Source organism: Tenrec ecaudatus, chromosome 10 (assembly GCF_050624435.1).
Source record: "Tenrec ecaudatus isolate mTenEca1 chromosome 10, mTenEca1.hap1, whole genome shotgun sequence".
NCBI classification, from domain to species: Eukaryota; Metazoa; Chordata; class Mammalia; order Afrosoricida; family Tenrecidae; genus Tenrec; species Tenrec ecaudatus.
Window position 1 is genome coordinate 51715031 of NC_134539.1, and position 144179 is coordinate 51859209.

Sequence of the window (144179 nt, forward strand, 5' to 3'; positions counted from 1 at the left end):
CACCATCCTTGATCCAGTTCTCTGTGGCCGTAGCCCTTGGTCGGGCTCAGTCATATCCACACCAACAATATGTTCAAGCCCAGACCACTCATATCGGGAATGTGATCTCATTTGGAAATGGGGTCTCTGCTGGTATGTTGAGTCTACATGACATTGTGTCATTCTGGAGTGGGGTGGGACCTAGCTCAATATGATTAGCATCCTAACAAGAAGAAGAGACACGGGGACTGGAGGAAGCAGCAGGAAGCTGGCACTGAGGATGGAGTCCGGGGCCGGGGTTATGCTGCACAACCCCGGGACGGCAGGGAGGCGAGCAGGTGGCAGACAGGAGAGAAGAATCTTCTTCCCCTGGGGCTTCAGAGCACCCCGAATTTGGACTTCTAGCTTCCAGAACGATGGAAAAAGACATTTCCTTGGGCAGCTGTAGGGAGCCAAGACAACCTCTCTGACAGTCACCCTGGGTCACTGGATTCACTGAGGGATGGACATTGCCATGTGCCCCGCAGTGCTCCATCCCTTGATTAATGGTATTTTGTGAAAGTTTTAAATTCCAAAAGCAAACAAACAAACAAATAAATAAATAGGTACGGAGAAGACTATGACACTACTGCTATTATTCCAGTGATGAGATGCTAGGATTTTATCCTACTTCTGGGGTCAGGGACCACTGAGTTGACTTGTTGACTCCTAACAATCCCATGGGGCGAAGTCGAACTGCCTCACAGGATGGTTTAGGCTGTAAGCTTTCTGGGAGCACAGCAGCAAACCTTTCTCCCAGGGGACCCCTGGGTGAGTTTGACCGGCCAGCCTTTCAGTGGGCAGCTGAGTGCTGGCCCGTCTGTGGGTGCCGCCGAGGCAGCTCTGTTTATGTGAAACTCCCCGCTGAAAGCAGAACGCTGAAAAGGAATTGATGCGTTGGCATCATGGGACCGGCGAGGAATATTGAAAGTACCAGGAACTGACGAAGACCAAACAACTGGATCTCAGAAGAAAGGCAGTCACAAGGCCCCTCAGAGGCAAGGAGGGTGAGGCTTCATCTCACATGCATATTCTGGACATGTTTCCAGGAGAAGCCAGACCTTAGATAAGGACTTCACACTTGGTGAAATCATGGGGCATTGAAGAGAGGAAGCACCTTGGCAAGATGGGCTGGATGGACGTCAATGGGGTCCCCCCCAAGGACAGCCGGGCGGGTGGCCCGCGACGGGGTGGCACTTCACTCTGTTGTACAGACTCAATGGCACCCACCACCACCACCCACTGCCACACAGGAAGACTTTTTGATAGTCTCTTTGGCAAGGATCCCTCGTTCCATCAGCCTTCTACCTTCCCCAGAAGGCCTGTGACCACGAGTCTGATGCAGGTTTTCCTCTTCCTCCATCATACTTTCATGTATGATGACATTCATGAAACACACACTTACATTTGGGTGTGTTTGTGAAGTTTAACAGAGGAGTACCAAACTGGATGGACAGTTCCAGCGCTGCCGTTTCCATCTTCCAGATTTTGTTTCATTTTGTTTGGCACCAACCTGGTCACGGTGCCAGTGGCTTACATCTAAATACACAAGAGTATCTTTATGGGAGGATTCAGCGGCATTCTCTCAAAAGCAAATGATCCTATCGATGAACATTTCATTGTTTTCTGTTTCCAGCTTCCAGCTAGCATGGCAGTGGGTCTCTCCAAGCAGGCTTCTCCAGGCACCCCCTTAGGTCTCACTGAGATGGGACCAGAGAGGGGAAGGCTGGCTTCTCACCTCTGTATGTTCGGGGCAGCTATCACACCAGGGGATCAATAACTGGCTGTGTGTCTGTCTCTCCTACGACCATGCTAAGTTCCGGGAGGACAGAGGCTGCATTGTAATCATGTGCTGACACCTGGGATTGAGATCAGTGACTAACGAAATACACGGATGCGTGAAGTGCCTCTTCAAGACCTTCCCCTGCCTTCCCAGCCCAGGGCCAGCCCTCGCACTCGCCCAAGGAGGGCGCACAGGACCTCGCCGCCACCTGTGCTCAGGCCTGCTGCCTGCATTATCTCCACATGGTTCGCACAGCGGCCCCTTTTGACAAGCCATGAAGCCGAGCTTCCAAAGGGGAAGTGAACCTCGTTGCATCAGAGTCACGGGCTGCGAGGAAAGCGTACACATGAACCCAGATCCGCCCTGTCCAGAGCCTGTGGTCGCTCCCTTCTGTGCGGCTGCATTTCTGATGAGCTTTCTGAAATGATGCCATCTTTTCCCGCCACGGACGTGGATGACATCAGCTTTAACCATTCTGTCCTCTTTGAAGAACTCTTTTTTTTATTATTTCTTTTCAGCGTCGGGGGAAACAATGTTTTTTAATTATCCCACAGCTTTGACTAATTAACCCACATCCTTCGTTCTGGAGCCTTGAGCCTACACATTAAAGCTCAGCATATTAGCAAACTGCTTCGGTAGCAGTGAGCCAAGCCTCTGGGTGGTAGAGAGGGGAAGGGGATGTAGCAGTGAGCCAAGCCTCTGGGTAGTAGAGGGGGGAAGGGGATGTGCTCCAGGGGACACCGTGAACTGGTGGCCGAGTGAAGTCAGCAGTGAATCTGCGGTATTTCGTCACTCTGGTCTGCATTACGGGTAGTCTGAAGAGGCTGGCTCTTTCCTGGTAGGGAGAAAAGCTGGGAAGTGACCAAGAGACCCTGCCAGGGCCGGGGTCAGGAGTCGGCAGTGCAGGCATTGAGGAATATGCTGTCACTGAGCCCAGCTTGCAAAGCGCTGGTGGACTCTTTGGACATACGTTGAGTTATCGGACGCCGTGCAGAGGCGAATGCAGCGAGTTGTGTGGAGTCCGTATCTGTCAGGATAGGCTAACTGCTGAATCAAGCAACTCCATTATCTCAGCAGCACAACACCATGGAAATGGATGCTGTGCTCCCCTCTCAGTGCCAGGTCACTGGTGGACTGGATCTCTACTCCGTGCGGCTGTTCAGAGAAGCAGGTTTCTCTCGTCTGAAAACTCTTAACCTCCAGCCACATAACCTGAGAATCCATGGCCCGAGGGGAATAGGGAGTCTGTGATAAAGCAAGTGGAGTTAAGGGCAGAACTTGGGTGAGAATGACCCTGTCCATGTCCAGTGGCTGGAATCCTGCCCTGTCCACCCTCACAACTGTGAGTTCTGTCACTGGGCCATGCTTTATACACAGGTGTGCACTGATCAGCTATAAGCCTGACTGTGGCTTCTGTCTCTCTTTCCCCAAGCATCCCGGAGTCCCTTCCCTCTCTGCCTGCAGTTCTCAACCTGTGGGTCGAGACCCCTTTGGGGACCGAACGACCCTTTCACAGGGGTCGTCTAAGACCATCAGAAAACATAAATATTTCACAACATATAACTACATATTGTTATGTGATTAATCACCATGCTTTAATTATGTTTAATGATGTTCACTTTGTAACAATGAAAATGCATCCTCACATCAGATAGTTACATAACGATTCATCACAGTAACAAAATGACAGTGATGAAGTAGCAACAGAAATAATTGTATGGTTGGGGGTCACCACCACATGAGGACTTGTATGAAAGGGTCGAGGCATTAGGAAGGTCGAGAACCACTGCTCTGGGCCTTGGGAGTCAATGACGAATGAGAAACATTCTCAGGCATGGAGGACAGCAGCCCTGGGAGCACACAGTGACGGCTTCTGGGGGTATGACGGCACAGGGAACGTCTGCCCCACGTCAGGGTCATAAGCACAGAGTTGCTGAAATCACAGCAAGTGCACTCTGGGATACTGATAGTCACGTCCCACCTCTCCCTGCCTTGCTCCTCTGCAGCCATGGAAACGCCCTTCCTCCGCAGGCTACAGTTCCCGTGGACCCTGGCAAGCAAGGATCGTCAATTGAGCAGAACACGGGCATTTGGACTCCAACGATTCTGGGTTCAGCGTGGGTCTAATGCTCAGTCGCCTCACTCTCCTCTCTAGAACGTAGGGAAAGTAGAACATATAAGGTGGTTCTGTGCACGAAATGAGCTCCTTTTGAGAAGCACTAGTCTGACTCAAGCAAGCGGCGGTGCTCAGGAAGTTTGTGGCATTTTCAGTGCATTCCCAATGTGCTAGCGATGAGCGCCGGGCACGTGTGCAGCAGGCACCTCTTCCTGTGGTTTTCGGGTTTGCCTATCGCTCTGAATGTTCTGTGCCTCATCTTCCCATCCCTGCCGGTCCCAACTTCCAATTTGAGACTGGGTTTGTACAGTCTGCATCAGGAGGCTCCCACTACCCTCCAGGAAGCCTGGTCCTCTGCCCCGAGTACTTCGCCCTCTTGGGCTCCTCTTGCTAGTCCAAGAGCCGTCCAGCCGGTTCCCAGGCACTGAGGTCTGGAACCGAAAGTGCTCCCCGGGGTCACTGGCCGTCTGGTCCATACCTCCCTCTCTGACTTGATCTCCAATAGAGCTCCCAATTCTCCCTGTGGCTTCACCACCCTGAGCTTCTGCCTCAGCTTGTCAGGCCCACAGGTGAGCTAGAAACAAGGGTTTAGAGGTGGTGCCAGGGCGCAGGAGTGAAGGTGTGCACCCGCTGAGACGAGGCAGAAAAGCCGGGGGAGTGGCACTATTGATGTGGTTCTTGCTGCGCTCAATGGTGGCTCATGGCCATGGACCTCTGAGGAGATGTGCACGATGGACAATAGGCTGGGATGTCGTCCTTCTAGCCACAGAGAGTGAAGGCCCCCCAGGGGTGTTCCATTATCTGCTTTGAAAGTGTGTCTTGGCCAGCTCTGAGTGGGCTTGTCAGACTCCAGGGGAAGCATCAGCAGAAAGCGCTGAGGTGTACACACACGCACTGAAATCAGAGATGACACCTGTCCCTGTTCCCTACGGGTGTGAGGTACAAGGACCACAGGGGGGACTTTGAACAACAGAACTCAATTTTCTCACAGTTCCAGAGGCTGCGAGCGCAAATCAAGATCTCAGCTATGTTGAGATTCCTTCCTTGACCTTAGCCCCACCCTCGGCCTGCAGGCCATTTTCACCTGGTACATCCCCCCGCCCCCACCCCACTGTGTGTGTGTGTATGTGTGTGTGTGTGTGTGTGTGTGTATGCACGCGCGCTTGCGGGCGCATCTGGTCTCTTCTGTGTTTTTCATGACTCAGTAATGATTAGATTTCAGACGTACCACATACTGATTTGGCTGCATTCATAGAAGAAAGAATCCCCTATTTCCCAAACAGGATCTTATCCACAGGAATGGGGCTTAGGATTCCAGCACTTCTTTTTTTTTTTTTTTCCCTGTTTTTTTTTTTTTTCTTGCGGCAGGGGAAATAATTCAACTCACAACAGCATGGGACCCAAAGCCTCTGCAGAAGTTCCTTCACTTTAAAAGTCATTTCCCGCTCCCGGCCTTATGGGCCGAGTTACGAATCACACTAACATCTAGATTCAAATGTCACCTTTTCAGTGGGGCTCCTCTGTTCCCCTCTGTGAAGGAGCTTACCGTGGTGGGTTTCTGCCTGTGGCCCTTTGCCGGCAGCCTTGTCAGTATAGCTCGTGAGTGCATCTAGATCTTGGAATTGGTTTGAATCAGACCTAAAAGAGGCTTGGATCATCACAGAAGAAGGAGGGCCGAAGGTCAAAGCTAGTCCAGGTGCCAAGTGCAGAACAGCTGGTGGCCGGGTGTTGGTGTAGAAGAGGACTGATTGCACAGTCTGAGTCAGGAACTGGAGGCAAGGTGGGCAACGAGCAGAGGTGGGCCAGGCTGTAGGCAATGAGGACACAGGGAACACCAGACAGCACCAGGGCTACTTTGGTAGGCAGAGGCCTGCTGGGCTAGCAGGAAGCTTGCTAAGCAGTGGACAGATGCATTACCAGGGTCTGGCTTCAGGGTCTTTCCAAGGCACAGCTCTGTGTCTGGGTTCCAGGGCCTCAGCAGGGCCACACTGGTGATGCCACCAAAGGTGGGGATCAGTGATGGCTCTCTTAGGCACTTTGGTGGAGATGGATTTCCATTGGGCTGCAGCTTCATGGTGGAGCAGTGAAGGGGATAGGAGCTGATGACCTAGAAATAGCGTCTCCCCAAGAGTGGGGCCCAGAGGGGAAGCAGCCTGCAGCAGCCTCAGCACTCTGGAAACTCTGGGCCCTAGCACGCTGTGCATAGTTTCCTGAGCTCCAGGTGAGAGCGGCCACTTCTCCATCAGACCAGCTCATCTGAAAACAGCACGCGTCACTGTCTAGCCTAGAGATTCTCAACCTTCCTAATGCCGTAACCCTTTCATATACTTCCTCATGTTGTGATGAGCCTCCAACCAGAGCTTTCTGGTTTTTGTTGCTACTTCATCACTGTCATTTTGCTACTGTTATGAATCAGGCAACTCCTGTAAAAAGGGCCATCGACGCCCAAAGGGGTCACAACCCACAGGTTGAGAACCCCTGCGTGTAGACTGTGGACACTGAGTCTACGGAGTTTATTTTCCCGATGGCGTTGCCATCACCATCTTCATTCTGCACAGGACATAAAAAGGCCTTAGCTGTTGGAGGGGTCTACAGGACGATGACCCTGGTCTAGTGCCTGCCCCTTCCCGGGACGGATTGTTTTCTCCTGCAAGTGGAATCGCAGCTCTAAAGAACCGCAGTTCTTCCACTCTTCCTATTCCCCCACGGTCGGGACGGTGTGGCCGGACTCCTTGGCCAGCCTGAGCAGCGTGTGAGTTACGTTCACAGCCGTCTGCAGAGCCCCAGGACGAGGAGGTTCTAAAAGTTAGCGCGCTCCTTTTCCATCCCCTCTGCATTCAGAGGAGCACTTTCTGAGCATGTAGTGTTGAAGTGACTCAAACTTCACTGTGCCCAACGTTTGCCCCCCGTATATAATGGGGGGACACTGGTGCGTATAGGACTTTTTGGTAAGGGTTAAAAGAGTTCTTACATGTGCCACGCTTTAACAGCGCCTGGAGTCTAGTCTCTCTCTCTGTCACCTAGGTGATTCTGACTCGTAGACACCCTGTAGGACAGGGGAGAATGGCCCCTGTGGGCTTCTGAGAGTGTCAGTCTTTCTCGGAGTAGAAAGGAACAGCTGGGTGGTGACTTTCTGGATGTGTGGCTAGCTGCCACCGTGTAACCATGGTGCCACCAGGCTCCTTGGATGCTACGGGAGCGATGGGCAGTGCTGGTTGGGAACCCTTGTAGCACGATGACTGATTTAAAGAAGGCGAATCTGACAAAGAGAAGTCAGGGTCGTTTTCTAACTAGGGCACCTGTGTGCAATTTTGCTTTGCACATTTGTCTGTCTTACCTTCGTGTGGAATAGATTATGTGTTAAATAGAAATAAAACAGGGCTCTGAGACCAGATATGAGTGGAAGGAGTTAGAAGACCCAGGATGTGCCACTAGGGATGATTCGAATAAGCGGCCTATGACTTTGTCCTTGTTTCCATGCAGCTAAGGCTGCTGGGAAACATGACGGCTGACAGAGTCCACTTCCTTATTGCAGCTAAGTATACACATTCACTTGCAGCCTTCAGCTCTCTAGGGGCAGGGAATGAGAGGAGATGCAGGAGGAATTTACAAAGAGGTACAGATCCTGGGTGGTGTAAATGGTTACACACTTACCTGTGAATTGAAAGGTTGGAGCTTCAAGCTCTTCCAGAGAACAAATGCCTACTTAATCCCCCCTCGCCCCTACCACCACCATACCACAAAACACACACACACCCCACAAAATCAGCCACTGAAAACTATTTGGATAGGACCCTAAAATCTCGTGAGTGCTCAGAGAACATGCAACTATTGGTCTCTTCTTGTCTCGAGCCGAGAAGAGTGAGCAACTGTCAAAGACTCAGGGAAAGCATTCATTCTAAGGATTGGTGGACGACACAAACCATAGTCCCCTCTAAGCTGAGACTAGCAGGCCTCGGTGATGTGTGGCAGCTGCTATTAACATTATGATCAAGATCACCTTAGAAGGTCTTGGACAGAGGAGGCAAAACACGTAGAACAAAACTAAAAACCATCCAAAAAGGCTCAGCCTCCTGGTTTCATCGAGACTATGGCCGAGACTACTCCCTTAGACCTGGAACTAAGCCCACTCCCGAGTTCACCTTTCAGGCTTCTAAAGTGAACGCGGTAAGACCCTTGCTTCTCAGAACAATCTGCCAGACAAGAGGACGAGGGCAGCAGCTTTCCCTACCAACAAAGCTCGGCCAGGGCAGAAACGATGGGCGGGAGGAAGCAGGGAACCCAAAGAGGACATGGCAGCATGCTATTGCACTGAGCAGGTTGCAAACGTGCCAGGAAGCAAAATGTACATAGATTATTGAGTGGGAAATGAATTGACACTAGAAACTTACTGAAGCAATAAAATACTCAAAACAGAAAGGATAGAAGGCTCCGTGGAACACAGCTCTACACACATCCATGGGGTCGCCTGCCGTCAGTCTGAATCAACCCCACAGCCACGGCCCGAGCCTTTCCTCCTGCACCCTTCCTCAGAGAACAGTTGACTGCATCTAACGGGCAGCTTGGCGCATGAAAGCCATGTAGAGATGTTGAGTTAGGAGAGCGCCCTGAAGATTTGGGGAACTTTGCTCTTTGGGGGATCATATAGTAATGCAGAAGTCACGGTGTCAGTGAAAGACAAGCACAGGAGCCTATAGACTGGACCATTTCCTTTCTTCCTTCTGACCCACACTCTTCCACGAAACAGCTACGTGACCCAACGTCTTCCCACTTCCTGTGAAATTAGCTGAGAAGAATCTTATTTGTTCTACCTCCTGCTCCTTCAGTGAGCTATTTCTTGATCCCCTACAGTTCTAGGGAGACAGAGAGAACAAACCCAAGCCCTTGTCTTCAGAGAGCAAAAGGGGGGTGCCAGGTGGATTAGCTGTGGGCCAGACTCTTGGTCCACAGGGTGGCACTTAACCCGCAGCCACCCCTCCAAGTTGGTCTGACAGTTTCCGACGTGTCACGAACAAATGACAGCACAGGCAGTGGTGTCGCCATGAGGGTGTGGGGACATCGGACACCTTGGGTGACACCAAAAGGACTGTGACGTTTTTGTGCAGTGCTCCAGCAGGACTCTATTATGTTGCTTTAAGAAAAACGCCCCTGTAGCTAGTTATCACAATCAAGACATTGCTTGGAAGGCCAGCTCACAGGTATCGATGTACCCACAAGGGTAAAACTCCATGCCAACTTACCTTTGGAACCTTCGAATGCCCTTCGGCCATGACCAGCCAGTCACACTGACTCTGAACCACAGCACACGTGTCTGCTTCCATCTCCGACAGCGTCTTCCTCGTCACTGATTTCGTCAAGCTCTCTGGTGTCTCAGCTACAACGTTGTGGCAATTAGTACTTGTGGACCCATATCGATAACTTTTTTCAGGCTGCTGTGGTAATTAAAGGGAAAGAAGGAGAAAAAAAATCTTAAAAGGTGTCCACTCAGTTCCTAATACAGGAAAATTAGTTGTAATGTTGTGATCCAATGTGGAAAGGTTTTACAACACAGTCATTGTTAGTCTTTATGATCTAAGACATGATATAGTTAATCAACTTATGTTTATCACATATTATGCTGTGATTAAAATGGATAAAAAATACATTACTATGGATTCTGGCATTTAGGCCACCAGGGTGGGGGAGAGACTTAGGAGGTCCATGGTGGTGGGGGAGACTTAGGCAACTGAGGTGGGGGAGTGTGTTAGGCAGGGCTCTCTAGAGGAAAAAAACCAGGATACTTATGATTTTATAGATATATAAGAGGATAGGTTTATACAGCGAGAAGGAATGTAACAGCTAATTAGTCCACACGGCAGTACAGAGGGCTCAGTTCAACTCATTTCTGTGGAACAGTTACTAAAGTGGAAGTCCTTCCATTCACGTGCGCTACCGGTTCCAAGGTCAAGGAAGCAGACAGCAGAGTCCTTCCTCGTGCTAGGCAAGCAGAGTCTGCCCACAGGCAGCAAGCAGCAGGGTGAGTCACCAATAGTCAGTAGTTTGGGAGCTTAGTGAAGCAGGCCTGGTTAGGAGATTGAACACAAGCAATGCAAGACAATAGGATCCACCAACTTCAAATTCAAGTGCACCAGCAGTATGGTGAAGCAGGTCTCAAAGGAGCTTCAAGCTCTACAACATGATACGCGAGTTGGCCTGGCCTACAGGTAGTGTACCTCACAGGTTGAGACAGAGAACTAGCTTCAGCAAGCTCTGATTACCAGAGAGCAAGAGAGAGGGGGGGGGGGGGTGAGGGTGGGGACCTTTGCAGAGCCATTTATCTTTTTGCCCTCCAATCAAACTGCAGCCTGATTAATCCCACATGTTCCTATTGGCCAGGTTGGCACAATAAACCTAACTACCACAGGGAGAAACTTAGGCAACCATAGTAGCAGTGAGCCTTAGATGTCCATGATGGGCTAGTGACACCTGCCCTAGCACTATTCCTGGGCTCAGGTGGGATTCAGTATCTTGACAAAGGCCAAATGCCTTTTTCAAGAGCAGATCCAGGGCTTGAAGACATCCATCTCCTTAATCATTCATTGATTCAGGACACTGCCCTTTGGGACCTTCCCTGCACCAGACCTTGTAGCAAGTGCTGTTGACACACAGGATACTCAAAAATGAGCCCTGCCTCTAACAGACCCAGTCTGTCGGCAGGAGTCTGGCCCTCCATGCCCAGGGGTGTGATTCTAACCAATCTCCAGGTTTAGTATTACCAGCATGCATCCCATGCTTATCCAGTTACTAATTAGATTCTGTTTGAATGCATGGTATATATAATAAATGTCAAAAAGAAAGAGATTCAGTGGTGGTCCTGGCAGTGCAGCGAATATGCATGGGGCTGCAATCCTCATGGTCGGCAGTTTGAAACCACCAACAGCTATGCGGGCTTTCTATTCCTGCAAACAGCTACAGTCTGAGAAACCCACAGGGAGTAGCTATGCGTCAGCATTGACTCGATGGGCAGGGAGTTTAGTTTTTAGAAGGTTGGGGGTGGTGGTGCAGTGGGTTAAGTGCTGGAGTGGACAATCTTGTGGTCGGTGGTTCGAATCCACTAGCCACTTCACAAGAGAAACCATTCTCCTGAGGCGGAGGTTTCCACCCTCCTTTACCCTATTTTGACTTCAGTCCTCCCGCAGCACCCTCCTTCTCTGCTGTGGCAATGGCCCCCAGAAATCAGACAATGCTCACAAGTGTGGGCCTTCAGAGGTAAGTTGACAGGTGACCAAAAGTGGTTAGCAGAAAGCACTAAGGATATAGTCCTGGGTTCACAAGAGTACCTCATCTCAGCTAAGCCAACAGCCACATCTCTCTGGTTCTCAGCCTCACAGCCGGGTAACCTTGTGGCCGGTGCCTGCATTGTCTCACAGTCCTAGCAAGGCTCCTCTGCCCCATCTCGTGGTGCTGCTGCTGCTGCTGCTTCTGCCCCTTCACGCAGAGATCCTACAGACGCTCGGCGGGTGGCTCTTCTTCGTTAGTGACTGTGGGACTCCTTTTTTTATACAAAGGATAACTTTCATATGCAGCGGAAAGACAAAACTGATCAATCTCTGAGCTAATTTAACTTCACTGCACTGGCTTTCTGAATCTCCAACTTTCTGGCGGTGAATCGACTCCGTTTAGTCGGTTTGAAGATTAAGGTGCGCGTAACCCAAGCCATAGCGTTTTCAGTGGCCTCATAGACATGTGAAAGTTGGACATTGAAGCAAGAAGACCAAAGAAGAATTGATGCATTTGAATCATGGTGCTGGAGAAAAATATGGCACGTACCATGGACTGCTCAAAGGACAAACCAATCTGTCATGTAAGAAATATGGCCCGAGTGTTCACGGGAGGCAAGGATGGTGAGACTTTGCCTCCCATCCTTTGGGCATGTTGTCAGGAGAGACCAGTCCCTGGAGAAGGACATCATGTTAGGTAGGGTAGGGGGACAGCAAAGGAGAGGAAGGCCCTCTAGGAGATGAATTGGCACTGTGGCTGCATCAGTGGGCTGAGGTACGGGAATGGTTGTGAAGAGAGTCAGGAAGGACAGGGGTGGTTTGTTCCATAGAGCATAAGGCCACTCTGGGTAGGAACGAACTCGATGAGCCCTAGCAGGAATAGAGTTTAGTCCAGAGGCCGTAGACTAAAGAGAAGAAGCTGTTCTTCCAGAGAGCTCCCTGAGCTTGGGAGCGGCTCCCACTTAGCGCCTCCCAAAGTCTAGCAGAGGCTGCCACCTGCTGGTTGACGTAAACATTCTATCCACATCCTTCTTGCATCTTTGAATTTTAGGAAACCAATTGAACCAAACTCATTGCCATCAAATCAACTCTGACTCACGGTAGCCCTACAGGACAAAGTAGAACTGCCCTGTGGGTCTCCAAGGCTGTAAATATTTATGGAAGCAGAAAGCCTCCATTTTCTTCCATTACCCAGCTGGTGGTATTGAACTGCTGACCACTCTTATCACCTGAGCTAATTTTAGGAAAAGACAGCTATTCTGGCGGCTCTTCCTCCAGACCAGGAGCTGCTTATTGTCGCCTGTAAATCATCAGAATTATAATCAGGAGGCATTGTCTTTGTTCTCATTTCAGGGACCCTGGGTTAAATCAAGCAACCGAGCCAGATTATTTGGTAATCATCACCTGAGGAGGGAAGCTCAGCTCTCACTACAAAGATGATTAAAGAAGCTGTTTGGTTCCAATTGGCTTTGCAAACCATTAAGTGTGGCGAGGGAACCAGCCAGCTGCAGCCATCCCCATTCCCAGTGCGCGGAATGGAGGAACCCCTGAAAGAATCCACGGACGGCTGTTGATAGCGGCACTCTGGCTTGATGGCAAGAGCCTGAGCGGAGGTCAGCTGGCCCAGGTGTTAGTCCACGCTGAGGGCAGAGCCCAGGGGAACTTGAAAGTCATTTCATTGATCAGAATCCATATTTCTTAATTCATAGCTGCAAATGTGCAGGACAATGGGCGGGGGTTGGGGGGCTACTTATTTTGGGTTATTATTTTGGTAATTACTGGAATTCATTTTCCAATTCTGGTTGGGATTGGCGTGGGGATACTCAGATTTCCAAATCAGGGGCATTCATCTGCTTTTTAGGAGACCTGGTGGGGCTGTGGATTGGGTGTGTTCAAACCCTCCAGCCATTCTTTGGGTGAAAGATGAGCTGTCCATTCCCATAGCCATTTACCACCCCAGAAACACAAGCTCTATGCTATCCTATGGGGTGACTCTGACTTACAATGGACGGCAGCAGCATCTTGCTTTGAAATTCCTATGTGGGCTTCCTTGAAAGGGAGGTGCATGAGGGGAGTGCGCCCTCTGCTGGCTATCAATATAATACACGCGCCCAACTCCTAGTAACTGCGGGTCGGAAAACTCCCAGACTTGGTCCACAGAGGACTGGCCGAGGGGCTAATGCCTTTCCAGTGTGGGAGGGAGTTTTCTAACGACCACAGCTGATTATATCACAGCTTCACTCACTCAGAAGACACAAAGTTTTCCTAGCCAGATCCCACCCCACCCCACCCCCATCCTTTAGCCATGTGCATTCCAGCCATATTCACTGATTCCTACTCCTGGCCCCCTGTGGGACAGAGTAGAATTACCCCTGTGAGTAATTAAATGACTTCAATGATTTCAAGTGCCTGGCACAGTGCTGAATCTAAGACATGAGCCCATAGTTTTAAGGGGCTCACAGTCTAGGGCAGACGATGAAAATCAAGGTATGTCCAGGTAAGTCACACAAATCATCTGAGGTCACCGATCCAATCATAGGGGGAATAGGCTAGAAGGGTCTCAGGAGGCTCATGAAATGGACTGGAAGTTCAGAGAAGTCCACGCAGAAGGCCCTCAGGTCGCAGGAATATTATTTATATTGTTACACCCAGCATGCCTTTGCCATTGCCGAAAATAGCCTTCATCATTCCAGAAAGACACTGGCAAACCTTCTAAAGGGCGCCAGCCACTTGCCTCTCTGATGGATGATACTGTTGCTAGATGCTTGAAGGGGGAGGCCAACCTCACACACTCTTTGGTTTGCATTCTTTGCTTAAAGTGAGCAATCCCTTTGTGGGGGTTCAGATGCATAGCCCAGGGTGTGTGCTTGTCACGGGGCAGAGAAAAGACTATCTTTTACCCTGATGGCTTTCAGGAGGCCTTTATCACCTGGGAGGCAGGGTCCCGACACAATGGGAAATGCTTCCAGGATAAAAGGAGCTTTGTTGGAAATCGATGGTGATAACTGAAACAGATGGAAATTGAGCCACCATATGACCCAGCAATCCCACCGCTGGGCAAATACCCAGAAGAGGCAAAAAACAAACCACAGCCAGACATCTGTGCTCCAATGTTCATCACGGCACAGTTCATAATTGCAAGGAGTTGGAACATAGGGAAAAAGCTACATTCCTGGGGTGAGGTCCAGGTAGTATGGCAGGGACCAGACCCAATCCAGGGGTACATGCGGTGCACAACCCAAGTTTTGATCAATGGTTGAATGGATTTAAAAACTGTGGTACGTGCATACAATGGAGTACTATGCATGCCTGAAAAGCCATGATGAACGCCTGAAGCACATCGCCACAAAGAAAGAACTGGAGGAAATTATGCTAACTGAAGCAAGGCAAGCAGAAAAGGACAAGTACATGAGTCCACTGAGGTAAGCTTAAAAATGCAAAAGGGGCAAAGGGAAAGCTATATATCCACACATTACTGGGGTGAGGTCCAGCTACTATGGCAGGGGCTAGACCCAATCCAGAGATACATATGGTAGCCAACGAAAAGGGAGGGGAAAAGAAAAATAATGACATGGGCAGCAGGGGAACAGGGAACCAATCCACCCAAGGGGAGAGTGTTGTTTATATCTCCACAGGGAAAGAGGGACCAGATTCAACCCAGTGCGCCAAGATGTGAATGCAACACACTGGTATGAAGCAAGGAACCAATGGAGAAGTCTGCGGGGCCAACCCTAATCCCAACTACGTGAACCGCCCTCCACTCCCCAAGAAGAATTCACTTCAGAGGACAGCACTGAAGCGACAGCTCAGGGAGAGGGCCACATCTGATCTGAGCACACAGGAACAAACAAAGAGGGAAGGAGAGAGTGGAATATATCCTGGCCCACCAAGCCCTGAGGGTGATATTCCTGATCAGATCAGTTAATGGACAGAGAGGACAATGAGGACGGCCCCACCACTAGACACAACATCCCTCACTGACCCAAAGCACTTTGAGGGTTGAAAATGGAGGGACATTGCGGGAGTTGTGCCTGATCTAACCCCACCACTCTGGGTCGAAATGCTAAGGCATGCAACAGAGCAGCAAGGGGAGCAAAGCTATGAAGTCCCGTTAGAATACCAATTATAGACTTTGGGGCCAGGGCTTGGCACCCCATCAACTCGATTGGAAAACATTCCTCAAGATCAACAAAGAGACCTGGAACTATTTACAGACGTTTTTTGTTGCTGTTGTTGTTTTTCTCTGCCTTGTTTTTGTGCTTATTATTGTCTCTGCATGTCTATCTAGATAACATAGGTGGGATAAACAATCTGGAGGAGAAAACAACAGGACCAATGGTTCTGGCGGGACATGTGAGAAGGGGAGGCAGGGGGAGAGGAATAGGTGTTAATAAACTGAGGGACAAGGGAACAACAAGGGATCCAAAATCCATAGCAAGGAGGGTGTAGGATGCCTGGTAGGGCTTGATCAAGGGCACGTAACTGAGAGGAATTACTGAAATCCGAATGAAGGCTGAACAAGATAGTGGGACAAGAGGAAAGTAAGAGGAAATAGACCAGTGGTTCCCAACCTTCCGAATGCCATGACCCTTTAATACAGTTCTTCATGCTGTGGTAACCCACACCATAAAATTATTTTTGTTACTACTTCATCACTGTAATTCTGCTACAGTTATGAATCAGGTGACCCCTCTGAAAGGGTCATTCAACCCCCACAGGGGTTGCAACCCACAGGTTGAGAACCGCTGAAATAGAGGAAAAAACTAGGAGGAAAAAGGCATTTATGTAAGTCTAAATACAGGCATGCACATATGTAAATATATTTATATATGACTACGGGGAAATAGATCTATGTACATATATTTATAAGTTTATTATTAAGGTAGCAGATGGACATTGGGCCTCTACTCAAATATTCCTTCAATACAAGAGCACTTTGTTCTAATAATCCGGCATTCCTGACATGATTGCTGAAGACAAAATGGGTGCATAAGCAAATGTGGTGAAGAAAGCTGATGGTGCCCGGCTATCAAAATATATAGCATCTGGGGTCTTAAAGGCTTGAAGATAAACAAGTGGCCATCTAGCTGAGAAGCAGCAAAGTCCACATGGTAGAAGCACACCAGCCTGTGTGATCATGAGGTGTCAATAGGATCAGGTATCAGGCATCAAAGACACAGAACAAAAAATCATATCATTGTGAATGAGGGGGAGTGCTGAATGGAGACCCAAAGCCCATCTGTACACAATTGGACATCCCCTTACAGAAGGGTCACAAGGAAGAGACAAGTCAGTCAGGGTGCAGTATAGCACTGATGAAACACAACTTTCCTCTAGTTCTTTAATGCTTCCCCACCCCCACTATCATGACCCCAATTCTACCTTATAACTCCGGCTAGGCCAGAGCATGTACATGGGTACAGATAAGAGCTGGAAACACAGGGAATCCAGGACAGATAAACCCCTCAGGACCGGTATTGAGATTAGCAATACCAGGAGGGGAAGGGGAAGGTGAGGGGAGAAAGGGGGTAACCGATCGCAATGATCTATATACAACACTCTCCCAGGTGGGCAGACAACAGAAAAGTGGGCGAAGGGTGACATTGGCCCGTGTAAAACATGTAAAAAATAACAATTTATAAATTAAGGGTTCATGAGGGAGGGAAAGTGGGGGGAGACATGAGGAGCTGATACCAAGGTCTCAAGTAAAAAGAAAATGTTCTGAGAATGATGATGGTAACAAATGTACGAGTGTGCTTGACACAATGGATGGATGTATGGATTGTGGTAAGCGTTGTACGAGCCCCCAATAAAATGATTTTTTTAAATGTTGTTGTTGTGAGGTGCCAGCAAGTTGGTTCCGACTCACAGTGACCCTACGTGCAGGAGAACAAAGCACTGCCTGGTCCTGTGCCAGCCTCAGCATTGTTTCTGTGTTTGATTCCATATTTGCTGAACATTAGTCTAACGATCCACTGTGAGAGATTGCTGTGGGCGGAGATTGTGATGGAGTCGGGCAAGCAGGCAGCTACACGGCGGCACAATATGGGACTCCCAGCAGAGTGCGTGTGTCCATCAGGATCCCGGGGAGAGTTTAAGTTGAGGAACTAGTTCCCAAGGGGTTCCCAGTGGAGAAAAATTGCAAGGACTAGGGCAGTTACAAGGTCTCGCAAGAGCTGGAAGCCTCACCGGAGAAACTCGGATGATGTGTGTGGAGGTGGTCACCCAGTAGGCCCTGTGGCCTCCCTTTGGCAGGGACACTGCCAGTCTAAGGCGACAGGGTAGAGGTGAAATGGGAGAACACCCAGCTTGTCTAACTCCCTCTGGTCTCCCTTCAGTATTCTGTTGCTACTTCCTACTGATACCCAACTGGAGGCCAGAGGTACCCGAGCCTGAAATACATGTAGTTTCTTCACAGCAGTCCGTAGGCTCTGAAGGGGCGAAGGGTGGCGGAGGGATCCTGGATTTGGAGACTAGAGCAGAATTTCAACACGTCTTTCCCAATAGAGAAGGCACACTTGTGTCTAGGGCATGTGGCTCACACCTTGTTTCCTTAGTCTTTCTCCCTATGATACTCATTTGGTGGTATTGGCAACTTCCCAGTGTTGGTACTTGACGTAGCTTTAGATCAACCAGAATCTTGATCTTGTGTGGCTTCTGGGGAAATAGCTGAACTGTTTATTCATTTGCAGCTTTGGAGAAGGCGTGGGATTGGGGCTGAGAGAGCATCCCACATGAGGTTTGGTTGTTACGGGGTTTGTTTGAGTTTCTCCAGTGAGGAAAGTGTCCTCCCCAGACTCACCGCCTTTGAGTCGAGTTTGGCTCATAGAGACTTTATAGGACAGAGTAGAATTGCCTGTACACTGTGGATTTCTGAGACGATTACTGATTGGGAGTAGAAAGCCTCATTCTCTCTCCCATGGAGAATGGGAATGCCAGAACCCATAATTAATTATGCCTATGTAAGGGGAAAGAAAACGAGGAGTTGATACCAAGGGCTCAAGTAGAAAGCAAACGTTTTGAGAATGATGAGGGCAGCAAATGTACAAATGTGCTTGACATAATGGGTGGATTGATGGATTGTGATAAAATGATTTTTAAAAATTATGCTGGCGTAGAACTGTACGTAGGCCAAGAGGAAGTCATGCACAGTGAACCAGGGGCTGTCGCATGGCTAATAATAATAATAATAACACGGTGTGCTTCAGGGTTGTATCCTTTCACCACCTTTACTCAATCTGTGTGCTGAGAAGCTGGACAATATGAAGAAGAATGTGGTGTCCGGATCAGAGGAAGGCCCATGATCAGCCTGCACTATGCAGATGAGCCAACAAGAGCCCTTGAAGAATTGACTAATGAAGACCCAAGACTATTAATTTCAGTACAGATTATATCTTAACACACAGAAAACAAAAACCCTCTCAACCGGACAAAGAAACAACATCCTGATAGTCAACGAGAAGCCTGAAGTCTAGGATTTTCATTTTCAATCAAGGTTCCTGGAAGCAGCAGTCAAGAAACCAATCAACACATCGCACTTAACAAACCTGCTGCCACAGACCTCTCAAACGCCTTCAAACACCGAAGGTATCACTGAGATGAAGGCGTGGCTGCCCAACTCATGGTATTTTCAGTTTCACCAAGTGCATGGGAAAAGTGGATGATAACTAACTAAGACCAAAGAAGACTTGATGCCTTTATGATTTTGCAGAATATTAAATGCTATTAGCTATACTTAGAAGCAAAGATGACAAGATTTCATCTCACCTACTCTGGACATGTTATCAGGAGAGACTGGTCCCCGGAGAAGGGCATCATGCTTGGTACAGCACCGTCAGCAACGAGGAGAACCTCCCTGAAGGAGGTGGACTGAGAAAGTGGCTCCAACACAAGTGTCGTGCGGGGGTAATTTGGGCAGGGCAGCACTTCCTTCTACTGTGCGCCGGCTCCTTATGAGCCAGACCTAACAAGTTTCATGATGTGGAACAGCAAATTGTGAATATAACATGGCGGCATTTATTCAAGAAGGTAAACTCAGCAGTGAAGCACTTACTGACGCGAGATAAGCGCATACGCTCTTCCGATGCTCACTACTGAGCCATTGCTTGAGCAGCGTGTGGTTCTAACTCACTCTATTTGCGGAGGTCAAACAGACCGGTGGTGCTGGCAACAAGGTCACTGCCCCTTCAAGTGTTCAGGCCAGGTGGTAACACTGGGCTCCCTTCCATTTAGGGAGAGGAAGACATTCCTAATGTGATTTCTACTTCTAAGACTAAGGGATTGGTGGAAGGATGAGTGGCCCACTGGGACGCACCTCTCATCCTGTTCAGCGACATGTGCTCCCTCCCCATGGCACCCACTCCCTCGGGGAGGAGACGGTCTCCTCCAGGCCTTGCAGAGTGCAGGAGAATCAAACACCTCAAGGCCCGCATTGGAACTCAAGTTATCTTATGAAGTAGGTAGGGAGCCATAGGCCGATCACTGCACTTTTGTCAACAAAGTCCATTATTTGTAAAACCATATCCCCCAAACCCTCAAACTCACTGCCATCAAGTCAACGCTGACTCACAGCGACCCCCTGTGGGTTCCATAGACAGTAACAATTTATGGGAGTAGAAAGCCCAATCTTTTCCCCATAGAGTTGCTGGTGGTTTTGAACTGCCCACCCTGGGGATCGCAGTCCAATCTATAACCACTACACTATGATTGATAGTAGTGATAAAGGAACATTCAAACAAGACTTGTGGTGGTGACTTCGTATCCCATTCACGGTGACTCTAAGTGTATGGGGTAGGATTGTGCTCCACAGGGATTTTAGTGATTGGCATCTTGTGGAAGTAGCTCACCAGGTTGTTCTTCAAGGTGCCACCAGGTGGGTTTCAACTGCTAACCTTTTGGTCCATAGTTGAGTGCCAACTCGGGGTCTTACTAGCATTGAATACATGTCAAGCATTGTGGTAAGATCCTCCCATGAAAGAGCTATTGATTCCTCTATTAAACGCCGTGAAGTGAGGAGAGTTATTCTCCACACAGTAGGGATGAGGAAAATGAGACACAGGGAGCTTGAGTTTGACCGGAGGCAATAGGATGCTGGCGATTTAAACCCTCGTGTAATAATAATCTTATTTTGTGTAATAAAAGTCCATGTAAGACATTACAGTGAAAGTGGGTATAAAAGCAGCGTTTAAACCCCAAGTCTTCAATGTATTGCCCAAGAATCCAAGTCTTGAGCTGTAAGCATTGTTCAATCTTGACCAACTTTGCTCAGAAAAGTTGGCCTCGTCAAGATGTCCATAAAAGCAAAATCAAGTGTAACAAAACTTCTAATCTATTTTCTTTCTCTTTCTTTGGCCACCATCTCTTTTTATCTCTCCTTATAGCATTCCTCTCTGTGTTTAGATACATTGACTTTGGTAGAATTCAGACTCAATGAGGCAAGGTAGAATAACAGTCAAACTTAAAAGTACTTGTGTTTTTATTAAAAAACAACCCCCCCCAAAAAACCACAACAACCAAAAATACAATCAGGTACTATCCAGCTGTGTTTTGGAAATGAGATCTCTTTAAAAACTCTTAGTTTTTATCATCAACATTATTCTTATATTAATAATATTAATCATGTCCTTAAGATCAAAATGGTATAGCTTTCCTTGCTTCTGTTGTATGAAATGTAAAAAAGGGACGTCTTCCAATGACACATATTTAAAACGTTGCTAACAAAAATAGCGATCATTAATTATACAGCTTTGTTTAAGATACAGCTGGCCCTATAGCAAACTACCAATATACAGCCTACCCTCTCCCATTCCCAGAGCCACCCAAGAGAAATAGAAATCATGGTGATGCTGTCACTGGAAGATGTTTGCTGAATCAAGACAGAAACCTAAGGGGACTGTTGTCTTTGGTGTGAAGGAAGTCATAGCCAAGTGATCGAGCTTGCTTGTTGTTCCTGTTGGCCTCGGTGATCCAAGGTGAACTTTGACTCTTGCCACATGTCCAGGTGCAGCCAGATGGTTGGACTGGTTGTATTGATCCTTTGGTACAATTCTTTCCTTTCTCTGGGCCCGCCTCCTCCCTTACCCAGTTGTCCCTGTAATTTATGCCCGCTTGCGCCTGCCTTCAAGATTTCGGAAGTTGCTGGGTCTCAGCTTCATCTCAGCAAATTGGATGGAGTGTTCGTGGCCTTTCCAGTGGAACCAGTTAACACCCTGCAAAAATAAAGATAGAGAGAAAATGAGGTCTCTAGGTTGGTTTCTGCTAGGCATAGCATTCCCTGGCCATTTCCAGTTAGATGATCAATGAAATAAGTAAGCTCTGTTCCAATTTGAGCATCTAGTGTTTCCGAGCAGTCCCTTTCTTATTTGCCTGTCGGTCTGTGTCATGACGTTTCAAGAGGGTTGGCTGAATAGCACCTCATCCTGTACTTTAGGCAGATGTTACCTGAGTTTGCATTCATCTACCATCTTGAAACATCCTGTACTTTAGGCAGATGTTACCAGAGTTTGCATTAATCTACCATCTTGAGAAAGATGCAAGTCACCATCGTTAGAAATAAGTGCTGCCAGAATTTGGGTCACGCTTGGAGGTGCCTGGATTGAAGGACTCGGCACCAAGAGAAAAGAGCCCTGGTGGCAGTGTTAGGTGGGTGTTGGACTGCTAACTGCAAGGTTAGTGCTTCAAATCCACCAGCTGCTCCTCAGGAGAAAGATGAGGCTGTCTGCCCCTGCAAAGATTGACAGCCTTGGAGACACGACACAGGGTCATTAGAAGTCAAAGTCAACTCGATGGCAGTGGATTTGGGTTATATAAGGAGATCCATAATTCCCAAGATTCTCATTAAATATATTTGTAAGGTTGTACTGTGGACTAGCAGAAAAAATATACACGAACCAAAAAGCTTGTCACCCGACTAGAAAGTTGTTTGAATCCTAAATAATCCTGAGTATGTTATTAAGCCTTTCTGAATCTCATTTTCACTATTGTCTCCCTGCAGGTCGGATAATTCCAACATTGCCAGGAAGCTTCCAAGATTCAGTAAATTTACAAGGGAGTAATTATAGAGCTGGGCACATTGTAGGTCCTGCGTAAATAGTATTTCCTTACCTTCAATTAGGAAGCAATACCTTTGGAATTTGGGTCAAAAATATCTTTGGAATGGGGGCCAAAGGTTTTCTCTTAAGAAAAGATTATATTTGTACCCAGGCCTTCAAATCTATTGATGTTGAGTCAATTTTGACTCACAGCGCCCTATGTGTTGCAGAGTAGAAGGGTGCACGACGGGATTTTCAAAGGCTGGTGATTGTAAAAGTCGGTCACCAGGCCTTCAAAGTTATCTCTGGATTAGTTTGGACTGGCAGCCTTTCAGTGAGTAGTCGGGTGCTTAACATCTTGCATGGTCTATGGACACCTGGTAGATCCTTGATAGAAGAGCAGAAAGATAGCAGGGAGCAGTTGTTGAAGGCCATTAAGACTCAGCCTTGAAACGTCTGAGAAGTCTCATGACCTATGTGTCAGTGTTGGCTGATTTCTTCTGTGACCTTATGCTTTGAACAGACTGTCAAGGACAAGAAAGCAAGCAAGGTCTGGGAAAAACAGGTGGTGTAGTTTTCTCAAGGATGTCTGGCTTGGCAGAAGATAGAGTTGCTATGTGTATCAAATGTGCTTGCTTAACAATGAAAGAATAAACCCCGGGTTGTTTCTGCATGGATATAAGGAGTGTGTAGAATAAACTCGGGTGCTTCAGTCCATCAGACTGCTGCCCTCCCAAGACTTTCTGTCTCTCTTTTTTCCTTAATCCTCACTCCCCCTTTCAGGACTGTTCGGCTTGTCGGCTGGCTCCAACAAGCAGTGCAGACAGTTAACGCTCTCTGCTGCTAATTGAAAGATTGGACCTTCAAGTCTCCTCAGGCTCCTCAGAAGAAATGATCAGCCATCGAAGACCCAGTTTGAAGCAAAACTTGGGATAACTGTGAATGAGAATCTACTACACGGCAACTGGCAGGTGGTTTGAAAACCAGAGAGGCCAAGTCTGCCCATCAGATCCAAATGGCCCTCAGACTCCGGATTTGATAGCTTCCACTTCACCAAGCACTCCGGAGACGTTGCCCCTCTCTTCTCCGCCAGCTGCACGGGCTGCGAGGTGTTCATGGAGAAGTTAATGATGAAGGAAGGAGGGAAAACAGCAATGCTTTATTTGATTCTGATTATTCAGCATCCACTGACATCAGGAAGTCTCTGAAGCCGACAGGGATGTGGCATTGAAAACTGGGTGATGCATTTAATGGGCAAATGTGCTTGTAATTGTTCAGCTACAGGGGACTGCGGCCATGCAGCTGGGTCCTTGTGCCATGTGCTCTTCCTCCGTTGTCTTCCTTTACTCTGATAGCGGTTCAGAGCTGGACCTAAGCCCTCGCTGGATGTGGCAGAAACCAATGCCTGTCGTTTTTTTGCTTTGGTAAATATATATGTAACACAACGTTTGCCATTTGCCATGCACACCTCAGCAACATCAATCTTGTGGTCATACTCAATCAGCACCATGATCAGGTCCCCAAATTTCCCATCATCCTGAACGGAAGCCCAGAGTCCCCTGTGCAGTGAATAGTAAGTACACTCTTGGGTCTCTGTCTTACATTTCCCAAAATGAAGGGTTAGAAGATTGGGGCATCATGCCAGGGCATTGGAGTCCCAGGTGTGCCTCCAGGCCAGGTATGGGCTCTCTGCCCCGAGAGGAGGTGGCACGCTGGGCCCTTTGCATCTTTCCTTTGCTTCACCTCAAGACCCTCATTCTTCTCTGTTAATATTTTGGGGGTCTGAGAAAGACGGTGTCTGAGCAAAAGTCTCTCTCCATGTTTGGATTCCGCTTGACCAGCGCTCTTGTTGGTGTCTTCAAGGATCCACATGCGCTGTCTGTTCTCTTACCGGATCTTCAGTGTCACTGAGATTCCGTCTCAATTGGTTACATGCTCCCAGAGAGTCTCTGCCTGCCAAACTCAGCCAGGATGGAGAGGATGACCTGGACTCCCATCGGCACCAAATGATATCTTGAACCCTGTCCTGGGAATCCGCACCCCCCACCCCCACCCAGAGCGCGCGCGCACACACACACACACACACACACACACACACACACACACTCCTCTCCCTACTAGTTCACTTACCTGACTGTGGTTGTTGTCCCCATATTTGCCCATCAGATTGACGCGGTGACAATTCTTGTACCAGAAAGCCCCCTTGTAGGACAGGGCGCAGTTGGTGATGGCCGAATCTGTGTCTTTGTCGAATGTAGAGAAGGATCGGCCATTGTGGTAGGCCATAGAGTCACCTGGAAGGAGGGAAAAGATGGAGCTGAGAAATCTAACCTGGAGCTTCCCTGCCAGGCTGAGAAGGACAGACCCAGAGGGGGATTGGCCTTGAGCTTTGGATGGAACACTGGATGGGACACCTGGACTCATTTCTGATACAAGAAGCATAATGAGACAGAAAGAGGGTGTGGATGGCTTTGGAGGGTCCAGGTTCAAGTTTCATCTCTTTCAGTCCCTTGTACCAAGGCTAATAGAACCCTCAGTTCCTCATTAAAACGAGACCGGCACATGGATTCTATTTACCGGTGAACAGGCTAAGTGGGTCTGAAAGTGGATGGTAAACAGGTAAAGCTGCCTGCAAACGGTTGCCAGCGTTATCCTATTAGATTTTCCTGCATTCCTTTTATGTAAAGCCCTCAGAGAATAAAGTGGGAAATCTGCACTGAAATTATGATATGCTTTCCCCGCTAATACAACTATTTGTAGTCATGTCTGTAATTAAGCCTTCCAGGTACTCAGTGACCCCACGCAGCCTGCGCGTCCTCCAGTTCTTCTAAACGTGTCTGTCTGGTGGCCAGGGTTCTCCTCTTGAACAAGTAGTCCATTTGTATACAGTACGCCTGGGGAATCTAATTGGTAATTTAATTTATTAAACTTCAGGAACATTGAAATGCCATTTCCTTTTAAGCACCCTCGCCTGCCAATCCCGGCCAAACATGGTACACAGGTATGTGAGGATGCTGAAGCCTTCTGGCCCAGTCTTTCGAGCCAGTTTCCAAAGGGATTTGAATGCCTTTGTAATGGGTGGTGCTACAGTGAGTGCCGGTAAATATCGACGAAACCAGACACTCTCTAGAGGGACCCTTGGTTCCAGGATAAAACCAAAAGCACACAGGAAAGGCAGCCGCACGCACACACATTCTCTTCGTAAAGGAGAAGCTGTGGGGCTCCTTCTTGCCCTGCAAGCACAGAGTAAGTTGGGAGGAGGCCAGGGCCCTCCTGCTGCTTGCTTGCAACAACATCCTCTAGCCTGAGGCCATCTCGGTTAAAGCCCTATTTATTTCCAGGTGCAACCCACTGAAGTATGCTCCCTCCCTCCCCTACTGCTCAAATATATGTCGTGAGTTCTAACCTGTAGCCCAGGGGTCCTCAAACTTTTTAAACAGGGGGGCAGTTCACTGTCCCTCAGACCCATTGGGAGGCCAGACTATAGTTATTAAAAAAAACCACTATGAACAAATTCTCATGCACACTGCACGCATCTTATTTTGAAGGAAAAAAAAACAAACGGGGCAAAAACACCCGGTGGGCTGGATAAATGTCCTCAGCGGGCTGCCTATGGCCCACGGGCCATTACAGTTTGAGGACGCCTGCTCTAGCCCATGGTTATAATCCCATTTGGAAATGGGTCATCTTCGTATATTCATGTGGCAGGATTGGTACAGGGTGCATCTTGGGTGCATATCTTTCAGAATATAAGAGGGATGAAACAAGTCAGCAGAGCGCAGGTGTCCAGGAGCAGAACTTCAAAGACGCAAGGGCCTTTCTCCAGATCCCAGACAGAGAATGCCTTTGCCCAGAGCTGGCACCCTACATTTGGGTTTCCCGCCCAAATGACAGAAACAAAACAGAAACCTTTTGCTGTTTATTAAAGCCACTCAAACAGACACTAAGATGTCAGGATGCTTGGAGGGGTGCAGGAATGAAAACTAGGACAGCCCCTGGGTATCTCCATTCCTGACCTCTGTCAACTGCCAGCTCAGCAGGCTTCGGCAGAACCTGGTTTGGGCACACTTCTAACTGTAGCCCTTTCTCTTTATGGGCATTTCCTTTGAGGGTTCATGAGAGGGGAGAAAGGCACCATGGTCCCGCTTTCTTGTGTTGTCATAGGCATCACCGAATCCCCTCCCACAGTGGGGATGGACCTCCCTGCGCTATCCACTCCCTCCTCGTCACCAAGAACACCCGCACGCACCAGTTTGCTGCACCCAACTTTGCATCCTGGGTCCACCTTCTACAAGCAATTTTACTTTGGGCAAAGCACTGAACGTTTCAGAGCGTCCGCTTCCTTGCCTGTAGAGTAGCGTTGTCTTTCAGGTAGAGATTTCATGGGAATTAACAACAACAACAATAACAACAGATCATGGAGTCAGTTGCTGTGGAGTCGATTCCCACATGTGCGTGTCAGAGGGAATTGTGCTGCTGAGGGGCTTCACGGCCTTCAGAAGTAGGGAGCCAGACCTTTCTTCAAGGGACCTCTGGATGGATTTAAACCCCCGACCTCCTCGTTAGCAGGCAGCCCTTCACTGGTGAGAGCATGCAGGAGCTCTTTGTGGAAATTCAACGGGGTTGTGTGTGTTGAACCTTTACAAAGAGGATGCTACCTAATCAACCCAAGCACACGCTGCTATTAAATTCTCTAATCTGAAGCGACAAGACAAGCAAAAGTCATGTCAAATCAAAGACATCCATAGAATAAGGGACCCTTGGGAGATACTGTACATCCGGTCACAGGGATATGCAGGCGGAGGCCAATGACCACTTGGCAGGATGTCTCAGAGGACAGAGAGTATTGTTTGCTCTGAACGCATGGAGCATATGCCAGCTCACAGAGACAGCAGCAGCACTTGCATCAACATCTGCTCTTTAAAAGGATTCTTACTGGAGCATTTGGACATCATAAGCAGAGAAGCAGTGGATTAGACAAATATTAAGACCTCTAAGAGAGTTTTTCCATAGGTGATATTTGAAAATGGATAAGAAGAAGCACATTTCCAAGTGTTTATAGTTGCAACTCAATCTCAGTTGTCTTGACTCCCATCTATTTTATGTTTCTGTGACCAAAATACATACCCCAACCCCCAGAAATGCCACAAATGGGGGCTTTAACAAACAGAAATGTAATCCTGCCATCCAGATCCAGGACCCTGGCTCTAGAGCAGTGGTTCTCAACCTTCCTAATGCCATGACCCTTTAATACAGTTCCTCATATTGGGGTGATCCCCAAACCATAAAGTGACTTTCTTTGCTACTTCATAACTGTAATTCTGCTATTGTTATGAATCAGGTGACCCCTATGAAAGGGTCGTTCGACCCCCAAAGGGGTTGCGACCCACCGGTTGAGAACTGCTGCTCTTGGGGAAGCCTTTCTCTTAGCTCAGGAGGAAGGTCCTTAGTTCTTTGAGCTTCTGCTTGCTCCTGAGCAATCTTGATGCGCCACAATTTGAGTTTCCCCTTGCCTCTGCTCTGCTGGCTTGGCAATCTCAAAATAGATGGACTCACTGTGCACCCTACAGCATTCTTGCTTCGTAATGTGCCTATGCACAGGGAGCTCTCCAGATGGCATGCACAGGAATCAAATTGACTACACTGTGGTAGAGGTGGCGGGGTCACCAAGATGAGGGCGGGCTGACTGTGGAACAGAGCACCAATTATCAAATGAAAATTGGGGGTGAAGTTAAATAAAATTAAAATAAGTCCACAAGAGCCGAAAATACAACTCTGAGTATATCCCACCTGGATTTAGAGATCATCACAAGAACCAATTGGATGCATTGAACACCATTGACTGAAGTTATGAGATATTATGTACACTATATATGAAGAAAGCAAGATATCATTAAAAAGACAGGAGAGATACCAGGACAGTAGGGGGAAGGTGAGAGATGAGGGGAAGAAGGGAGGGTCAATTGCAATGATCAACACATAATATGAAAATAATAATAATTCAAAATTTATCAAGGGGTCATGGGGGCAGGAGGAGAGGAGGTTAGGTGAAAAAAGAAGAGCTGATACCAACAGTTCAAATAGAAAGTAACTTTTTAGAAAATAATGATGGAAACGTATGTACAAATATGCTTGATAGAACTGATGTATGGCATATTATAAAAGCTACAAGAGCCCCCAATAAAGTGACCTTTAAAAACAAAAAAGACAGGAGAGAGAGAAAATGATGAAAGTGCATGTCACGAGAGATTCTGAAGCCTGCTCTCAATAGCGAAGACAAATGGAAGAAATGATGAAGTCAACTGACCGCACAGCACATTTCAAAAGGAAGCTGGAGAAGACAAAGTAAAGCATCATAGCGAAATGCACAAAGCCCTGGAGTTAGACAACCACAGGGGAGACATGCGCAGCACATGTAGAAAGAACTGAAGAAACAATTCAAGCCTGTGGATGCAGCACTGAATTCTTCTAGGGGGACGATATTGAATTGTGCAGGGAACATCAAATGAAGATGGAAGACAGGCACAGAGTCACTGTAGCCAAAATAACTGAGCAATCCTCAACCACGTTAAGAGGTAGTATATGATCAAGAACAAATGGTCCTGAAGGATGAAGTCTAAATAGAACTGATGGCATTACCGAAACACAAGGCTGCAGGATTTGGCAAATACCAGTTACAATGTCTCATCAAGCTGATGAAGCACTGGAAGCACTCACTCGTCTCTGCCGAGGAATGTGGAAGACAGCTGCCTGGCCACCTGACTGGGAGAGATCCGTACTTTTACCCATTCCAAAGAAAGACGGCCCAACAGAACACACAAAATATAGAACAATATCACTGATATCACTTGCAAGTACAATTTTGCAGGAGATAGTTTAGAAACAGTTGCAGCAGTCCATGGACAGAGTTTCCAGGAACTGAGGCCAGATTCAGAAGGAGTCTGAGGACTGTCATTGCTGGCCTAGATGGGTCTTGCCTGAGAGCAGAGAATAGCAGAAAGCTGTTTGCTTGTGCTTTATTGACTAGTCAAAGGCATTCAGCAAGGGTCATGACAAACTATGAATAGCCTTGGGAAGAATGGGGAATTCTAGAACAGATAAGTGTGGTCGTGTGGAATCTGTAGATAGACCCACGAGGCAGATGTTTGGGCAGAAAAGAGGGGTACTACATGGTTTAAAATCAAGAAAGATGTGTGTCAGGGTTGTAGCCTTTCACCATCCTTATTAAATCATCTGAGAAGCTGTACCATACGATGAGGAAGGTGGCATCAAGCTTGGAGGAAGGCTCATCAACAACTTGCGATATGCTGACGGCACACCTCATTTGCCGAAATTAAGTTATCTTCAAGCTCTGAAGCACTTACTGATGATGATCACAGATGACCGCCTGCCTTCAGTGTGCATTACAACTCAGTGTCAAGAAAACAAAAATCCACACAACTGGGCCAGTAAGCAACATTTTGATAAAATGAGAAAAGACTGGTGCTATCAAAATTTCATTTTACTTTGGTATGCAATCAACATTCATGGACACAGGAGTCAAGAAACCCAACAATGCATCACACTGGGCAAGTCTGATGCACCAAGCCAAACCAAACTCACTGCCCTGGAGACACTGTCGACTCATAGTCCCTCTTTACGCTGTTCAAGAGCAAAGACGTCACTTTGAGGACTAAGGTGAGCCCGATAGAAGCCACGGTATTTTCAGTCACTTCATATACACATGAAAGCTGGATAACTAAGAAAGGCCATTGAGGCCTTTGGATGATGGTCTTGGCAAATAATACTGAAAATATTATGGACTGACCATTGAACAAATACATATGTCTTGGAGGAAGTACAGGTAATATGCTCTGAGAAGCTCTGCAGAGACCAGTTCTGGAAAAAGACACCATGCTTTGTATGTAGAGTGTGAGCCAAAAGGAGGAAGACCCTTGATGAAATGGATGGACACAATGGCTGCAACAGTGAACTTGACCATAAAAACAATCGTGAGGAGGGTGCAGGGCTGGGCTGTTTTTCTTTCTAGAGCATGTAGGGCTGCTAAGAGCTGGAGCCAAGTCTAGGGCATTTTACAACACTCCTGCTGATTTCCAAACGGGATTATAACCACAGGTTAGGATTTACAGCACATATTTCTGGAAGGCATCATTTAACTCCTAACAGGATTCAAAGGATGACCCAGGATGGTGGAAATGGGTATCACCCTCAGCTGCTAACGAAAAAGATGGAGACTCCAGTCCATGACAGGCACTTCATAGAAAAGACCCAGTGATCTACTTTCAAATAAAAATAATCCATATTGGAAAACACTATAGAGCGGAGTTTCACTCTGAGATATATAGGATCTTCAGGAGTGGGAACTTGTCAGCAATTTTTCTTAGGCATTCAGATAGCTGTTGATCCCTACACAAATGACTGAAGGACAGGAGGAAGCAGTGAGGGGTGTGTGCTGCTGCTTTGTACCTGCAGTGCCGCTGTAACCCTCCGCCTTCAGCTTGTAGCGCGTCTTGGCATCGCCCACACTGAACCTGTCATAGACGGCGTAGGCTGTCTCTCCATGGTCCCGCAGGTCCACCCTGAGTTCGTACTGGCCCTGGGCTGTGATCTTGTTCAAGTTGTCCAGCCCTGAGGAAGACACACACGGGTTGCTGCCGAAGCACAAGTAGCGAGGAGCTTCATTTCCACTCCGCCCCGCGGCAGCTACAGCGGGACCAGGGGTTTGCACTGCCGACTCCGCCTGGAAGCTTGGCTGAGGCAGTGCCGGCAACCGATACAGTTTCTGAGCCTCAGGTGGAAGCGGGTTGATAATCCTTACCCTGCGGACCTCCTGGTGGAGTTGTGATGTTAATCGGAGGAGATAAGGCTCTGGGGGACACAAAGGCAAACGTGCCCAGCCAGACAACGGTGCATAGACCAGTTGTCAGAGGTGTGCATTGTGTGCATGGATGGGTAGTAACCTCATCCTTTTAATGTTGGAGCTTCCCAATTGCAGCTCAATTACTTATTACTGAGATTCCCATAACCAAGCAGCGTAACCTCTTTGAGCATGTGTTTCGTCTCGTGTAAAATGGAGATAAAATCGATTCTGGGGGAAGGGTTGTGTCGGGAGGTTTAGAATATAAACCTAGTACATGGGCAGATGCGGTCAGTGACAGCAGCGAGAGTATTTCTGTAAGTGCTTCAGGGACTGACTTAAGATCACCTGCATTCTTAAAGGCCTGCCGGTTGGCTCTCCCCCAGATTTTAAATGTTAATGGCCCAGACCACTGAGCAGTCTTTTTATTTGTGCATGTGAGATTCCTTTTCCAAATCTTTCCTATACGTCGCTGTGGGTCACGGCAAATGATCAAAGGGCTGCAAGGGGAATTTGGGGGCCGAAAACAATCAGCTGGGCTGTATTACCAAGCCAGAATTCTTCTCTGCGGTCCCCAAAGCCAGCAGCGTAGGCCTTCCAGTTGCGATAGAAATCTTCCTGTCCACTGTTGCGTCTCAGGAACACCTACAAAGACAATGAATGAGCCCGGGGCATAGATGCTATGGCGGGCAGCAGAGGGGGTCTTTCTGAGTGCAGGATTGATGCTGTGGCGGGGAGCAGAGGGGGTCTTTCTGAGTGCAGGAGCACCAGCTCCCAAGGTGCCCAGTGGACCGTGAATTCCCAGTCAGCACTAGGAGCCATGTCCTCTGCCAGTTGTGCTTTGCAGGAGTGCAATTGTCTTATCGGATGAGATAAACACGTTTTCCCTGCCTTCAGATGGAATCTCCTGCTTCTTTCTCTTTCTTTGTCTAATAGGGAAATATCCAGAGCATCCGAGGGTCACATGCTCTTTTGCATGAGTATTACAGCACACAGGGATGCTCCCCCCAACTCCTGCCTCCACCAAGCTCTCCCCTCCACCTGCCCCTCCCTCACTGGCAGAAAGCACGGGACTCTCTGATATCGGTGCTACTCACAATCCAGCCGCCCCCATCGGAGCTCATGTCGCAGTAGACCTCTAGGGCCTGGGTCTTATCGCCATGCAGATAAATTGTGTAGAGGCCAGAGGAGGTGTCTCCGTTGAGCATGGCTTGGGAGCAGTCTCTGGGGAATGGGTACAGGAGTCCAACTGTGGAGTAAGAGGAAAGGGTGGCTCTTTCAGAAGCAGGGAGAATGAGGCAAGCACTTTCAAACGACAGCTCAGCATCCTGCCAAGACTCCCCTGGGCAAGCAACTTCCCTTCCTGAGGTTGTTTCCTTGTGCGCACCATGGGGAGATCACCTGCTCTGTGTGTGGGGGGGGAGGGGTGGCGGGGGGTCTAGCACATTTTGAGCTTCTCTACATAAAGGAGCTCTCTGGGTCCCTCATGTTGATGGAGCTGGCTCTGCGAACAGTGAATGCTAGGTCAGCCTTGATTTCAGTAGAAAAGCGAGGTAAGGCCGTGATGAATACCAGGGGTCCAGGTTTGTATGGCTGGCCTTCAAATCCACGTTGGGTGGCCCATTGGGGAACAGTGGTTAGGGTACAGGCTACTTTTAAAAATATGGTAAAAGATTTGAATTTTTGATCTCCCCAAACTAAGATATTTGAATCCATGATATAGTTGCATCTCAGCGGACTGGGAAGTCAGAGACCCAGTCCTGAGCTTGCCACTTTCTGTGTGACATTTGAGATGTCAGTGAACTGCTCTGCGCCTTAGCAATCTTGTTGTTCGGTGCCATTGAGCTGGCTCTGACCCACTGGGACCCAGTGCACAACAGAAGGAAACATCGCGCGGTCCTGCGCCGGCCTCACCATGGTTCCTCTGCCGGAGCCCATGGCTGCAGCCACGTATCAATGCATCTTGCTGAGGGCCTTCCTCTTTTTCATTAAAGAGGGGGCACTTTCAAGTGCGATAGAACAAGGTGATAGAAGAAGTTAAATCTGAGATCAAACCATGTGAGGGCTTCATTCTGTCCGTGTTGACCAAGGAGGTTTATCTGATTTGATACCCCATGTACTTTACTTTCCTGGCCCTCAGCTGAGCTGAATCATGGTTGACTTGTTTTGTGTTTATTTTACAGCCTAAGTCTGAGCATCTTCAGTGCAAGCACAGAGTCTTGTGCCCTCAGTGCCGGGTATAACAGCTGGCACAGAGAACCATCTCCCGCTCCAGATGGAAGCAGGACTGCCGACTGGGGTGTGAGAGGTTGGCACGTGCTCAGTCAGTGCGTCCCAGGTTCAGGGATCTTTACACAATGGCTCGTCCCTTGGTTTGGACCAATGGAACCGCATGCATGTTTACCATCTGCAGCAGACGCCAAGTGGTAGGGCGCAGAGAGAGGCCCCTTGGCTCTAAAAGGCTGGCTGTGACTTTAGCTCGCAGGGTAGCCTTGAAGCAGGTCATTTAGTCTCTGGGAGTCTTGGTTTGCCCACCGGGAAATTGGACACCGGTACTGGCTTGCTGGAGGACTTTTTATAAACTCTGAAGTGCTGAAGGAGAGGGGGAGGGACACTGGCTTATAATAAACCCCGGTAAAGGGCTACTTACTGGCCTCAGACTTCAAATACAATGCTTCATCTTTTGAGGAAGGGATAATTACCAATCCCATTATCAATGAAGACATGGAAGTAATTCTCCTAAGTGACACAGAACAAGTGGTACAGATGGGATTGATCCAGGTGTGCTCACGACCAGTCCTCCTGCCCTTTCATGCTGCCCAAAGCCTGCCACACCGTATTCTTTGGGCTCTCAGGTGGTTGTTGTTATTGTTAATTGATTCTGGTTCACGGTGACCCCATGGGATCAGAGAAGGGCTATGCTCCATAGCATTGCAAGGCTGTGATCTTTTGGATCACACCAGGCCTGTCTTCTGAAGTGCCTCTGGGTGGGTTCACAATGTCAGCCTTTCATCTAGTAATTGATTGCTTAACCCTTTGTGCCACCCAGGGACTCTGGGGCTTCGGGTAGTAAAAGGCTCAAGCCTTTGAAAGACATGTATGTCTTTTAAATGAAAGAAGAGGTCAACAGGGTAGTGGAGGTTGACTCTGGCTCATAATGTTGGACTCAAGGCTCACTTGGTCTCCAGGGACCCCTTACTTGTGGTGAAGATAGTCTGGATCAACTTGCTCCTCAAGGGCCCATTCAGTGCCTGGATCTTGGCTGTGTAGTGGGTGGATGGGCTCAGATCTGCTAGGCTGTAGGAAGTGGTGTCCGGACCCACAATGACTTCCTATGAATAGAAGAAAGAATAAAATTGCTTTAGGCTACAGAAATACTTAGAGCAGAAATTGTAGGCAATCATTCATTCAACCCTCCATTCATTTAGTCACCAAACACGCCTCTACTGGGTACCCATGCTGAACCAGGTCCATTGGAAGTGGAGAGCGTGCACCTCGGGTAAAGGTCGGGGGCTCAGACAGGAAGAATGCATTCAATAACTCAACCACACTTGGTTTCAGGTTGAAGAACGATAAGCGAGGTGGGCAGAGGCCAGCTGACAAAGGGCCTCACCTGCCCTTTGGAATTGGAACTCTATCATCAAAAAGAATGAGGAATCCCCCCCCCCCAAAAAAAAAGTTTTGAGCAAGTGAATGGCACAAACCCAGCTGCACTTTAACAGCCTTCACCCAGGGGCAGCAGGACTTGCGTAGGGGCAAAGGGCCAGACTTTGAGACCAGTTAGCCAGGTGGCCCCTATCACAGGACCCTAGGAAGCTTTAAACCCACATGATGGCAAGTGCGAACAGTCAGAAGTAAGAGACCAGTGGTGTTTAAGAAGTCCCCGGATGATTCTGATGAATAGTTAGCTTGGGGATCTTTGGGGTGCGAAGATGACACAGTAACACAGTAGCCGTGGCACGATGATGCTCTGAGCTCGTGCGGAAGGCTTCTTCCCAGAACACAGTCATCTGGGAGAGGCGGCTGCGACTGGCCCGAGCATTACTTATGTAACTGGCTGCTTGCTCTGCTGTTGCCTCACGGAGGCCACTGGTGTCCATTTGCAGGAGAGCCTCTTTTAAACTTCCTTTCTAGCTGCCAATTCACCCCTTTTCAACCAAACACAACACTGCTCTCTACAGCCTGCAAACCTGGCTGATTGGATTGGCTGTGGCTAGGTGCCACCGAGCCAGCTCCACCTCACAGGGTCCCTGTGTACAGCCGGAAAAAAAACCCTGCCGAGTCCTGCACGTCCTCACAATGATTGTTATGTTTGAGTCCATTGTTCAGCCATCGTGTCAATCCAGCTCGTTGAAGGCCTTCCTCTTTTTATGCCGACTCTCCACTTTACCAAGCGTGCTGTCCTTTTCCAGGGACTGGTCTCCCCTGACAACTTGTCCAAATTGAGCAAGATGAAGTCTTCCCCTCCTTACTTCTAAGGAGCATTCTGGTTTTCCTCCTTTCAAGACAGACTTGAAGACTGGGTTTAGGCACTGACAAATGGGCCTGGGGTCTCTGGAAGGCTGCGCTGTCTCATTGGACTGGGGCAGCGAGGCAGTTAGTTTATTGGTCAACCGGGCCCATAATTACATGTGGGGTTAATTGAAATGTTAATTGAAGGGTAGAGAGATAAATGGCTCAGTGAGCCTCGCCTTTCTACTTCTCGGGTCTCTTGCTTTCTGATGGTTGGACCAGGGTGCAGCTGCCTTAGGCAGTTCCCTGCTTCAGCTTGCAAGGCTCACTTCCTGCAAGACATCTCTGAGGAGAAGACATGTGGACCTCCCCCAATGCAGCCCTGGGTGCTGGAGCAGCCGTGTGGAGACCCCTGCCAGTGCTGAGATGCTCACATGTTCACTGACCTGGCTTTCCTCCTGCAGTCGGCATCATAGTGTGTGTTTTGTGAGATGGAGGAGGACTTTGTGGATTGGTGTCAGACAAATGGGTTAATGTTGGACTTGTGGGCTCAGGCAGCACTGGGTCAGGATGTTTTCTTGATATGCACTCACCCTTTGTATAAAACTCTCTCTTATACATATGAGTTTCTGTGGATTTGTTTCTCTAATGTGCTCAGACTAACACAGGCAGGTACATCATCCTGAGTTTACTTGTGGGCGAATAAAGTCTCAGAGAGGCTAAAAGTTTGGCTCAGGCATCATCATTTGTCAGTGAGAGGAAATGGCTATCCATCTCGGTCCTCTAACACCTGGTTGTTTTTCTCTAGGGAGACATAAAATGCTGAGGATTGAACAGGTGGGGAAATAAATTGGGTGAGTATCAATTTCCTAACATGACCCAGCGACCTTTGGGAGACTCCTGGACTGTTCTCTGGGAGATGGATCACTGAGAAGGTCTAAAGTGGAGTAATCGAGTTACGTGGGGATCCAGTTACTTGTCAGCTCAGGGCTGCAATACAAAGCCCTTTCGTGGGCCATTGCAGCAGATTAGAATGAGATGCATGCCACAGGTGAGCACAGAATACTAGACCATCGGGGCACCTTACTGATTGATAGACGAGTCCTACTTACTCAGTTTACAGATGTGAACATTGATACTCAGAGAAGGAAGGACTTGCCTCAGTTTATACAGTGAGTTCGTTCATTGTTAGACCAGCTCTAAAAAGGGCCCTGATCATGTCCCACCAAAGACATGTAGAAAACTAAACCGCTGGTGCCTCTGAATGTGGTTAAACTGAGAAAGAGGGCAAAGGGGGATTTCACAAAGTTTGGCAGATAGTCCACCCCCTACTTAACCCCCACTCCCCCTCCAGCTCCTCAGTTGCCCTGGGTGAAGGAATATGATCAGGATAATTCGTCCCTACTCTGGGCATTATGAAAATGCCTACAACAGCTTGGGGTGTGTCTATACTTCAAGATACCTTGACTGTCCCATCCACGGATTCATAGACCAGGAGGTAACCAGTTACAGATGCCCGGGGGCGTCTCCAAGTGAGCAGGGCAGTTTCTGATTGGACCTCAGTAGCGGTCAAGTCTCTTGGCGAATCCAGGTCTGTAGAAGATAAGACATTCAATATAAAACCAGTAAATGCAGGGCAAACATCTCTGGCTAGGTTTCGGGAAGCCTGAGTTGCATCTTTTTCTTATTGGACTTTGGGCAACAACATTCTACATCCATCAAGGACTGAGTTGAGCCACAGGATCTCCAAAGGCATAATCTTGTTGTGATTTCCTTTGCCCTACGGACCAGTTTTAGCGGAGCCCCCATGGTCTTGGCTGAGTTTTGAGAGCAATACAGAGGTGGATGTAATTACCAGTCCCCTCGGTTCTCAATAAAAGGGCAGCTGGACTGTTAACTTTGATGCTCACCCCGACTGGGAGGTCATCCCTCACATTGCCCTGCTTGCTGAGGTTTGTAAAAAGAGCTCAATGTATATATATATATGAAAAAACAAAACCCAACAGGCATCTAGGAAAACTGGTCTGAAAAATCTCTTAAAAACGTTTCCCTACATAGAACATGGATCATTAACTCCCGGGTTTGGGGCCAGTGGGGACTGGTTTTCCACTTAAAAAGCCTTCCTCTTAAAGTCTTTTCCCAGTCTGGGGGGAGACCAAGGTCATTTCAGTACAAAAGGAAGCAAGTGTGTTTCTTTTGGTCTTCAGTGAGTGGGCACTGGTGAGTCTAGCTGCGTTTGACATCATCTCATTGCGAGCATCTGACTTCAGAGGAGGGTTTCTGTTTAGGGTCTGGCTGAGTGTCTCAGAAAGAAGACGCCTCCTGACCTGTTGTGAACTTGGTAGTGATGGTTGAGCTCTTCAGGGGCCCCTTCTCCGCCAGGATTCGCAGGGTGTACTCCGTTGCAGGCTGCAGGTCGGTCAGCGCGTACTCCACTGTGTTCCCCGACACGGTGCGTGTAATTTCTGGCACTGAACGAGAAACACACATACGAGGCAGTTACCTCTTGCAGTCTGAGCCATTGGAGGATTTGGCGAACAACACAGAAACTTTCAGTGACCCTGCAGACAAGCAGATTTGATTTCTGCCATGACTCACACCCTTTCTTTCTCTTGAGGGTTCACCTCATATGCAAAGGATTCATCATATGGAGACACAGTTTTTCCAGGCACCAAATCAGAAAGGGGAATTGGGGGTCAGGAGATTTTTTTCCATTTGGTACTGGCTGGAACAGCTTTGCATCCGAGACAGGGATGAGCTGGAGGACAATTGCAGGTAACATCCGCAAGCCTCAGGCCAGCCAATTCAATCTGCCCTCTCTTTCGCCCACTTTCCTCTCTTTAACTGACTCAGACTCCTTTCATAACGTATCAGAATGTGACAAACCATTAAGCTGAGGGAACACACCAATTTGGCACCAGCCTGCTTGCTGCCTCTCAGTTCGCTGTGTCGGATTCAACTGCGGAAATGAAGCCAGATGCCCAGGTGTGTTCATTTACACCTTACCCATAGGGGACCCGGGAGCTGCCCAGGGTGCTGTTGTTGGGCTAGCCGGCATCTTGTCATCCCTGGACTCATGAGTCCCGTGCCAAACCCGTGATCAGTGACAGATCAGTACATTGGTGGTCCCTAGCCGTTACTGGCTGATTTTCAGAGGCAGACAGCCAGGGCCTTCTTGCTAGTCTCTCTTTGTCTGGAAGCTGTGCTAAAACTGGGAGGGGCCCTGGCAGACATGGACAAGTTCATCTGACCATTGTGCTGCCGATGATGACAACCTCTCAGATGACCACCGCAAGGAAAACAACACAGAGCCCCCAAATAGTAAACTTAGCTGTTAAAAGATGAGGTTTGGCTCTTAAAAGGAGTTCATTCCAAAATTATGGACTTGCTCCCTGAAAACGAAGCTCTTTTCCTCCACCTCTCTCATTTTTTCATTTCATTTTACTTGCCAGTGGCCATGCTTTGCTGGCGCTTTATGTTGAAAACATCATGTTTGCTACCAAGGGTCTCCTCTGTGGCCTCTGAGGAGCTCAGGCCCCTCCGCATTGCCTGAAGTGCCTGGTTCCAGGTAAAGATCTTGACATCTCTTTGTCAAGATGCGAGCTACTTCCTAGAGAGGGCAGCTTGCTCCAGGAGGCAGAAAGACTAACTGGAGAGGGGCAACGGGCTGGGGACAAACGCATTGGGGATGGTGACATACTCCCCTCACTTTTGAGTGGCTTCCTCGGCTCCCTTGGAATAACCTCTGTGCTCGTTAGCTTGGCAATGAGCAGAGGACTATGAGCAGACGTCTCCTTCTGTTGCTCCTCCTTGAACAGGTCCTTTGACCTCATAATCTATCCCCAATGCTAGCCCAGGAGGTTATTCTGAGGTTGCATTAAAAAGCTGGAGGCACTGTCTAGGGACTTACCCTGCTACGTCTGGGTACCACACGTCTTTGCACCACACATCCTTCTGATACACACGAGCTCACCATGAGTTGAAGTTAAGAGCCATACAGACAACACTGACTTTTCTGGCCAACCCGTGCAATTTTCCCTCTTTGCCAAGTGATGCTCAGCAAAGAGAGAATGGAAAGAGTCTCTAGCAGAACGGATGCTTCTTAGCACGGTGGGGGGGTGGGGGTGGCTCTTGGACTGGGTTTTACCTCGCTCTCCTTTGTAGGAGATGACATAACTGTCCACAGCAGCAATGGCCGGCTGCCACATGGCCAAGGCTTCTGAGTCGGTGATGTTGGCTGTCACCAGGCCCGATGGAGCGTCGAGAGCTGCAAAGAAAGGTGGTGACATGCTGGAGGAATGGGTAGTCACGGAGTAGGAGATTGCACCTCGGCTGCTCTGCGGTCTGCACGCCTGCTCGTCGGACAGGGTGGTGCTGCTTGGGGAGGTTCAGAACCAGTCCACCCTGTCTTAGAGGGTTGCGATGAGATGGAATCAACTCGATGGACATGCAATGTTGCTTTTCACATGATATTGGGGGTGGAAAGATGCCTCAAAAAACAGATGAGCTCATGATAAAGATATTATTCACATCACTTTTTCCCAGAGAAAGGATGGACTAAAACAGAGGAGGTTCCCATCCTAATTGAAGATTGCTCAAGGTTGTCCGGGACTCTGAGCTATCTGTGGATAGGTGATTGGTAGATCCTATGGGGCCAGGCTCTGGAGGCTGGGGCCCTTGGGGTCTACCTTGGTGATATGGGCTGAGTTGCGTTGTGTCTCCCCAAGGCATGTGTTGTCCATCCCAACCCCTATACCTGTGGATGCATTCCCACTTGGAACCCTGGGGATGAAACGCTGTTTTTCCCTGGGATGTTAGTGAGGCCATACCAGGGTAGGATGTGTCATAAGCCTCACCGATTTTGAGACACAGAAGAAAGCATACACAAATGCTCCCTGGAGATCTCCATGGAACGCCGAGAAGACAGTTGGAGAAGCTGAGAAAGCGCAGACGAGCCCCACCCCGGAGCTGGTGCTGTCAATTCAGACGGCTCATCTCCTTAAACTGGGAGCATCGACTGCTGATGAATGCCACTTGGCTGGGTTATTTTTGTTACAGCAGCATCAGCTAACGAATGCAACTGGCTCAGGTCTGTCTGGTGCCAGGCCCTTGAGGAAGCTATTTGCCTTCTTTAAGCCTCGCCTCCCTCCTTCCGTTTCTCAGGGGTGGCTATTGTGAGGATCACCTACACAAGATGTTGGCTGAGGTGTGTGGGGAAGCTCTCGATGGTCACAGGTTTTATTAACACTGCTTTTTAACGTACATGGAATCTTAGCTGGGACTTCAGGTGGCTGTACTGAGGAGGTCTGAATATGCAAAGAATAGCAGCCCTGACCTCTCATAACTGACCACTTCCCCTACTCAACGTCTCTTTCTTAGAAGCCAACCTCCATATGCCTCATCTGCTGTGGGTTTTACACTTGCTCCCCAATCACCCGCCAGGCCAGCCTGTTAGGGTGGAGAGTGGCCCAAGAATCGAGATGCGGCTTGCTCATTCTGGGTGCCCACATGGTCCCCTTAGAGTCCCTTCCTGTCTCGTCCTGCATGTGCAGATTCTCTGAAAGGGGGAAGACCTTTGGACGCTGGGGGCAATGGCATTCAGTGTTTGTGATTAGTTACCGTGGAGAATTCATGAATGAAAGATTTTCTGGGTGGGGGTGGGGGAAGAGGGGATGGGGTCTGTGTGGCAGGGTGGACCGGGCTTCTGGATCCTGATGGGATGACTGGATTGCTTATCAAGTCTTTTAGGCTATGAGGATATTTTTAAAATTTCCTATGAGGCTCATTCTTTGGATCCCTATAATGGAATGAACTGGGTAATTGCTCCTATATCAAAGGGTAAATTGTTTGGAGACTTAGTTGTAACTGGCTGTCTAAAGAGAAATTTTCCACTTCATTCTCCTTCAATGCAATTCATTATTTCTCTGTCTTTATAGTGTGCTCTATAAACCAAATTGAAATAGGAAACGAGCCTTTATTTCAGAAGAGGGCAGGGTTTAATATAAAACCCATCTACTCCAGCATTGATTTGCTTTGTGGGCTGGCTGGTAGCATTTGCTTTCTTGGATCTCAGTTATTTCCTCTGTGAAATGGGAATGGAAATTACCATGGGGATGAAACCTGAAGGGCTTATCAGCTGTGCCTGGAAGACCAAACTGTAAGCCAAACTCACAGCCATGAGTCAATTCCAACTCCTAGCAACCCTACAGGAGAGAGCGGAACCATCCCATGGGCTTCCAAGGCTAGAGTTCTATAGGAACAAAAAGCCTTAGTTCCTCCCCTGGAAGGGCTGGTGGTTTGGAGCCTGCTACCCCACCAGAGCACCTGCCTGGAAGATGGTAGCGGTCGAATAGAGAGGAACCGCTTGAAGGCTGTAACCGTGACTGTCTAGGTGAAGCAAGCACCTGGTGAGGGGTCTTCACAATGGCTTCCGGCATTAGACAAAGAAGGGAAGGGGGTCATGGACGCACAGGTGTCATAATGTCCATTTACAGATGCTTTCCATATGTAGTTTTGTGTGATTCCCTTCTGTGGGGGAGATGGGGTTATACTTATTTTACAGACAAGGAGACTGGCCCCTAAGGAACTGACTGACAGCTCATGGCTCATGTTGGTAAGCCGTGGTAGAGTTGGAATTTCATTCCAGGTCAGAATGACTTCCAAACTTGGGGGCTTTCATCCACAATCACTGAGAATCCTGAGGCCTAGGGAGGTTGAGGATGTCCCTAGGTTATCCAGCTATTAAAGACCAGGGAGGGGACTAGACAGGAAGCCTATGTCCTATTCCAAGCTAGCAGGGCTTCACAATTAAAAACTCATTTCCAGCTGTTGAATCTTGAGCACGAATGCTGCAGTTGGGGGACTGTACAGCCAGCATGCAGAAGTGGCCTCTGCCCCCTGCAAATCAAACCAACCCGAACCTGTGGTGAGTGATCCGGAGAGGGGTCCACTTTCCTCAAAGCCCTGCATGGCGACGACACTGACCAGGTACTCCATTCCGGGGATGAGTTTCACCAGCTGCGTCTCCGTCTGGGTTCCACCCACAGTGACCACAGAGGGTGTACCTGGAACATGGGGGAAGCCAGGTCACAAAATGGTGAACCTCGGTGAAGCTCAGCCACTGTGGCCCCCCACAAGAGGGTGTATTCCTTTGGAAATGAAACTCTATCTTTGTCCAATATCATTTTCGTGCCTTCTCATTTACTCCTACACTCTGGCAGGGTATAATGCTTTTTCTATTGGTGCAGATGCCAAAAATGAAGCCAGGGGAGGAAAAAACATGAAGTCACAATATACTAAAAATGGCAAGTTTCTGTTCAGTAGAGTGTTGGCGTGTTGTGCAAATCTGATTCCTTGATTAACGTTTTACACAAAGAATACAGGATGCATCCCTATGTACTGCATGCAATCTATCAACCCCACAGTCTATCAATCCCACAGTCCTTGTTTAGAAGAATCTAGTCGCCCTGGGAAGTCCTTGTCACTGGCAGGGTTTCTGTTCTTGGAGAAGGCATGATGGTCCTCGCCAAGCCGTGCTTCTATCGTTAATGAAGTCACTTCTGATGAGATGTTCAGGGCTGCCAAAGAACTTGTACTCCCATTGGTCAAACTTCCCTCAGAGATGCTAGGGCATTTTTTCTGGGAGTTTACCCATCATGCTCTCTTTACACACTTAAGTGACAAGGAGCTCCCTGTCTGTCTTGAGACAGATTGGGTTGTATATCTTCCCTGTGGTTTCTATCGTAGTACAGGGAGCTCATGCACAACACCTCAGAAATTCAAAGACAAATGCCTTTGTCTCTGAAATCTTAAACAGCCCTTGGCTTTTAATCTGTTCCTTCTGCCGCACGGTCTTGGCGAACTCCACTTGAAGTGTGGCACCAGAACCGGATGTGCCAGCCACGAACGGACAGCAGGAAGAGAGCAAGGCCCTTGTGTGCACTGCTCAGGACTCCGCTCAGGAGCAGCCCTGGCAACATGGGGAGAAGCATCCAGTTGCTAATAAATAGGTGAGTGTTTTGGATTTATTCAAGATTTCATTCAAGATTTCCAGCCTTGGAAACTTTATGGGGGCAGTTCTACTCCATGGGCTCACTATGATTCAGAATTGAATTAAAGGCAGTGGGGTAAGACTAGACTCTTTGATGCATGAAGCCATTTCTTCCAAGGATCTCAGAAAGCCAACCCCCCCCCCAAAAAACAACAACAACAAAAAACCACTCCTTTCAGTCAAGTCAAATTTTGACTCCTAGTAACTCGATAGGACTGAGTAGAACTGTCTGTAAAGTTTTCCAAGGCTGTCCAACCTGATGGAAGCAGACCGTCACCTCTCTATCCTGTGGAGTCACTGGTGAGTTTGAACCACTGACCTTTCCTTTAGCAGCCAAACACGTAACCATTGTGCCATCTGAACTCCATCATTGTGCCATCTGAACTCCTAAAGCGCTCAGGGCACTTAACAAATGGGGTCTTTGCAAAGGATCTCAGAAATAAGGAAGTCACTTTCTTTGGCTGTGATGTTTGGGAGGATGGGGGCCCTCAGCCTTGTTGTGCTAATCCACCCAACCCAACCCTCCATCCACCCAAACCAACCCTCGGGGCTGCTCCCCACCTCCAAATCCCTTACCTCCAACATTGGGCACATAGGTAACCCGGAAACTCTCCACCTGGGCAGTGGGGGCAATCCAGCTGACGGTGGCTGAGTCTTCAGTGATGTCTGAGAAAACGAGTTCCTTCGGGGAGCCCATGGCTGTCAAGGAGAAAGCACAAGACAAACCCCAAAGCGTTGAATGATCTTGCCCATTGATTATTTGTCCTGTTACCCTTATCGAGGGAAAGTTAAACTCTAGAATTTGTATCTGAGCCAGGCCCTTAGAATGGAGAATGTTGTGATTCATGGTCAAGTTATGACTTGACAGAAACAAAGGACTTCATTCAGGTACCGGGGCTGAATGCTATAGAGCAGCAGTTTGGTTTCATGACAAGGTAAACTTAGCACCAGAATAGAGCTCGAAGGAAGTGAGGGAGCACAGTTTCACAGGTTGAAATAAGCCCCACTTTCATTCTTGAGTTTTAGCACATTTTCATATCTTTCTTTCTTCAGTTCCTTTCGTGAAATGATGCCAAGAATTACAACTTCAAAGTCCTTGAAAATTCGCTAAGATCTCTTCACATATGTTCTTGTGTACTTAATTCTCAGATAGAAACTTGTGTGAAGACGTGATTGGGAGTACTTTACAGAAGAGCAAACTGAGAATCAGTTCCCCTGCGGATTTTCTTGAGATGGGAACCTTTCAGGATCGTCGGGCAGGACAGCAGTGTGAAAGACAGCCTTCAGATCCTGAAGACAAGGATGCCATGGAAATTAACCTGAACAAACCCCTTCCCAGAATTGGAAGGCAGTCCTGAGCCAGGGACACCACCTCAGGGATGTTTACTAAAGCGAATACCCAACAAACACTGAGTCTACCTGTGAGAAGGCCGTGCCAGGAGGCAGTGCCCGCTCTCCAATGACCTCCCCTCAAGCCCAGTTTCCTTTGGCTCCTCGTGGTGTGGCTTTTGGCTTAGATTCTTGCCTTCTTCAGCTGACCAGACCTAACGAGAGACTTCAGGAAGCAATTTTCGAGTCTCCAGGGAGCTCACTTCCTCGTTCCCCCTCTCCAGCCCACGTGCATCATTAGGTTCTAAAGCCCACGGTCCACTTTGCGGGGGCTTCTTCCCTCATCCAATTCATCTTCTCTGATGGCTTTCTTCTGTGACCCGGTAGCCACCCCCAGACACAGTGAGTGCTGTGTTTGTGGCCTTTCTTTGGAAAACCGTGGAAACAACAGTACTCCGGAGCTTGGAAGATCTCCATTGTCCACACACAAAGGATGCTGAGCAGCCTCACTCTGGCCCCTTCACTTGTGAGAGCTTCGGTTGGCACATCTGTCCAGTGGAGCAAGAGGTTCCCAACTGAAGGGATGTGGTGGCACTCAGTGACACGATAGAAGTAAAAGCACTAGCGCAGCCTATGACCCTCACTAAGAATTCTACAACCCAATGGCCCTGCTTTCTCATGCCATGCTTTCTTTCCTTGGCAGTGCCCAGCAAGGATGCATATAAAGCCAACTGAGAAAGGACAGACACACTGGTGAGGTGTGTAAGCGCAAGAACTGAGGGCCCTCCTGCTGCTAGCCAGGGCCACTCTGACTTTCACTCTAATGTCAGGGTCGACACAGCTTGGAAGTGGACATGTAAGCTAAAACCAGGGCTCTCTTCTCTAGGAGCAGGCTTGTGGATGCTGACACTCTGGGGCCGAGTTAGCGGGCATCTCTGCTATTTCTTACATTGCAGGCCTTCCTCCGTGTGGAAGATTTGAAGGCCCCTCGCATGGACAGGAGTCCAAGCCCTTGTTCTCACAGCAGTGGAAGGACAACTGACCATTGAAAATGGAGCCTCACAGAACCACTAAACCACAGCCACTGAAAATCTGGGGGGACGCACACAAGGCCATGGTTGAAGAGCAGACTCCTGGTTTCCAATAAGACCCTAAGGAAACATCTGGAATTGTTACAAATTCTCAAGGCATTTCCAAGTGAGCTGCTATTTGATCTCCACATAACGAGTCAATTCTCAAAATCTGGAGTAAAAAAAAAATCCAAAAAAACCCACAAAGCCATCGGCTTGAGTCCATTCCAACGCATGTTAACAGAGTAGAACTGTGTGTGTGTGTGTGTTTTGTGACTGTAGTCTTGGTGGAAGCAGATTTCCAGGCCCTCCATTTGTGGCCTGGCTGAGAGAGTTCAAACTGCCAGCCTTTCAGTTAGCAGCTGAGCACAATCCGTTCGCCATACCCAGGAACCTCAAAACTTGGACCACATGCATCTTATTAGGAGGCCATTAAAAAATGTATTTCCCCTTTCAACATGTTTGCTATTGAACATTTGATATGTGTCAGGTCCTTTGCTGACTTAAGTGGACAGCTGTTGTAACCAGCAGGGCTTAAGAGCGGGGATTTTGGAGTTAGTCGGCCTGGGTTAGAGCACCACTTCTGGCCTTAGGAACTGCAGGCTCTCTGGTCCTTGTGCATGACTGTAGTGTCATCTTGCGCTAAGTGACATCAAGTGTGTGTTCCACGGCGAGTGGCTGTCATCTTTATGCTTCTGGGGGGAAGTGTGTAAGTCAGAGCGAGAGGCATGGAAGAGGCTCTGAGAACAAAGAGGCTGGGTGCAGGATGAAGAGGGTGGTCTAGGGTGTCAGGCCCCGGGCACAAGACCACTGTGACTCTGTGCTGTCCCTTGAAATCTTTATGGGAGCCTAGAGCCTCATCCTTCTTCTGTGGAGAGGGACGGTTGGTCTCTTGAGCATATGAGTCAGGGTTGAGTAGGGCGTTGAGGCGGCCTGAATGGGAAAGGCAGGGCAACATTTTCTTCTATTCTTTTTCAGCTAACCCGGGAGAGGAATTTCCTTTTCCCCAGCAGGTGGCCTTCAGAGTTGTTATGAGGTCAGTAACATCCGTGAGCTTCATGAGCCTTAGCAGCCAGCCACATGTGTAGCCCGTGAACTTCACCAGCTTTCTGCTCTTTGCTTCCCTGGTCACAGCCACACATAGCGTTTCCTCAGTGCAAGCTTGTGCGGGGTGGGGAACTGCCCCGCCCCTTCATCCCCGCAGGTGGTGGATAGAGCATTTGACCAATGAGCAAGGGCGAAGACCTTGAGACAAAATACAATGAGACAATGGGCTGAAGGAAGAATCTCTGGAATAAAAAGAGGTGATGATTTTAACGACATTACTGCAAACAGTGAAAATGCAAGTGGCTGGCATTTGCGAGTCCCTTGCTATGGGCCAGGCCTCTGCTTTGTGCTTGACAGGAAGGATCTCATTTGGTCCTCACACCCGATCAATTAAATGACACCATCCTCTTTCCACTCAGACTGGACGCCCCTGTCCGAGGCCACACAGTATAGGACTGAAAGGGCTAGGACATGACACCAGGTTGTCTGGATCCCAGCCCTTTAAGGAGGAAACCTGGAAGTCGGGACTTGTTTCTCTGTGTTCTCCTGTTTATTTACAGTACCTGTGGTCGCTACAGCACTGACTGGCTGTGATCGCTTTCCACTGCTCACTCCATAGAGCTCAATTTCATACTCGGTGGCCTCTTTGAGACCTGTGATATCCCTGGTACGTTCAGGGGCAAGAAGGGTGATTTCCAGAGGCTCAGATTGCTTTTTGGTATCTCTGATTTTGAGGACAAAACTGTCGAAGACTCCATCATCAGCGGTCCAAGACAGACGGAAACCGTCTGGGGTGGCATCTGAGACCAGAAGGTTGTCAACTTCTGGCTCGGCTTCTAGAAGGGGAGAACATGGTAGGAAAAGGAGGAGAGAGAACGTTATGGACCAGCCAACACAATCTCCTGCCCAGTGGGGGCATCGGTCTGCAGTGATGCCCAGACTCGAAGAGACAGAACTGTCCTGAGATTTCAAAAATAAAATGATTCAACATTAATAAGCCTAGGGGACTGGAGAGGAGAAAGACGGGCTGAAACATTCAGTACAAGCCACGTGCTTGCTTGCCGATGTGAGTTTTGTCTAAAAGCAATTTTGTAAATCCACATCTGGACTCAGCCGTGGGCCCTGTCATGCATTATTAAACAAGTTCAAAGCCAGTAACTTGTTTACATTTACTTTCTGTCTTCCAGTGGCGGAATGCCCATCCTCTGAGACCTTCTTTTCTTTTTGAAAAGACAAATAAACCAGCACTAACGATCTGTAAAGCTACCCACGATGATACTGCTGATTATGTTTCCCTTGAGCCCGAGCAAAATGGCTTTTAACATCCAAAGGTCCTTTTGCTTTGTTCTGGGGCTGTTTGACTCAAGGAGGTTCTCCTTGTTGACTTTATCCCCCTTTCTCCTTTCCATAACCATTTGGTAAGTGCACACCTGAGGCGCGTCACCTCTTGTGCGACAGAGTCGAGAACCCAGGTCTGGACTTAGATTGCCTTAACTAGACAAAACTCAAGGGCAGAGTAAATTTAGAGCTGAGTTTCCCAGAGTGTGCTCAGCACAAATGATTCCTCCTTCTGAAAAGATGGCCATTGTCAGGGTCATTTGGGAAAGACAGCCCGACTAAGTCCCTCTTCGAGAAATCGAAGGCACCTTAGAGTGCTCTGAAGAGACATGTGGTCAAGAGTTCCCGCTGAACTTTAACTCAGTATTTCTAAAACTTATTTGAAAATGGAATCTATTTAGCAAATAGGACCTTTGAATGTTCTATGGAGTTAGTAATCTCTCGATAGACTCTGGGAAGCACAGCATTTTTGCTTTTGAGGTTGTTAATATTAGTCTTACGAACATCATGGGTTTAGTCTGTGTCAAGAATGTCTTGGGTGTTTGTATTTCCCCAAAAAGTAAGAGTCCACATTTGATAGTCTGGCGACAAGCCCTGATGCGTTTGTCAAGAACAGCATTGACACTTTCAGATGCTTTCGATGCATTTCTGAAATCCACTTTCCCGTATATTTCTTCTGAGAAGGCTGAAATGCCACCGGAGGCCAGCCAGGACGAGCACAGGACAGAGTGACAAGGAGTAAGCACACACAAGATGCGGACAAGACTTGAACCTTCTAAACGGGTTAGGACATCAAGTGGAAACATTTCGACCTTCTCAGGTCTGAGATGGGAGAGGGTGAGTGCTTATTAGACAAGGGCCAAGGGACAGCTCATTAGATACGACAAGGGACAGTGGATGGAACATGAACAATTAGGCCACGCCTCTGGATTAAATAAGGGATATGGACAAGGATGTTAAAACCACAATGATCTGGTAGGTAGATGATGTGGAAGGGGACTAGGAAGACGAGGGAATGGCTCACTTGAAATGAAATACCTGTAACAATCTCAGCCCTCAAGGGATTGGATTGGTGCCCTTGGGTGAAGCCAGAGACCATAACCTCATAGCCAATGCCAGTTATGAGGCCTCTAAGCTCCAGCTTCCTCTGGGTTCCTGAAAGTGTGAATTCCTGGGGGTCCAGCAGCTTCCCAGAATCCACCACCGTGACTAGGAAGCTGTCAAAGGCATTCTCCGATGCCATCCAGGAAACTGTGAACCCGTAGGGATTAATGTCGGAAATGGTTAGGTTTTCCAGAAGGGGCAGGGCCTCTGAAAGAAGGGGGAGGGGCGAGAAGAAGTCAAGTTAGCAGCACTGACTCCGCCAGGAGAGTACAAGTCTTCGAGAACATTATAACCGATCCATCATTCAGTGGGTTATTTGCTTAGCCACTGAATATTCAGTAAAAGCTTGTCAGTTAACAAATGGCATTGTTTTGGGTGATTGTCACAGTGAGGGTACGAGGCAGGTTATCCAGTTTTACAGAGGAGAAAATTGAACTTCAGCAAGAGTGACTTGGGCGAAGCCACAGAGCTGAAATATGCAAGACTCAGGTTTGTAGTCAAGTCTGACTTTCAGGGCCACCTACAAATAAGAGCTCTGGGGTTTGGTTTGGACCCCTTCCTCTACTGCCCACCCTTTCTGGTCTTCAAGAAAATCATTCTGTTCCAATTACACTTTGTTGGCACCTCCATAAGTTTCCATTCCACTTCTAGCTTCTATTTTGAATCAAGCCAACTAGGCCAATAATCACACACAACTTCACAAGCTGAGATGCAGAAAGGAAAGGGGATAGGCGTTTCTGATGTACTCGAATCAATCATGTAGGCTGTGCAAACCAAGATTCATTCATTTTTTGACTGCTGGTTTTCATGGATCAAGTTAGGAAACAGGAGCAGATCTGCATCTTCTGTAAATTCCATCATCATCATCATCATTCATTCACCTAGGGTCTCCTATTTTTCGGGTGCCAGAAACTCTTTCACACCCTGGGGATTCCTACAAGAGTGAGTTCATACCAACTACGTTTTAACTCAACACTTCATGGTTGACAAGGCTCCCCATTCATTGGCTTATTTAACCCTCACAATGATTCCAGAGGATAGAAGATGCTGTTTTCCCCCCATACCCTACCAACAACATCCGGTAAGGAGACAAAGAGGCCAAATGAGACATATCCAAGTACGCACATCTACGAAGTGGCTAGCCATGGATCTGTGTTCCATGTTCTTTCAACACCTCAAGCCAATAGCTAATTAATTAGCCCCAGCAGATCCAAAGGATTAAGTGGGATTAGTGGAGAAGGTCTGGTGCTTTCCCTCTGGTAAGAAGAAGCATTGTAATGGGGAATGTGTTTACTCGTTCTTTTACAGGGGGTGGGGGGCGCCTAGGGACAAAAAGTCTAGGGCCAAGGAATTTCTGCATTCCGTTAGACCTTTAATTTCCATCGCAGCTAAATAGAAATTTTCAAAGTGGTAAGCCACTTTACACGAATGCCTGCAGTCTAATCCTGGGGAGGCAAAGAAGCAGGCCTGAAAAGAAACAGTGTTTGGTGAGTGAATGAATAAGTGAATGAATGAACAAGTGAATGAATGAACCTCCTCATCCCCTAAGCAATAATGTCACTTTCACTGTGGCTTGAACTTCCTATACTTATCTGGAAACATTTGGTGTTCACTTTGAGCCCCCCCACCCCTCCACACCAATAATGATCTCTAAAGAATCACAACTCTCAAAGGCAACGATGATGAAATCGCATATGCATATACTGTGTAAACAGGCTCTTTTATCTGAAACAAAGGTCTAAAATCCAGTTACTGGCTTTTGTTTATCTAAGGGCTGCCTCTCTTTGTAGCTCGCCTCTTGACACCTCCGCCCAAGCAAAGCATCGGATTCCGATCAAATCAAGGGCATTCAGGCTAATTAGCAAATCAAAGGCTTGTTATTTATCATCCCTCTTGTGCAGTTCCCCCCTCTTTTCTAATATGCTTTCTTTAAAATGTAAGATCTTACTATGCCTTCAATTGGTTGAAACAATGCTGTAACTGGATTGGATTCCCGGAAGTCCAGGTGCTGTTGTTATTGTTAGGTGTCATGGCGTCAGTGAAGACTGACAGAGAACCTTACGGACAACAGAATGAAGCACTGCCTGGTCCTGTCCCATCCGCACAAGTGTTTATGTTTGAGCCCATTGTTGCAGTCGCTGTATTAATCCATCTCTTTGGACTGATCTAATGTAGCAAACACGATGTCCTTTTCTACTGACTGATCGCTCCTGATAACAGGTCTGTCCTTGCTTCTAAGGAGCTTTCTGACTTTTCTTGCTTTGCTTGTTTGCTTTGGCAGCCTGGGTTATTTTCAGTATTATTCGCTAGCACCGTAATTCAGACACATCTATTCATCTGAAGTCTTCCTCATTCACCCTCAGACTTTCCCAGACATAAAAGGCAACAGAAAACACCACAGTTTGGCCCAGGCATATCCTAGTCCTCAAAGTGGCATGCCTCCTCTTTAAATTAACTACTTTAAAGAGGTCTCCTGCGGCAGATTTCCCCAAATGCAATATGCCACTTGATTTCTTGACTGGGGATCCAAATAAGGTGAAATTCTTCACAACTGCAGTCTTTTCTCTGGTTATCAGGACATTACCTATGGATCTCGTGACTGCCGTCGAGTCTATGCCAACGCACCGAGACCCTACAGGACAGGGCAGAACTGCCCCTGTGGGTTTCTGAGACTGCTACTCTTCCGGGAGTAGAAAGCCTCGTCTTTCTCCCACGGAGCAGCTGGTGTATGTTGTGAGGACTCACCCTCTTCCCTCTCTTCGGGGTAAGGTCGTGCAAGAAACTATAAGTAAGAGCTGTTTGGAACCGGTGGTCCTTTCTTTTCTCCTGGGCAGTGAGATGTTCATTTCAAGGTGACTCTTCCACACCCTCCCCTAAGAAATGACCATTCTCTTCGCTTGGAGACTGCTCTCACTCACATGACGTGACTGGAAGGAAACGACAACTATTTTTAAGTTCTGTATTTTACACCCGGGTGCTGGCTTCTGAAGAACAACAGGAGAGCTGTGCCGGCACAAGCCGACTGGAAGGTTGTAGCACACACCTGTTGGCAGGTGCTGTGGAGTCCACTTGGACCCGTAGGGACCCCGTGGGACAGAATAGAGCGACTCCACAGGGCTGGCATGCTCATGGAAACCCTTCCTCCTACAGAGCTCCCACAGACTCCTGGTCGCGTCAACGTCCAGCCTTTCAGTTAGCAGTTGAGTATTTAACTACAGCACCGCCAGGGCTCCCGGGAGCCAGGAAACAGCATCTGACCCCCTTTGCCCTGAGACCAGGCTGTGAGATGTACCTGTAGCTCCTCTGTTGTCATTCATAAGAACAGAAGTGGAGACACTTGCCAAGGTCATGTAGACACAACGCAGTGGGAAGGGATTAGAAACCACAGAAGCTCTGTCTCACAATTCTCATCCTCCAAGTATACCATGTCATTTCCAATTCAATATTTAGTTGCACTAATTACTTATTATACACCAATTACTGACAAGTCAGTTCTGCCTCATGGCCACACCATGTGTGTGAATGTCTAACTGTATCCATTATGTTTCCAATGTCTGATTTGGGGGAGCAGATTGGCTTCTTCTAATTCATAGCCAGTGAAACCCTGGGGGAAGACTGGCTTCCAGGTGAAAGTTACCCAGGAATGCCTGTCCCTGGAAATTGCCATCGTGGGAGACAAGAGACTTCAGCCAACTTCTCAGTTTTTTCAGACAAGGAATTCTGTAAACCGACCCCTTTTTTGTACACTCTTTGCCATCAATTTAGAATCCCATGAAGAAAGAAAGAAAGGGGTGGGGGTGAGGGCGCTTCTTTATGCAATTCAAGGTGCAGTTAGAAGTAAAGTTTAATGAAATTTGAGAGTTAACTGCCATCCTACTGTGCACCTTCATTAATCTGTGGGAGGGGCCTGTCTGAGGATGAGCCATTCACAAAAACTCACTCACTCACTCACTCTCCACTATTGAGTCGATTCCGACTCTCAGGGACCTGTGCACAGAGAAGATGGTCCTTGGGGATTTCTGAGACTGTACCTCTTTACAGGAGTGGACAGCCTCATCTTTCCCCCATAGAGCAGCTGGTGGTTTTGAACTCTGGAACTTGTAGAAAGGAGTCTGATGTATAATCAATCCACTATGTTACCCAGTATCTTATGTTTTTAAAATGTTAAGGTACAAAGTATAAGAAAATATTTTTTAAATGTAGATGACTCTATTATGGGGAAAATAGTGGTGGGACTGCTTTGCTTAGCATGAGCTTTATGGACCCATTTCCTCTCCTAGGCTTCCACTAGCAGAACTCTATAGCCAGAATCTCTAAACTTTGGCTGAGACCGCCTATAAAACTAAGCCTAGACATCCTTAAACATTGCCCACATGTGTGGCGGTCAGCGCCGGCTAAGAGGGACAGTGAGCGGCTACTCTACAATAGAGCCTGCCATTAGAGTCCTAGTTTGCAACTGTTGCTAGGAGCTGCTGAGTCGGTTCTGACCCACAGGGACCCTGTATGCAATAGGCCCAAACACCGCCCGGTCCTGCACTATCCTCACAATGGTTCTGTTTGAGCCCAGTGTGGCGGTCACTGTGTCAACCTATCTGGTCAAGGGCCTTGCCTTTTTTTTTTTTTTTTTTGCAGCAACTAGGATTTTACAAATGAAGCAAAGCCTCTATTTGGGTTATATTTCCTTCCTGAATGCCTAGTGCCATCTTCCCTTTCCCTCATGGGAGAATTCTAAGCAGAGTATCCTCATGACCCTTTGAATGAGCACTGCCTGTCACAACACAGGCAGGGAGGGGTCTGGTGGGGCCACCAGGCCACATGGTCCCTGCCACACTAACGTCATAGCCAGTATTCTCAACCAAGTCTGTAATATGAACATGCTGTGCATCTCCTAAGACTGTGAGTGTCTGGGACTTACACATCATGTGCGAATCACTAACATTGATAATGATCTTTGCAAAAGGCCAAGTTCGAGTGGTCTACGACACATAGCAGCTGCTGGGAGGGATCTTGCTAAAGATCCGCATGCCCAGCTATGGCCGTGGCTCGGGCCTGAAGGAGGAGGAACATGGGCAGAGAGAATGAGAGCAGCATTAGTACAGGGAGCAGAGTTCTTCTCTGGAATTTAGGACACGAAGGCATCGAACCCTCCACATATTTGCATCGAGGATAAGTCTACGAGGCTGTGTCTACACAAGCATTGCCTGTAAGGTTCGGGGATCTACTGCCTTCCCTGAAGGCATGGGCTGGTGTGATTTAATGATACACACCAAGCTCACTGTCATGGAGTCAATTCTGACTCACAGTGACCCTGAATGATAGGGGAGAACTGTCCCTGTGGGTTTCCGAGAGTGTCACCATTTACAGGAGCAGAAAACCTTGTTTTTCTCAGGGTTTTAAGCATAAGTACAACCATTTAAAAGTCACGAATGAGGAAAAACAAACAAGCAATTAAATAAAAACAAACAAAAACACCTCATTGCCATTGAGTTGGGGCCGACTCACAGTGACTCATCAATAAGCCATTAGAGTGATAATATTAATGGAAAGGGTATTTGTAATGTAAAGGATACTTTTTTCAAAGTTAGTAATGGGGCACTCAAACAAACCAAAAACCAAACTCACTGCTATTGAGTCAATTCCAACACTTAGTGACCGTATTGGTCAGAATAGAACGTCTCCTACGGATTTCTGAGACAGTAACAACCATGAGAGTAGAAAACCTCTTCTCTCTCCCAAGGAGAGACTGGTGGTTTTGAACTGCTGCCCTTGCCACTGGCAGCCCAGTGTGTACACATAACACCACCAGGGCTCCAGTTTTGTCAATTGTTCCAAGGAAAGACTACTCCATGTGGAAGTATGTAAGGCAAATGTGGAATAGTATCTTTCCCCGTAAAGAGTCACAAAAACATGTGAATCTACTGAGGTCAACTTCCTTTCTCCAGTAAACTCGAGGCAATTGGTGAGGAGACTAACTCACTTAATGCGGGGGACTCATCGAGCTACATCAACTGGCACGTAAAGGCTTTAAAGCAGCGATTCTAAGCCTGTGTGTGGGTTGCGACCCCTTTGGGGCTGAACGACCCTTTCACAGGGGTCACCCAAGACCATCGGAAAACACATATTTCCGGTGGTCATAGGAACCCAGACACCACTCCTCTATCCGTCTCCAGGCGGGTCTGCCCACATGCAGATACACACACATACAAGCACCCAGCGTGAAGACTGTCCCCCAGGCTACACCATGCTTCCAGACAAAATTTCACTAATTCGTAATTAGAAATAAACATTTCACAATATATAATTATTTGCTGGTTTGTGATTAGTCAGTATGCTTTAATTATGTTCAATTTGTAACAATGAAAATACATCCTACCTATCAGATATTTACATTATGATTCATCACAGCAGCAAAATGACAGTGATAAAGTATCAACAAAAATAATTTTATGGTTGGGGGGGTCACCACCACATGAGGAACTGTATGAAAGGGTTGTGACATGAAGGAAGGTTGAGACCCACTGCTTTAAAAAGCATGTGGGAAAATTGCATTATCTTTTAATTTCATTTCCCCAATAACTCTTAAAATCCCCCCCCCCCCGTATATGGAGATAGCTTCCAAAATACTTACTTAAGACATCACAGTAACTTTACGATGAGTTTGAGCCAGCCTGCATTACAAAAGGCAAGGACTCAGAAAGATTAAGAGGCTAGTAGCGAGATTCAGGTGGGGGGGTGGGGGGGCGGGGGGGGCGGGGGGGGTGGGGGGTGGGGGGCGTGTGGGGGAGAATCTTATTTTCCTCCTAGGTTTCGGGTATCATTTTTCTTTAGCTCTAGTGTTTGGAAGCAAGATGGAGAGATGTGAGTCAACTTTAACGTTAACGGTTTGCAGCATCATTTGATGCTATCAAGCCTCTACAGACAAAAGATCTTCTGCAGAAGTCGAGTGCAGTCCTATGAAACGGCTCTGGGTTTCCTACTTTGCAGTGGCTTTGAGAAGCTAATGCTGCTGCCATTTTCAGTTACTAGACAGGAAAATTACCCCAGCCCCACAGAAGAGAAAACCCTCCACTTGAAATACCTGTTAGTTCTTTCCCTCCATATTTATTACTTTAGACGCAATCTCTTGAATGAAGGATGCACATTAGGGCTCTTCTCATGCTACCAGACAAACGGGCAGCGCCAGCACATCAGACATGCAGAACAAGACCCAAGGGCTTGAGGTCCCTTTGACCTCCAGTTGTCTCCCAAACCATGCAATAAAGTGAGATGCAAGAGGGGAGTTAGTGCCCCGTACAAGATAGAGACATCCTTGCCCTGCCCCTGCCAATTCTTTGAAACAATTCCTAGGCATGCTGCTGGATCCCAGGATTTATATATTTAACAATGTAAATGGTCACTGCATGCACCAAGATTTAGTGAGAATGATGGATGCCAGAGCAGCTGTGACGCGATGTGGCAGATATCATGCACAACCAAGAAAGTGTCAAAAAGGAAGCCTGTTTGCAGGCAAACTTCACAAACAAAAGTCTCCAGAACCCAATGAGACACTGGGTCGGGCCACCTGGTTGGTTGTATGGGCGCACTTCAGAATTTCTTGCTAGCATGCCAGGAGCACCAATGTTACACGGCTTATGATCTTGGTTGAGAGAGAGGAAAGAGTAAGTCATTCTGAACAATGAACCAAAGACAGCATGCATACACTTCTTTCGATATGACACAGGCAACCTTTGATTTTAGAAGGCCATAGGCGGATGAGAATGGTGTTATTGGAAAAGACTATTCGAGACGAGCTAAAGGAATGATTGGGAAATCCAACCAAACAAACCAGGTAAACAAAGAGAGAAACTCCAGATGTGGGTGGAGATTTAGGAAAAAGTGGTTGACACTGAACTTGCTCAATTTGGGGTGAAAATTATGCGAAAGCTTTAAGCCCTGATGTGGATGGTTCTACCAAATCCCAGAAGGCGCTGGAGGAACTATGATGGACCCAAGGATCCGGAGCAGCTGTGAGGATGAAGAATCCCTAGTGGAAACACCTGTGGCTGCTTGGACCACCAGGGGCTGAGTGCTGCCTGTCCACCTATCAGTCCATGGAGGCGGGCAGTGTAATTAGAAGAAGCTTTGAGGTCGTTGACCGAGCTGTGAGATGCCCCAGGTACAGAGCGCATCACTGTCTCCTGGGAGTGGTCATAATTCCTAACTTCTACAAGAGAGCTATCAAAGGAGGATTCTTCAGCCTTCCATGAGAGAGTTACGCTCCCCCAAGTCACAATTGAGATAGTGAGGAGGTTGAGAAGAGATTCAACTACTAAAGAAAGCAGCAGCAGAGATGAAACAGAAATGTGTCATCACTATGGGTCAATTTAAAACACAATCACAGAGTCAAAAGCCAAACACAAAAGACTAAATCCATAAAATTTGGATTTACCGCCCCCACCCCAATCCTTGCAGGCCCCAAAGGAAGTTGCCTTAGCTGAAAAACCAATAAGGGTTGGGAGAAACAAACATGTATGCTGGCCAGATTTTCTCACCCAGGTTTCCCCACACTTTGTTCTGGCTGAGATGTGAATTTGATAACGCCGGCTCTCTGTCTTTATGATGGAGAGCCCTGGTATGATGGGTAGCTTTAAACAGACTAAGGAAAGGCCCTCTCTTGTCCAGGGGCAACTGGATGGTAAGTAAGTTTAGTGCCACAATGTTTAATCTTCTTTTTTGGATTTCCTGAAATATGGGGACCTTTTGGTCAACTGCAAATGAGACTGGCCCTGTGTTTCGTCCTTAGGTAGCTATTTTCCGTTTGTGATAATTTACTTACTTGTCAAGGGAAGACAGGGGCAATGACGAATGACTATAGGTTCAGAAGACTGTTTTGAATGGACAAGTCTCTCCTTCATGAATTATTACACGGTTCTCTCTGGCTGCCTGCTACAGGGGATCTGGCATCGTGGTATCTCACAGACGCCACAGCTCTTTTGTAGAACAAGGCTCTTTGACCTTGATGGCTGTCGTCTACCATTCACTGCTCTGGGGGAAACAGTATCGCTACTCTTCGCTTCTAGGCATGGTGTTGAAATTGGGGTGGTCTGAATGTCAAGGCTACCTTCCACGCTCATCTGATGGACAATCACTATTCTTTCTCTTTATTTTCTCAGTTTGGAAACAAGACAATAAAACATAATGATGGACCCAATTCCATGAGCTCAAAGGGATATTTGGGTTTTAGGTACTCAAAGACATTGGGATGAGGAAGAAGAAAGTTTAACAAAGAACCCAAATGTTAAGACCTCGTTGGCAACCTCAGACATCTTCCCAAGCCCAGGACAACTCTAACTAGGGTGGCTTTTTCGTTACTGACTCTTTTCTCCTGATTCCATAGAGTTTGGACCAGAATGCATCTCATGCTGCTAATGTCCTGGTTGCCGATACGCCAGGCAAAGGGCTTGGTGGAAAGGCACCACGTGGACTGCTGTTAAAAAAGAAATAAGTTAAACAATGTTCCAGCCTGGCCGCACGCACAAGAGAAGTGGCTTCGTCCTGCAAAGAAGACTGGAGAGAGAGGGTGTCCCAGAAGGCACATGTACCTGTTGTGGCGGTGGCACTGATGGTTTGGGTGTGCGTGCTGGAAGCAAGTCCAGAGAGGTAGACAATAAAATCAGTACTAGGGGGGAGCCCTGTGATGTGGGCGGTTCGTTCAGCACCAGAAACATTATACTCCACTGCCTCCAGCAACCTATTAGAATCAATAATTTCAACGGTAAAGATCTCAAATGCCCCATCAGTAGCTGTCCAGGAGAGATTGAAGCTCGCGGGAGTTATGTCAGAAACATGTAAATGTCCAATTTCAGGTTTCTCGGCTGAAAAAGGAAAGGTAGGAGAAAAAAAATCATAGTTAATCATCTCACTTATATTTTAAGGTTACGTTTGTTAATAGAACCGTAGCTGGATAGAAAGATGTATGAGCGCGGGGTTACTGCTGAAACGAAGCCGAGTGTTATCCTTGTTAATGAAAGCGACTGGTCAAAAGACACATACAAGGACAAGGGTACGTCAGCGAGATCCCTTGGCTTGGCAGCCTTTATACGTGATTGGATACAGGATCCTGGTCTCGAGACCCTGCAGAGGGAAGACAAGCTGAAGGATCTCACCAGGAAGATCTGTGCCCAAACTTGAGATGCTTCAGGAAGTCCCTCCTCAGGGATGCTGGCCGGCTGTCAAAAGATAAAGGTGCTGGCGGCCTCTAGACTCTTGATTTGCACCCAGAAGATCAAGATTACTTGCCTCCCTGCTGCAGGCATCGTTTGCTTTGAGAGCGCTCCCATCTACTCTCATGGAAACTAAATAATTCTGACGCCATTGCCCTTCCAAGGTGGTACCTGGAGGCTTCTGATTGTGTGCCTGCAAGGAGACTGGCCGTTTGGTCCATGCAATCCTTGTTATTCCCCTCATGTTTGGGACAAGGGCCAATCTCTTTCACATTCAGTGAAAATCGCTTCTCCTCTCTTACCTGCTTCTATGTGGATTAAAAAGACCAGTATCATGTTACCAATCAAGAGAGCTAAAGCCAGAGCAGGACACTCAGGCGACTCTTTTAGGCCAAGAAATAATATTTTGTGAAAGCGATGGGACTAACACCCACGATGCAACATGCGGCGGGTAGGCAGAAGTAGGGTTTGCAAAACTTGTTCTTCTGTTTAACCAAGAAGAGTACTAAGTCTCTGAGACCAACCCAACCACGGTGGTGTGACAGAGCAGATGGTATTAAGTTTCTGCCTCTGCACAGACCAACTCATTAGAAGCAACGGTGTTGCCATTGCTGAAAAGAACAAAAACAAAAGGACCAAAGACACCCAAGTCACAGAGCTATAGGAGAGACCCGACGTGGAAGGTGATTCCTCCACCTTCTGAGAAAGGGAAGTTGGTGGATGTCAGGTACAGAGACCTTGTGCATTTGGGGGAAGCCCAGAGAGCAACCAATTTCTAGGCATTCAGACCTATTTCTATCAGAGGTTGCCTGGGTTTTATATTCGTGTCTGTTGAGAGTGACATTTCTTTGTCGAGAAACGACAGAGGCTGAAATGTAGATGTGTACTCAGATTGGCCACAATCAACTGGACCCTGTGGGTTTGCCACGGAAATTCAACTGCAGCAATTATATAAACAGGGAGCCAGGGCAGGCATATGAAAAACAGAGCAACAAAGCTGCTATTGAGCTTCAAACCAGTCCAAGTGCAGAGGAAGATAAGCAATTGAAGACAATGTTGGGAAGGGCTGCTCCTTCTAGCAGGCTCCTGGGACAACGGATGCTTTGTAACTCAAGGGCAGCGATGCACCAACTATAACGTGCCCCATTGAACCTGGGGCAGGGCATGCTCCATCTAAAGGCCAACACTCTGGGGAACAGCTCTTGAGCAGAAGGGGAAAAAAGGGTATCAGTCTGTTGACATTCATAGCTTGGGACAGCCCCTGTGCCAATGTTGCTGTGTGTATTTCTGCGGATGAGTGGCTTCCTCTTTGGTACATTCTCCAGTCATAATTGTGTGACTTCCTCCCCTCTCTTTTTGGTCGGTAATTTGCTAATTTGATGTTCTAACAATGGCTCAAGTATCAGAGATAATCTCCTGGAGGAGGCTCATTCACTCCTCTTCTACTCAACCTTTTAAAAATACATGCCAGGGCCATGGTCCCCATGTCCTTGAAGGAACTGGAGACAGCGAAGCCCCATGGGAAACTAGCAAAAGCCTTTCTAAGGTAAATAACCCCTGTTCCTCCTGAACTCACATATCAGGAGGGGCCCATGTTCCCTGATGACCAAGTACTGAAGCATGGAAGCTGTCAGGCTGTCTCATGCAACACCAAAAGCCACCAGTTCAAAGAGATGGGGTTATAGAATCGGCCCGGCAGGGTTTGGAGGAGAGAAGCAAGGAGGCCAGGCACAGCCACATTTCCTATGTTCATCGTTGAGACACAACAGAACGTGGACCAAGGCACAGCCTTCTGGGAGGGCTCTGAGCATGCACAGGCAGCAGCCGGAGGGCACACGAATGGAGACGATCTAGGGAGAGAAGCAGACTCCTGCACGTTCTTGTGAAAGGAAGCAGGGAACTTTGTGGGGAGAGCCCTGAGAAAGGTACCTGTGGAGGCCTCAGCAGAAAGCACCGGTGTCCGATAGCCCCGAGTCACCCCATAGATGGTGACTCTATAGGGGGTGGCAGCCTTGAGGCCTGGGATGTCCACAGCCCTGAGGTTGCCAGGCACCGTGAGGTTCTGAGTTGCCTCCACCTTGTTGGCCTCCTGCACCTGAATGACAAAGTGCTCAAAGGCCTGGTCAGCCGCGGTCCAGTTGAGTTTGAGGCCATCCCAGCCAACCTCAGTCACCGTCAACCCTCCCAGCCGGGAGATCTCCTCTGAAGAAGGACAGAGAGGGTATTGGTCAGTTCTCAAAAGGGAACACGAGGAAAACAAATGCCCCACAGCCCAACTCTGGGGAAGAGAGAGGGATGACCGAAGGGTTGTAAGAGTTTTTGTCATTTCTGGTCTCTGGGCCTTTCTAAATTGAGCACTGCTACTTAGATTTCTTCAGGGATTTATAAGGTCAGAAAGGGGAGTGTCCTCATCCATCAGCCCTGAGATGGTAATCCTTCGACCATCTAGTACCAAGGGAGGTCTCTGACGCAAAACTATGCTGCCAGCAGCTCAGGGCTCATGGCATGTGGGTGAGTGTGCAGGAAGAAGGGCGTGGTTACAAGTTCAGGTTTAGGAGGAGAGTGGATCTTGGTTAAATCCCAGTGTTCCCATATCTAAGCTGTGCAAATTGAACCTATCACCGCTTTCCTCAGAAGCGCACGCTCCTCTTTCGAGGAGGTGACTAGCACCTATTTCATTGTGTCATATGATGCTTCAATGATAAAATATTCATAAACCCATTACAAGTATTTCTCTTGACACTGAGTGGCACCTCGAAAAGACATAGTTAGGATGTTTTCCCTTGGATGTTGCAGGGAGCCACATCCTAGTCAGTGCGTTCCTTGAGCTCGGAGATCACCTCATTACTGAGCGCCTCCTATCAGCGTAGCTTTGTAAAGCATTTCAGACTTTGACAAGTATGTTGTTTTTCCTCTGGGTTTTTCCCTCATTGATCAGGGGTCAGAAATTAGGTAGAAAATGCTGGAAGGCTCTCGCCCTCCCACCTTAGTCTAATGGTACTTTGTGTCTGAATGAAGAATGGCTACATCACGCAGCAAGGCCATTTGTGTGACATGAGTACGCCAACTTTTAATGGAAAGCGATTACGCTTTCTCAGGAACTGCTTCAGAGAAGGGCACGCTAGTTCTTCTTTTACAACGCAGGATGGGAATGCGATGCAGTCATTGCGGCTGACTTATCAGAAAGTTTGGATTAGGGAGATGATAAAAAAACAACCTGTGCTTCGTGGGTGTGTCTATAGGGTTCCATGCGTGCTCTCAGTTTCTCTCTTTCGTCAAGGCTGAGGTTGCCATGGAGGTAGAGGGGCAATGTTTTTGTTAGGTACCACTGAGTCTGTTCCAGCTCAGTGCCCCCCGTGTCCTTCAGAAGCCCTGCGCAGTCTTCCACCACTCTCACAACTCGTGTGATGGTTGAGGGCGCCGCGGAAGCCACGGTGCTAATCCATCTTGTGGAAGGTCTTCCTATTGTTAGCTGGCCCTCCACTTTACCAAGCAGGGTGTCCTTTTCCTGGGACTGGTTTCACCTGATAAAGTGTCCAGAGTACACGCGATCGAGTCTTGTCATCCTCGCTTCCAAGAAACACTCTAGGTATACTTCTTCCCAAATAGATTTGTTTGTTCTTCTGGCAGCACCTGGTATTTTCACATTCTTTGCCAGCATCCTAATTCAAGTGCATCATCTCCGCCCCCTCTGGCCTTCCTTATTCATTGCATAGCTTTCAAGTGCACTTGAAGTGATCGAGAATGCTATGGCTTGGGAAAGGCACACCTTAGTCCTCAAGGGGACATCTTTGCTCGTTGACACGTTACATATGTCGTATGCGGCAGAATTGCCCAAAGCAATACCCAGGCAACATCTTGACAGCTGCTTCCATGAATGCCGACTGCGCATCTTAGTGAAATGAAAATCCTTGGCAACTTTGTTACTCCATGTATCGTGATGTCGTCGGTTGTGTGGCTTTTTGCTTTCTTTACATTGTGTTTGAATCCAGACCAAAAGCTACAGACTCTGCACTCCATCAGTAAGTGCGGCAAGTCTCTCTCACTTTCAGCAAAAAAAAAGGTTGTGCTAAGTGCAGGGTGTTAAGACGTCTTCCTCCAGCCCTGCTACTGCGCTCTTCTTCATATAATGTAGTTTCCCATCTGATTTGCTAGGAGAGAGCCTAAGTATGGGGAAAGGATACAACCCTGACACACAGCTTTCCTGACTTTATGCCAAGCAGCATCCTCTGGTTCTTTTCAAATAACTGCCTCTTGTTCCATATCCAGATTCCACATGAGCTCAGTCAAGTGTTCGAGAATTTCCTTCCTTCACAGTGTTGCTCCTCATCATTTGCCATGATCCACATCATTAAATGCCTTTGCATGGTTCATAAAACACAAGTAAACATCTCTCTAATATCATCTACTTTTATCCAAGGTCCCACTGACACCAGCTACACTATCTCTGCTTCCATATCCTCTTCTGAATCTTGATTGCATCTCTGGAAGTTCCCTGTCAGTGTGCTCTTGCAGCCACTTTTGGATTATGTTCAGTACCATCTTACTTTAATGTGATGTTAATGATAGAATTTATTCAACAATTTCCACTTTCTAGTGGGTCACCTTCCTTTGGAATGGGCATAAATATGAATCTACTCCAGTTAGTTGGCCAGGTTGCTGTCCTTGAACTTGCCTGACATCCACTTTGTGAGTCCTTCTAGTGCCAAACCAGTTTTCAAACATATTTCAGTTGGTATTCTGTCCTTTTCTAAAGTCTTGTGTCCATCCATGCTTTTAGTACATCTTGCCCTTCTCCCTTCAAAACCATTGGTACTCTTGAAATGGTTGACCAATTTTCTTTGCTACAGTGACTTTGTCTATTCTTTCCGTCTTCTTTTGATAGTCCCTGTAGCATTTAATATCTTGCTCATTTCAGAAACCCATTGTCACCGCCTCAATTCTGACTCATAGTAACCCTAGAGAACATAGTAGAACTGCTCCTTTAGGTTTCTGAGAGTTTAGATTGTTACAGGAGGCCAAGGCTTCATCTTGCTCTTGTGGAGCAGCTGGTGTATTCAAACCACTGACCTTACCAGCAAAGTGCATTAGTACACAACCCACTCATCAGCAGAGCTTCCTTCAATACTGCAACTAGAGGCTTGGTTTTTCTTTCCTTCAGACCTCTCAGCCTGAGATGTGCTGGGCATGTTACTTCTTTTTGGTTTTCTAATTCCAGGTCTTTGCAAATTTCATTATCATCCTTTACTCTGTCTTCTCAAGCTTCCTTTAAAAAATTTCTGTTCATTTAATTCACTTTATCAGTTCACCCATTCACTTTAGCTAATTTAGTATCAAGCACAAGTTTTAGGCTCTTCTTGTATCTACTTTGGTCTTTTTATGAAGTTTTTTTCTTTTCTTCATGTATGATTTCAGCCTGCAACTTGTCTAGTCTTCTATAATTAGTGTTAAATGGGGAAAATCTGTTCCTGAGATGATCTCTAAGCTTAGATGGGGTATACTGAAAGTCATATTTTGGTTACTTGGTAATATCAGATACATAAATATTTATAGATATTCTAGTAAAAAAAGGTATAAGGTATTTGTTCTCAGGTATCTTAGAATTCAGTAGGATAGGCACAAGAGTTTAGAAAATGTAATCTCCTAGAGCAGCTGTTTTCAAACTCTACTCCCATAGATTTGGTGCTTTTTGGTAAGACCTGGGATGGGGCATGGGTGAACCCCTTTCTTCTTCTTGGCTCAGCAAGAACAGTTGTTTTTTTATTTGTCATAGTATGGGGTTCTTGTGAGACATCATTTTCAAAGAGAATTCTGCTAACAAAAGGTTATCAATAATAAATGTAGATCATTAGCATCTAGCATTCAGAGCTCACACCTTTTTTGCTCTTGTTTTATATGAAAATCTTCTAGGAAGCACATGATAATGGTAACCTGGTCACCTTAGGTGACTCACATTATTGTCTTTTTAATTTTTGCAACTATGTGTTACTTCCACAAGTTTATTTGGCATACGTGAGCGTGAACAACAACGCACCTGAATGTGGTGGTTTGGAAGGTGCTGTCAAAACTCGGAGTGTATAGAGAAGCGCAAAGACTCTACCCCAAATGGCTCTATTTATCCACTGTTGTTAGGTGCAGTGGAATCAATTGTGACTTTTAGTGACCCCGTGCAGAATTTCCCATAAATCACCTAAGACTATGATCTTTATGACATCAGATTGGCAGGTTGTGCTCCTGCAGAGTCAGTGGGTTGATTTGGACTGCCAACCTTCCAATTCATTGCAAAAGACTTAGCTATTGCACCCCTAGATCTTTTTGGCCTTGCAGGGTGATTGTGTAAGAGGTACCAGCCTCGAGGCCTGGGATTTTTACAAGGCGAAGGTGCCACGAACAACGAGCTTGTGAGCCTCTTCTGCATGGGCGGACTCTTTGACTGAATGACAAGCTGTACTTAGATCTCATCTGAGGTGGTCCGGCCTTGTCTGAGGGTATCCCAGCTAAAACTGGTCACTGTGAAGTTTTCCAGATCTAGAAACTCCTCTGTGCAAGGACACAGAGCAGCTGATTTCCTAAAAGGTAATTGAATGCTGGGACTCAGGTGAGTTCGTATTTTGGCTAAGGCGGTGGTTAGTGTTGATCACAGACGCATGATTTACAGCTGATATTGAGCACTCTAATTGGTGCCATGAAGGCCAAGGATTTTCTACTTGGCCTCTGGGAATGAAATGTGGCTTTAGGAATTGCTTATGACTTTCATTATTGATATAAAAATAGGCCCCAAGGGGCATCCTTTGGTGTATTCTGAAAAGGAACACAGAGCTATTTAATTTTTTTTCACTTCAAAATTGTGCATCCCAACTTCTTATATATTATGACCAGAGCTTGTGTTGAATGAAAAGTCATCTCTCACTGCAGTACAGGGAGGAGAGGTAGAATTTTCCATGGGATGGGCTGCCATGCTACTTTGAGGACATAGCCATAGAAGGGAGAACGCCGTGTGAGAAGACGCAAGGATGATTCATCATTATTGACCCTATGTGGTGGGAGCCGGACGTAGCTTAGAGCAGGACAGAGCTCTGATCCCTCCTAAGAAAAGGCCTGGAATGAAGCACGTTAGTGAACTAGCTCAGAATACCTGTGAAGACTTCAACAGAGAGGGGGGCTGTGCTGAAATCTCGATTGACCCCTCGGATGGTGATGCTGTAATGAGTGTCAGCTTTGAGCCCAGTGAGGTCCACGGACCTCTGTCCTTCCGGGACTGTGAGGTTGAGGGCTGCTTCTTCTGTGTCTGTCTCCTGCACCTGAATGAAAAAGAGCTCATAGGCTCTGTCTGGAGCCGTCCAGTTGAGCTTGAGTGTGTCCCAGCCCACCTCGGTCACTGCTACGTCTCCCAACTTGGGGACGTCCCCTGGAGAAGAACAAAGAGCTTGTTTAATGGTCATATCCAACACCAACATCCAGGGAATTCTTACACTTATTTTTACAAGACACGTTTCATGTCACTTGGCAATTTGGTCTTTCTTTAGAAAAAGATGCATCATGCAGTTTGCTAAATTTTAGACAAAGAGCAAAGTGGAAGGCATGTGGTAAAATAGTTATTTTCTTATCACATTAGGGATTTGTACAAATGACTAGCAAATGAGGGGATTGATTGATTCCACAACCCCATCATTTACAGTGCATTGTCTTAATATCCCTCAATGGGAGTGAGCTTGTTTATGAGGCTCAAGGCCCCCTCTATTGGCTCTGTATCTACATTCCCACAGGTTGGACTTTGCACAATTGCAGTGGGCATTGACAGTATAGGTTGAATCAATTTGCCTTGTGCAAATTGATTGCCAGGTTTCCATCATTCGACACCGTACTATTGTAAACTATGGAAGAAAGACTCCATTCAAAAGATAGCTGTGTCTGATTATCCATGGCTACTTTCCTGTTGGCAAGAACAAAGCGAGGGTTAGAAAGTAAGAGATACCTGTGGAGACCTCAGCAGAAAGCACCGGTGTCCGATAGCCCCGAGTCACCCCATAGATGGTGATTCTATAGGGGGTGGCAGCCTTGAGGCCTGGGATGTCCACAGCCCTGAGGTTGCCAGGCACCGTGAGGTTCTGAGTTGCCTCCACATTGTTGGCCTCCTGCACCTGAATGACAAAGTGCTCATAGGTCTGGTCAGCCGTGGTCCAGTTGAGTTTGAGGCCATCCCAGCCAACCTCAGTCACCATGAAGTTTCCTAGTTCAGGGGTTTGATCTACATAATGACAGAGATGGAATCAGGTTAATCAGTCCTCAACACACTTTCGTCCTGAGAATCCAGGGCAGATCATCCACGAAAGCGGGAGGCAGTTTTGCTCCCTCTGGTGCCTCAGAGGTACGCCTCTCCTCCTTAAAATACCTACTGAAAAACCAATGTGATTATTTTGTCTTTGTTCATATTGAGTTTGTCTTTGAGAAACAGTATTTTTATATTGACCTGTTGCCCAGGATACCTTGCAAGTTTAAAAGCTGTAGAAGTGTATCTATAATCCCTGGTTGGCACAAATGGTTTACACTCAATTATTAAGCTAGAGGTTGGCCTTTCAAACCCACCCAATGGGATCACGAAAGAAAGGCATGGTGACCTGCATTCATTAAGATGACGACCAGGCAAACCCTATCGAATCATTTTACTCTGTAGCAGATAGGGTTGCCACGAGTTAGCATTGTCCTGAGTCAGAATGGGTTCAATGACAATAAATTTATTTGTTTTGCTTTTTATTTATTGGAATATGGGCTTTGGTTTGTATTTGGGAAAGTACCTCTTAGGGAAATAAGGAGACCGTTAGGTTGTCTGTGGTGTTTCTCTGAGCTGTTCAGCCTTCTATATCTTGAAACAATTGACTTCTCTTATCTCCCTTTCCTTTCATGCCTGTTCAACCTCGTTGGCAGGTCTATTTCATTATTTCTTTTCCTTGGGCTTTTATAAGTCTAGGGGAACAAGATCCATTTTCTCAAACCCCTTCTGCCAAGATTAAAGACCTGAGGAAGGCAGTGAGTCTTTGGGAAATCATTCCTTATTGGGCAGAAAGAAAGACTGAGGTCTTGGGAAAACCAGCTTATTAAACTCTGTTTAAATGGAATGCACCTTCATTCATTCATCTCCAGAACACAAAGACTATCTTCATTAATTTCCTGAATACACAGAAGACAGTAAAATGAAACCAAAACAACAACAGCAAACCCTCTGGGTTACGGAGGACAATTTACCCAGGGCTGAGTGTAAGTGGATTCACAAGTCCCAGGGAGGATGAGTTTTCTCCAAAATGAGTCCTGTAGACAGGGGTATAAGAACTGCCTCCCACTCATTTCAAAGAACAAATTGCTTTTCAATTTATGCCTCCCACCGCTGCCCAATTCAATGGAGCCCGTGTGCTCATTAAAGCAGGCTTCTTACTTGAAAATCTTAGCCAGAAATTTGATTGGGAGACATCCTTCCAAAGGGAAAATGCTTCTGTTCTAGAAGCTATTGATCCAAGACTTTTCTAGCTTCTGGGGACCTTTCCTCTCGCTTGATTCACATGAGCCAAGTTAGACTTCAAGTCTCGTGTGACCCAGAACGGGGGGTGAGCAGACAAAGACCTGAGTCTGAATCTGTCCTGACACCTGTTTTGAAATTCTGCAAGCTCACGGTGGTTCCGACATTTTTAAAAGGTTGGGGGAAGAAAATCAAGGAATGATGTTTCATAATATATAAAGTTTGTGAACATAAAGTTTGATTGGAACGTATCAGCTGCTGCTGGCTGCTTCTGGGCTACAATAGCAGAGGTAAGTGGTACTGCCAGAAATTGGATGGCCTGCAAAGTCTAAAGTATTTATGGAACATATTCTGACCCTTCAAAGAAAATGTTTGCCTACTTCTGTTCTTGGCCTGAATCCTAAGGGCTCCTTAATTCCCCTCAGGCTCATGTGATGGAGCTTATACCTACGATCTCATAGCAGTTGTTAACAACACAAGCCTGCGCTCTGGGAGAGAGACAGTCTCCACAGCTCAAAGTGGTAGATAACTTTGGGCAATGGTCAGTCATCCTTCAATTGTCTGGTCCTTGTGCATTCAGGCCCATTGCTTGCAGACATCGAATATAGCCTGACATTGGGGTTTAAGCACAGTTACACCAAGGAGCTGGTGCTATTTGAATATGACAGGAGTCTTCATACATCAAAGAGATGTAGGCAACAATCAAATAGAACTTAAATTCTTCCTCATACCTTTTCCCTCTCTCTTTTTATTTTTCATCTGCTGCCAAACATTGCTTGCTCAACATTGCTAACTTACCTGAGTGTGAAGGAAGTCATATTGTCCAACTCTAGCTGTCTGTATTTTTAGCCTTACCGTTCACTAATTGTGACATGGAAGTTGATCTGTTTTCCCATGAAATAAGTGTCAATTTCGGGTTGCAAAAGTTGTGAGCAGAGTGACTCTGTGAGAAAGGAAGGGGGTGACTATGAGATGGTAGGCGGAAACACTTACAGTAAAGAAGCGTGGGGAGAGGAGGAGATCTACAGTGGAAGTTATCTTTTCCAGAAAGGAATCACCTTTTCTCTTTGAACGGGTATTTGAGATCACTACTGCTTGCATACAATGCCCTCAGACCCTTGATTCCGCTGGCCATAGACATAATATCCACTCACAACACGTCATGGTGCTCAGTGAATGCTAAATGACATGGTGGTGATATTTCCACCCAAACATTTTGCTTATCCCTCCACTTCTATTCCCCCTCTTTATATTGTCGGTCAGTCAGCAAAGAGAATAAAGAGCATCAGTGTACTGCTGAGAGAGTGCGGCTCTGCCTACAATGGGCGCTGTGGGCGCCCCACGCAGATCCTTTCAACTGGTGCTACCTCCCATGAGGGTAGGAGGAAGGGAGGGGGGAAAGGAGGACCCGATCATAATGATCAATGTGTAAGTCCTCCCACCCTGAGGGGGATGAACAACTGAAATGTGGATGAAGGGAGACAGCGGATGGTGTACGATATGAAAATAATAATAATTTATGCATGAGGGCAGGAGGGAGGGGAAAAAGAGGAACTGATACCAAGGGCTCAAGTAGAAAGAAAATATTTTGAACATGATGATGGCAACCTATGTACAAATGAGCTTGATACAATGGATGTATGGATTGTTATAAGAGCTGTAAGAGCCCCCCCAAAATTATATATATAATGTTATATATATATATAATTATATATATATATATAAATGGTACCTCCAAGTTCAAGCCACTGGAAGTGTTCACGGCTAAGGTTTACCTTTGCCCACCCTACAGAAATAGCCATAGCAATTCTCTATCCATCTATTTATCTACCCATCGAGTGATCAAGCAATCTCTCATCATCTCTCTCCAGAGGAAGTCAGCCCCAGGAGAACAGAAGCTTCATTGTGCTCACAGGACCACTCACTTTCTCCAGTGCTTCCATCTTTCTTAAAGCGACCTGCTGTCATTCCTAACATGGACTATACAAGAAGCCCTGGTGAATGCTTTTCTTTTTAATGGCCTCAGAGCTGGTCATTCTCCTCCCACACGCCCCCTTCACCATTTAATTCCCACGGAACAGCTAGAAGAGTCGTTGGAAAAGATCTCTTTTCTTCTCTCAGCCCTCCAATGACTTGCACTTACAATGAAGTATTTCAGAAGTTATCTATTTATCTATCATCTATCTATCATCTATCTATCAACCAAAGAAAGGAAGCTCCATGCAGCCAGGAACTTGATTTTACTCTTTGAGCCCGGTGGCTCTTAGAGCAGGTTCTTCATAAACATTTGTTGATGAAGCGACTGGATGAGCACACGGTTTTCCTCGCTCTCACTCTCCGTAATGCATACACGGTCTGGAAGATTCATGGGCATTTTTATGAACTTAAAACATGTTCTCCTTCTATCGGCCTCTCAAAGCAAGAACAGCTCAATGGCACTCACTACACAATGCTGACAATCTTTTTACTTGTGAAGGCCTCGGGAGGGCCTATGGAAATCGAGGGGTTTCACAGACAAAGCAATTGTTAGTCGGGCAAGGAGAATGAAACCTATGAATGGCATCAGTAGATAAATGAGAGAGAGAGGATATGAATTAGGCAAAGAGGAGGAATAATCTGAATAAAAACACGGAAGAGAATAATTGAGGTGGGAACCAGGAGTGTCCACATAAAGGCTGAATATACATTTCTATTGTACGGGACAGTCTTGTGGGCTGACTGCTCCAGACGCGGAGTCTTTCTGTTGTGCCATTTCTCATGGAATTTCTCAGCATTTCTTTATGAAAAGGCTGTTGTCTTTCTCTTGCAGCTGTGCTCCAGACTCTACCCTCTGAACAATGTCAGTGGGCCTGGGAAATCAGAGTTTCAACAGCCCATATCTGTGCTCATGGGGGGGCAGCTGAGTCGAAGGAATTTTTGGCAGGGCTAGTTCTTGATCTTTAGGTTTTCAGAAACTTGTAGAGGAGCGTGCTATCTCATGACTGAATGAGACACGAAGCACCAGCCTGGGGAGAAATTCACTTTAAGGGATCACTTGGAGAAAGAGATTCTCCGGCAGTAGGGAGATGGTCAAGTCCAGGCTTGATTTACATGAAAGGGGAGACTAACTTGCTTCAATATCATTTGGTTAAAATAAGATATCTGAAACTAAAATCCTTGTTTGCCAAAAAAAAAAAAAAAAAACCAACCAAAACCCAACAATAACAACAAAGCCCTCAGTGGCTCTTTCTTACTGTAAACAAACAAACAAACAAACCCCAAGTAGCACATCGTCCCTTGCAGACGCTTGCCGACGTCTCAGGCCTGGGCAGATGCAGGCCGTGAGCAGAACTAACAGAGCTGCCCACCCGAGATCACTCTAGTCTCTCAAGCTAAGGCCTTTTTTTGATCTATCAAATATTTCTTCCCCTACTCTCTACAAACAAATGAACATCATTTTATATGGGTAGCATAATGCTCAGCTATCTTTCCCAGCTGCATGTACAACAAGGAGTAGCCAATGGCGTTTGAAGAGAAGCCATTAGTGCGGTTTCTAGAGAGCATCATCTAGGGACCACTCTTTTTTGGCTTGGGTTCGTCCAGTCTCATATTGTCTCGATCACAGAGGTGAAGGTTGTAATACAGTCACCATGCTGTGACATTGACAATGGAAGTTCAGAACTCAGAAGGGTGAAAAATGAACCTAAAAGGGATCCCTGTGACACTTTGGACCATGCCATCCTGACCCACCTGACTTCAGATTTATTTTGTGGGGGAGGAAACCAACTTCTCTCTGACAGAAGGAATTGTTAGTTGAACATTTTTGTGATAGGCAGACAGAGGCATTCCCTAATGAAAATACTCATCCAGGGATAGTTAATTATGTTTATCAGTATAAGCCTTTCTCTGTTTACCAACGTTCAGCTGGAGACATGCCTCAGCTAACATTTCTTGGAGGCTTCTCATTCTCCTGATCAACTGATCTTTGATTACGATCTAGCTGATATTCAGGGGACTGAGGATCAAATCTTCACTAAGAACTGGGAGCTGGAGTGTGCGAGTCGGTGTAAACAGCACTTGCAACATGACCCGCTGCCTCTCAAAGATCAACATGATGCACAAGAGGCAGTTAGATATTAGACGCATGCCTACCAACTCCATTAAAAATAGAGACGATTCTGTGCTGAACCCCTGGGAAAAGACCTTTCCCACTTATCCTCCTTGAGAGAATATTTTGCCTACAAAGCGAACTGTGTTTTTCATACAGGAAGAACCAACATCCAACACCCAATTGATTCACTTTCATTTTAACCACGGAAGAACACATAGCAAGAGGGTGAGTGAGTTGAATGATTGGCCCAGAAGGGGCTCTGGAAGTCAGGACTAGGCGGTGGGCCTGGCCAAACCGGATTCACCTATGAACTAAGAGAAAAGAGGGGAGGAAAGAAAACGACCTGGAACAAAAACAGTGAATGGAAACTAACCGAACAATTATTGTCAATCTTGGTCATCTGCAAACGAAGTAAAACAAACAAACCATCACTTATTAGGTTAAAGGCATGAAGGAAAATCAGAAACCATTTAGGAGAATCACATAACTGAAAATCAACAACAAAAACCTGCATGTGTGTGTGTATGTGGGGGGGGGACACAAACCCAAACAAACAACAAACCAAACCATTAGCTTTAAGTTCAATTAGAGAGAGGAAAAAAATTTTAGAAATCACTACTTTCCAGTGGGTTAGGGATTGGGCTGTGAGCCCGAAGGTTAGTGGTTCTAACCCACCAGGCACTGCTTTAGAGAATGGGGAGGCTGTGGGCTCCTGTGAAGCTTTGTATCTTGGAATCCCTGTATTGGTTGCTCTGAGTCCGAGTAAGTGAGCCTTATTGTCCAGTGTGGGTCGGCTGCTCCACTGACTGGCAGAAGGAAAAGTCAACACTCAGCAGAGAAGGCATGCCTCTTCAAAGGGATGTCCAGAAGGCTCGTGAGTAGAGAAAGCAGGGCTCTCTCCCATTTGGATTTCCCATGTGGACCAGCTGCTTGAGGGGATCCATGGACCTTAGAATCAACAGAGGTTGGGGGAGCTCCGGGGCAAGACTCACCCGTGGATGCGATGACCCGAGCGGGCTTGCTCCTGCGCCTGCCCTTCTCCGCAGTGAGGAGGATGGTGTATGGCTGCCCAGGCTCCAGGCCTCTCAGAACATGGGAGGTGGTATCTCTGGGAAGCTGCACCTCCATCTGCTGGCCGGTGGGGACGCTGTAGTTGAGGCGGTAGTGGTCAAACTCAGCCAGAGGCTTCCTCCAGAGCAGATGCAGGCTGGTTTCAGTCGTTTCTGACACCCGAAGTTCCTTGGGCGCGTCCATGTCTGTCCGGAAGACAGAGAGATGGCCCCTGACAAGCTGCTTCAGGAACAGAGAGGCAGCAGGCCCTGTGCTCTGACCCTAGCTCTGCCGTGGAAGGGTTGTATGGCTTTAGGCAATTCATCTGAGTCTCCCTGTTTACCTTGGTGAAAAAGGCTCTCCTTGGGCAGGACCCATTCAAAAAAATTATAAAATGGATTATGGTATAGATCCATACCACTCATGACACTAAAGGAAGGATTGATGAAAACCAAACACTATTTTAGTGGATCCCACAGGAATTACATGGAGCCCTGGATGGACTGTCCCACCAGCGTTTGGCTGCTAACCACGAGGTCAATGGCCCAAACCCAGAGATAAGGATTTTTGCTCCTATAAAGATCCACAGCTTTGAAGACTCATATAGCGTGGTTACAAGTTGGCATCAGCTGGATGGCAGTGGATTTTTGAAGGGAATTATGATGAATGAAAATTGGAAAATGTGGAAGTTGGACACAGAACAAGGCAGACTGAGGAAGAATAGACACAGTTGAATTGTGGTGCCGGAGAAGACTATCGAAAGTACCATAAACTGCTCAAAGGACAAACCCATCTCTCTTGGAAGAAGTATGGTCTGAATTCTCCCATTTACCTATTTATGTATTTATTTATTTTTTTATTTTTTTATTTACTTATTTATTTATTTTATTTATTTATTTATAGATGAATTTGTCACCAAAGGCTCCAAGATCATTTAAATTTTCCCCCTTCTCCATATTTTTTAAGCAACTCAAACCACATATAGGTTTGAAGGATATGGAATCTGAAGGGCTTTTTTTTAAAAGAAACAGACTATATTGATTTACACAGCCCAACTCAAGAAATGAAATCAGTAGCAACATCCTATTAAACCCTACATATATGAGGGCTCTTCCATCCTCCTCCCCTCCCCTTCCCCGCTCCCTATTCCTTCCCTTAAGAGGTCAGGATGGCGAGACTTTGTCTTGCACATGGTCCGGAGAGACCAGTCCCTGCGGAAGGATGTCATGCTTGCCAGAGTGGAGGGGCAGTGATTTAGAGGAAGGCCCTCAAGGAGAGGGATTGGCCGCAACAAGGGATCCAAGTGCAGGAACAATTGTGAGGCGGGTGCAGGACTGGGGAGTTTCTTGTGTTGTGCTTGTGGTTGTTGTGAGTTGGAACCAACTCGATGGTACCCACCTACAGCGACATGCCAAATGGAAAGAAAGTTGATCTGCAAAGATTCTGCATGGCCTGACATCAGTTACTACTGTGCTTTCACAAGGCAAAATGATCGAGATTAGTAGCTGCCTGAGTGTGGGCATGAAGAGAGGAAGTGTCGCGACTGTCAAGGTGAATGCACGCATATACACATATGATAACATTCTAAAGAACTACACACACACACACACACATATATAAATGAGCGCATGTAAACTGTTGAGGTCTGAGAAAGGTCAATAGGTTACATCAATGTCAAGGCTCTGGATGGGATATCGTCCTGTGGTCCTACAAGATGTTACCACGTAGGGAGACCGGCTGCAAAGCAAAGAGGATCTTACTGTCTTATTTCCCCCAATTGGATGTGAATTTACACTTAAAAAAAAATTTCCGAAGTGGAAACGTAATCAAAAGGATCTGTATTCATTTACACACCATCCTCCTTTGTCCTAACTGGTTGGAGATAGCATAGAGGCAAGTGGGAGGCAGAGGGAAAGGTTTTCTTACTGAAGTGTACTTCCCACAATAACATTACTGCACATCACGTTGCCCCTCACCATCCTTACCCAGAGAAGGCAGCTACAAGACACAAAGCGTAAATGCAGGTGTTTCCAAGGAGGCAGAACCTGAATTAAACACTGACTCTGCCGTGAGCTTTGCATTGGCATCTAGCGGATGACCGTGAATTTGGTTTTCTTTTGTTCCTGCCATGTACAATCTGCCTGCTTTGACATTAACAGTTAGATATTTTCTGATAGTGAACTCTTCAGAAGTGTTTCACATAGACAGAGGTTTGTTTGTTTTTATTAAAAAAGAAAGAAAGAAAAGAATTTGTTACCAACTGAAAAGATGTGTAGATTTCGTATCAAGTCTGGGTATAGTTTTTCTTTGAAAATCCCTTGGGTCCCTTCCTGCATGATCTGAATGGTGCTGTATCGTGGGCAATGGCTGTCACTCATTGCTCTTATTGACTTATTGTTTTTACTATTGAATTTAGACATCTGGACTACGTGCTCCCAGAGCCACTTTCTCCTCTAAAATCGGACATTTGCTGTTTAGATATGTTTTCCGCCTCATTGGCAAGAACCTGCCTTCCAGCTGTGTGGTGGTGGCAGCCACGTCGCTCCTCACCTGTGGCCACGTTAATGGTGGCTGGGTCGCTCTCCTTGTCCTCCTTCACCGCAGACACTCCAATTCCATATTCAGTGCCTGGCCTCAGACCTGCAGGGACATGTCCGAGTGAGGATTCTGTCTGAACCGTACAGACCCGAAGAGGACCATGATAGTGCCCGCGAAGGCTCGGGCTTCACAGCACCCAGGATGGCATAGAAACGAATTCAGGGAAGTCCCAGTGAGAGGGCTTACTAGGAACCAGATTTAGTTCTCTCTCTGGATAACTGAAAAATGGGGATATGTGGGAGCAAGTTGCTAATCTCTGGGGGTCTCGGGGCCCACAGGGACTGGGGGTGCAGAACTTGCCTGTGAGTGTGGTTTTGGTTGTGGCTTGTTGGCTCTTTGGAACCTCTATCTCTGCATGTTCACCTTCAGAGATGGGCGCATACTTAATTCGGTAGCTGTCAATGGCTGCCTTGCTGTTTCTCCACTCCAGTGTGATGCTGTTGTCTGTCTGGGAGATGCGTCTGAGGTTCCGAGGGGCATCCAGGCCTGTTTGAGAAAGAAGGAAACTTTTGAATGAAAACAGCAGGTGCCAGGAGAGCCAGAGTCTTTGATAGTTCAGCCTTGGACCGTTCAGCCTGCCACTGGGGAGAGATGGCAAAAGATCCCACACAGCCCTCTGCCTCAGTAGCTGATGGATAAATTGAAACAAGTACGATGCAGATACTTGTATATTTGGCACCTTCCCCCCATTATTAGTGTGTGTGCCACTTAAGTTACTTATCCTTTCTTCAGATTTTGTGCTTAAAAATCTATTACAAACTTAGAAATACCACTCCCAGAGCAAAAACTGGGCTGTGGTGTTCATTGCCATATTTCTGAAAACTCACATGGTGCTAACTGGGCACTGAAAAATACTGATTGAATGAATGAATAAAACTTGGGTACTTAAAAAATACCATTGGCTAAAAGGTTAGGTAGGATCTAAGCCAACCATTATTTTATTATATTATATTTCATTACAATAAATTTTTCATTTTTATTGTAACCCTAATCCTAGTCAGAGAATGTCAAATCAGTCTCCTCCCTATAGGTTAAAAAGCACCCCTACTCCCCACTTATCAACTCAACTCTCTAATTTCTGACATTTTGGCATACTGACATTTGGCAGTCATGTAAAATCTACTGTCCAACTGTTTTGTGGACTGTAAGAGCAACACCGTGATAGTTAAGAATAGTCAGTTTTGCTGGACCATGTTTCTTGGTGATTTTGTAATGTGGCAGTTATATAATAGTGTAATCATTCATCATTTTGTCATCTGACATGATCATCCTCCATTTTCACTTAATGCCAATTTTTCTTAGTGACTTGGTCTTTGGAACATAACCATGTCAATAAGTGAGGAATGGGTGTAGTCTTTGGAAGATTATTTGCATTACTTTCTCTTTGAAAATTTTTCTTTTTGTTGTTTTGTTTAATCATTTTATTGGGGGGGGGTCATACAACTCTTATCACAATCCACCCATCCATCCATTGTGTCAAGCACATCTGTACATTTGTTGCCGCCATCATTTTCAAAACATTTTCTTTCTACTTGAGCCCTTGGTATCAGATTCTCAAATTAAAATCCCTATTTGCCATTCTCCTATTTTAAAATTATCTGGGGTGTCATCTGTGATGGTTGGTCCTATGTGTCAACTTGATTGGGCTAAGTTGACAGTTACTTCATCAAATAGTAGCTTAGGCATTGCTATGGAATATTCTTGATGTGGTTAGCCTTAATGAAGTTTACCTTAGATATGCAATTCATTCAATGGGTTGAAAACCTTATGAACAAAAAGTAAGGCTTCCCAGAGAAGAGATTATGCCTCAGTAGTTTAATATCAAATTCTAGCCAAAGTTCCCAGCTTGTGGAAGAGCCCTGATGGAGTGGTGGTTACGCTTTGGGCTTAGAGCCACAAGGTCAGCAGTTCAAAACTACCAGTTGCCCTGTGGGAGAAAGGGCTTTCTACTCCAGTAAATAGGCTTGGAAACTCATAGGGGGAATTCTACCCTGTACCCTAGGCTCACTATGAGTCGGTGTCAACTTGATGGCAGTGAGTTTGGGTTTTTGAGCCCTGCTTGTTGGCCTGTTATAATAATTTTAGATTCAGAAGGCAACATCAACTTCAGCCTGAGTTTCTAGTTCGCTGTCTTGTCCCTTGGATCTCAGAATTACTAGATTCCACACTCATGTAAAACAAATCTTTTTACATTAGTCTGTATCTGTATCTATACTTGTATCCCTGTTTGAAATGAAATCTGTCACCTATAAATGTATTCTTGTGTATATATTTTCATAACCCCTATTAGTTCTATTTCTTTGGAACCCTAATTAATATACATTCCAACACAGAGTGGCATGGAAATCTTGCAATCCTTTTGCTCCTGTAATTCTTACCTGTTGTAAAGGTCTCTGTGGCCGGATTGCTGGACATGTCACCCCTGCGGGAAGTGAGGGACACCTCATACTCAGTGTCTGGCTTCAGCTTTCCAATGGAGAACTGGCTCTCATCAGGTGTGAGATCAATGGTGGTGCGGTCACCGGGCACATCTTTGATTCCATAGGAGAGCTCAATGCCATCAATTTCAGCCAGGGGCTTGAACCAGGTGATCAGAGCGGTGTTGTCTGTGATGTCTTTCACTTCGATTTGGCTGGGGGCATCCAAGCCTGTGACAGGAAGAGCGAACCAGTGTCAGCGGCTGACCACAAAGGGGATTGCAGACATTTAGTCCCCTGGGGGGACATTTTGACATTTTGTTGTTGCCTACTGACCACTGGACCTTATTTTACCCCTCGGGGCCTCAGTTTTCTATTCATTAAGGTATGCATGGGATAATAAAAGGCACCTTTCAGGAGTCTTTGTTTTTTCAAATATGAAGGGAGATAATGATTGTGACTAGTCTCGCAAGATTCTCGGCAATTGACAGTTGTATGACATGGCCATTGCTTTGTTGTCATTATTATTCCTGTTTCATCAGTTGAAGACAACTAGTTAGGGGTCAATTCACTTGAACATTTTGATCTGGTCTCTTTAGTTTTTAATTAGATACAACTCCCTTAATTATTGGTTGCTTCCCCAGCATATCATGGGGATCATGGCTGAGAAGCGGAGGCAGTGAGTATCCCAACGTGTTAGAACCTTGTTTGTGAGGGAGAATGTCGACAGGAAAGCCATCTCTATGACACAACTTTCCTTCTTTGTGGGCTGTCACAGTCTTGCCTGCTGTTTTTCTCTGTTTGTTTGAGATGAACTCGTTTGCCACAAAGGACCTCAGATATCCATTTCAATTTTACTTTTCCTGTTTTTTCATTTTTTTTAAACCACTCAGACCATTATTTAGGTTTGAGAGAATATATATATATATATGTATATATATATACATATATATATGTCACCCCATACACACAATACATGTGTGTATGTGTATATATATGTGTGTGTATATATAATGTATATATATACAGGAACACAGGGAGAAAGTGCAATAAATGATGGGACATTGATCATTGATGGGATTACCATGGATGAGTGTTGAAACAACAAGTGTATGAATTATTGAATGTAAGACTGATGATCTTCACTGAAAACTTACACCTCATTAACAATTAGAAGAGTTTTTAAAATCTCAGTGACATCACTTGCTACAAGAACCCTTCTTTGACTGCTGTGATCAGGAAAAGACACTCCCTTCTTGTGGTTGCTATTATCCTGAAAGAGAATTCTAACAGTATACAGTTCTCATTGTTCCTTAAAATATTTGTCTAAAGTTTGTATTAACTTTAGGCGATCATTCATTGATTTGATCATGGTATGAATTTTATCTTTTCTTAATCCCTATTATAGCTAAGCATACACCAGTCATTCAGTCAAAGTTTCTCAGTTAAAAAAAAAAAAGATGATTCAGTCTTCTTTTTCAGAACTCGTTGAATAGAGTCAGATGATACAAACTTTGTTTTATACAGGGGCTAAGGAGGAGGGGTAGTCCATGACTGATTATGAGAAAGCTACCGAGGCGGTCTTTTGAAGTCTAGATGTTGCTACCACAGCCCCAGCACATGGAAGAGGAACCCCTAAAATAGGCAGTGAAATAGAGGCTTCAAATCAACAGTGCCGTCATCTGCTCTATGCTCTGATCGCTGCCAACAACATCCAGCTCAGAGCAGCTTCCTTAGCAGCCCTGTCACTTGATCTGAAACTCAGTAAAACAAAACAAAATAAACAAACAACAATAACAACAACAAAACTGATCCTACTGAATTTGGGACCTTGCGCCGAGAGGACATTGGCTTTGTGCTTATCATGTGCCAAGCAGGATGCCTTGTCATATGCGGAAGCAGCACAGTGGTTAAAACGCTCAGTTGTTAACCGAAAGCTTGGAGGTTTGGACGCAGGCACCAATCCACAGGACAGACAGGTCGCATCTGGCTTCTGTAAAGACCACACCCTTGGATCCCCTGTGGAGCAGCTCTACTTGTCTCTTACGACTTGGAATCAATTTGATGGCAATGGGATCTGTCCTCATGACAACCTCACAAGGAAGATACTGTCCATTTATTTCCCAGATATTGCATCTGAGGTGCAAAGAAATGAACTTGCTGAAGCTGATGGTGAGTGATGGAGCTGGAGTCTGAACTCACAGCTGTTTGAATCCAAAGGCCTGGCTCTTCCTTCTCAACATACCGATGCCTCTTAAAAATACCCGGGTTTCCAACACAGCTATAGTCCCACCTCCGTACAGATGCCGGCAGGAAGAAGCAGACATTGCTTTTGTTATGGAAAGTCTACCTTCTGACCATGTGAAATACTTTCCCCGTATAGCAACAAAAGACACAGGTAACCATATTTCCCTCACAGTCGGTATTCAGGTGATTCTGCAACTTCTAATGGTGGGGTGTTTGTCATGCGATAAGCAGGAAAGAAAGCAGCCACTCCCCAAAATATGGAGCAAGAAGCAAAGGGGAAGATGAAAGAAACATCTCTTGTGTTTTCAGGGCCCCTCCTCCATAGCAAAGACACACTCGGAGATCCTTTTGATGCCTTTGTGGTGACCTAATGGCTTCCCTGTTACTACCTGCCTCCTACCTACCACAGAGCAATGTGGTCAGTGTGACGGAAAACACTTCTTTTTAAGGAGACAATCCTAAGAATTGGCTCTGAGCTGGGCAAAATGTGCAAATATTTAAATGAAAGATGTGCTTTCTTTTCATTAGTCAACAGATTGAACTTTTTCAGCAACCTCCTGCCAAGGCGAGTTCATTCCTTAAACTGTAGGTACACATGCTGTCTTGAAGATTTAAAGCGGGCTCATGAAATGGCAATGAACAATTCTAAAACTCTGTTTCCTGGCAGAACAACTTCCAGTTCAGATCCCTCTTTCCCACAAATGATCGAGCGATGTCAAACCCTTTCTATCCCCAAGAAGCTCTTAGTACTGAAGAAAACTTTATTTAGGTTCTTGTTGGAAACACAGAATAATGTGCATAAATCAGCCTAATTGATGGGAGCAGTAATGAGGTTCAGGTTTGAAATGAATCCTTGGCTTAAAGCTGTGGTTCTGACGCTCTTGGGCCTATGATGTTACCAATACTGCTTTAACTCATCTAAGACTCAGTTTCTACTCTTGGAAAATAGTGACATTAGTATTTTCTCTGCCTCTTGCCTAAGACTGTTGTTAAGATTCAATTAGGCAATGCAGCAGCTTGCTTGCGCTAGTCTCAATTACTTTCCTCATTTTGCGTTACTCCTTTGAGAAGTTTCCATGAAGCTCGTCGTATTAAGAGATGGATGTGTCTGCCCATCCCGTAGGTATGAAACGGCTTCGGGGAGTTACTTCGATCAATAAAATGGAGCAATTGAAGCAGTGCCAGCATGGAGCCCAGGTCTTCAGAGCCCTCGCCTACTTATCCTCGTTCTTTCGGTACATCTGCTTAGCTGTCATGTGACCACCCTCCAGCCAGCTCGCTGGAGATTACATGGAGGCACAAGACACCACCCAGGTGAGGCCAACTGGGCCACCACTCCAAGTCACACAGCTGCCCAAGTGAGCCCGATGGAGACCAGCAACATTTCGCACGGAGTCCAGGCCAGAACTGCCAACGTGGAGGAGTTCTCTTTGAAGTCCCTAAGCTTGGGCTTGTTCCTCAGCCCGAATGGGTTCATACAGATGGGATGTCAGCGGGTGCTTTAGCAACCAGAAGGTACTGTGTGTTCCTGTCAGTCTTATCTTTGGACCAGGGCATGAACGTGCCACTCATACTCACGGGTGGTTGTCACTCTCTTTAGGCCCGGGCCCCGGGTGTTGTTTTTCACGATGTGCAGTGATATCTCATACTCTTGCCCAGGAGCTAGGCCAGTCTGCTGGTATGTGGTCTCCGGCCTCCTCAGGCTTCTTGTGATCTCTCCCTCATCTTCTTTATTCTGAAAGTCAGAGACAGCTTGGTAAGACCTACAGGAAGTGCCAGGCTCTTTGCTTATGGGAGTTGTTACGGAGTAATCATTCATTCCTCATGCATTCGTTCACCCATTCACTAAGCCCATGGGATGCATCCGATCAGTGGGGGAGGTACTGAGGAGACAGCCATACTGAAGACGTTTCTCCAGTTCCTTCCTTTCCCTGGTAAATGTCTCTATTCACCTCTCCGCTCTGCAGGCCGCTTGGCTGAATGTGAGAGCTGGAGACCGTCTGAAGCTGTGCGTGGAGCCTCTTATTTGATAAACGAAGTGAGAAGCATCAGAGAAGGCACATGGTGCTCCCGTATCATACAGCTGTGACAGTCCTGGACTCAGACTCAGAAATCCCAGTTCCCGATGCATTTCAGAGGGAAGGGATGCTCAATCAGAGATATGCCACGATGAATTTTGGGACAGCAAACTAATTATGCTCTTCTTTGCCTTGGTGAGACTCTCTTAGGCCTAAACACTGTATGTATCAACTTATTAAAATCAGGAGAAACTCAACATACTTAAAATGCACAAGAGGGCTTCACAAAGTTCAGAGAAACAGGGACTGAAAGAGAATCGAATTTTCCCAGACACACACATGCACATAGATTGGGAATCTGAGGGCCTTGTTCTCCACCTGATGTAGAGAAAAAATGTTGATGCAAAATTTCTGCTGAGCCATTTGAACATCTTCAGGATTCTAGTGGCCAAATACACGTAAACTTTAGCCTCCTTACCATGTTCCGGAAGATAATCTCCCACTTTTCGAAAGCTATGTCCAGAGGGTCCCACTCCACTTCCACAGATGTCTCCTTGATAGACTTGAATTTTAGGCCTTCAGGAGCAGGCAAGTCTACCAAGAACAAAACAAGCAGGAAGTAAGAGTGGAGCAGAGGTGTGATGGGCATAACAGCCCCTTCACTAAACCCCAAAGTGGATGCCTCCCTCAGGACTGGGAATCTATCTAACGAATCGATTGGAGGGTTCTTCTGGGGGAGACGGTCTAGTTTGAAGGGGCCTGAAAGCCAATAGTGAGACAAACCATATGATTATTAACCAGGATCAAACACTACCCATCCAGTTGATTCTGATGCACGACAACCCCAGGTGTGCACGTGAATTTCTTCCATGGTGCCCTAGGTGGGTCTCATTGGCCAACCTTTCAGCTGGGAGTGGTGTGACTCAGCATTTACACTACCCAGGGACTCCAGCTATACAATCACACATTGACAATTTAATTTTGTGTAACCTAATCAGAGCCTGGGCTTTGGGATCAGTTTGGGCTCTAAGCTATGCGCCCCCATTACTCGCTTTGTGAACATGGAGAAATTGCACACGTTTCCTCTAATTTGTTTTCTCCTCCTTTGGGAGAAGGCATATATGCCTGCCTCTCAGAGATATTTTGCGGAGGAAATAAAATAATAAGTGCAAGATTCTGCCGTGGTTTCTGGCATCTTAGCATAAGTTCAATCAATGGTAGCTACTACTGTGCTCACTCAGCCAATTTCAGCCACAGCTTGCTTTTCAGGTGTGAAAATAATTATACTAGTGTTGGGCTGTTAAAGGAATAACTCGAACCTTTTTAGTTCCATTTTTACTTATTTATTTTTAATTAATAGACAGCGGGCTCTCTAAGGTCTCTGTGAGTCAGCATTGACACAGTGGGAGTGCGTTTCATTCTTGTCTTTGGTGGGTTTTGGGTTTTCTAGTTTTTGCCATGTGGAAAGGTCATGGAGTCCAGTAGGGAAGAGAATGAACTCTACACCCACACAGCTTGGCTCAAATCTCATGGCGTTTGTGTATTGGAACCGAACTGCTCTTAATCTAATTTGCAGGGCGGGGGCGGTTGAACAATATTACTGAGCTCCTAGGACTGTTGTGAAGATTAAATGAGTTCACAAGTAGAAACTGCCTGAAGCCACACTTACTGCATAGTAAACACTTGCTAAGTGAGGGTGGTGACACTTCTCTGTGGTGAGGGGTCAGCTGAGTCAGCCTTGACTTCATGGCACTGGGTTTGAGAGAGAGGGATTTGGGGAAAGGAAGGGGTTTTGTTCTTGTTTGCTTTAAGGAAAGTAAAGAGCATCTAAGGAGAATATTCCATGTGCTAAAGTGGAGGCGTCCTAGGGCTTAGTGGTTTGCTGCTAACCTACAGGTTGGAATTCAAATCCACCAGGCAGCCTGAGGGCAAAGACCTTGGGCTCTTAAGACCCCTGTGCCCTACAGGGTGGGTCTTCATGAGTCAGAATTTCAGAATCGACTCTAGGGTACCCAGAGCCTGGATTCCAGGATCTCCTTAATTGATGTGATTTGAAAGCAGCAGCTAGGAGTATGTGGGGCAAAAGCAAGGGGTCACCTCGTGAGAATACTGCATGGTGAGAGAGGGGAAGGGAGCGGCAGCGACAAAGAGGGATCCGCTCACTCACAAGTGGCCACTCTGGCACTGACAGGAATGCTCTTCTTGTTCTCCAGGATGGCAAACACCCGGATGAAGTACTCCACACCAGGCTCCAGCTCTCGGATGGTGGTGGACGTCTGGTCCCCGGGGACTCGGAACTGCATTTCCAGGCCTCCCGTATGGGTGGGCGTGTACACAACCAGGTACTCGGTGACCCGCATCTCATTGTCCCAGGCCAGGTTTACCGTCTCTTCCGTTACTTCAGTCACAATGAGGTCTTTGGGAGGGGACACTGGGAGGAATGAGAAGGGACATCTCAGTAAATAATGTATGATAGGAATCTTTTGGGGTTTGCTTTTTGTCACCTGTCCCTTCCACTGCCTGTGACAAAGACCTGAGGATCTGGTCCTGAAACCCAACTTTCATTTTCTGAAATGCAGAACTCATCAAGAAACCTCTGCTGTGACAAGCTTATACCTGCAGTGGGTACCCATTGCCTTCGGGCTACAGTTCAAGGCCAGTAGTTGACATGCCCTGTTCTTTGTGACCTGGCTTCTTCTCTTTGGTCTCCCCTCCATGAGTTTTAGTTCAAATTAGGGTGGCTGCTGTGGGACAGAAGGACCTGGCCTTGGTCCCCTGCTCTGGATTCCACACCCTTGTTGTTAGCACGGGAAGGGGATCCCGGCCCATTTTCATTTGTGACACAGTGGACCAGTGAGGCAAGAAACGTGCCAAGAAGGTCGCTTACCGCATCACATTTGGAGTTCACTTCTATGCCTGCCAACCTGTGTTCTTCCCAACCAATGTAGGCTGCCCGTTAAACACAGGGCCCTTTGCTGATTCTTGCAGGCCAATCATTTGAATTCAGGGAGAAAGCCTCAGTCACAATAACTGCATATTCGGGTAGATGGGAGCTGTATAAAGATGGCTCTACCGTTACCATTCTCATTATGTTTCCATCTAACCAACGACTACAAAGCACTTACTGTAAGACACCCCTGTACTGACTGCTGGGGGTAGGCCTCCTTTGAGGGGATCACAGTCCTTGGGATAAATAAAAGTATTGAGAGACTCTCTACCATAAATTAACAAGGAGGTCTCTACAGGGACCCAAAAGGTCAAACATAGACCAAAGAATAGGGATGAGCATGTAAAAATTAGTTCTTACATCGTGGCCCTACTTGATACTCGCCCTCAGGGAGGGACCACAGAAGATACGGGTGCTTTAGCAAAGTGTGGTGAAGAAATTAGATGGTGACCGACTATCAGCTAAACTAGTATCTGAGCTCTTAAAGGCTTGTTTCCAAAAAGCAGCCATCAAAGTTAGCTAAGGCCACATGGAAGAAACACACCATCATCAGTGACGGAAGAAGTGTAAATCATATCATCTGAAGCTGAAGGAGGAATTAGTATCGGAGCCTAAAGTGTGAGAATCTGATTTGCAGAAGGCTATGGATGACAACGGAGCCGAAGATACATCTGTGGGATCTACATCAGAAATAAGCTTCCCATGAACTCTCTCTATCCGTTCATGGAGGAATGGGGCTAAACTAGCCCCATGGCTACAGCAGATTAAAAGAATGAACCTGATTTGAATGGTTAAAACGTTGTCAGGTGATCCCGTTCCCCCACCATGCGTGTTGGACTGATATGGATTTCAACATTTTCTGTATTTGTTTATTTGTTCATTCACATTTGGGCTTATCTCAGATGTGTTTTGTCATTGGGGTGACCCTCTTGAACGTTTGTTTTATATTTTTTAGTTTTCAGTATAAAAATCCAGGATTAATGATTCCAGGATTAACAAATAAGGGGTTCTCGGGGTACAGTGGGGGGTGGCGGCAAAGGGAGCTGATGTGAAACAGTTCAAGAAGGAAAATAATGTTTAAAATTGACTGTGGTAAAAATTGCTTTATGTGATTTAATTATGAAAGGACATATCTGTATTAGCTCCAAATAAAATGGTTTTGAGGGGGGGAAATACTGATAAGGGGGTTTAAGAGGCAAATCCTCCTTGAAGGCAATCAGCATTCACTCTTTAACTGAGTGGGCATTTCAAACAGTTTCTGCCTTACATAATGTTACTCTTCAGTTCAATTTAGATAAATGATTGTGTCTATCCAGAATGAAAGTCTGTTCTCTTCTCAGGCTTGAATGGGTAGAAAGGAGGCTAAGCATAGAGAGGTTATCATTTCACAGACCCCATTGTTGGCAGTGAAGGTTGAACTCACTGTAGTTAGATTGTCCATACTAAACAAACCACCACCTTAAATCACTGCCAGTAACTCATTGCCCTTGGGTTGATTCCGACCCATAGCCACCCTGGGGAGGGGCGGGGGGCAGGGTAGAACTGCCCCTGTGAGTTTCTGAGACTGTAACTCTTTACCGGAGTGGAACGCCTCATCTTTCTCCTGTGCATCGCCTGGTAGTTTTTAACTGCTAACCTTGAAGGGAGCAGCCCACTCTACCACCCAGGCTCCTTTAGGACAAGTTAGTGAGTAATGTGATGTGTTAGCCGAGTGTCCCCGGAGACACTTATATAACCTCTGTAAGCCCCAGAAGGAGCCCCATCTAGGGTGCCACGAGTGGGACTGGACTTCTGTGGAAGTGGGCTTGTTCATTTCGGTGAAGCCCAACAACCCTGATATGTAACAGGTGGCTGACCAGTCTGACGCCTCCAAGCGTCAGTGTGTGTCTCCAAATGTGTGTGTGCCTAGGTGGGCATGAGCTTGTGCAGTGCAGCACAACACACAGGGCCTCACACTAGCCTGAGGGCTTGTACTCACCCTCAGAGCAGTCGGCCCCAGTGTGGCCTTCGTGGCAGATACAGCGGCCGAGAACGCACTGTCCCAAGCCGTTGCAGTCACTGGGGCAGGAACGCTGCCCACAGTCCAGGCCCGAGAAGCCCTCGAGGCAGACGCACTGGCCGTCCACACAGCGGCCTTGGCCGCTGCAGTCCGCGGGGCACCTTCGCTCCCGACAGTCCTTGCCCATGAAGCCTTCGTGGCACACGCACTGCCCGTTCACGCAGCGGCCCTGCCGGTGGCAGTCACTGGGGCACGCCAGCTCCGCGCAGTCGAGGCCGGTGAAGCCGTCTTCGCACACACACTGGCCGTCCACGCAGCGGCCCCGGTGGCTGCAGTCCTTGGGGCACCGCAGGTCGCGGCAGTCCTCGCCCATGTAGCCCTCGTCGCACACACACATGCCATTCACGCAGTGCCCATGTTGGTGACAGTCATTGGGACAACTCATCTCCCCGCAGTCATAGCCCTGGAAGCCTGGCTGGCACACACACTTGCCCTCGACGCAGCGGCCCCGACGGTGGCAGTCGTTGGGACAGCGCTGCTGGCTGCAGTCCTCCCCGGTGTAGCCCTCGTCGCACACGCACTGCCCATTGACACAGCGGCCCTGGTGGTGGCAGTCGTTGGGACACCTGAGCTCCCCGCAGTCGGGGCCCTGGAAGCCGTCGTCACACTCGCAGCGGCCGTCGAGGCAGCGGCCGTGGTGGTGGCAGTCCGCGGGGCACCTCTTCTCGCTGCAGTTGGGGCCCGCGAAGCCCTCATCGCACACGCACTGGCCCTCCTCGCAGCGGCCCTGGCCATTGCAGGCGTGGGGACAGGTGAGCTCGCCGCAGTCCTCGCCCGTGAAGCCCTCTTCGCAGTAGCAGGTGCCGTTGACGCAGCGGCCGCGGTCGAAGCAGTCGTTGGGGCAGATGAGCTCGCTGCAGTCGTCGCCGGTGAAGCCTTCGTCGCACACACACTCGTTCTCCACGCACCGCCCGCGGTTGTGACAGTTGTGGAGGCACAGCGGCTCGTTGCAATCGTGGCCCGCAAAGCCGTCCTGGCACACGCAGCGGCCGTCCACGCAGCTGCCGTGCTCCTTGCTGCAGGGCACGGGGCAGACCTCCTGGCTGCAGTCGGCCCCAGCGTAGCCTTCGAAACAGACACAGATGCCGTCCACACACTTGCCCTGGTCGTTGCAGTCGCTGGGACAGGCCAGCTGGCTGCAGTCCTCACCGGTGAAGCCCTCATCACAGACGCACTGCCCGTCGATGCACTGGCCCCGCAGGTGACAGTGGCCTGGACACTCCGGCTCCGAGCAGTTGGGCCCCTTCCAGCCAGACTCGCACACACAGCCACATCCTTCCGCGCTGAAGTTCCCGTGGCCACTACAGAAGGGCGTGGTGTCCAGGCGGCCTGCCAACCAAGAGAACAGATGGGTTCAGCGGAGCGCAAGTGGCCGGATATCTCGGTATCTACCAGACAAAGGCAGGCTCAAAAACAGCTAGAGGAGGGGGACATTCCCAGAGCCCACCTGGCTTGAAAACCAGCTGCTCAGTGTGTGATGTCAGATGGGACGCATATCCAGTTACCACCAGCGCCACCATCTCTATCACTAGCGGCAGCGGCAGCGGCAGTGGCTGTGGAGTTGATTTGGGCTCATGGCAACCCCAAATGTATCAGAATAGAACGGGCGCCATAGGCTTTCAGCGGCTGAACTATCACCAGACCTTTCTTCCAAGGTCCCGCCGAGTACACTAGCACCACACACAACCTTTCAGATGATGCAAAGTAATAATTCTTAACCTGGAACATCAAGCGGTCCCTGGATTCCCTGGAATTGGAGACCTGTGGGCAAATAGTGCATGCGTGTGCGTGTGTGTGTGTGTGTGCGCGCTCGCGCGTGAAGGGCTGTAGTTTTAAATCTTAATCAGATTTCCAAGGAGGTGCCCTGAGTCCAGATGAGTTTGAGCCACCATTCCTGCCGAGGGGATGTGCTTTCCCGTGCTACTTCCCCGATACCCAGGCGCTCGTGCTTGAAAGGAACTAAATCCGGACCTTTTGCCCCACAAGCCAGACCATCTATGACAAAGGCTTTAGATGGCCTGGGACTCAGCGTCCTCCTTGGTAAAGGAGGACCAATAGTCCCACCTCACCGGAGACATGAGAGTTCAAGGAAGACATTCAGAGCCTATTATTGTGCCTCCTTCCTTCCTTCCTTCCTTCCTTCCTTCCTTCCTTCCTTCCTTCCTTCCTTCCTTCCTTCCTTCCTTCCTTCCTGCCTGCCTTCCTGCCTTCCTGCCTTCCTGCCTTCCTGCCTTCCTTCTTTCTTTTCTTTCTTTTTTTTTTTTTTTTAAGGAGAATTGACTCAAGTTGGCATGGGCATTGCATGCACAAAAGGTTCTAATTTTCCATAACTAAAATGAGGCAGCTCAGAATCAGCTTTCTAATTCTGACAGGGTGCCTTTTCATCGGTTTACCCACAGACAGTACTCTCCTCCCTGTTTTACCCGGAATGCAGCAGCATAGGGTGAACTGATGCGTGGATGGTCGGGGCTGTATGACCAGGCTTTATGAACCTAAATCTTATCCTGTCACCTCTCGGCTGCCGCTGGCCCGATCTTCGTGGAACCAAGGAGAAGAAAAAAAGTTGACCCCCAGCTTCTCTGCTCCTGGATATAGTGGTGATTCGTAGCACTTTTTCCCTTCTGAACAGCAGGAAGGAAGGACATTAAAGAGACATTTGCTTGGAAAGTTAGTCCGGGTCTGCGCAGTCCCGTATGGTCGCCACTGGACACCAGGCTATTAAGGCCTTGAACCGCGGCCAGTTCAATTTGAGTTGTGCTATAAATGCAAAGCACATGTTGGATTGCAAAGCTTTAGTATATCAAAGAAAGTAAAATGCAAGCTATCCCATTAAAGCGCTTTATATTGAGTCCATGCTGAAAAAGTTTACATTTTGATGATGCTGGGTTAAGCAAAACAGATGACTAAAAACATTTTATCTTCTTTTGTCTCTTTAAAAAATGTGACTATTGGAAATTCTGAGATTATATACATATGTGACTTTTGTTATATTTGTATAAATTCTACCTATTCTTCAGCATTAGTAATACTGTGAACTTCCGTCTGTATTTTGCTTCTGAGCTAATAGAAATGAATGATAAACTGCTTTCTGAATCAAGACTCTTTATTGCTTTCCTCCTTTTTTTCTCTCTTGCTTCCCTCCTTCCCTCCCTTCTCTCTCTCTTCGGATTAGGGACCTTGACAAACAAGCCTTTAGTGACAAGCACATGCATCTTAAAGAGGGAGGGACAGAGAGAGAGGGTTATAGTGCTCTCCACTTTGGGTGATCAGGTCTATTCTTAAAAATAATTTGTCAAAGGACTTCCTGACGATTTCTTCTGTGTGTGGCAGAAAGAGACATCATCATTTCAGATTCAACTTTGTTGAAATGACGTGACTCTCTTGCCGCTCTCATGAAGGGAGGTGACAGCACAATTGTGGAGTGGCTGGGTTCCTTCAGATGAGTGCAGATGGAGCAGGCTATGATTGTGGAGAGAGTGTGAGTGCTGAGACCTGCAGACACATCGTATCACATAGTAGCCTTTGGCACATCTTGTGTCAGTTGGTTAACTTTTTTGAGTCTGGATTCTTAGATTTGCACAAACCTGCCTCCAAGAGTTGCCAGGAGGGTTAAATTGGATAACAAATGGCAATGGCTGGTGTCTAGCAGTAACCGTAACAGGGGCCATGGCATCTGACTCATGGCAACGCCCCGTGTCAGCGGAGCTCTGTGCTCATTAGGCCTTCCCCACATTTTCAGACATAGATGTCAGTCATTTCTTTGACAGTTCTTGGTGAATTCGGCTGTAGTGAAGCCCTGGTGGCGCAGTGCTTGTGCATTGGGCTGCTAACCTCCAGGTCAGCAGTTTGAAAGCACCAGCAGCTCCATGGGACCAAGACAAGACTTTCTACTCTTGTGAAGGGTTACAGTCTCTGAAATTCAGAGGGCCAGTTCTAACCTGTCCTATAGGCTTGCTATGAGCCAGCCTTGACTCGATGCAAGTGAGTTTGGATTTTTTTGTCTTTTTTTGGGGGGCTGGGGGGTAGACTTGAACTTCCATTTGGTTAGCAGCCAAGTACATTGACCATTTGCACTGTCTAGGAACTCCATCTGGTATATGTCTAGAAGGGGTGATTATGATCACCATTAAACTTGAACTTTTTTCCCATACACCACAGAATTTGTACCACCATGGACAGCAATTATAAATTTGCAAGGACATGAACTGGAGCGTAGAACTCTGTGGTTCACTAACTCAACAGTTCATTGGCGAACCTTGCGCAGTCTCACCCTCCTTCTAAGGCTTGGTTTCCCTATGTGTACAAATATGGGATTGGGCGACCTCACAGCCTCTCGAAGTGCACTCTTGGGATCAGGGATGTCATGAGATATGTTTAGGTTTGCGGGCAAAGAAAAGCTGCATCTTAAAATGAATCTGAGAAACTTTTAATTGACGTCAAACAGAATTGCTCAAAGTAGGACTTTCCAGAGGCCTGAAAATCCCTCTGAAGTCATTTGCCACCACGGCTCCCTAAGAGCAGGCTAGAGATAGATATGTTCCCTCACCCACCTGTCCAGAACAGCTCTTTATAGTGAATCCTTTGTAAGACAGCTTTTCTAGAAAACCAATTTAGAAACAAATGGTGGGTCCTACAGTGCTGGGTATTTCTCTTATCTCTAGTAATTCATACCTTCTGCAGTTTGAAGGCAGCAGCTTGCTCCCGTGGCACACTGTTCCCGCAGGGCAGAGACCACCGTCTCCAACTCCTCCAGCCTGCTCAGGAGCTCCTGGATGTCTGGGGCGGCAGCGCAGCCGCAGGCCCGGCGGGGGATGTTGATACGATGCGTGAAGACAATCTGGTTCTCCCCGTCCACGGTGTGTTCCTGGAAGCCTTCCCTGGCCTCTGACTGTGGGGCCACGTCCTTCTCCCCGCTGGCTGACTCCAGATCCACTGAACACTGAGACCCCATCGGCAGCTTGATGTTGTAGACATGATTAAACACCACTGGTTGGCTCTCCTCTGGCAAGGTGACATTCATGCCGCTTTGTCGTTTGTGCCGGATGACTCTTTTGAGGACCCCACCTTTGGCAGAGAAAGCAAGCAAAGCTACGAAGATGCCTGCCAACAGCCGAGCTGTGGCCGCCATGGCCGAGGAAGGTTTGGCCGGATGATGCTGGGGTCTTAAGGTTTTTTCACTCTCAGGTTGAAATTAGGGGGGTTGGAAGCACAGAGTCGAGTTCAAAACAAACGTTCCTTATCTTCTTGAAGAAATGATATTTCCTAAACAAAGGAAAGTAAACTTATTAGTATCTACTACTCCATCTATCTATTGAATGCCTGCGATGCCATGCGAATCTTGGTTTTACACCTCCTGCTTTTGAGGCTCTCCTGAGACTTGTTTCAATATTCGCTAGAGTGATATAAAATGGACTCTAAAGGAATTTTGCCATCGTACAGGAATGATTTCACTCACTGCTCACCTTCAGGAAATCTGTGTAGACAGCAAAGTAGGATTTGAAATACAAGAGACTTGGATTTTAATATTAGTTGTAGCTCTGGGCTCTGAAGTAAATTAAAGAATTTGAATTTTCTTTTCTTTCATACAGAAATCGGAGAAAAACACAGCCCAGCCAAACCCAAACCCACGGCCATTGAGTCCATTTCAACTCATCCCCAAACTGAACTCATTGCTATTGCGTTGATTCCAAATCATAATGAGCAAGATGGGGGGTTCCAGGCAGTAAATCTTAATGAGAGCAGATGGGGTGGTCATTCTGCTTTCGAGAGGCGGGGGTGTTTGAACTGCTGGCCATTAGCTATGCAGTCTAAGAGCTTAGCCAACACCACCGCCAGCAGGGCTCACATGAGAATGACCATTCAAGTGAAAGCATCGGCTAGGAGTCATGTATAGGTTCATTTACACTCTCAGTATTCGCCAGCTCAGCCCTCGAGTGACTCACATGATGATATGAAGAATCAAGGCCAAAGCAATGTTTACTAATGCCTACCTCCTGGGAACACAGTGGTTATGACCTGGGCTTCTAACCAAATGCCCAGTAGTTTGAAACTGTCTGCCACTCTGCAAAAGAAAACGGAGGCTTTCTGCTCCCACACAAATGGATAGCCCACGAAGCCCACAGGGGCAGTTCTACTGTTTCTGATAAGTCACTGTGAATCGCAATCAACTTGATGTCAGGGAGTTTGTTTGTCTAAAACTCCTTTTCTTAGTATTTACTTTCCAACCTATTTTAATACCATTTTCTGGCTCACCTTTGCCTTGAGAGACAGAAGTTAAAATAGAGGACTCTAAAAACTAAGGAGTTCTCATTAGTATAGTGGTAAGTATCCCCGCCTGTCATGTGGGAGACCGGGGTTTGATTTCCCAATCAGGAGGTACAAGAATTTTTGCTGGAGGGGAAGGGGGAAGGGGGAAGGGGAGAACAGGGAGGGAGGAGAAAAAAAAGAGGACCTGATGCCAAGGGCTTAAGTGGAGAGCAAATGCTTTGAAAATGATGAGGGCAATGAATGTATAGAAGTGCTTTACACAATTGTTGTATGTATGGATTGTGATAAGAGTTGTATGAGCCCCTAATAAAACATTTTTTAAAAAATAAAGAAAGATCTTAAAAATAAAAGAAAAACAAAACAAAGCAAAAACCAAGGAGTTGTATTTCCAGGTGAACTCCTGACTAGTTATGTGTTTGTTGGTATGTGACTCTACTTTTGTGAACCTGCACTGCCTTTCTCTTTATTTCCAGAAGCTTGAAAAAAACTTATTTTTCAGAAAAGTTTGACAGAACAAGCAAGGCAGCCGCACAGTGGTCTGATGGTCAAAGAACAAGAGACAATAAAGGTGAGGCTTGCCGAGCTATTTCTCTTTGCGCTTCAGTTAATCCCATACGTGTTTATCGGCCAGGTTGGCACAATAAACTAACTACCTCAATCAGTGTTGCCTGAGCTGTGCTTCAGGGCAGGAAGATGGCTTAGAAAGGAGGTCCATGAACCTCTTATATTTTGTTCAATCAACAAGCACTTCTAGAGCTCTCCTTGAGTTTTCCACCGTAACCATAAAGATAAATAGGAGAGCCAGTGCCTACTTTTAGAAGATTTACAATAGTGTTCAGAAGGACATGGAACCATCCATTCACACTTGAGTAAGAAAGCAAGAAAGAATGCAAATAATTTATTTTGTGGGACACAATATCTTTGTGTCTGGAATTTGAAAAACAAAAGGGATTATCAAGAGTGACAGGCCATGACTTATTGCAAAGGACCGAATGTAAGCCGAATGAAAAGGATTCACTGGAAACAGAGTGGAGGAGAATACGCTAGCATGAGGCACTTCTCGCTGTGGTGATTAATCTGTGTTATGGCTATTCATCTCTAAGGACAATCAGGTATCAGAGGAAAAGGGAGCTGCTACAGATGACTGAGAAGCAGTCAAACAAAAATAGGGAGCGATGACTAACTTTGGATGCTATAGTACTGACTAAATAATACCCCAGCCGCATGTGAGAACCATCTAAACACAGAGAGAAATCAAATTAGTGGCCTTCATTAATTAGTAAATGCACTTGAATGTGTTCAAGAAGAGAACCGAGGAGCTATTTTATTATTAATCAGCCATTTCACCAATTGGTATTTCCCTGTGTCCATGTTATTCTTGCAGGTGCATTTTCTAATTCTCTCTTTTTTTTAATTGGCAGTTAGCTGTGCTACTTGAATTGCTTATCCTATAAGAGGGTTTCCACATTTTTTACCCGCACATGGATTTTATATGAAGGATAGGATAGACCCAATATAATCCTACCGGATCACTATGAGGACAGAAGAGGGATTGTGGCAGGGGAAATTAAACTCAGAGGCATTTCTGTAAAGGCTGGGCAGGGATGGTAGACCTAGAAGGACACAGCTGTGTATTTCATCACGAAAGTGTACCTCCACTACCATGGAAATATACCCATATTTGATATTTCACTAACTATGTATGGAACATTTCCTTTGAACGTTTGTTCCTTGGTTAGGCGTGCGCACACACATACACGCACACTTCTGATTATGTATCTCCATTCAAATTAGTTCCTTGAACGGCAACCTGTATGCTTATGAATGTAATTGAATTCCATGAGTGACGATTATTAGGAAGAGCAGAATTTGGCCAGTTCTCTCAAACAAATGTAGCCATCTTATCTACTTACTGGGCAAATAATTACTGACGATGTGCTCTGTTGGAATGACTGCCTTCACTCTGTCTTCTGCGAAGACTGTCCTTTTACCCAGCTATTCTTAGCTCTTCATGTTGAGAAAGGCTATAAGCCAAGCTTGAAATGCTTTTGGATAGCCAGAAAATGTTCTTGTGTGTGTTGGTAAATGACTCAAGCTTCCATCAAAAAAGGCTACTGTGGTGCTGAGTGAGACTCCCAGGCAATGAGTCTAAAGTAATAATGACTGGACAGATAAAGGTTTGAGGATTTTTCCAGGCAAGAGCATTTTCCAGGTAAGAGATGTGCATTAGCAGAAGAGATGTTGTAGTGTTTGAAGGAATGAAATGTGATTCTTGAGTGTTGTGCATTTCACATTGGCCTGCGGTGGTCTAGGTCAAATGAATAGTTCTGGCTCAACTACGAACCTGTTAAACTACCCAGAGCCCTCTGGAAGAAAAGCTCGGTGATTGATGGTCTTCTGGAAAGATTTCCGCCAAGAACACTTATGGAACAATTCTACTAAGTGACACACGGGCTGCTGTGGGTCACAACTGACTCGGTAATATGACCAATATGTCATTTGTATGGTAGAAAATGCCTAGCATTTGGAATTAGACAAAATTGGTTTCAAGCGTCACTCTATGGCTGTGTGCTATTGCAAACTACTTACCAGCTAAAACCCATCGCCTCAGTGGTAAAACACTTCTAGAATGGGGTAAGAAAGAAGCATAAAGCAATGTACACAAATCACCTAGTGTGGCAGTGCTCATAGAACACATCCATTTGACAAGCAGTCTTTATCTTGTTACCCTCGTGTATTATCATAGGAATACAACCTAGCAAGAGGCCTAGACATTTGAATCCTATTGCTTAAGCCTGAGTCTGACTTCCTAGTTAAAGCTACTGATAAATTTAACAACAATTTACATCTAGAGCAAAGAAAAGTTGCAGAAATTATTGACAGATGAGAAGGTAAATCACATGAAGATGAATTAATTGGTTAGAAATGAAAATATTTATGGCAGAAAGGAAAAAATAGGGAGCACATAATGACTTTTAAGATTGTAAAATATTTTCAGGCAGACAACTGGCTGGTTTATGTCACTTCTGAAAATCACTTTAGATTTCAGATTGAGATATTTAGGTTAAACATGAAGAATCATGTCCTGACTGACGGGCTTGTAAAATTTCAGAATGAGCAACTTCTTCGTTGGAAACTCTTTAAAAAGTGCAGGCAGATTCTTATCTTTATAGGATGTGATCTGCCGTCGAAAGATCTGGAAAATATCTCGCAGGAGGAATGACTGGAGATATGTGCTTATTTATTTAGTGATGGAAAAAAACCAAGGTCGAGGAAGACAGGACCCAAAGCAGCAGTGGCTAGTTCCATGTGGCCCCAAGGAACAAGCATGTGTGCTCACTCAGGCAGGTTGGGCTGTGGCAGGGAGGGGACAAGAGGGGCTGGGCATACTGCGGAGCCATGTGAAGGAGGGTTCTCATTCACTGCCATCGAGTCAATTCTGACTCATACATAGTGGCCCTATAGGACAGAGTAGAACTGCCCCCTTCCCCCACCAGTTACCAAGAAAGTGAAACGCCTTATTCTACTGTGGAGCAACTGGTGGTTTCAAACTGCTGACCTTATGGTTAGTAGCCCAACGTGTGACCACCACACCACTAGGGCTCCTCTGTTAAGGAGAACTAGAACTTAATCCAGTAAGCCCCAGTATACCTCCTTTAAGACCAGAAGCCTAATTGCCCAGTCAGCCATCTGCTGAGAATGGTGGGAAGACATTAGCCTTCTGTACTGAGTTCCTTGAACTTCACATTTGAGGGCACTTTCCTACCGTCACGCCGTTCCTTATCCCCGATAAACAAAAGAACAGTGATTCTGAAAACGACTGCTCCTTCTTTAACGTTGTTTTATCTTTGTATAATGTTAGGAATAATCAGTGATAAAATGTATACATTGAGTTCTGATTTCAATTCCCTTGGTAGTAGATGCTATCCATCTAGGATTATTTCTCCAGATTTTGGCATTATAGGTTTTAATTCAGAGCTTAATTATAAAGTCTTATTTTATTTAACAAGTGGGGAAACCAAGGCTAGGATCCTGACAGCCATGGCTAAACAACTCTTTTGTTTATCATTGTATACTTTAAGCTGCATGCTATCAAACCACTTATGTTATCTTCTGGTGTCTTCTGGTATGCTATCAAATCACCTATGTTTTTTGAATAGAATTGGTTGGTAGCTAACCTTGAAGCAGGATGGAATAAACTGATGACTATTTTTAGGCACTTCATCACAGAACAAAGACCATAGCTAGATCAAGGAATCAACAATCTTTGAATTTTTTCCTGGGTCACAGCTGGAGAATAAACAATTTCATTTTTAGATGAAGATAAAACTTCCAACTGGCTAGTATCATATTTCAAAATTAGTTAGTTATGACTTCATTCCAAAATACTCAGGAGAATGAATTTATCTTGTTGACTTGGCTCATATGGAGGGATCCTGGGTTTGAGGAGACAAGGGGGATTCCTACTGTTTGGAAATGCAGATGAATTTCTTTCCACATCGCATTGGCAATGCATGAGGCAGCTTATACCAAATATTTCTTCTAAATTACATGCAGGCACTTTTTATTGTGCAGTTAGTTGAGCCAGGAGTTGCTTACACGAGCATTCTTAAAGGTTCTAGAAATTCCTCTGCCCGTGTCCTTCCCAACATCCATAAATCCCTTCTTGGAATGTGTCAGAAAGAGAAAAGAGCCAGGAAACAGATTTGAGTGTGGATATTTTCCGAGGTCATCTGATCCCCATCACTGAGTGAGCCCAGCACAACCTGTATCTTAAAAGAATGAAGCCAACTCTGACCGCCAAATCAAAGACCTTCTAAGCACTGCGCCTTTGAATTCCTGTACCGAGAAACACGTATCCACTCAGGCAAGCATGGAAGCTTACCCAATGCCCAGCTTAGGTCTTAGTGGAATCTGGCAATCATCCCAGAGGTCTGAGAATTAACTCACTACAAAAGCAAATTCATTCTTCCACTGAACAAAGGTAAGTTGAATGAGTGCTACAGACCAGGTTATGGTCTAACCCAGAGCAATGACGTTACGTTGTTTCAATGACCAATAAAGGCGCAATTTCTTCCCACACAGAGGTTCATAGTACAGGAAAGGATGTAGACATGTAAGCAGGTACTTATAGGGGAGAATGATAAGCTCTAAAGTACAAACATCCTGTGAAAAACCCTGAATGCTTGAGAATATCTTCTATCGAATCAGTCTGCAACTGGTGGATCCTGGTTCTGCCACTTGCTATTAGGTTGCACTACACGGAATCCCCGCCTTTGGAGGTCAAACTGGACTGGATAATGGCAAATTCATATGGCTAAACCTTATAGCTGTGACTTTGGGGATGCCTTCGGAGGCTCATTTCCCCCCAATATGTATGTGTTAATACTAATATCAACCTGACAGTAAAATTGTTTCAGCTGCAAGAGGGAGAAAAAAAGATGAAATAAGATAGTGCACACAACACGGGCAGGATAACGCCTAGGGAGCTGAGGGTCATCAGGGTAACATGGCGAGTCATGTGAAGTATTATTGTGTGACGATCGTATGGGGGAGAAGACAGATGAAGGCTCGTCTTTGGAGGATGAGGGGTTCATTACAGAACATGGGGGAGCTCTCATTTACTAACAGCCACTTTTTCCATAGAAAGATATCATTTTAGGGTTCCAGTTTGTCATATGACGGTATACTCTGGAACCAAAGGAGATAAGGCTGAGGCCCAGCCTTGACTTTGCTCTGGCCAATCTGTTCTTATTCAGTAGTTTTTTTTTCTTTTTCTTTTTAAAGCAAGTCAATGAGACTAGGGTGGGGCCTTTTTTTCTGGGAGGTCAGTGTTCTGGCCAAAATTTCCGAGGCAAGGCTGCTACTGGGGTGCTGGTGTGTGCTGCTCCGCCAGCGCTTTCTCCACAACAGGCCGCCTGTGGTTTGGTCCTTGCTAGGCAAAGCTCCTGACGGGAAACCCTTGGCCCAGCTCCTCAGCATTTTCCACAGACACCGACAGATACCCGATCATAGAATCAAAAGCAGATTTCAGCAACTGCATGAGCTTAGAAGCAGTCGCTTATGCTTAAAGCACCGTGGAAGATCGCAGAGTCCAGGGGAAGGGAAATATGTGGGCCCTAGTGGATCTTCCTGGCATTTTTGCCGGACATTGTTAACAAATCACAACACACGTCTGGGGAGCTTTCACACATCTTTACTCCAGAAAATCCGGAATACCTCCCTTCAGTCAGTCATGACATAGAGGTCCAGGTTGTACATGGCATTGAACTTATTTGCTGAACCAGTTACCAGTCGATGTGAAATCTAATCCAACTCATGGTGACGACAAACACGTGAGTAGAATTGTACCCCATGGGGTTTCCAGTGACATATGTATCTTGAAGTAAAACACCAGAACTTTTCTCTGAGGGGTGTCTTGGTGGCCTTGAACCACTCACATTTCGGTCAGCAGTCTAGCAGTCTAACTGTTGGCACCACAATCTAGTTATTTAAGTAAGAGTTGCAGACACTGACATACAAGGAGAATCCCCCAATGGCTGTCAAAGCTTGATAGTCAGATTTACAGATTCTGCCTCCTGATCAAGAAGCTTGGTTGTGAGTCACCTCTTACACCACTGGGAATTTTAAAAATTTAAGTGCATAAGTGAAACTCCAGCAGTGAAACTCTCAGAGTTTATTGCAATGGTTCCCAGAGGGAAAGCAGCGGTAGCATCTTGGAAAGCATCTATGTTGAGAGAATTTCAGACTTCTTGTTGCTATAGGTTTTCTCTTATTTTATTTCCCAACTTTCTCCATCCATCCATCCATCCACCCATCCACCCATCCATCCATGTCTCCATATGATCAGTACACAGTACACTGTTTATTAAATACTATGTCCAAAGCCCTGGGTTAAGCATGATGGCTGCAGTGATGTATACTGTAAACATTTCTTCTATCATTACAAAATGTATAATTTCCTCCCAAAGGTCCAGGGAATGTCGAGGATTTTAAATTGACGTACATAATGCAGATTTAAAATTCATCATATTTTAAGGCCCAAACTCTATGTAACTTCCAAATTCCTGGTTCCAAAAGGAAACCTACCAATCTTCTGGAATTAAAATCTTAAGGTCTCCTGTGTGCGGTGGAGATGAAGCCAGCTGATGGAAACCTTTGCTGTCATGCCCCAGTGATTGTTGGGAGAGGATGCCAGCTGCCTCGAGGCTCTTAGACTGTCCCTTTCCCACATATGAATGGACAGGCTTACCTGTTCAAGTTGTAACTTTCTGGGAGATTTTCTCTAATAACTTAAGTCCAAACCGATCTATCTGTCTTCTGAATTCCCAGATTTCTTGATCTGATATTATTTCCATCATATACCATTCAAATAATAATTTCATGTAGATTCATTATGCATACCTCCTTCTCTTAAGGCAATTGGCAACTTCTAACTCTGACTTAAGTTATCTTACTACACTATTAGCTGCAAGTGGACAAGGACTATATCTGAATCTTTCATTTCTGAATGCCTAACACCAAGCACTATGCTTAGGACCCAATAGACACAATATACTTATTTTGAATAACATAAAGCTGATTATAGTGCTTCATTTGAACTCCATATTGCAGATTGACATTATATGTGGAATTGGTGAATGAGCAAATACTTCCATTTTCCTGAGCCCCTAATCTAATTCGATCTGAGATCACCTGTAAGGTAATATGTATAAAGAAATTCATCACAGCCCCACTCTTGTAATTAATTCATTTTCTTCTACTTACAAGCAATTAATGAGTTCTGATGTTGTGCCAGATATCACATTGCACACTTGGATATAAAACTGAACTGGGTAGAACAGGCTTCATCCCACAAAGAGTTTCTGGTCAATGCCTCAAGGGTTTTTGGGAGCATGGCGCTGTCTGTTCTGAGATGAGTTTTCGGTCTGACCAAAGTAAACTCTGCCGGACCTTTGAGAGGTGAACTTGACAAGAGGTGTAATGTGCTTAATGTGAAACTCTAGTTTGGATAATATGTTGGGGTTATTAGTCTCTGATCTTTCCAATGTTGTTGTGGTATTTGTTTGTTAAATTTAGGTCACCCTCCTGCCTTTTGACGTTCTGACCTTTCTTTACTCAATTTCTTGAGGTTCTCCAGGGGCCAGTTAGTAGGAAGTGCAATGGGCTCATTGTGTCTGAGCACCAGTTAGCTCTGACAACGACTCGCTGTGTTCTGGTTTCCCTACAAAATCAACAATTGCATGTGGCCTCCGGTTTGAAAGTCTCTTCAGTTGTAGGCATTGATTGTTAATTCGGCAATATTTCTACCAAACTTAGTAATTTTGGCTTTCACTTTTGACCTAGGTCTAATGGCCAAATGGCCGATAGTAAGTACAAAAAAAATATCAAACGCTGAGCGTTTTTTCTTCAATTGTTAGGCATAAGAAATTGTGGTGCTCCATGGCTGTCTGGTCCATCTCCCCAAGAGCAGTTTCATTACCAAGCAAATTAAATCCACAAACCTTAATCCATAAAATATTTCCATCTAGACACAATAATGAGATTCATATTTGTGGTTTAGTATACCTAAGGAAAGCTCAAATGAAATATGACTAGATCCATTGATACATTCAGACCACAGAGTGCCCTGGTGTGGTCTGGTTTCAATTTTTAAAATCAAACTTCAGCAGAACACTTGCTTCCTCTCTTCTATTTCTTGCCTACGACTGAACAAAAATAAAATAAAAACTGGGGCTGACCGAATGGCAACCATATAGATTCCTATAAAATTCTGGAAATAGTTTCAAAAATAGATTTGAATTCGTTTCCCAATGGAACAATGACCTCCTATGTTTTCAGCCTTCATCCAAAATTTTAAGAAATCTACTTGACAATGTCACAAAGCTTAGAGAATGGGCTCTTGAGCTCTTGAGTCAAGGTCAAGACATGAGATTTATCTATGGAGAAGTAAGTTACAGATTCCTCCTAAGTTAGCCCATGATCATTTCTCAAAGTGACTCTGCAACGTGGTAGCTTTTGTAAAAGCTGTTGATAGCCTCTCAATGCCACAGTGTTAACCATGAATGGTTTTGAAATCTCAAGGAAGGAGGGGGGGAAACTCAGAACTTTTAAAGTCAGAAAGAATTGAAATACGTTTGCTTCCCTGCAAGGAAGCCTTGAACAGAGTTCTGTATCAGCTCTGAAGTATGCCTTCTTTAAACCTAGAATGGAGCTCTCCAGGAGAGCTGGGAGCATGAATGGGCGAATGGATGAGAACTCAGCAGCTGGCACGTTAATAACCAGTGGTGCGGAGTGCTAATGCTCATCTTCCACATTGCCCTTCTTTGCCATCTGTCTTCACTCTTAGGGAGCTCCACGACACTCCAACCAGACCAAACCCACGGCCCTGGGGTGGATTCCCGCCCAGAGTGACACTGCCGGAAATCGTCGGGTTCCCTTATGAACACAGAAAGCCTTGTCTTTGTCTCGGGGCAGGGGACCAGCCCGGTGTGTCACCACTACACCGAAAGGGCTACCCCTCGACGACACTAGGTGTGTTCAAAAGGAGACAGCCGTGTTCCAGAGGTGGCGCAAGTGTTGGCTCAGAGGTTGAATTGGCTTGGGTGACAATGACGTTTTGGCATCAGTGTGAATTTAAATTCATTGTAATGTTACCGGACCTGCTTGGAGAAGGGTGTCGAGGTCTTGTTGGCACTTGGTGGAGAGAATGGTGGGATGGCTTCGCATCGTCTACCATCCGGACAGAAGAGAGGGAGCGGCAGGACACTGTAGGATTAGATAGGTTTGGGCATCTTTTCCAACCCCAATATGCTGCATTCATTTTGATATTCAAATGGATGGGGTTTTGCTTGACTGAGATCGGGGACCAGACCGAATCGCAGATAATTATAAAAGCTCCTATGAATCAAATTCAACAACAATCTATATCTTTTGATAGAAAGGGCCTCCTGGCATGAAAGAAGGCTCTGAGGCTGGATGTGGCAGAATGGACCCTGCGGGTCCATTCAGCCTGCTCCAGTAATTAATTTACAAAGTCAATGTACTTTCATTGTCAACTTTGTCTTTCTCAAAACGAGACCATTTAAATATTACAGCAGGAACAATGATGGATTGAACATGTCTGCGCCAGGCACGTCTTCATATGTTTTCGGTAGATGATTTCATTGAATTCCCTCCAAGACCTCTGAAGTAACTACTTTCGTTTTTCCCAATTCACGGATAAGGAAACCGAGACACACACAGTTAGAAAGAGAGAGTAGAAATTTAATTTAGTCTGACTTACTCACGAATCAAGGACCTTACACTTAACCACCAGCCTTGCTGCTGCCCTTTATTGATGCCAAGTGGTGGTTTGCCTGACAAAGTTAAAAGAACTGAACTTCAAGAGGACACAATGGTTGGGGTCCAGTATCACTATTGGCAATGAAAGATCTTTATGATTTACAGAGAAAAACTGCGAATACACTTGAAAATTCTAGGTATTTCTAGCCCTCGACTGGGGTTCAACTTAGCTGTATAACTTTAAAAAGCATTTCCTAAAATGTAATCTATAACATAATGATAGATATTAACGAAGGGGAAAATATTTCCTAATTAAACATGTTTGCAAAATGCTATTCTAAACAAGGGCTTTGGGATTTTCCCGGGTCTTTACTGTGCTCCTGATGATTGGACCCTCCCGGAAGGAGAGGTTTTTATAGGGTGCTTCTCAAACTTGCTTGATAAGTTTGGGTTTGGAGTGTGCCTCAGGACTGGGTTGGAAGACTCAGACGATGGAGGTGCGGAGGTAGGAGAAATCCTTGACCCGTACTGCTTTCATTTCCTGTGCACTGCAAGGCTGGTGCATCAATCCTGGCTTATGGCAACCTTCTGTGCTACAAAGCAGAACTGCAGTCTTTATGGAAGCACACCGTCGGATTGGTCTACCTGACTTACAAACTGCGGCTGGAAGACCGAGGAGCGGTGCAAAGAGCCCCTCTTTAGGTTAGCAGTGGAGTACAAACCATTGGCAACACCTAGGGGAGTAACGGAGCACCTATTACAAGTCTGTGATGGGCATGAAGCCTAAGATAAAGGTTCTTGCACAATTACACTACAAACAGGAAAAATTAACCTTATGCTGTGCACGGCTTTCTATAGATGCCAATGAATTATGGCACCAAGATGATGAGCTAGGAAGCATTGTTTCTATTTTACTATTAGCAAAGTTGAAGTCACAGAATGAATTCTCCACTTGGTAATAAACTGAATCAGAATGAATAATCCTGTCATATTTCCAAGTGCTCCTTCTGTTACATCAAGTTATCTTTCAAAGCAATGTATTGTTCATGCCAAAGAATTAATATTTCTGCAATTAAAAAATCAAGAGGAAATCCAATATTTCTGATGGATGGTTGATGGATGGATTTCAAAGCATGGGACGAGTGGGTAGGGTGGTACACATGGTTATTTTACTACCCGTTTTAAACCCAAGGGAGGGAACAATGCCAAATGTGCTGACATATTTTTATGCCTCAGGGAAATCTTTAAGGATCCCAGAGAAACTCCTACCCTCCTCCAATCTAGAATAGAGAGAAGGTTAGTAGGTGAGATGATAAAGTGAGAAGTAGCTGGGAGGGGAGGTTAAATCCATTCTTTCTCAGGAAAAAATGGGAGAGGATCTCATTCTAGGTACTATATTTTAAAAAAAGTATGGCTTCTAAAATGTTAGTCAAGATATGAAGGCATTTAAGAAAGACTGGAAGTTATAACTTGTATTTCTTGAAACATGGATTTATATGAACAAACAAATGAAGGACAAAGAAGGACATCCTTTTTAGGGTCCAAACCAGAAACTAAACTCACTTACATTGAATAAATTCAGACCCATCATTCAGCATATGTCAAGAAACTTAGCTAGAGAACTATAAAGTCGGAGATAAACAAAGGCAGATAGAGAATGAATCCTGTAAATAAAGACTTTAAAAAGTCAGTCTTCTAAGCTTCCTTCAGATTTAGATTTAGGTATTGTATAGGGTGATAGAACTTACTAGTTATTTAATCTAAATGAACATTTATATTTTGCCTCAATCTTTATATATGTTTTAATTTAATATCGACATTTCTAGACTGTGATAAAGATCAGAAATTATGTATAATGGCAGTAATGCATGGAGTCACTGAACCAAAAAGAATTGGTCGACAATCAACCTTTTCAAGAGGTGACATTAGGATCAAGAACCAGTGTATTGAAGGAAGAAATCCAAGCTATGCCAAAAGCATTAGGAAAAGACAAAGGTCCAAGACCTGAAAAATGCCACTTGCAATATTTCAACAAATGGAAGCACTCACTGGTCTATACCAAGGATTTCGGAAGATATCTACCTGGCCAAGTGACTGGAAAAAACCCATAGTTGTGCTCAATTTTGAAGAATATTTTTGCGTGCGTAAATTATCAAACAATATCGCTAACGTCACATGCATGCAAAAGTTTGCGGGAGATAATTCAACAACAGTTGTAGCATATCAGCAAGAAGCTGTCAAAAATTCAAGTTGGATTTTGAAGAGCACAGAGAAGGAGGAATATTATTTTTGATTTCAGATAGATCTTGGCTGAAAGCAGAGAATACCAGAAAGATGTCTTTGTTTGTTTCTTGGGGGAGTGGAGTGGGTGGGCCTATTTATTAAGCAAACACATTTCGCTATGTGGATCACGACAAACTAGCAAAAACACTGTGGAGAATGGAATTCGAGAACCCTTAATCGTCTTCAGGGGAACCTGTACACAGATAAAAAGGCAGCCATTCAAACAGAACAAAGACATACTCTGTGATTTAAAGCTAGGAATGGCGGGCATCCAGGTTGGATCCTTTCAGCATTCTTTTTCCATACTTAGCCACCGTACTTATTCACTCTGGAAGGGGAGAAAACCCTCTGGGACAATGGATTACATGGAGAAGAACACGACATAACTAGAGGAAGGTTCATGAACAGCCTGTGGTAGGCAGACGATCATCTTGCTTGCTAAACAGTGAAGAGGATTTAAAGCACTTACTGATGCCAGTGAAATCCTGCACCACCTTATGGATTACACGTCCGTGTAAAGAAAACAGATATCTTCACTACATCATGATATTTAGAGAAAGGAGTGAAGTTGTCACGGATTTCATTTTACTGGAATCTACTACACTCAACACTTACGGAAGCGTCAGTCAAGAAATCAAAGGAGATTGTATTGGGCAAATCTACTGCCCAAGACCTTTATGAAATGTTGAAGAGCAAGAACCTCACTATCCAAACTAATGCATGCCTGCCCCAAGGCGTAGTCTTTTCAGTGGCCTCTTACACCTATGAATGTCAGACGATAAATAAGTAAGACCAAAGAAGAATTGATGCTTTTGAATTACAGTGTTGGTGAAGAGTATTTCAAATATCACGGGCAGTCAGAAGAACAAATTTATCTTTGAGGACGTACAGCCAAAATGCTCCTTAGAATCATGGATGGCAAAACTTCATCTCATGTACTTTGGACAATGTTATTAGGAAGGACCAGTCGCTAGGGAAGGACAGCATGCTTAGTAAAGTAGAAGGCCAATGGGTGGGGGGAGAGGGGGAAGGAAACCTTAAAAGAGATTTATTGATACAGTGGCTGGAACAATAGTCTCAAACATAACAACAATTTTGAGGGCGGCGAGGAGTGGGCAGCATTTCGCTCTGTTGCTAGGAGTTCGGGCCAACTGGGCAGCAACTAACAAGGACCACACCCTATAAACTAAGCACACTAACTAGCAGAGTTCAGCCATCATTTTTCTTTAATGAGCGCATAGTAAATACTTGAAGTTTTGTGAGCCAGTTACTATCCCAACTACTCAACTTTACCATCATCGTGAGAGTAGCCAAGCATAATACATAAATCAATTATCATGGCTGTAAAATTTTGTTTACAGGAAAAGCTGCCTGCCTATGCTGACTCTTGCTGAAATACTGTAGTTAGTTACTCAGCGGTGGCAGCTATGATTATAAAATCAAATATAGATTGAACTGGGTAAGAAGGGAATTAGCATTTTGTTGAGTACCTACTCTATACCTTATTTGTCAAAGGCCTTAGGCCAGTCCCTTTTTAATGCATGCTATTATTTAATCCTGGTGATGCTCCTGAGTAAGCATTGGACCACTAACTAGAAGATGAGCAGTTCAAACCATTCAGTGACTTCTCTGATATCGATCCCTTTAAATATTCATAGTCTTGGAAACCCATAGAGTGTCACCTTGAGTCATTGACAGTGTGCATTATTTATCCTGTCATTTGTCATGACAACCTAATGAGACCAGTTTTCTTATGACTCGTTAATAATGAAGTTGAAACTTAAAGAAATTCAGGGACTCTTCATAAGCAGAGTCATGTTTGCTCTCACGACACTGGGCCAACTCCTTCAAGCAATTTCCTGCAGTTCATATTAGGTGAGAATGGACTTGTACATCAGACAGTAAAGCAGTGCCTCAGCACATAGCTTTACTGTTTCTTAGATCCTTAGGCAGCTCTTTGGTGGCTGTACATGTCTATGCATAGAAATAAGCATAGAAGAGAGACCTCTTTTTCTTTCCTTGAATCTCTTGCCGAATCTCAAGTTCTATGCACTTCCACTTAGAGAACCCTGAAGCCAAGGTGCACTGTTTGCAAAAACTTACTAATTTCTGGGCAAATACTGGCAAATGCCCTTGGCTAAGTCAAGGTGGAGTTTCAGAATCTGCTGAAGCCTGGCTTTGGTCATTGCTGATGTCAGCAATCACTGTAGCTAATTATAGCTGCACCTTGCTCATCTCCACCTCTGAAGCTAAGTCTTCCTGCCCCGCGCGTGCCTGTTTTGGGCCATTGGGACTTAAACAAAATTCCAAACTTTTTAATTGTCAAATAAGTCACATATCATACACTTCAAGAGTTCCGTCATGTTAAGAAGAGTTGGGCAATCATCACCACAATCAATTTCAGGCCTGTACGAAATATATTGTATACTGTAAATCTAGATGGGTGAACCAATGATGGCGAGGAAGTCCAAATCCCTTTAAAGTCTACAAAGCGGTGCAGGCCAGGGAAGAATTTCTCCAGATTGTGTTCCAAGGTGGTGTTGGGTAGCTTCGTGTGGAAAGAGGGTACTTGTGTTTGAATACGTTTAGGGCTATTGGATAAAACAAAGGCAAATCCTTTAATTCCTGCAGGACTTCTCAGTTGTGCCAGATTGTGCACTCTTTGACCCCAAACCTTGCACTGACCTCTAATCACACTGAGAATAAAATTCAACTTCCTTTCTACCTACAGAACTCAGTTCCTCATTTTCTTCCTATCTCTGCTCCGAGGTCATCCTCATGCCCATTCTGTCTAAAATGCATTACAACCACAACTCTTCCCTTATAGCTGAGTATCTCTTCTTGGTTACTATCACGTCCTGAAATGGAATTATTTGGTTGTTTTTTATTGCTTATCTTTCCCTTGCCTACCTTATTTGCTACTGTGTCTCTAGTCTACAGTGCTATGGGTTTAATGGACGCATGAGCTCTGAATGTCCCCAAATAGAACTCGGTGCCAATTGTTCCTGAGATGTAGTCAATTCCTTACTGGGGCTCTTCTAGCCACAACCCCTTTGTGATGTATCATAAAATTCTAGCCTGTATGCTTGGGGTCAGAGCCCATTTGGGAGAGCATTCTCTAGAACAGATTAAGGTAGGCTGCATCCTGCCCTTCCACTTTGGTAGAGGGCATAACTCATCTCACTGTCCTTTGTGTCCTGGGGTATGGTCTGCGGAAAGACCAAAAGCACAACTCCATCTCCAAAAAGTCTTCCTTTTGGTGACCCTGGGTTCCTGATTTAGTGTAGATTGAAGCAAGTAGACTTGCTTTGGGTTTTGGACAATTTTGGCTCTGGCTCTGGCCCCTGTATTTGGTTTGTTTCTGCTAGACTTTTGGTTCTTAGGACTTGCGTTGCTGTCTATGGGCTGTCCTGATTTCACTGGCGTCCACGCCCTTGTGGATGAGGAGGATCCGGCAGGCAGGCAGCTATCTGAACTTTGGATTTGGGATTTAGCAGCACACACAGTCCATGAACAGTTTCCTTAAAGTTTTATGAGTTCTGTGAGATGTTGTAGTGAATTATACAACCCAGGAACACGAGGGAACCTACTAAGAGGAAGGATTTTGGTTAACATTGGGGGAAATGGCGTGGTATATATAACATCTTGGAAAAGTTGAACATTTGAGACATCTTTCCCTGCTTGATACTCTCAAGTTCACTGCCATTGAGTCATTTCTGACTCAGAGCAAACTATTGGGCAGAGTGGAACTACCCTGTGGCTTTCTGAGACTGTAAATCCTTATGAGAAGAGGTTGTTGGTTTTGAACTGCCAGCTTTGCTATTAGAAACCCAGTGGGACTAGTCTGGTATTAATTCCTCCAAAGGAATTAGTATCACATTACTTCATACTTATTTGATCCTTTTAGGGGGTATCTCAAGAGGACATTCTCCAACAGGACATATTTTTAGAAAGTTCTGTATCTAGAGAGACTTTTTAACCTAGGTGTTGGGCTACTAATGGCGAGATTCACAGTTCAAACCCACCAGTTGAGTAAGGTAAGATAGGTCTGCTATTGTGTCTCTGGTCTTCAGTAGTGTGTGTTTAATGGATGGATGAGCTCTGAACTTCCAAAAATAGAACTTGGTGCCAATTGTTCTTGCGACGTAGTCAATTACTTACTAGGGCTCTTCTAGCCACAACCCCCTTTGTGATGTATTGTAAATTCTAGCCTAGACAGCAGAGAAACTGTCTGCTACTGTAAAAATTCCAGGCTTGGAAATTCTTCATTGGGTCGGTCTGAGTTGGAACCGAATGGATGACAGTGGCTTTGGTTTGGGTTTATATTTTATGAAATATTTTCTTTCATTATTTTGCCTATAATAGGAGGAAAACAAGGGTTAGAGGATTTAAATAACTTGGTCAAGACCATGCAACCAAATCAAAGCCCATTGCCACTGAGCTTCTTCTGACTCACAGGGCATCTATAGAACAGAGTCAAACTGCCCCATAATGTTTCCAAAGCTCTCATCATTTGAAAGAAGACTGCCACATCTTCCTCCCATTGAGTAGCGGATGGCTTTGAACCACTGAGCGTTTGGTTAGCATGCTGAGTGTTCTACCCCCTGCACCATCAGAGCTCCTATAAGATGACACCAAGAGTAAATCTCTGTTGGACCCAGAACCATGATGACAAAGCCACTTTCTTAACCATTATTCGATCATTCCCCTGGGCTTGGAATTCATCCCTGACCTGAGAGAGAGAGAGAGCAGGTTGGCTCTGTCCCTTTCGCAAGCCCCTTCCTTCCTCTTCACTGGATCTGGACTAATTCCTTGTTTTGTTTTACCGAGTGTCAGCTATCTTTGGTGACTCAGCCTTAAATCCCCAAGCAGACCTCCTCTGTCCTTGGTACTGGTGTTTCAAACTCCAGAGCCAAGCATGTTTTGATCCCGGAGCCATCTCTGCCAATAAGGGGATTCCTGGACATCTCTGTCCCGAGACGGCTTCCTGTCCCATGGCTGAGTTGGCTTCCTTCAGTCATATGTCATGACATCACTCTGCACTGTCATGAACTTAGATGACGATTCATGAAAGCAGCTTCAAACTCAAGGTTTTCTGGACAAATGTTGAGTAAGTCCAAATTTGTGGACACAGTCAGTACTCTTATTAGTTATTGAAGATTCATGTCACTCTGGTTGTGCTTGGCTTCAGGTCTTGATAAACTAAATGCAATTCTCCATCTTGAATGATAAAGGTGTCAATAGAGAAAAAGATGGGGTGGGGTGAGATGAAAGAAAGGGGAGTCTAATATAATGGAAGAGGAGGTGCCTGGAGTGAATGTTGAAAGGAGAAAATAAGTAACTGAAAGGCAAAGGGAAGGGAGACGTAGGCAAGAAGATACGGAACACCCAAACATATAAGAAGCATAAAATCATTGATGTGGACAGCCTGACTGATACCTGAAGTACAGAAACTGTTTGAAGAGCAAGAGCCAGATCATGGAAAACCTGGAATGCCAAGCTGGGAATATGAATTGTTCCTGTAGGTGTAAGAGAACCATTTGAAAGGATTGAATGGGGAGGTGGATGGAATGTGGACTGAGTAGGAGCTGTTGTAGTGGTCCATCCGGGAGACGCCAATGTCTAAATTAGATGATGGGTGGCGTTTGGAGGCAGAGAACATCATTCTTTTTTTTTGCGAACATAATTCTAAGGCAATAGAGTCTACAAGATTTGGGATATGAAGATAATGAGGAAAAAAGATGTCTTGAAATACCACATTTTTATTTTCTGAAAGAAAATATTCATTCTGAAGCATTTTAGACTGTTCCTCGATTCCAAGAGCAAGAGTCAAAAGGCTTAGGATTTCACTGTGACATAATCGCCAACTGGCATGAGATCTTAGGAAGAGTCCTTCCTTCTCTCTGTCTGTTTCACTGTCTTTAAATGGAAAGAAAGTCAACCAGGTTAAAGGGATGGATGGGCAGTGCAGGCAACGGTGGGCTCAGACATAATAAGGACTATGAGGTTGGTGCAGGGCCAAGCAGTGCTTCGTCCTGTTGTGCACATAGTCGCTTTGAGTCAGAACCAACTTGATGGCACCTCACAACAACAATAACAACAATCCAGATCAGCAATCTGTACAACCCCACCTCCCCGCCACCCCCCAGATCCTTATCGTCAAGTAAACTTTCACGAGGACGTTGAGTGTACAAGACAGACAAAAGTGGAAGGTGGAGTGAATGAAGTTTGAGGGACGAGTCTGGTTGGCCTCCCCATCATTCGATGGCAGCTTCCGAGTCATCTCTGAGGAGTTTATTTGAAATTGAGTCTGTGAGGCCATAGGCTACCTACTCAGGTATGGTTTGATCCTGAACCTATTCTTGGGTGAAGTAATTTGCACTCTCACAGACCTCTATGATAGCTCCTTGTTTGAAGTTCACCATTAGGAAGTGACTCATTGTGTTCATCATTTCCTGCTCGATCTCACTACCCTCCAGCATGCAATACCTCCTCGGCAAAGTAGCCTCCTCCTCTCTAGCCTCGTTCTTCTTCTGGAATTTTCAAATTATACCCTAGTGACGGGTGACCTAGTGGGAAAAGCAGTCTTGGGAGGTAGCCACCAGTGTTTGCTTGTGCAAGTCCCTTAACCTTTCCACACTTCAGTTTTAGGAGGGAACTGGGGGATAACCGCAATAGCTACCACTTACAGAGTGCTTTGTGGGTATTGTTCTGTTTAATCATTGAGGTACAATTAGCTCTACTTTACATATAGGGAACCCCAGGCTGAAAAAATGAAATAGTTGCTGGGAGAATCTGAGAGCGATACACAGATCAGTATTTTGTGGTGTTCTAAATGCATATATCTTGCATGTGAATGCTCCCATAAGCCACACAATACAGCTCAAAAGCAGAGTACATCGCGCTATTGATCCATTTCTTTGGGACACAGGATAATGTTTCCCACTATAACTTACTTATCCCTATAGAAGGATGCGAGATTTTGAGAGGAAAGATTCAGTAGACAGAGATTCAATAGACACACTTTGGCATGCGGTCTATTGGGGCTGGGAAGCCCATCATGGAGCAGGGAAGGGAAGCAGGGACCTGAGGAGGGGAATGTAACCCTTCATCAGAGCGAGCTAGACATCACTCAGGCAGCACTTCCGTACTGAGAGACTCTGCTTCACTTCTCAGACGGGTAGACAGGATCCAGTGGGGGGTGTGCACTGCACTCAGGATCAGACTTAAACCCTAATCATGGACCTAGAGTTCCTGCTGGGAAGTCCCAGCTGAAAGAGCACGTTGCAGATGGCAGACACGGCTGTCATGGTGAAGCGATAAGCACCACCCAGATGACAACCATCTGCCTCTTTCTTGGCTTTGCTGTCTCTCTCTCGTCGGAAGATGAACACAATAATTACGGAGCTGAGCAAGACTTGCTTCCTCTAATAGCTGTGACCACTTTCTTGGCCTTTGGAGCTGCGTTTGAGTTCTGGCTCCACTAATCAACATATTTTCTGTGTGCTACTGACAAGCTGCTTAAACTTTTCTGCCCTCAGTCTCCCCATTTGTAAACTGGAGTCAATTAAACTTACATGGTTGATGATTAAATCACATAAAGCCTCTACACTACTCGGGAAATGATAGGTATTATGATTAGTGCCTATGTCCTTGCTTACTTAACTTTTTGGACGTGTTCATTTAAAAGTTACTTTAAAAGTTGCTGCCATTGTGGCTGACTGGTTAGGTGTCGTATTGCTGACTTCAGGTCAGTAGTTCAAATCCATCATCATCTCAGTGGGAGAAAGATCAGCTTTCTACTCCTGTAAAGAGTTTCAGTCTCTGATACCCACAGGGGACGTCCTACCCTGTCCTGCAGGGTCTCTATGAGTCAGATTCGACTCAAGGGCAATGAGGGTTTTTTTTCATTTTAAAGTTAAACTCATTCACTGCTGTTGAATCAATTCTGAGTCATGGTGACTCAGAAAGACAGGATAGAACTGCCCACCACATGGGTTCCTAAGACCAAAACTGTTTATGAGAATAAAAAGCCTCATCTTTCTCCCGAGGAGCCGCTGATAGCTTCAAACCGCTAAACTTGTGGTCAGCAGCCCAATGTCTAAAGGTTATCAGCAACCAATTCTCCTCTAGGATAAGACTCATCAAGGGTCTATTTTGAGAGCCCAGGAATTGCCTTCAGCTCCGGGCATAGGGTGTTTGGGTAGCGTTGAGACCAACCAAAGCCATGTGAGTTGCCATGGGTGCACAATTAAGCTTCTGAGAACTTCAGACAGTTGCGAGAACTAGGCATGAGATTATTATTATTTTTAAAATTACCTAATAAAAGGATTTAAAAAAAATACACGTGGCAGGGGTTTTCCATTTGGGCTCTGCTTTAAACCTGGGCATTTTTCTTTAATTGAATTACGGAGAGTCAAATTGAGCAATGATTGTGTTGGATTTTGGATTGTTGCTAAGGAGAAGCTAGAAATATGAGACAGGGAACAGGGAATAGAAAAAGCAAAAGCAGTTCTAGGTTCAAGGGCACAGCGGATAAAAGTCTGGTCGTCAAGGTTAGACTCAAGTAGGTAGGCATATGTGTTTTTCTCCCCCCAAGAGTCCCAAGGACTACGGCCCCTTTATAGTAAGTAAGGTCACTACTGCCGATTGCATTGGATACGATTATGCCCCAGAATTGGTGGGAGGTTAACTTCGCCCCACCTTTGAGGGGGCTTCCTCCTCGGTGGAAACCTTCATCTGGTGTTTGTCCCACATGGTGAAGGGCTTCAGACTGGTCTGGGATTAGCTTTCAGGTGAGTCCCTGTGATCTTCTCAAAGAGAGAGCCGACTGAACCATATCATTTCTGTAGCTTGGCAGAATTTTTGGCTGGAAGCCAAGACCATTTCCCCTTTGTCCTGGGATTCCCTGCCCTAGGCTAGGACATGCTGATTGCATTTTCTCTCCTCATCAGTTCTTTTAAGACCAGATGCACACTTTGTTCAGCTCGGCTTGCTTGAGGAGAAGGTTCAGGTGTGGCCCTGCTTTCTCAGGCAGAGCTCCCAGTCATCTTGGTGCTTACTTACTATTCTGGGGGGTGAAAGCCACCAGAACAATGACCCAACTGCTGCCTCTAGTTTCAAGCCCCATCTCCTGGGATTGAAACGTGAACTTCTCTGCTTCTAGGCAGGGAATTGCATCACCATGAGCTGACCTTTCTAAATATCGGGGAAAATGACACTTTTCCAAGGGTAGTCTGTAAAACCAATAGACACCCATGCCAGTCGTCAAGGACTGCTCTTGGTCAGTGTCTCTACCATGGTCCTGAAAGATACCATTCGACGTGTTAGTTGCCATCCATTAGCCTGAGACAAGACAAGAGAGCGGAAGGGACATTAAGGTTTTAGTCGGAAAGCTTGGATTCAAAGCCAACTCTGCACCTCACTTATGGGATGACTTCAGATCAGTCACTTAACCTCATTGGGCCTTAAAGTCTCTATCCAGAAAATGGATATGGTAATCTTTAATTATCATGAGAATCATATGTGAAACCATCAGCAAAGAAATCAAAGGTCTCAGATCGTCTATGTGAAACAGAGCTTCCAATAATAACTGTAATCGTGTATGTTTGCTGTTTTATCATCGCAAAGGAATTGTGCATTTGGAGCTAGCTAAGGGTTTGTTATTTACTTTCTACTTTTCAAACTGAAGTGGCTTGTGCTCTGCTATCGAGGGGCTTGTGTTCTGGGACAACTGGATTCTTTTCCGAAAGGAAATTGAAGGGAGGGGGAGAATAGTTGTTCTTCGTTCACTGTAAGCACGAGAAAGGGTAGGATTAGGGATATGTTTTTCATTCTCTCAAGTGGAATTCCCTTTCCAGATTCCGTTCTGGTTATATGATCAGGCTACTGCTGTATTTACGGGTGGCCACAGTCTGGCTAGAGGAGTGGATTTAGTCAGAAAGGAAGCGTTTTTCTTCAAAAGGCAACCCAAAAGCTAAACTATTTAGAGCGACGTGGCAGAGCACGTCTCTGAGCTGGTGGTCATCGGGATGTAGGTCCAGAAATTGGCTCCCTTGCTCCTGAGTTCTATGACTCTGGACAACCTATTCAATCTCTCTGATCTTCAAGCCTTCTTTTTGTTGAATAGGTCTCGTCCATGCCTCGCATGTTGATGACACTTTGTGAGAATCGTGCCTGCCCTGTGGAGTTCATTCTCCATACACTTTGACTTGTGTTACAATTACCATGTTATTTTTTCAAAGGACCACTCATACTTGAAGTGCTTTAAACTTCCTACCCCGAGTCATGTCTACTGTGCGAGTTGGGAAATTACTCTTGCTCTCTTTAATGGTGAGGGCTATGGGGGGCAAATGTCTTTATCAACACGTAGGATTACCATCTGAGTACTCACTGTCCCGCGCCATGATTTTTAACTGTAATTTGTGACTATCAAGTTCCTGGACAATGTTTCATGTCGACCAAAGCAGCCCCAAATTTCACTGTGTCATATATGAGAGCTTCCCTCAGTTTCCTTTAGTGAGTTGCTAAATGTAAAAACCGAATTGTTTTAGAATGTTAATATTGAGCAAGTGCTGTAAATTGATAAGCAGGAAAACCACTTAGAGGCTCCATCTATTCAGCTCGTACCGAGACACAAGAAGCTGTGCGTTAGAGATTGTTATTCTCTTTGTGGGGATGACAAAAATCCAGGGCTGAAAGGGTTGGAACTTCCAAACCAGGGGGAAGACTATTGGTGGAGACGCAGAAGCTGGGGTCAAGCAGTCAGAGCAGACAGGGGATAAAGATCGGAAGACTCTTTAAAGACAATCGTGTTTGGCAACACATTTTTCAACTCTAACTCACTCCCCCATCCTAGCAAACCTGAGACTGCTCATACCATTCTCCTTTCTCTAGTCTGCTTGCTGAAGTGAGTAAGACCAGAGTACACCAACATGCACGAATGGCAAAGGCTCAGGTGCTCCACTGTCCGCTCCTTTATTTGCCCTGAACAACCCTCTCGGCAGACCCGAGCTGTGTGCTTGCCACCATGCAGGGCACAGCGGCCAACAGGTGGCTGGGGTGGGCAGCAGTGTGTATGTTTACAGCACATATGGTGAAGCTCCATCAAACCAGTGTGGGGGGTGGGGCTGGGGTGGGGGGAGTTCACAAAACTATGAGAGAGACAGATTCATTTTCCTTCAGTCAGGGAGGGCTCCAGGTTCTGCGCTCTCTCTCTCTCTCTCTCTCTCTCTCTCTCTCCAGAAAGCTAGACAGTTTTCTCAAAGTCCTTGGCAGCATCACACTTTAGCCAAGAGCTTTAGAATCTGCAAATGCCCAGACTCAAAGCTTCATGACTTTCTGGAGGCAGGCCTAACATTTATATCCACCCCCAGGCTGTTACCTTCTCTCTAGACCTGTGCCGACATGACCTCTTGCTTGTTAAAATAGCCAACTTTCTGACCTGCCAGCCTAGGGAGACACTCCCAGACCAGGTGAGATAGAAAGCCAGTGGCAGGGAACTCGCAAGAAACAATTTGTTATGGGTTCGGGGGCCCCCTCAGCCACTGCCAGGTTGATGGCAGGTTTCAGAAATGACAGTGAGCATCCAATGTCCCAGGGATTGAGAGTTACCTCTGCCAGCCACGTTATAGCTCATTTTCTCACCATGACCTCAGAAGCTAGTGTCCCATTTTAGAGAAGTAGAAACTCAGGTTCAGAGAGGTGCTGTGTGTGTGTGTGTGTGTGTGTGTGTGTGTTGGTGGGAGTAGGAGAGAAGGGAGGAGGTACTAGGTTTCCACAAGCTTCAACTTTGAGCTCTCAGTCCCAGTACAACCTGTTGACACAGAGGAACCCATGCTTTCTCTGCCCAGTTTATTGACCCATGGGAACACCCCCAGCCCGGAGGAAAGGTAGTCCTCAAGTCTTTTAGCTTTCAGAGGGAGGTGCCCATCTGCGAGAAAAGGGCGACTGCAGGCTCCAAGCGTTGCAGACACCAAGCACACATGTTGTGAATCAAGAGGGGTCCATGTGGAGTCCCCTTGGCCCGAAGAATTGAAACAGGTGCCCACCAGCGCCCCCACCCCAGGTCATCTGTACTTGTTCATCTCCCTATCAAGCCTGTGGTTACAGGGTCTCTGACGGGGCTGCAAGGAGAGGATGCATACAAGGAGAAACACAGACCTCGTTGGAAACGCTAAGGTATGGGCTGTATAGCCCGAGAGTGAAAAATCCAGGCGTCAACTCAGCTTTCCATCTTTACCCCCTCAAACCCCAAAGATTCACAGGTGAATCAGCCAGGTAGGGAAGAAGCCACAGAGGAAAACTTACACAACGTCCCATCCAAGCACGATCATTCATATAGGTAAACACACACACACACACACACACACACGATGTTTGGATAGGGCAAACAGATCGAGCAAGGTGTATTCCATAGAGCTATCTGTCCCCTTTTGCCGGCAGATAAGAAAAAGCAACTGCGTTTTCCTTGGACAGCACCTGGGACAAGAGGACTGCCCACAGTGGGATCATCATGATCTTTACTCACCTTTCCGGAGGTAGGAAGCTTAGATCCTCCAGGCAGCCGGCTCCATGGGGCACGTACCTGGGAATGAGCGGCAGCAGGGTGGCCACATGCGCTGTCCTGGGTCACACCACGAAGCGCTGTCTTTGTGCCCGCCGCCCAGAGAGGCTTGTGACAGTAGGCAGGCTGTGGCCAGCGCAGCCAGCTTTGGCGGGCTTATATAGCGAGCGCCTTCCTCTGTAACGGGACGCCTCGCCTCCAGATCTCCTTTTCCACTTTTTCAGTTGGTGAATTAAAGGAACAGCCCTCCCGGCGGAATCCGGTTAGCTCATGAAAGACGCACTCGCTCTTTGCCAGGAAAGGAACTCATTTGCATACAATTTATGGCCCAAAGTCGGAATACGCCCCCCTCCCCCACATCCCGCCCCCATCTCTTCCCTAGCATGCAGGGGGGTTTTTGCTTTGCTCCCCAAACGGGGTTTTTGATCCCGAGACGGAAGCCCCCGCGAGCCCCCCTGGTGGAGGATCGGTGGCTTTGGCTCCGCCGCTAGGGCAGGCTGGAAACGCCACCGCCACCGGGGGCTCCCTGGCGCCTGGCTCTGGTAGCAGCTGCGCAGCGGCCCCTCAGAGAGAGCCGCAGGCTGAGTTCCTGGAAAGAGGATAGAAGGTCCTGGAGCAGCCTGGGGCGTCTGGGGTTTCTCTGAGCCTGCAGGGAGAGAACCCAGGACCGGCTCCCAGCAGGTGGGGCAGGGTTGGGAGACTCCCATGTCCTACATCTGTCCTGGGGGTGGGCATGGGGGACAGCCGTGGCCAGCTGCAGCAGGGTCCTGGTCTTAGTGAGCCCGGAGACCCTCCAGGATAGTGGCTTTGGGACATTGCCTCCTGCGGTCCTGTGTGTGGCCTGCCTTCTAAACTGGGGTCTCCTGGGGAAGTCTTTCTTCTCGGCGCTGAAAGTTGTCCAGCCACAAGCCCTTAAAGGAAAAAGAAAAGAGAAAAGGTAATAACTTAATGGCTGAGACTTAAACGGCTCCTTGCTCTCCAGCCTGTGGTGGATGGATTCCAAGTTCTGAGTCATCTGTTCAGTGGCTGGTTAGCCTGCACTGGCTATCCGAGGTGGGGTGGGGGGGTGTCTCAATCCTTTGAGGGAGTGGGGAAGAGGCCAGGAGTAGCCACCCAGGCTGGAGTTGCGTCTGGGCTTGGCGCAGCACAGTTCTGTCATGTTGCCTTTGTTAATCACCATGGGCCGACCCGACTGCCGTCCACCCCATGTATATAGAGTCGAGCCCACCGCCACCGTTTTCAAGATGGACGCTCCAGAAGCACTTTCTTACTGCTTAGGTGCCTCTGGGGGCTTGCAGCCACCAACTTGTTGGCCAGCAGTTCAGTGCTTAAGCTGTTCTACCATCGAGGGACCCCAGAGGGAAAAGAGAGCCTTCTGTAGCCTGTAATTGCCACCTGGTGCTCTTTCATTCAGTAGCTGTCTGCATAAGATACTCCGTGGGCCTAATTTCATTTTATCTGCACACCTGTGCTGTGAGATAGGCAGGAGTGTCCCCAAGTCCGCACACCTGTGAACTGTCCTTTCCGTTTACAGACAATAGTCCAGGTAGATTTTAAAGTGGGTTTAAAATGGTGTCTTCTGTCCAAGTACATTGTCACACCATTTCTATTTCAGAAATCATTTCTTTGATGGTGAAAATATGTCTTTTGTACTGTGGAACTAGGTAGGAGATCTTGGTGCTTTTATTAATTACTAAAAATGGAGGTTTGGGATTATCCAACTCTTCTCAAGACTGAGTGAGATCACTGGCACAGTCATTTATGTTGCTGTGAGTCTGGACAACAAACAAACAAAACTGAGACAAAGATGAGTCTTTCCTCTTGTCCCTCTGGCTCTGGCATTCTAGAATTCTCTGCATGCATGACCTTCCCAGGCAGCAAGAATGCCCATAAATAGTAAGCCGTAAACCATTAAACAGCTCATGTGAACTTTTGAACCATTTTGGCTGATTCGAATACGGTTTGTTTTGTAAGGTTTTAATTCTGCGCTTTAGCCAAAGCATATTGCAGTAGCATCGGCAGTGAAAGCTTCCACACTTCTTGTCTTCCAAAGGCTACTGGGTTTATCTCCTGGGTTTGGAGCTAAACTAGTAAGACAATCCATAGGCCATCTGCAGGCCCTACCAATTATAGTTACATAGAACATAGATGCAGTATGTTTTTGCAATTAGCTCTAAGGGTTCTCGAGGCTTGCCAGATAGACTGAACGGCTTCTTCGCTAGGAGAAGAGCCTGGCTGGCCCTGGGGTTAAGTGGTAGGCTGCTGATCACACAGTGAAAAGTTGGGAAGCACCACTCGCTCCATGGGAGAAAGGTGAAGAGTTCTTCTACTTTCACGGTGATTGACGTGCTCCGAAACCTCCAGGGAGCTACTCTGTCCTAAAGGGTTGCTCTCAGTCAGTGCACATTGTCGTCTGTGGTTACCTTCGCTCTCGGTTCTGTGGCTTTCCTAGGTGCTGACAAATGACAGTAATAAGGATATTTCCTGGAAGGAAGCATCAGACTTGGGATTGGGGTTTTGTGTTTAATTCTTCAGCTTCTAACTTTCTTCATGACCTGGAGTAAGTAAGCATAAACGCTTGGTTGGACTGTAGGGCTTTTGGTTTGGGATCTGTGCTGCAATGCCATCGCTGGGATTTCATTTCAAGGAAACCTAGGTTCCTCTTATTGACAATGAAACTGAATTACTTGTGCTTTAAAGACCAAATATGGTGGAATATGTGGAAATGCCCATCCCGGAGTCTAAGCAGATGTTCTTTTTGTTTCCTCCGTGACATAGTTTCCACTCTGATAAAACAAGAACAATAAGAGCTCTCTCATCACTGTGGGGCGGGGGGGGGGGGGGGGGGCGGGATACTCAGCGCTTGAAACAATTTAGACATGCACGCGAAAACACAACACTGTCTTTTTAACATGTCTATATGAAAGAAAGCTGATAAATATAGATGTTCACATCTTGTGACTTTTCATTGTATATACAGATTGGCATTGCTTCTAGAAGGAAACTGGCCACTGCAGAGAATTAAAAAAAGACCCCATTGCCATTGTAATTTTTTTTGCCACAATCGAAAGCCCAGTCTTTCTCCTTAGAGCTGTTGGTACTTTCAAGCTGCCAACCACGCAGATGGCAGCCCAACACGTAACCACTGCGACACCAGGGCTCCTGGAGTCACCCATAAAGTGGCCAATCAAAGGCAGTCTGGGCTGGGGGAGACAGGCTGGGAAGTTTCATATCAGGCATAATAATGGGTAGTGCCTGGTCCCCAGAGCTGGGGTTCCTGACATCGCAGTCGATTATGGAGCAAGCATGTAGATCAGGAAGAGGGTGAATTGCAGCATTGCTTGGCGATTATTCGAGTGGGAAAGCTGAGTGCTGCAGAGAACAGAGACCAGGAAATCAACACGTTAGTGCAGGCACTGAGAGAAGACAATAGGAGAAGCCCCAGCGAGGGTGAGTGAAGGAGGACAGCCTGAATTGGAAGGGGAATAGTGAAATGCCACCCAGGGAAGGAGGCATTGCACAGAACTGCTACCAGAGACTCCCTCTGGGCGATGACATTGTTCCCAAAATAAAACAAAAACAAACTCACTGCCACCAAATCAATGCAACGCTGTAGGACAGAGGAGAACTGCCTCTGTGATTTTCTGAGATTTTAATTGTCTACGGGAGAAGAAAACCCTCTCTTTCTCCTGTGGAACTGTTGGCGGTTTTGAACTACTGACCTTTCAGATCACAGCCAAATGCGTAACCACCAGGGCTCCTGATGGCATTGCAGGTGGTCACTGTGGTAGTTATGTAATCTGGAGTTCATTTGAGGATTAAGAGTGAAGGGGTGGGGTTTATCCTGTCAACCAGGTCTAAGCCAATGAAGTTTCTGTGTAAGCATGGCCTTCTCCTGAGGATTCTGGGAACTCGAGCACTCCTTGGAGGCAGGAGATACTCTATCTCACTGCTGATTTCCTGTGAGACATCTCTGTTGAGATGACAAATGGAGAGAGGCTGATGGAGCCAGATCCCTGGAGCTCTAGAAGCCATGTGGTGACCCCTGCCAGCACTGAGATGTTTCCACTGCCACTGGATCCACAAGACTTCCCACCCACTGGCCTGTGAGCTTCTTGCATTTGGCATCATTGCATGTGTTCCATGACTCTGAAGAGGACATTATAGATTGGTATTGGACAGATGAGCTAATATTGGATGTATGGACTTGATCTGGACTGGGCTGGGATGTTTTGTCAATATTCAACTGCTCTTGTATATAAAGTTCTTTCTTATACATATATGAGTGTCTATTAAATTGTTTTCCTAGTCTACACAGATTTACACAATCACTATTCATTCCTTTGTCCTTTTTTTTGCATTCCCCCCATTTCTAAGATGAGAGCATATTTCACTTGTACTTAAGAAAACAAGAAAATTAGGCAGTATGATGTGTGTATGTATGTGTGCGTGTGTGCCTATATGTATGTATTTAAATGAGAAAAGATAGCCCACTTGGCAACTGGGTGATAAATCTGGCTACTTCTGAAAATGTCCCATATCTACCTTATCACCCTCTTTATATTTTACCATCATTGATTAGTGCCTACTAAAAGAGGCTTAGTGAATCCTGGGAAATAAATAAATAAAGGTAAGACTGGCCCTCAAAGTAATATTATGGATTCAATTGTGTCCCTCCAAATATATGTTGTAAATCTTAACCTCCATGTCTGAGATTAGGAGCCCTGAAGGCACTGTCCAGCAAGTGTTGGACTGCTAACCAAAAGGTCAGTGGTTCAAATGCACCCATCACTCCTTGAAATAAAGACGAGTCTGCCTGCTCCTGTAAAGAAACATGGACTTCTGAGGCTATGAAAACCCTATATAGGAGCCGTGATGGTGTTTATATGTGGAGTTGCTAGCCACAAAGTCAGCAGTTTAAACCCACCAGCTACTCCAAGGGAGAAAGCTGAGACTGTCTACTCCCATAAAGATTTGGTCTTGAAAATCACGTTGAGGATGGATTGTTTTTGGTATTCTAATGATGTAAGGATGGATTTTGAATCAATCTCTGCTTGCCATATATAAAAGGAGCAGATTAAGGAAGCAGGGAGTGATAGGCCACTTGAAGATTGCCCGAGAGCAGAAGCTCAGAAGAGACAAAGACGGCTCCACTGTCGACACAGAGAGAAAACCTTCGTCTAGCGCGGGTGCTGGGATTTGAATTTCTAGCCTCCTACACTGTGAGGAAATACGTGTGTGTTAAAGGCAGTTCTCTTGGTACATTTCTGTTAGTGCAGCCCTAGAAAAGACTTGTAGGAAGCCGGCTAATGGGGCCAACAGAGAAGAGTAACAGTGTAGCCGCCGAGTTCATAATGATCACAGAAGTATATTCTGGATAAAGTAAGAAGGATTCACTTTGTTGATGTACTTTTAGGAGTGGCTACTTGTCAAAGGAGTTTTCCCTGAAAATCTGCGCTGGCTCTCTGCTTTGGGGAAGGAGGCACGGGGAGGGCTTGTTTCCCCTCCTGGACTTTGTGCAGCCTCTATTCCGGGGACATAGGATGGCATGCTCTCCAGCTCCTAGGCCGTTGCTTATGCTGGCCTGTGCCTGAAAGCTCACCTTGGCCTCCTCCTGGTCCTTCATAATATACTGCTGATCTAGTTTCACCATGCGATTCCTAGATTTCATACATGCTCCCATGTACCTAGATGTACCTAGATTTCATACATGTTCCCATGGACCGTGACATTCTGTAACACTGTCAGGACTCTCTTTGCTTCTCTATGGTCTAACCATTATGTACCTCTTTAGTTTTAATTTTTCCCCTAGGTGATAGGCTCTGAAAGGGTAATTAGCACACCTATTTTATCTGAGCACAGACCTGGAGTATTATAAAAGCTCAGCAAATATTTATTGTATGAGGGAGGGGCGAGGGAACCGATTCTGTGCTATATAATTAAATTCTTAAAGTAAATTTAAATTATTTTGCATAATATTTTATTGGGTTTCTAGTGAAAAATTACATATATAGCACAGTAGGTGGCTTAGTGGTTACGCATGGGGCTGCAACCTGCATGTTCAGCAGTTTGGAACCACCAGCCGCTGTGAGGGAGAAAGACTGGGCTTTTTATTCTCATAAACAGTTCCAGTCTCAGAAACCCACAGAGAATTGCTAGGAGTCAGCATTGACTTGATGGCAGCGAGATAATGCTGCTTCGTGGCATTGGTTACATTTTTCACAGTAGGGCAACATTCTCATTATTCTCATTCTGGTTCTGTTTTCACGGATCTGGCTTCTTAGACCCTACCCCGATCTCATCATCTTACTTGACCTCTAGGACCCGCTAGGTCGTAATCTAAAGGAGCACACTACCTGCGCTGATGCATGTCACTTATTGTATGAGCTGATCTGCTTTTATCCAAAGGATAACCTTTGGGAGTGCTTACAGTACAAAGGTCAGAGGGTATCTCAGAGGGGGAGTCACAGCGCTCCTCTATTCTCCAGTGGTTCTGTACATTTGAACATTTATTTCACATTTTCAACCATTCTATCTAGGACCATCAGTTATGCCCCTCGTCAGAATGGTGAGGAGTTATGGTCGGGCACCATCTAATTCTTCACATCTCAACATAGTGGGCTCGTGGTTCACGTGGGCTAAACGCCTTGCACACTAGATAATCATGTTTTTCTCTCATGCTTTGTAGAGAGGAAAAATTCAATTGTAAATTTAAGTTATAGAATTCAACTTAAGAAGGAAATTTTGAAGACGATCCATGCCACTGAACTGCACATACAGAGACAGAGAGGCCTTTCCTCTTCGGAGTCTTTGGTTCTCTTTCGCTTTAGACAGGTAGAAGCTAATAGCAGCATCTTAGATGACTTCACCTAGGCTTGTAAGGGCCCCAGATGCTACTCACCAAAGAGAATGTGAAAGATAGCTTTACATATTTTAATTTAAGAAATTATTTTAGCCTGCTATTTCAGCCGTAACAAATTGGCACTGTCATAAGTGTTAAAAACAGACAAACAACCCCTCCCCCGCCTTTTTTGAAAGTAAATTTCCCAGATGTATTTTCTAGTTAGGCATATAGACAGACATATAAGCTGCTTGGTGCTCATATAATATCCTCAATCCCAAATGTTATAGTTCTTCATTTTTTAATTAGTAATTGGGATATATAAAATTGGGATTTATATATATAGATATATAATTTGGATATATATATTTACACAGCAAAAAAGAATATAGCAGCTAATTAGTCTACACAGCTGTACAGATGGCTCAGTTCAACTCACTCTCGTGGAACAGTTAATATATTGGAAGTCCTTCAACTCACGTGGACTGCCGGGTCTGAGGTCAAGGAAGCAGACAAGGAGTCTTCCCTCAGCAAGGCAGGCAGAGTCTGCCCTGAGGCAGCAACAGTCAGTAGCTCAGGAACTTAGTGAAGCAGGCCCCAATGGGGTCTCAAACTCAAGCAAGGAGATAGGATCCACCAGCCTCAAGTTCAAGCAATGTTCACACTGGCAGCATGAGAAAGCACTTCTCCAAGGAGCTTCAAGCTCTATGGACACAGTCCATGGGTTGGGTTGTGCCACAGGTAGTGTAGCACACAGGTTGAGGCTGGGAACTAGCTAAAACAGCAGCACGCTGGTCTGGTCTGAGCACCAGGGAGCAAGAAGGAGATGGGATGATGGTTGTTTATATTTATTTTGGTCATCCTCCAATCAAGCTGAGACCTGATTAAACTCCGCCCACATATTCCTATTGGCCTACTTGGCACAATAAAGCTTACTATCACAGTGAATGAAGAGGGCATGAAAGGACAGCGATTTGAAGTGGTAGAAGAGGTGAAGGAGAGGCACGAGAGGGGTTCTGTCAGCCATCCAAAGAGATGAGTTTGAAAATTTTTTCAAGAACGGAATTGCATATTTGATAAATGTATTATGTGTAATGGAGAGTACTTTGAAGGTGGTAACTTTGTTGTGTAAAAGAAATACATCGCTTTGAAAAAAACATTCCAGGTTTTTGGGTACCCACCAGACCTTTTATCTGGGTACCCCTTGTCCTCTATATAATTTAACATCATACTGGAGGGCCTAGCTAACAACCTACAGCAAAGGAAACACATCAAGAGTATTCTTCTGGGGAAAAAAGAGGTGAAACAATCATTATTCACAGATGATATGAATTTATATATGGAAAACCCCTGAAGCTCCACCAGAGGAGTCCTGGAATTGATAGGGGACTATGACAGAGTGGCAGGATACAAATCAATCAACAGAAGTCTATCAGACTGCTATATACATCAGATGAGACACGGAAGAGGATATCACAAAAACCAAGCACAAATTGAAATGTCTAGGGATGTACCTAACCGAAAACCCACAAAAGTGTGTGTGAGGAAAACTATAGAACACTATTACAAGAAACCAAGCATGACCTCCACTAATGGAAGAATCACTCTTGCTTGTGGATCAGAAGACTTAGTATAGTTAAGATGTCCGTCCTGCCCAACATACTATATAAGTTTAACATTATCCCAATATAAAATACCAACATCTTTCTTCAAAGAATTGGGGAAAAATATGATTACCGACTTCATATGGAGAAGGAGGGATGCCAGAATTAGCTGAGAATTCTTTAAGGAGAAGGACAAAGTCAGAGGGCTTGCCTTATCTGACTTTAGCACCTATTATACAGCCACAGTGCTCAAAACACTGTGGTACTGGTATAATGACAGAGATTCACACCAATGGAAAAGAACGAAAAATTAAGAAATGAAATCATCAGCATATAGATGTTGGATCTTTGGGGAGGGCCAAAAAAAAAAACCAAAAACAAATGAGAAGTGGATGCCCTCTTCAACAAGTGGTGCTGGAAGAAATGGGTATCAACCTGCAGAAAAACAAAGCAAGACCCTTACCTAATCCATATACAAGAATAAACTCAAGGTGGATCACAGACCTTGAGGTAAAATGCCAAACTATTAAGACCATTAGTGAGAGAATTGGGACAAATCTAAGAACTTTGATTCAGGGTATACACGGGCCATCAGAAATAGGGAAGGACAAAAACACAGAGGAAGCACAAATTGACAAGTGGGAGATACTGAAGACAAAACACCCGTGTACATTGAAAGAATTCACTGAGAGTAATAAGAGAGCCAACAGACTAGGAAAACATAGCAATGACACATCAGACAAAGGTCTTTTTACTAATCTACAATGCTCTGCTAATCTACAATAAGAAAAAAATCAAATAGCCCATTAAGGAGGTTGGCAAAGACTGGAACAGAGGTTTCACAAGGCTGCATATCTGAATGGCCAATAAACATATGGAAAAATGTTCCTGATCATTAGCCATAAGGGAAATGCAAATCAAAACAATTAGGAGATAGCACCTAACACCCTCAAAGATATCCCAATTCAAGAAATTATAAAGCAACACGTGTTGGAGGGGGTGTGGTGGGAGAGGAGTTCTCAACCTGGTGGACCTGTAGGTATTTTCAGTCATTAAAACAATTAGCGATACCTAAAATAGATGGAAATCAAGCCACCATATGACCCAGTCATCTCCCTACTGAACATATATGCAGAAGAGGCAAGAAACAGACCACAGCCAGGCATCTGTGCACCAATGTTTATTGCGGTGCAGTGCAAAAGAGAGAGAGAAGCGAGGTTCACTGAGCTATTTATCTCTGCCCTAAAACCAATCTCACATGTTCATTGGCCATGTTGGCACAACAAACCTATCACAATCCACCCCGTGCCAACTTGGGACCTGTATACAATTCTTTAGCCATATATAATTTCCAGACATTAATGGGGTCTGGGTCATTATAAGTCCTGTTAGGATTGGGTTGCTACAACTTATCATTTACTTTAATAACAGGGCATGGCAGCACTAAGAGTCGGCCTATGGGATCTCCTGGATTCCAGACATATTCCTCTTTACCTCCATTATGTAGCACCAGTCCAATTTCTCCTTGGTAATCAGGGTCAATCACACCACTCAGTAAAGTGGCAACCTTCCTGACCTGTTGATCCAAGGGCATGAGAAGCCCAAAGTGATCAGGGGGCATGGTCAGGTGCCAGATCAGTGGAATCCATGCTGGGTTTCTGGGTGGGAGATTTCCTTCCTTCGGGACCAGAACCTCCAGGTCTGAAGCACATAGGGTTGCTGGGACAGGAAGCAAAAATGCTGCAAGGGGATCACTAGAAGTAATAGTGAGTGGTGCCACTCTAGCTTCCACCCCTTGGTTCCTGGACCCATGAATTCTGGCTATTGGAGACACAGCAAAATATATTGGCCTCTGGTTTAGAGCATATACAGCTTCCTGGAGAACATTGCCCCAGCCCCGCAAGTTGTTGCCACCTAGTTGGCGCCGTAATTGTGTCTTTAGGAGCTCATTCCAATGTTCTATCAACCCAGCATCTCCAGGATGATGAGGAACATGATATGACCAGTGGATTCCATGGGCATGGGCTCATTGCCGCACTGCATTTGCTTGGAGTTCCTTGATCTGAAGCAATGCTATGTGGGATGCCGTGCCGGTGGATGAGGTATTCTGTAAGTCCACGAATGGTAGTTTTGGCAGAAGCATTGCAGGCAGGGAAGGCAAATCCATATCCAGAGTAGGTGTCTATTCCAGTAAGAACATAACGCTGGCCCCTCCATGATGGAAGTGGTCCTATGTAATCAACCTGTCACCAAGTTGCCGGTTGATCTTCCAGAGGAATCATCCCATATCTTGGACTTAATGTTGGTTTCTGCTGCTGGCAAATGGGGTACTCAGCAGTGGCAGTGGCCAAGCTTACTTGTCCCTTCAGGTCCTGCTTTGGCCCGATCTCATATATACCACTTCCATTTAACAATGGAGTGTTGCTGTACATGTCCAAGTTTATGATTCTGTGGGTCAGACAATACCCAGTTCATGATGAGTAGTTCAGGTCTAATGGTGACTTGGTGGCCCATGGTGAGGTATTCAGTCTCCACCTAGGCCCAGTAACAGGCCAACAGCTGTTTTTCAGAGACGGGGTAGGTGTCTGCAAAGGATGGCAGGACTTTACTACAAAATCCCAGTGGTCTACACTGTGATTCACCAATAGGGGTCTGCCAAAACCTCCACAAAGCATCTTTATCTACAACAGACACCTGTAGCACCATTGGATCAGCTGAATCATATGGTCCCAGTGGCAAAGCAGCTTGCACGGCAGCCTGAACCTGTAGAAGAGCCTTTTCCTGTTCTGGGCCCCACTCAGAATTGGAGGCCTTACATGTCGTGTGATACATAGGTCGAAGTAGAACACCCAAGTGAGGGATATGCTGCCTCCAAAATCTGAAGAGGCCCACTAGGCATTGTGCCTCCTGTTTAGTTGTTGTGTGTGTGTGGGGGGCAATACAACAGCTTATTCTTCCCTTTAGTAGGAATATCTCGACATGCTCTACACTACTGGACCCCTAGACATTTTACTGAGGTGTAGGGTGCTTGAATCTTCATTGGGTTAATTTCCCAACCTCTTGTACACAGATGATGTACCAATGAATCCAGAGTCTTCGATACATCCTCCTTAGTAGGTACATTTAGCATAATGTCACCAATATAGTGGACTAGTGTGACATATTGCAAAATAGACAGGCAATCAAGGTCCCTTCAGACTAAATTATGGCACAGGGCAGAAGAGTTGATGTACACCTGGGGGAGAGTTGTGAAAGTGTATTGCTGCTCCTGCCAACTGAAGGCAAGCTGCTTCTGGTGGTCCTTTGAGACTGGTATTGGGAAGAAGGCATTAGCCAGATCAATAGCTGCATACCAAGTACCAGGGGAAGTATTAATTTGCTCAAAAAATGAAATCACATCTGGAACAGCAGCTGCAATTGGAGTCACCACCTGGTTAAGTTTATGATAATCCACTGTCATTCTCCAGGATCCATCTGTCTTCTTTACAGGCCAAATAGGTGAGTTAAACGGGGATGTGGTAAGAATCACCACTCCTGCATCTCTAAAGTCTTTGATGGTGGAACTGATCTCTGCAATCCCTGCATGAATGCGGTACTGCTTTTGGTTTACTATTTTCCTAGGCAATGGTAGTTCTAATGGTGTCCACTTGGCCCTTCCTACCATGATAGCCCTTATTTCACGTTTCAGGGATCCAGTATGGCAGCTGACCATGCCCCCAGTTACTAAGTATGTCTCTTCCAATGATGCATTCTGGGACTGGGAAATAACCACAGGATAGGTTCTGGGCCCACTGGATCCACAGTGAGGCATACCTGAGCTAAAACTCCATTGATAAGTTGACCTCCATAAGCCCCCACTCTGACTGGTGGACCTTTGAAACACTTTGGGTCTCCTGGAGTTAGTGTCAGTTCTGAGCCAGTATCCAGTAATCCCTGAAAAGTTTGATTATTTCCTTTCCTCCAATGAACAGTCACTTTTGTGAAAGGCTGCAGGTCCCTTAGGGGAAGGCTAGAAGAAAGACTAATAGTATAGACCTTCAGTGATGTAGCAGGGTCCTCCTTCAAAGGGACCTGTCCTTCCCTCATTCAAGGGGTTGTGGGTCTGTAAATGGGCTTAGGTCTGGGAATTGATTGAGCAATCATGACTGTCTATTCTGCTGTTTACCTGATCTAGCATTCTTCTGCCTGCAATAGTTCATGTAAATATTTAGTAGGTTTCCCATGTATTTCACTCCTAGGGACACCATGCTAAGTAGCCAATGCCATGATTCCACATGAGACAGTTTGCTTTGATTACTATGGAAACTTTGGTGTCTATTATAACCATGCCTGTCCTGTCTCTGTTGATTCAGTGCTGACACCTTCCCTCTACCATCACGGGAACCAATCAGCCCCATTGTGGGCAAAATGTCAGAGCTTAGGACAGTGCCCACTGTTAATCCTGGTGCACATAAAATAGCAATTACAGAAGTCTCAAAGATGCTGGGGCCCACTTCACAAACTTGTTCCTTATGGTTGTTGTGAATGATATGTCCTCAGGACACCCTCTTTTTGGGTCTATGGGAATATCCTCATAGATCTATTCCAACATACCAATTTCCCTAAGGTTTTGGATACCTTCTTCTACAGTGTACCAAGGTAGGTCAGGCACCTCAAATTGGTCTAATCTAGACCATTTGGCAGTCCATGCTTCAGCGAACCAACCAAATAAGGAATTAGATCCTCTCTTCGCTTCTGTCTCTGAGACACTGAAAGAAGAGACTGTGCTTAGGAGTCCCATATCCAGGAATTCAGACCGGTCTAATATTACATTTCGTGCACCATGATCCCACACTCTTAGTAACCATGCCCAGGGATATTCCCCAGACTTCTGCTTGTATGTATTTGAAAGCTCGAGCAGATCTTTGTGAGTATAGCATGCATCTTCTTGGGTAATCATCTCAACCTCACCTTTAGGAGCTTGCTGAGACTTAATTTTAGCTATAGGTCTAGAGGAAATAATGGGTGCTGAGGGTGTTTCCCAGGTGCTCTCAGCCATATCTTGTAAGGCATTCCCCTCAGGCAATGCTACAGATGCTGCCCCACCTGGCATTTCAGTTTGAGCAGTTTGGTTAATCTGCCCAGGTGTGGCTTGTTCTGTTGACAGTGGATTAATACCCTCAGCTGGGAGGGGTGGATCTATTGACTGGGGTGACTCAATTGTTTCTAGGGGCTCAATAACTTCCTCTTCTGGATCATCAAACTATATGTTCCCATCCCATGTTTCAGAGTTCCAACTTTTTCCCATCAATGCCCTCACTTTGTTATCAGAACGATTCTAGATGTGCAATTCAGCTGACATTGTAATTCAGCCACTTGCATATTGAGACTCTGGACCTGCTTCTCAGCAATGTCAGCTCTATGACTAGAGGAGAGGAGGCGCTCCTTTGTAGCACAGGCGGAAGCTTTTAAGTCTATAAATGGGCGCCTGAGGTGTGCTTCTGAAGCCCTGAGACCATCCTCTCTTTATCATACATTCCATTGTAAGGAGGACCAGCCAACCAGCTTCCCTATACTTGCTGTCCTGACAAAACTGCTGGAAAATATCAAACATACGATCACCCAGAGTCTCTCCTTTAACCAGCACCTCATCTGTCCGGGGTGTTACTGTAGATATTAGCTTTGCTATTTCACACCATGGATTAGTCAGAATGGCAGACTTGTCCATGCCTTTAGGTGTAGAAACAGCATTATTAGTGCTGTTACGACTAATCAGGCTGGAGAGCCAATTTAAGAAGCCCGTATTTATGATTTTATTTTTCTCTAGAAGCACTCCTGGGATCAAATGTGTTTCTCTAGAGAAACAAAGCCAGGACACTAATAATTTTGTATATACTTATATAGATAGATAATATAAGAAATAGTTAACTAATCTATAGAGCAGAACAAATGGCTCAGTGTAACTCACTTCCGTGAGCCAGCTAGTACTCCGGCAGTCCTTCAAGTCTTGAGGGCCACAGGGTAGTCCTCCGTGAAGCAATTCAGACTATCTGGTCACAGGCAGCAAACAGCAAGCAGGTCACCATGGTCAGCCAGATGACAGGGTCCGCCAGTCCTCAGCTCGAGAGATGTACCTTCCAGTAGCGTGGTGAAGCAGGTCTTGAAGGAACCTTAAGTTAAAGCAACATAATCCACGGGTAGGCATCCCACAGGTAGTGTAGCTTGAAAATGGAGGCACAGAACAAGCAAGGCAGCCACACACTGGTCTGATGATCCAAGAGCGAGAGAGAGAGAGAGAGGCGAGGCTAACCGAGCTATTTATCTCTCCGCCTGTCAATGAATCTCACATGTTCACTGGCCATATTGGCACAACAAACCCACCTATTACAATCATGGTGAATTATTTGTTTTATATACTTTTGTCTTCTATTAGCCAGTAGTTTGTTAAGGATTTTTGCACCGATGTTCATTAGGGATATTAATCTGTAGTTCTTGATTCTTTTTTTTAAACAATTTATTAGGGGCTCATACAACTCTTATCACAGTCCATACATATACATACATCAATTGTATAAAACACATCTGTACATTCTCTGCCCTAATCATTTTCTTTTTTTCTCCTCTTTTCTTTTTTTACATTTTATTAGGGACTCATACAACTCTTATCACAATCCATACATATACATACATCAATTGTATAAAGCAAATCCATACATTCCCTGCCCCAATCAATCTCAAAGCATTTGCTCTCCACTTAAGCCCTTTGCATCAGGTCCTCTTTTTTTTCCCCCTCCCTCCCTACTCCCCCCTCCCTCATGTGCCCTTGGTAATTTATACATTGTTATTTTGTCATATCTTGCCCTATCCGGAGTCTCCCTTCCCCCCCTTCTCTGCCGTCCATCTCCGAGGGAGGAGGTCACATGTGGATCCTTGTAATCAGTTCCCCCTTTCCAACCCACTCACCCTCCACTCTCCCAACATCGCCCCTCACACCCCTGGTCCTGAAGGTATCATCCACCCTGGATTCCCTGTGCCTCCAACCCTCATATGTACCAGTGTACAACCTCTGCCCTATCCAACTCTGCAAGGTAGAATTCGGATCATGGTAGTTGGGGGGAGGAAGCATCCAGGATCTGGGGGAAAGCTGTGTTCTTCATCGGTACTACCTCGCACCCTGATTGACCCATCTCCTCTCCTAAACCCCTCTATGAGGGGATATCCTAGTTCTTGATTCTTATGGGATCCTTGCCTGGTTTCAGTATCTGAGTTACACTAGCTTCATAGATAGAGTTGGGCAGTTTCTCTCTTTTTCAATGCTCTGGAAGAGTTTGTGTAGGATTGGTGTCAGTTTTTCTCTGAATACTTGGAATTCTCTTGTGAAGCTGTCCGATTCCGGGTATTTTTTTGTTTGTTGGTAGTACCTTGATAACCTTGTCTATTTCTTCTATTGCTATGAGTCTATTGAGGTTCTTCATGTCTATCTGGGCTAATTTAGAGAGGGGTTATTTTTCCAAGTATTTGTCCCTGTCTTCCAAGTTGTTGAATTCTTTGGAGTACAGGCCTTTGTAGTACTGTGTAATTAGCCCTTTAATTTCATTAGGGTCTATTGTAATGTCCCCTGTTTCATCCCCCATCCTGGTTATTGAAATAAACCTTTGTTTAGGTTTGCCAGCAGTCTTTTGAACAATGATGGTTGGGGGAAAGTGGGAGGAGGGTAGGGAGAAAGGGGGAATCCATTGCAATGGTTGATATATAACCCCATCCCACCCCTAATCCTAGGGGACAGACAACAGAAATGTGGGTGAGGTGAAGGGAGACAGCGGATGGTGTAAGTCATGAAAGTAATAATAATTTATAATTTACCAACGAGTCAGAAAGGTTGGAGGGAGGGAAAAAAGCAGAGCTGGTACCAAGGGCTAAAGTAGAAAGATGTTTTAAAAATGATTATCGAAACATATGTACAAATGTGCTTTAATATATGGATATTTCTAAGAGCTGTAAGAGCCTCCAATGAAATGATTTATAAAAAAAATAAAGAAAAATAAAAATGTTTCCAAGAATGGAATTGCACATTTGACAAATGTATTAAGTGTAATAGAGGGTACTTTGAATGTGATAAGATTGTTTTCCCCCCAAAAATTAAGCACACAGATTTGAAGGAAGAAATTCTGGGGTTTTCCAGGTATCTCCTTGTGTTTCCATACAGATATGACAGCTATGTAATTACCCATTTTTGTTGTTATTGCTCTAGTTGCAAAATTGCATGTGCTATAGCATTTGCCAGAAAATCTCTTACTTTTATTCTTTTGAAAATTTTATTTTGTTGTTGTTCAGAACACACAGAAAACATCCATTGTTTCTCATGCAGAATCCACTGACATGAATCCCAGTCTTCAAAAATATTCAAATTCTTAAGGGAGATTCTATCATTTATATTTATAAGTTAGCTTTCCTTTTTATTTATTTTTTTCATCCTTTTATTTTCCTTTCCCCACCTTGTCCCCAGTTGTCTACCATGTGCATCCCTGGTTTTGATCTGGTCTCTGCCATATTACACAGTCTTCACCCCAAAAATGTTTGTATAAGTAGCTTTTTCCCTATGCCCCTTTTGCATTTTTTTTAAATATTTACCTCAGCGGACTCATGTTGCACTTGTCCGTTTGTGCCTGACTTACTTCGCTTAGCATGATTTCCAAGCAACATTATCAAGTGACACACAACCATTTCCCACTTGAATAACTGGGCCCTATTAGGGGAAATGACCTACCCGAGGCCACGGAGGCTGCTTTCCACACAGATGGCCACCGTAGTCAGAACTGAGTAAGCAAACCACAATAGACATTACATCAGAAGATGTTTATGGAATTAATAACTATCTGTCCTCCTGTTTGGCCCCCACATCTTGGCAACTGATCTCGCATGGTTGTTCTGTCCTTCCCAGTACTGTAAGCACTTTATTCCATGTGAGAGGGTGGAATGAATGCTTATAAACACCTTCTGCATGGATTTCTCCGCCAAAGACAGATTCCGTTGTTGCTTGCAAGTCTCATTCATAAGTTACTGGTAGAGGCTGCGGTTTGGAGGCACGAGGTGGTGTGGGGCTTGCCTTAGGTGAGATCATTCTCATTTCCTTGAAGGCTTGTTAACTGTAATAAAAATTCTTGCCCCGATTGTTCAGTGACTCTGGCCAAGACTAGTATTCTCCAAGGAAATGGAGAGTCTGAGCAGTCTGGAGCCCTCTTCCCAATGAAATTCCTTCCTTCCCACACCTGCTCTCCCACTCTCTCCCTTGTCTGATAATCTTCTCTTTTTGGGGGTGTATCTAATGTGCTAACTTTTGTCTACAATTCCACTTTATGATTGCCAGAAACTACTCCCAAAGCAACTAAGAAGCTCTTAACACAACAGAATGAGCTAGGCATTCCATTCGATGCAATTCTATAATGGCTTCAGGCATTTATTTAGAGTCAAGATTACTCAACTTTCTTTTCTCGTGGTTTCAAATATTTAATTGAGCTTTGGGTTCTCATTTAACAATTCCTATACATACTGTTGCCATGAATCCAGCTTCCTAAATATCCAGTCCCCACCCCCAACATTCCACCACACACACCTTCTGTGCTTCTCTGCTATAAAGATTGACTGGTGGAGTATGGATGATTTTTAAAATTTTGGTTTTTTAAAAGAACATAGTACTAATTGGCACCGTTTTATATTTTATGAGCCATTGTGTAGTTGAAAGGTGAAAAGGTACTTTCAGTTCAAAGTTTAAAGGGCATCGCAGGGCTATAATTTCTGGAGTTCCTCTAGTCTTTACAGGATCAGTAAGTGTGACTCTTTTTTTTAAGAATTAGATTTTTTGTTCTATAATTTTCTCTCATTTTATCCAACGTTATCTCTTAGGTCTCTAGTCAGTAGCGCTAGCTGGGAACCATCTTGTCCTTCTGATATATGGATAGATGATATCATGTACAGGCAGTTAATCTTGCAGACTATTTTTTTTCTTTGAATTTTTTATTTCCTTATTTTTCTTTTGCTCCAGAGAATTTGAGATTAATAACTGTGTCTTAGATGGTTATTCACAACTCTTAAGACATTGTTGCAATCGGCCAAACTAGGGTTTAGAACATATACTTCATAGACTGTGTTGTGCCAATTGACCAGGTTATTGCATGACAGCCTCCTCCTATGGGAAGTATTTGGTTCTGACTGGGTAGTATCTGTGACTATGCTTCCTATGTACTTTAATATATATGTATGTGTGTTCATGTGTGTGTGTGTCTGTATGAATATGTCCAGCCCACACAAACATGTATGTGCCTGTAGATATATCTATATTTGCACTTGTATATACACACATATCTTGCTGTACATATGTATGGATGCATATCTACCTATGTAACTTGTCACATATTTTTTATTGTTACTGCTACTGGTGCCAAATTGTATGTTACAATACTTCCCTATAATTTCCCTGACTTTTGTGTTTTTTTGATGTTCACCACTTATCTTCAGTTGTACATAATTCACCATATTTGTATTGCTTTGTCCACGGCCCCAAATAACAAATGCCTACTTCCTAGAGAATGAGTTCCTTTCCCACCCTTAGTAACCATCAAAAAGTATTGATTTCTGTATCTATACAAATTTTTAACTTTTTTATAAATGAGGTATTATAAAATATTTCTCCTTTTGTTCTTGACTCGCCTTAATTAGCATTTTCCCTCCAGATTCACTCATTTTATAATGTTTTATGTGCTCATCATTATTCTTTACAGTTCATAGTATTTGTTGTGTATAAAGATATGTACAAAGATATATGTGTGCATATAGATATATGTATGTTTATGTACACACACAAACACATACATAATTTTGTTTATCCATGAATCCTTTGATGGGTATCTTGGGTGTTTCTATCTTTGTGCTACTGTAAATAACACTACAATGAACATAGGGGCATATGTCTATTCGAGACACTGCTATTAGATACCTACAGTATATACCTAGGCTGGGGTTGCTGGATCGCAATATTTCTGCCTCTTTGAGGAAACATCATACAATTTTCATAGTGGTTGCATAATTATACAATTTACCAGTGGTGCATAAATAGGATAATTTCCCCCAACACTTTGCCTCATTTGTTGCTTTTTGATCATTGTGATTTTTATTTTTACAAGACTGAAGTGATGTCTTATTGTGGATTTGATTTTTGACTCTATAGTGGTGATGCTCACGAGAATCTTTTCATTTAATTGTTGGCCATGTGAGCACGTCTTCCTTAATGAAGCGTCTCTTCTCCTTTGCTCATTCGAAATTGGAGTATCTCTTTTTTTTAAGTCGTTGAATTTTTCTATAATCTCAGACATTATATCCTTCTCAGAAGCATATCCCCAAAGACTTTCTCACAGTCCATTGGCTATTTTTTGACTCTTTTGATAAAGTTTTTTGATGAGTATAAGTATTTGATTTTTAGGAGTTCATAGCTATCTAGGTTGTCTTCTGTTGTGCATGCATTTGTAGTTGTTCTTAGTGATCTGTGACAGAAAATAATTCGGTTCCATAGCTTTCTCTGTTATTCTCCCTATTAGTTTCTGTATTATTTGTCTGTCTTGGAAGAAGTACACCCAGAATTCTCCTTAGAGGCAAGAATGATGAGATTTTATCTCATATACTTTTGACATGTCAGAAGACACCAGTGCCTGAAGGAGGACATCGTGCTTGAAGTCGTGGGGCAGTGAAAAAGAGGAAGACCTTCAACAAGATGGACTGACACAGTGGCTGCACGGATGGACTCCAACACTAACAATCGGGAATACAGCACAGGACCGGCAGTGCTGTTCTGTTGTACACAGGGTCGCTGTGGGTCGGAACTGACTTGATGGCACCTAACAACAACAACAACAACAACAACAACTGCTCTTGTTAAGATTTAAAGTATGAGAAACTCATAGGGCTAATGACATCAATATTATTTGTCTCTGTTATCTTCCAGGAACTTTTTAGGTTTAACTTGAACTTTTAGGTCTTTGACCCATTTTGAGTTGATTTTATGAATTGCGTTGGGTATGGATTCTTTTTCAGTTTTCTGTAAATAGATATTGTGTTTTGCCAGCACCATTTTTTTGGGGGGGTGAGGTTTGCAAATGGGTTTAATAAGAGACACTCAAAATAACTTCTGAATAAATACAGTTTTCTAAAATATATGTTATTTTTTTGTGTGTGTGAGTGTATAGTGGATGCATTTTCAACCCTACTGCCACAGCTGCACAGGCAACCACATTCCTTAATACAACTTGCTTGTGTCTGTCTCAATCACTTGGAAAATCTGTGGTTAAAAATAATGGAGACTTTAAAAAATATTTATTTATTTATTTTAATTTTTAAAAGTCATTTTATTGGGGGCTTGTACAACTTTTATCACTATTCATACGTACATCAATTGCGTCAAGCACATTTGTTGTCATCATCATTCTCAAAACATTTGCTTTCTATTTGAATCCTTATTTTATTTTTAAAAGTACTCTCATAGAGAAGAGCTGTAGTACTAAGCAGTAGCCATTAGATACTTAATTATATTTAATATTATAATTGATTAGAAGTTGTTGTTTTGTTTAAATCATTTTTTTGGGAGCTCATACTACTCTTATCACAATCCACACATCCATCCATTGTGTCAAGCACATTTGTACATTTGTTGCCATCATCATTTTTAAAACATTTTCTTTCGACTTGAGCTCTTGGTATCAGCTTCTCATTTCTTCCCCCTCCCCTCTCTCCTCCACCATCCTTCTCTCATGAACTCTTGATAATTTATAAATTATTATTTTTTTCATGTCTTACATTGACCGCTGTTCCCTTCACCCACTTTTCTGTTGTCCATCCCCTTGGGAGTGGGTTACAGGTAGATCACTGTGATTTGTTTTCCCTATCAACCCCCACCTTCCCCTGGCCCTCCTGGTATGGCTACTCCCAATATTGGTCCTGAGGAGTTTATCTGCCCTGGGTTTCCTGTGTTTCCAGCTCTTATCTGACCCCATGTACATGTTCTGGTCTGGCTGGATTTGTAAAGTAGAATTGGGGTCATGATAATGGGTGGTGGGGGGAGGAAGCACTAAAGAACTAGAGGAAATTTGTATGTTTCATCGGTGCTATACTTCACCCTGACTGGCTCATCTTTTCCTCATGACTCTTTTGTAAGGGGATATCCATTTGCCTACAGATGGGCTATGGGTCTCCACTCCACACTCCCCCTCATTCACAATACATGATTTTTAGTTCTGGGTCTTTGATACCTGATATCTGATCCTATCGACACCTTGTGATTGCACAGGCTGGTGTGTTTCTTCCATGTGGGCTTTGTTGCTTCTCAGCTAGGTGACCACTTTATCTTCAAGCCTTTAAGATCCCAGATGCTTTATCTTTTGATAGCCAGGCACCATCAGCTTTCTTCATCACATTTACTTATGCATTCACTTTGTCTTCAGCAATCTTGTCAGGAATGTGAGTATCACAGGGGCTGGCCCCTCAGAGCTCACTTCTTGGGGCACCGAGTTGGAATCTGGTGCCAGCACCATTTCTTAAAGAAGCTATTTCTTCCTGCATTAAATGGCATGGGCTATGTCTGACCTACTCTGACTTCCTTATTACTGTAAGGACAGGGTCAGGCAAACTTTTCTGCTCCATTCTTCTTTATCTAGTCTGACACCAACCACTTCTTCCATGGCACTCTGCTTCTAAGCTGGGCTCATTCAATATTTTATTGCAATTGCCACGCATACATTAAAGACAATGATCACAATTATTGAGGGTTCTTAGGGAAGTTAATATGGTTACCAGAAGTTAGGATCAATAGGCAGTAAGGCTACTGTTATCAGCATACAGAAAAATCTCTCTTCAGATAGCAACCAAGTCTCTTTCTACTCCTCAGCCTCTCAGCCACATGATCCATTGGTTTCTGCCTTTGTGGGCCAGGAAGCCAGCCTACCTGCCACTCTAGTTTAGACACACACACACACACACACACACACACACACACAGTCTTGGACAAGATGACGAGAAGGTATCCCATAGTCTTAGTGTTGCTCCTCTGAATCTCTGTGTCCCACAATCTCTGCCTCTTCAGACAGAGATCTTAGACACGCTCTCCCAACAGCCCTGGACTTTCTGTCTGCATGAAGTGATGCTTGTATTCAGAGGAGTGGCTTTGATGAAGGTGCAGTTTTTGCCTTTTAGCAGATCATATCCCCAAGGAGACAAAAGATGGTGTCTTAAGTCATATCCTGAAGTAAAGCAGACCCTAAAGATGGACCAAGGGAAACAGGGTGTGACTTGGCTCATACCCTCTCCTGAAGTCAGAGCTCAATCCCATCCCCAACGTGTCCATCGGTATTAGAGAGAATACCCTCCAAAATTTGATTATAGCTACAAGCTTAGAGTCCAGACTATAAGGTATCACAGAAGAAGTTGTGGTTTCAAGGGCCATGTGAATTTACTGCAACTCACTTGCTGATTTCATTGATTTTGATCCCTTGCTGGATCTCCATGGGTGGTCTTCATTTGGTGTCCTTCTTCTCCGCCTATTTTCACTTCTTTTTGGATAAAAGATTAAAAAGACTCAAAATCTCACAGACTAGGCAAAAGACAGATGAGCAATTCCTTGCCTAGTTAATGAGGGAAAGCTGGATGAACAATTACCAAGTGAGCAAACGATGGTCATCATGGAAGAGCAGACGAAACATGTTTGAAGGGGGTTCAGGGCACTAACTTACTTCCCTTCTCTGGCCCTCACGGTCCTGTATGCCCACTGAGTGATCAAGTCTCTGCCTCCAGCTTGATGTGCAGTCTTGGAAACCCCATACAAGATGATCATGCATCAGAGTTGACTCACTGGGAGTGGGCTTTGGTTGAGGACCTCATCAACTCAATGATTTTAAGTAAAACAATTCAGAGAAATAATTTAGAATTATTTTTCTGAGTCTAGAGTTCCCGTTGTTGTTGTTCTTCTTCTTGTCTTCTTGATTCTATGAGTGTTATTATCTTTTTATTTTACACTATTTCATTGGGGGCTTGTACAACTCTTATCACAATCCATACATTCATTCATTGTGTCAAGCACATTTGTACATTTGTTGCCATCATCATTCTCAAAACATTTTCTTTCTATTTGAGATCTTGGTATCAGCTCCTCATTTTCCCCCTACCTCCCTGCCACCCCCTCCCTCATATGCACTTGATAATTTATAAATTATTATGTCATGTCTTACACTGTCCCACTGTTCTAATACATATGTCTACCCTGCTTAATCTACAAAGCAAATTACTGTTGTATTCTTTTAAAGATTTATTTCATTTCAAGGCAGTTTCCATGATTGTCACATTCAAAACTCCTTCATGCACAGCCAGTCTCCCATTTATTTTTGTTTGCTTTTAGCATGTTAAACGCTGTATCCTATTTGCCTGTTTACCCCACTAAGTAGGAAACTCCTTGAGGGTGTGTACTATGTTTTTTCATCTGTCTTCCAGCATATCTATGTATTGTTGAAACCTGTACTATGTCATTTATGTCATTTGTTGATTATCTTGATTACCATTACTAAACATCAACATTTTACAGTGGCATATGATCTATTGTTTAGTGGGAAACAATCAAAATTTCTTTTTTTTAAACAACACACATTTCTTAAAAAAATCTATTAATTGATTAAGAACCCTTAGTTGTTAGCATTGATTTTTATTTTTGATTCCTTTCCCCAAGTGGAGAG

General features: G+C 45.7%; 1 protein-coding gene across 9 annotated transcripts; it reads right to left on the reverse strand.

Annotated features, from left to right (window-relative positions):
• Positions 1-20627: 20627 nt before the first annotated feature.
• TNC (tenascin C) lies at positions 20628-120235 on the reverse strand. 9 transcript variants are annotated; one of them, XM_075560384.1, is made up of 27 exons: positions 120013-120235; positions 93264-93854; positions 88512-89921; positions 85754-86017; positions 84065-84180; positions 83147-83303; positions 79283-79552; positions 77205-77390; positions 76857-76946; positions 74249-74512; positions 67631-67903; positions 66791-67063; positions 61585-61857; positions 59035-59307; positions 49388-49660; positions 47575-47847; positions 44142-44264; positions 42436-42579; positions 39663-39782; positions 37843-37986; positions 36978-37108; positions 34263-34395; positions 32161-32312; positions 31612-31708; positions 30673-30834; positions 24337-24500; positions 20628-21384 (listed from the first exon to the last, which is right to left on the reverse strand). In XM_075560384.1, the coding sequence occupies exons 2-27, from the start codon at positions 93718-93720 to the stop codon at positions 21274-21276; spliced, it is 6333 nt and encodes a 2110-aa protein (XP_075416499.1). In that variant the 5' UTR covers positions 93721-93854; positions 120013-120235; the 3' UTR covers positions 20628-21273. The 9 variants fall into 9 exon arrangements, with proteins under 9 accessions (XP_075416499.1, XP_075416498.1, XP_075416500.1 ...); XM_075560383.1 differs by having other exon boundaries at positions 119956-120235; XM_075560385.1 differs by lacking the exon at positions 49388-49660 and having other exon boundaries at positions 119956-120233.
• Positions 120236-144179: the final 23944 nt, after the last annotated feature.

Excerpts from the sequence above, each read along its gene's own strand:
- TNC (XM_075560384.1), bottom strand. The coding sequence starts at position 93,720 with ATGGCGGCCACAGCTCGGCTGTTGGCAGGCATCTTCGTAGCTTTGCTT. Across the intron at positions 84,181-85,753 it reads CAGTGCCAGAGTGGCCACTT|ACTTGCCTGCTCCTGAAGGC; the intron begins GTGAGTGAGCGG and ends TGTTCTTGGTAG. Across the intron at positions 37,987-39,662 it reads CTCCTACAAAGGAGAGCGAG|TGCCAGAAATTACACGCACC; the intron begins GTAAAACCCAGT and ends TTTCTCGTTCAG.